Source organism: Ascaphus truei, chromosome 12, assembly GCF_040206685.1.
Source record: "Ascaphus truei isolate aAscTru1 chromosome 12, aAscTru1.hap1, whole genome shotgun sequence".
In the NCBI taxonomy this organism is placed as follows: domain Eukaryota; kingdom Metazoa; phylum Chordata; class Amphibia; order Anura; family Ascaphidae; genus Ascaphus; species Ascaphus truei.
Window position 1 is genome coordinate 28,207,592 of NC_134494.1, and position 144,179 is coordinate 28,351,770.

At 44.3% G+C, this 144,179-nt stretch overlaps 1 protein-coding gene across 3 annotated transcripts; it reads left to right on the plus strand.

Annotated features, from left to right (window-relative positions):
* Window positions 1–22,647: 22,647 nt before the first annotated feature.
* Window positions 22,648–103,306, plus strand: PARVA (parvin alpha). Of its 3 annotated transcripts, none has more exons than XM_075567135.1 (13): window positions 22,650–22,928; window positions 70,818–70,907; window positions 71,010–71,080; window positions 74,371–74,473; window positions 82,724–82,864; window positions 86,066–86,181; window positions 88,429–88,487; window positions 94,247–94,266; window positions 94,605–94,666; window positions 96,000–96,068; window positions 96,939–97,040; window positions 99,691–99,763; window positions 100,966–103,306. In XM_075567135.1, the coding sequence occupies exons 1-13, from the start codon at window positions 22,793–22,795 to the stop codon at window positions 101,040–101,042; spliced, it is 1,119 nt and encodes a 372-aa protein (XP_075423250.1). In that variant the 5' UTR covers window positions 22,650–22,792; the 3' UTR covers window positions 101,043–103,306. The 3 variants fall into 3 exon arrangements, with proteins under 3 accessions (XP_075423251.1, XP_075423250.1, XP_075423252.1); XM_075567137.1 differs by lacking the exon at window positions 22,650–22,928 and adding an exon at window positions 64,677–65,030; XM_075567136.1 differs by lacking the exon at window positions 96,939–97,040 and having other exon boundaries at window positions 22,648–22,928.
* The last annotated feature ends 40,873 nt before the right edge of the window (window positions 103,307–144,179 follow it).

The window sequence follows — 144,179 nt, forward strand, 5'->3', positions numbered from 1 at the left end:
CGTATGTTAAACTTGCAGGCGGCTACTCGGTGTCACGCTTGTGCTCTCCTCACAAGCGCAAAGAAAGGGAAGGAGCCAATAGCGAGGTGGGGAGGCCACAGGGGATATGAAGGGAGTAAATTGCCGCGCAGCTGGGGATCGGCGCACGTAGTCACGTGACCGCGCCGCGCGCAAAAGAATGCGCGACGCTTCCGGAGGTGCAGTGCCTGGCTCAGAGACATGAGTGATCCAGCTGCATGTGCGCGCATGCTCTGGCAGCAGAGCGGGAATGCGCGTGCTCTCAGGCACCAATGTGGGGGTTGTGGGAAGCCAACGCTTCAGCACAGGAGTCGAAACGGAAACCAGGAACATGGAACATGGGCATGGAGTCCAGAGCACAAGGTAACATCCAGAGAAGGATTGCTTCTTGGAGAACGTCCAGACTTCTTAAAGGCATAGTGACAGAAACAGCAAGGTGCAGCGAAACTAAACATAACATAAGGGTTCTTAGTCTAATCCATTGGCCAAGGAATTATAAGCCTGCAACCACGTCAAGGTGAACCCTACTAAGCAGGTACCTACACTACCCAACGATAAACTAACCTCAGTAGTATGAGTGACTCTCCCAGTCTTCCGGAATCCACAGGAGATAAGTAAAGGTCCCAAGGAGGTCCAGGCAGGAACAGTATGCGAAGAGTACCAGCAGGCAACAGGGCAGGCAGCAAAAGACTAATAGCAGAGAGAAAGTCAAAGAGAGGCTTACTTCCTGTCAGGAGGAAGAGGGCAGGGTTTGCCAGAAAGCAAGATGGCGTTGCTTGCTGCAGAATCCTTAAAGACACAGGATCTTGACTCGCAGCTAGAGGGCGGCGATCAGAAGTAAACAGGTAAGGAAGGCAGGGGCGTGTTCCGCGCATCGTTACACTCGGACCCAATAACAATCAGGTTATGGGACCAGGCAAGGGTGCCCGCTATCCCCATTATTATTTGCTTTAACAATAGAACCACTGGCGGCCAAAATTAGAGAAGAAAAAAGTATTAAGGGGATCCAAATCGCTGAAAATGAATATAAAATCAACCTATTTGCCGACGACGTGATCCTGACCCTCGCGGACACTCCTGTCTCCCTCCCTAACCTTCAGAGGTTACTGAACCAATTTGGCACGGTTTCTGACTATAAAGTAAACATGGATAAGTCAGAAGCCCTAAATATATCCCTCCCAGACCAGATGTGGAAACTCATACAATCCAACTACAAATACAAGTGGAGTTCCACCTATATCATATATCTTGGGGTTAAAATATCAAATTCCCATTCCACCCTCTACCAGTATAACTACCCCCCATTATTTGATCAGATTAAAAAAGACTTGGAAGCTTGGAAAAAACACCAAATTTCCTGGTTTGGGAGAATAGTCTCTGTTAAAATTAACGTTCTTCCAAGATTACTGTATAACTTCCAAACCCTACCCATTGTAGTGCCGCAGGCGGCTCTGAAGAACATCCAGTCCCTTTTGCTCCAATTCATATGGAGCGACAAGAGACCTAGGGTCCCAAGATCAGTGTTGCTCTCTCGAGAGCAAGGGGGGGGGGGGGGGTCAGGTCCAAATTAACGCGGCGCAACTGAAGCAGGCTGTGGTTTGGAATTGCAACCCAGCCTCAGCCTGTTGGCTCGCAATCGAGACACACTACGCACGCCCCCATTCTCTCCAAGTGGTGTTGTGGTCCCGAGGAGGGGGAGGACCACAGAGGTTTGACCTCGGGGCTATGAGATGCACCTGGGTCACCTGGCTTAAAAGCAAAGGGAAGTATGGGCTGCTAGCCTCCCCTTCACAGCTCACCCCTATCTTTGGGAACCCCAACTTCCCACCAGGGTGCTCCCAAAGACAATTTGACCAGTTCGAAGGTCTTAATATTAGGATGGTTGCCGATCTACTGCAGAAGGGAGAGATCCTAACCTTCCAGGAAATAAAAAACAAACACCAGGCCCAAGAAATGCACTTATTTAAGTATCTGCAAATCAGGCACTTCCTCCTCTCACTGTCACAAAACTCAAAATTCCCCCCACTGACAAGGTTTGAGTCCTTATGTATCTCTGACACCTATCAGAAGGGTCTAATCTCCGAGATATATAAATGGATGGAGTCATCCCCAGACCCACCGGCCCACCGCTACATGCAAAAATGGTCCCAGGAACTCGGCCTACCAATAGACCGGGAGGATGTCTGGGAGCAAGCTGCCAAAACCTCAATCTGCACAACAATAAAAGAAAACATCTACAAAATTATATTCCAGTGGTACCTGACCCCGCTAGGCTGAGCCAGGTCTATCCCGGCACACCGGACCTGTGCTGGAGGGGATGTGGTCAAAAGGGGGACATGGCCCACATTTGGTGGTCATGTCCAGAGATCCAGAGGTACTGGACCATGATACAGACGCTTATCTGCGAGACCACAGGGCTTCCCCTCCCCCTGGACCCTCTGACCTTTGTACTGAGCAAATCCATTGACGACCTTACCCCGCCAATGTCAAGTCTGATTACGGCCATGCTGACGGCGGCCAGATGTTCTATATTGGCAGCGTGGAAACAGATTAAGGCCCCATCAAGAAATACAGTAGTTAGAAGGATCAACGAGGTCATGTCCATGGAGAAGCTCACGGCCATGCTCCAAAAAAAATGCCACAGTTTTGGAATACATGGGACCCCTGGCTAGAGAGATAAAGTACCCCCTCTAAGCCCAAACGGTTGGGATTAGGGACCGGAAGCATCCAGACAAACATCCCCCCCCCCCCCCCGCCTTTTTGTCTTTCATCCCCTTCCCCCCCCCCCCTCCCTCCCTCTCCCCCCTCAAGGATAATGGAAAAATGTTATTGGTCACTATTTGGTTGCACTGCGTTGTAATGTCATGGGCTCATGACATTACTGCATTTATACCTGGGTGTGAACGTTGCCTATAAAAAGATTGATATAAAAAAACCCCATGAGATTGTTCTCTGTAGTTTTCTACAATATATTCAGTGAACCCCTGCCAGACCCAGAAGGGAATTTAACTAACTGCTCTGCCATGCATTGTACATCCCTTCTGCAGTGAAGGTACTCACTGGTCGCATGGAAATGGCATGACCACTGCAAATTTCCATCTGCCCTGCTGTGCAAGGTTTTGCAGACTGCTGCAGCACCGAAAGTGTTAGCCTTTCATGTTCTAAAGAGGTTTGCATCAACTCTACCGACAGATGTCTAAACAATTCAAAATCAATTACTAAATAAAACATACACTGCTGTTATTGACTTTAAGTTAGTGATTTGTCCCATGGAGATACTGTATGTAAAGCTGCATTATCTCTGTGCAGCATAATTTATTTACTTTATTAAACACTCCACATGTTCAGTAAAACAAGTATTTATTGTCCTTTATTCCCAAGAAACGCATTTGGGTTCCGTGTTTTGCCTTGATTTGTGCTAGTATTTGGGATTATATTTATGGCTATAACTCCAGCGTGGCATCACAGAAGTAGTGGGAGCAGAGACAATTTGTCACTTTTCCATGTGGCCCTTGGTGTGGATAGCTATTTCTATGTAACCTAGTGCTAAAATAGGGACATTTTTTATTTTCATTTGAAAATTATTTATATTTTGAGAAGTCGTGCATTGTATTCATACATCTTCTGTTGCATCAGAATAAATGACATTAACGCCAGCACTGAGAAATGAGAGAATGTAAATCCAAACGGTTAATGAGTTTCCGTAATAAATACTACTGATAATTGACATTGCACATCATTTTTTACATTTTGTAACATTGATGTTTTTTTATACTGATACCACGCATTGTGACTATAAGAGGGGAGCTTTCAGAATTGTTCACGGTACATGGCATTTACAATTTACACACAACAATATTATTGCTACAGAACAATAACAGCACAATAAGTATGTGTCTGTTAGGTAGCACTCCACGTCAGTGATAAATAAACAAGTAAAGTGAATTGGTGCACTGAAGCAGGGTGAACCTCTCTCACCCAAGGTGAATAGAGATAAATACATATGGCCCCAGCACACAACAATAGAAGCGATGAACAATAGTCAATTGGAGTAAGTCACAAGTGTATTTGAAATAACAGCACAATGTATCAGTTCCTGCCACTGTTGGAGTAACAGCAACAGGCATTCCTTTGGTTTCACCTGCTTGCAAAATTAATTAGTGCCATGCAATCTATAGTTGGGAGAGCTATGTCCATGCAGCACCCAGTTTCCATGAACATGCGACAAAGTCCAGAAGACTGTGTGGTGCTCAGAACAAGAAACAGACATCAATAGGAAATGTCAAAGTTCCAGCAGAAGTTACCCTTGAAGTATCATACACCTGATATATGAAGTTTGAATAGGTAGGTGCAAAACACTTGCCGGGAAAACCTCACAAATCACAGCAGTAAAGGTTCAACATATCCAGTGTACAGAAATAGCAGAGGAGGTATCTCCACCCACGCGTTTCGTGCCATAGCGCTTTGTGAAGGCAACCTTGATAAAAAAAAGCTGCTGCGCGAAACGCGTAGGTGAGGAGATACCTCTGTTTTTTTTACATGTCCCAATAAATATTCTTATTTTTTTATGGGAACGCAGCTCTCTGTTTTTCTCCATTCGTCTTTCTATGAACATGCAACAACCTGCAAACCAAAATGAACAATTCATGCAACATCAAGATTTAGGAGTAAATTCAATATCGTACGAAGTGGTCAATCGAGCCATTTATGGCCAAAAATCTCTATTGAAGTCTATTGGGATTTTCCAGCTCATAACCACCCCGAATCGCTGCTTCTGTCTATATATAATGTATCCATTTGTTTGAGTATCCAGCACAGCATATGTAATACTGGCCAAATAGCTGTGCTGCACTCACCCTATTTAAGGATACAAGGGGTAAAATGCAGAGTATGAAGATGCAGAACTCTAAAGAAAGATGAAATCCAGATTTCTGTATTCCTGCATGGGATAAGCAGGCCATCCTTTGCTAGGGGAGTTAGAAACAGGACTCGTTTTTAAGTGTTGATCTTTGAAACCCCAGCCCAGGTTATGAGCATTGACTCCCTGAAATAAACTCTAGTCTGGCACCTGCAGCTATTCCTTAAAAGTGGTTCTGTTCATCATGCAACCAGTGGCGGATTTCCCATTAGGCCTGGGCCTAAGGTGGCAGAATTTGGGGCGACAAGAATTACATAGAGTATTTGTATGTGTCAGAGGCAGCTGTGTGTGCAATCATATAGTGCAATATTTATAAACATGGCCTTTTGCACTCATGGGAAGAGAGTTCTCTTGTGTCAGTAGTGACTCATGAAACTGCGGTCTCGGTTTAGACCACCGCTAAGTGTCCTGAACAGTTGCATAAATTTGTATTCATGCAACTGTCTCTCTTTCCGTGTTCTAAGATTACCTGTGAGTATGGCCACCTTCAGATCATTCATCTTATGGCCAGAGTCAGTGAAATGTTCGCTGACAGGTCTGTCTCTTGTTCCACCTGTGATGCAGATTCATTCTACACACACTTTTAATAATGCAACACCCTCTTACATTTTCACACCATTGGTAAACACTTCCACTCCACACACACCTTTTGTAAAGCACTGTATACACTGTGGGCGTTTTATATATATATGTATATTTACATACATACATACACACACTCTTACATCACTAACTATCAGGGACTATTTAACCCCTCAAGTCATAAATCGCATACTGCACTGGGGGGAGGGATAGGTTTCAGTCAAAGATAACATTCCAATATGCACTGTTTTTAAGTTAAACCTTTCTTGCTTTATCCATTGTAACATCGCCCGGAAGAAGAGATCAGTGTATCTCGAAAGCTCGCACAAATAAAAGCATTTTGTTTGCCACAGAACGGTATCGTCTATTAATTTTTTATTTGATATATATATATATATACACACAGTTTACAGAAGGTTTCATAATTCAAACAGTATTGTTGCTAATTGTAGGCCCCAAAATACAATACAAAATATCACAGAACATATAATACATACATATGTTTTTGTTAAAGAGATCATATCAGATGAAAGAATACGGTTACATTCAAAACTTCCAGTGCAAGGAAGCAGTTTTATACAATCCCATTGCCTGCTTGTTTTTACATGGATGCAATGTCATGTTAAGGTACAGACTAGCTCTGCTGTAGCCCAGGGACCGGATCCTTTCAGAGGCTTCACACATACTATGGCCCAAAATGTCATTTTAAATTTGTAATTGTAACTGTTCGCAGCAAACGTACCTTAATTATCTTATATATATATATATATAATTATTCAAAGATAATGTTTCTACAATATTTGATTATTTTATGGAATAGGTAGTTCAATGGAATTGTCGGAAATATATTTAAAAAAAAAATTAATACAACAACAAAAAACGAGATCTTTAAAACAATAAAAGTTTTGACTGTTGTTCAATAAAAACACTTTCTTTTTATTTAAATGTGTGTGGGGGCCCCCACCTTAACTCATAGCCCAGGACCCCAAAAATTCTTATGTAGCCCCCTGTAAACAGCACAGGCTATACATATCTTTCTCCTACTGTGGTAAGTCCTGTTAAGGGCAGGCGCCAGTAGTAATCATGGGTTTTCCCCCTTCACGCCCTGCCCTGAGTGATAGATGCAGGCCCCTGACTCTGCTGCAGGCAAGAGACAGAGGGGAGGTCCTGCTGACATCATGAGGGGTGGGGCTTACTCTATTTAGCAGCCAGCTCCTGTGAGTGACAGTTAGTTCTCATCCGAGTCTACTCTAGGAAGTCTGTCCTGGGAGTTGGAGGAGAGGAGTAGGTCAAGCTCTCTCCTAGGAGCAGGAGAGATACTAAGAGAACTCTGGCCTATGATAGTCGGCGAGGGAGCAGAGCTCCGGTGGAACCAATGCCTCTCACCCTGATGAAGGGGTGATGGGGAGGATCTACCCCCGCCCAGAGGGGACCCTCTGAGGTGGGCACTAGGGTATTGCGGCCCTCACAGACCATCCTGTCGGGGTACCTCTTGGAGGAAAGGAGAGGAGAGGAGAAAGGCTGTACACCTTGGGATCTCTGTGTGTGCTGCTGTTATTGCTGTTGTTGTTGCGGCTGTATGCTGCAAGGCTTCTGTGTGTGATCTAGAGACAATAAAGAGACACATTGCTGATCTTACTAAAGACTGTTGTGTGATTCTGGAGCATCCACCCTGGGACCGGGGTCACTTCTTCTATACGGGTCCTACCCCATACCCTGGGAAGGTATAGAGGATGGAGGCGCTGCACCACCACTAAAAGAATGAGGCAACTACCCCAGAAGCCTGGTCCTGTATCCCCAACACCATCGCGGGAAGCTCAGGCCCTTCTGTTACCTACAGGTAATGCACCACTCAAACACGTGTAGCCATCCCTCACACACCCTAGATATAGCATCTGTGTCTGGGGGGGGGGGGGGGGGGGGAAACATGGGTTACACTTAAAACAGTTCTGCATGGATGTTTCTCCGAAAAAAGGAAACGTTTCACAGAATCGAGACAAAAATGGAAAAATAAAAGCAGCTTGTTATAAAAAGAAAATTGGGACTAAAGTAATGTAACCTGAGGGAAAATACACAGGAAAAAAAAAAATATATAAAAAAAAGTACACGAAAACCTGCTATTAAACAGCCAAGTCTCCCCCTGCACCTTTACTGCACTCTGATTGCAGAATCTACGGCTTGTTTATAACTATTCATCTGACTCATGGGCAGTATAATTCTACATTTATCCCGCACTTGATATCTTAAGGTACTTTCCAGACAGGTTACACATCACTTTGATGATCTAATTACAGGTGTGGATCATTCTAGCTACACCACATCTGTGCTTAGAAGAATCCTACAGCCCGAGTACAAGATGCTCTAGAGTCTTAATTAGCCTGAGACAATAAACCATGTTTGTGTTATATCTCTGTGTGTGTGTGTGTGTGTGTGTGTCTGAAGTCGGTAACAGATTGTCTTGGCGGCACAGGAGGAAGTATTAAGGATGCACGTTCACCTGAGAACTTTGTGATACGTAGGGTAAGGTGTCGGTCCCATCATTTGAAGGTGTTGACTTTGTTCCTCGTACAGTGTGAAAATAATGCTCTGCAGAGGTAGCAAAGCTTCACATTTCCGGCACTTGGGTGAGCTACCATCCCGCTGTCCGGGCACCAGAGGATTAGCGCTGCGGGGGAGGGGTTCAGATTCGGAACCATGGACTCCCCGCAGCGTGACCGCGGCAGATGCTGACCATAAATCTTGCAACGTCTGTATCTTTGCAGGCTGGAGAAGTTGTAGGAAGCTGGAGAAGCCGAGGGAAGTGTATTTGTTCCATGTGAGGCTGCGCTTATAGTGCCGGCGACAGCGATGCCGCGTCAAAACAAATGCATTGTCGCCGTCACGTGCGCTTATAGTAAGCGCGGAGCGACGGCTTGGTCGCGATCGCTGGAAGTCATCTCGATTTGATTTTCCCAGCAACCGCAGCCTGACATCACCATGGCGTCGCCGGCGCTACAAGAAGCGTAGTCTAAGGCGACGGCCCCAGTGCTCCCTGCTGCATGCGCGCCTGGTGGCGCCAGATTACAGCTGCGGTCTGTAGGGGAGCTATGGGATGTGCGGCCATGACAGGGATGCGCGGCCATTGTGGGGCATATCTGCCCTTCCATTGGCCGCCCACCGAGCACGTGACGCGTTGCGGCACGGGAAGACAAAATGCTTGACTTCTCTGCCAGCGTACGCGTCACCGCGCTTTGTGCGCCCACACACGCACGGCCACTGGGGCCTGCCCCATAGAGGGCTGTGCTGTGACGCGCATGCGCCACAGCGGCCACTGGGGACCTGGCCTGAGGACGGTGAGGACATGGAATACCTTCTAGGAATGTCATAGTAGAGTTCGGTGTTATTGACAGTGGATGCAGTTTGGGGGCTCAAGTCAGTCAACAGGACGACCACTTTTCTATCTAGAAACCCAGAGTACCACTATGTTCCTATATATACGCTTAGAGGCAGATCCCAAATATTCCAAACCGGCAGATCACACGGTGGTGTCGTTATGCGTTATGCTTACATCACTCTGCATAATAAATCTTTTTTTTTTAATTCAAATTCTCAGCAGTTTCTGCCAATTTTGCCTTTTTTGTGTGGGCTGTAGGCCCCCTTCTTTTAGATTAATTCCGGGAGGGTAAGCGGGATCCTAGCACCTAATTTTGAATGATCATGGTAGGCGAGTTCCAACCATACCCAATTTGTGTTGTATGTTGAATCAGCCCCTTAGAGAGAGAGGGGGGGGAGGGCTGAACTCCAGTCCTCAAACCCCACAACAGGTCAGGTTTTCAGAATATCCCAGCTTCAGCACAGGTGGCACAATCAGAGGCTCAGTCGAAGACTGAGCCTCTGATTGAGCCACCTGTGTTGAAGCAGGGACTGATTGAGCCAGCTGTACTGAAGCAGGGACTGATTGAGCCAACTGTACTGAAGCAGGGACTGATTGAGCCACCTGTGCTGAAGCAGGGACTGTTGGTGGCCTTACCTGTTGGTGGCTCTTGAGGACGTAGTTTGAGCACCACTGGTTTAAACCACGAATAAGAATGAATTGAATGAAATCAATTTTGGTGCAGTGCACAGAAATTATCATAAGCCCCTCTTAGGCTGCGGCCCCACTGGCGCTGACCGCGCTCATGCTTGAGAGTGGTGACGTCGCCAGCTCTCCAAGCATGAGTGCAGGGTGTCCTTGCTATTCCACAAGCGGGGGGGGGGGGGGAGTGGGTGCGTGTTGCGGGCAAATTGAGCACGCTTGAAATGTATTTTTATTCGCCAAGCTTGAGTGCGCGTGCGGGCACCGTGTGAGCGGGGACTTGCACATAAAGATTTGTGTAACTAAAAGCGGCAAGCACCGCACGCTCAGCGCCAGCGGGGCCGTAGCCTTACTTATGAAGCAAGTTTCCTAAAAACCTGACCTGTTGGGAGGGGGGGGGTGGCGCTTGTGGGCTTGCGTTGAGCTCCCCTGCATTAGAGTACTACTTTCTTTATAAGGAAAAGAGGATTTATTGTAGGTTCTTTTTTATCTTTTTGTGTTTACAGCACAAATATTTTATAAATATCTCTGAAGTCCAAAGAGCATTATAGTTCTTTTGTAGCAGGCACAGTACCACTACTGTTTTTTAAGCAACTTTGACCACTGGCTACTGATTACCACCATGTTTAATGTTCTTATACACATAACTCTGTCAGTTTGTTTCTACAAATCCACCCGAGCGGAGTAAAACGAACCAACGTTTCCTATTTATCAAAGAGACTTCCTGACGTATACAGTAGCTGAAAATGTATCATTTTTCTATCAAGGAAACCCTTAATAAGAGCAAGGTAAGTGGTCCATACAGAAAGTGTTGCTTGTCATAGCGACGTTCGTGTTATTATATAATAAAACCTCTCTCGCTGACTGCCCCGCACCTCTGGAGTGCCCTACCCCTCAATACCCGACTGGCACCTTCTCTCTCCACCTATAGGACCTTTCTTAAAACACACCTCTTAGGGGGGCGTGGCCAGGACGCCGACAGAGATGGACGTGTAACTGAGGAGCTCCCCAGACCCTCTCATAAATAAACGAATAGAGGCTCTTTCCCCCCGAAATTCCCCCTCTAAAAGCACTTCCCCAGACCCACAGACCTGGACGGCATGGCTAACAAGCAAAAATCCCAGGCAGCGCAGGCTGTAAACAAACTATTCTCCCCGCAGAGCACAGAGGCGGCCGCGAAAAACCAAGATGGCGCGGGACCATCAAACGCACGCGGCCCAAAACAAAATGCCCAACCGCAAGACCGGCAGGAAACGCCAGCACAGACGGCGACAACACTCACCCGAGAGGACATGAAGGAACTCATGGCAGAAATGCTACATGACCTGCACACTTCACTGAAGGCCGATCTCAAATCGGCAGTCACAGAATTAAAGCAAGAGCTAACAGGCCTAAAGGAGCGTACGGAGGAACTAGAAGGCAAAATGGAGGACTCCACTCAGGCCCAGGAGCTAGCTGCAAACGAGATATTCCGGCTCGGGGCTGAGGTAGAAAGTCTCCGCGATTCCCTAGAAGATCAGGAAAATCGCAACAGGAGACAGAACATACGAATCAGAGGCATCCCCGAGTCGGTACTCCCAGGGCAGCTAAGGACCAACTCCTGGAGCTCTTTGCCTCCCTGTGTGGGGACTTAAGTCAGACAGACCTCGAACTGGATAGGGCTCACCGCTCCCTTGGCCCACGATCAGAGGATCCAAAAAGGATGAGAGACGTGATAGTAAGGCTCCATAAATTCTCAGTGAAAGAGAAAATAATGGAGGTTGCCCGAACCAAAGACCTCATCACATTTGAGGACAGCCCCCTACAACTCTATAACGATTTATCCAAACGCACCGTAGATCGCCGCAAAGAACTAAGACCGCTAACCATACTACTGCGAGACAGCGGGGTAAAATATAAATGGGGCTTTCCATTTAGACTAATGGTGCAGCGCAACGGAAAGATGCTTTCAATTAAACACCAGGAAGACATGGAGCACTTTGCGAAAGCGCTAAGCCCCACCCCCCCCCCGCCAGCTGGAGAACCGAGGGACCCAGACCAGAAGAGCCCCCAATCAGGGCATCAGAAAGGCTGGCAGGCCAGAGGGGCCAACGCAACAAATAAAAAATCCAACCCCACACTCTCAGCACACACAAAGACACTGTCCCCAAGAACAGCACAAAGACATTGCATCACCTTACCAGCACCGCAAGGAGATAACAAGCACCGCAGGGAGAAAACAAGCACCGCCGGAGATGACTACACTGACTCACCGGGGGAAGAGACACAGCCGGCAAAGGAACAGCACCGCTCTCAAACCTACGCAGCCACCCGCACCACTCACTCCACCTACCTGAAACATGAGGCGAGGTCCTGGTCGGCGGGAGTCGGAGGGACCAGCTTCACACGGTGGAGAGGAGAGCAGAAGAACACCCGCCCCCCCCCCTTTTCTTTCTTTCCTTATCATACCCCCTTCTTGCTAGCCACCTCCGGCTTCTCGGCTTTTTTAGCCCTTGACCCCCCCCCCCCGTGCGGGGTCCCTGGTGCAGAGAGCCGGATCTCCCCAGTCCCATGATCCCCCGGGCACAGGACGAATTGCCCCGACAAACGTGAGTAACCCAAAAATCCCGGGCGAAATAGACAGTGCTGAGCGGACTGGGAGGGGAGGGAGAGGGGTCATGCAGCGAGCCGAGAAGGAGCGGCACTCAGCGGCTCACTCTCACTAGCTAGATGTTGGCGGTCACGGCGGCCCCAACGGCCAGCGGACCCTATAGACCAACCTTGCGGTTTGGAGATGGGGCCAGTGACCTCCACGGACATGCTCCGCTGGGGAGAACCAGACCCTCCCTCCCCCCCCCTAGGCGGCCCCCCCGCTTCCCCCTGGGGCGACCTCCCTGGCCCGGTGCCGCGCAATCAAAGAAGATCCGGCAGGGAGGAGATAAGAACCGAACCGGGACAACTAGGTATAAAGCTGCCACCCCACCCACACACTTAACCATAAGGACCGGTGACCAAAGACTAATGTATCCCCGCGGCATAATATGTATGATGAGGTGGAGGCAGACAAACAGAGTCAAAACCAAGTATCAGAAGCTTATTGCCAGGAGAGCTGCTGAGCCACCCACTAAAGCACACTCGCAAATACACTCAAGGCTGCGACAAGCAGGGACAAAATGCCACACGTAGCAATAGCACAACAGCACCAGACACACAAACAGAAAGCAAATAAAAGTAACACACCACAATTAGACTGCCCCCCCCCCTCCCCGGCCCCCCCCCCAACACCCATTCCTTTCCCTGGCCCCCAAAGAGCCTCCCCCCCCTCTCTCCACCTCCCCCCCCCCTCGCCCCCATACAAAGATCCCCTACCCTCACCACCCCACCTCACCACCTACCATCCCCTCGGCCCCCCCCACCACCCTACCTTTAGGAAGCGCCCAGCCACTCTAGGAATGACCAAAGGAGGTCTAAAAGGGAGAACCTCCTCCCACCACGCAATCAGATGCAACCACAACCCCCCCCCCCCAGAGAACACACAGTAAACAACCTATGAAAGAGGTTAACACATAAAATAAACTCTGTCTACATAAAGCTATAAGGCTCAGCAGAACTTCAGGGATATGTTAAAATCTGCTTCAGCCTGATCAAGAATGTTATCCAGCACAAGATGATGTAATGTTATGTGATTTGTTGTTCAGTTATGTTATGTTATGATATGTTGAATTATGTTCTGTTATGCTAACAATGTGACACCAGTCAAGGAATGTTTCTCCTGAACTAAAATGTGATATCACACTAAAATTAAAAATGTAACAAGGGTTAGGAGGTCACTGAACCCTGAGAAAACTGTCAAGAAACCCAGGGAGATGTAAAACCCTGCTTGAGTTTGTACAAAAAAGTTATGATGAACAGGGCAATGTTAAGTCTTGTCAACAATGTTGGGGAGTGCAAGGAAAGGCTTTTCCCTTATTGAAAATGTGGAGACGCCCAAATAAACCATCCCCCAGGGCAGCAGACACCACTAAAGGTGGACCCCAGGGACACCCACTACCCCTCTCCACTTCCCCTCCCCCCTCCCCCCCCCAACCCCCTCCTCCCTTACCCCCCCCCCCCCTCATCCCCCCCTACTTCCACCCCCCCCCTCCACCCACACACCCACCTTTACCCCTCCCTCCCCTCCCACCCCCTCACCCTACACCCTCCCCTCTCCCAATACATCATCCCCCCCCTATCCCTCCCTCCATCCCCCCCCATCTACCCCCTCCCCTTCCCTTCCCCCCCTATCTTCTCCCTCCCCCTCCCTCACCCACCCCCCCCCCTATTCCCCCGCCTCTCCACCCCCACCCCCCTGCAACAAACAGGTCCCCCTCTCACCACCAGGCCGCTCCGTCCAAGGCAAAGCTGATTAAAGGGGAACACTATATCTCCACACAAAAGTAAATACCCCACTGATAGTGTATTATAAAAGGTGAAATAAGACAGAACCGAAATTCACACTCCCCCCTCCCCCCCCCCCTATCCCCTCTCCCCCCCCCCCCCCCCCCACCTAGCCACCAACAAATATAGTAAATGACGGGGTTCAAACTTTGAACAGGGGAGTTGAGTGGGAAAGGAGCCACACAAAAGCAGCTCAGGGTCTGGCCCCGCTCAGTTGCGACCTGATTGTCGGATCCAGACACACACCCCAGAAGGGCGCCTAAGCCCAAACGCCGGTCGTTCAAAGACCAGGCGACACCACTTTAGGACCAAATCTGGCCCTACTTCTATCTTTTCTCCACCTGCTGGTCCTGTCCCAGCAGATCTTTACCCCCCGCCCCCCCTTTCCCCCCTCCCTTCCCCCGTCTCCCTCCTCAATGGCAAGCTCAGTACACCCCCCCAAGAAAGAGGCCCAGCCCAATAGACAGCCTCAGTCACAAAGGGACTCTAGGACATAAAAACAAGGTCTCCCCTAGTGGGAAAGGAGGGACCCCAAGACCCCGAACAACTAGAAATCAACAATGACCACCAAGGCCCCAATTAAAATCCGCTCCCTGAATGTTAAGGGATTACAAAATAACCGAAAAAGAAGACTAGCTCTCATGGACATGAAAAAATCAGGGGGAGACATTATATTCTTGCAGGAGACCCACTTCACATCGCAGGACCCCCCAAATTTATTCAAAAAATTCTTCCCAATGTGCTTTTTTGCATCATTCAGTAGTAAGAAAAGGGGTGTGGCTGTCCTAATCAGACAAGGCACCCCATTCAATCACGTTAAAACAATGGCGGACCCAGAGGGTAGATTTCGCGGGCTCGGCAATCGTCCTAATCAATGTGTACGCCCCAAACGAGAACCAAACAGAAGTCTTACAAACCGTTCTCGAGGGCGTTGACCCGGGATATCTGTCATCGATAATAGTGGGAGGAGACCTAAACATGGTCTTAAACCCCACCGAGGACAGATCAGCCACAGCGGGCCCCTCCCGTACAACCCACTCCCAGATCAAGGGGAAGAGGTTTAGGGACATCCTGAGCGAGTTCTCGTTGGTGGACGTTTGGAGAACCCAACATCAGGGCCAGAGGGACTACACTTTCTACTCAGCACCTCACCAGACTTACTCTCGAATAGACCACTTTTTGACCACTAAAAATGTGATGGCGGCAGCCATAGAATCAGATATTGGCTCAATCACATGGTCAGATCATGCCCCGATCACCCTGACACTGTCAATCCCCTTTGAAAAAACAACAGCCTATACATGGAGACTGAATGATTCTCTACTTAATCACCCAGAGATTGAGAGAGAGATAAGATCCTCACTCAAGGACTATTTCTCCCTCAACATGGGAACAGTCTCCTCTCCAGCAATCCTATGGGAAGCCCATAAGGCAACCATCAGAGGGAAATTTATTTCCATCGCATCCCACAGGAAAAAAGCCTGCCAAGCGCTAATCAAAGAACTCACAGAGAGTATAAAAGTAATAGAGCAAGCTCATAAAGCGAACCCATCAAAAAAAAGTATACAAAACATTAATAGAAGCTAGAACAAAACTTAGACAAACCCAGCTGGAGGATGTTGAAAAGGCCCTCAAATGGACCAATCAACAATATTATGACAAAGGTAACAAGGCCGACAGACTATTAGCCAGCAAATTGAGAGGGATACAAAGAAGATCCCAGATAACGGCGATCAAGAGTAGGTCTGGTGAAATCCAATATAGTGAAAGCAAAATAGCGGCAGAATTTACAAAATATTATAAAGAACTATATAACTTAAGAACTAAAAACGGCCGACCTGAACCGATAGCGTCAGAATCTATAACTCAGTACTTAAATAAATGCCAACTCCCCTCACTGACGGAGGAGGAAAACACAGTCCTCAATGCTGAGATTTCAAAAGAGGAACTGGAAGAGGCGGTCAAATCACTAAAGCTCACTAAGTCTCCTGGCCCTGACGGTTTCACAAATGTCTACTATAAAAGATTCTTGCCAACTCTATCCACGCATCTGCTAAAAACATTCAACCATTTCATGGAAGGGAACCAAATTCCCTCAACAATGTCTCTAGCCAATTTAGCTATAATACATAAGGAAGGCAGAGACCCGATGCAATGTGGAAGCTATCGTCCAATCTCCCTCCTCAATAGTGATCTCAAGCTGTATAGCAAAATTCTGGCCAACAGGTTAAACCCAATATTACCGAGGTTAATTAACATCGATCAAGTAGGATTTGTCGCGGGGAGACAAGCCTCCGACAATACTCGAAAAATAATTAATATCATTGATCATGTCCGCCTTACAGACACCAAAGCACTATTGCTAAGCCTAGACGCAGAGAAGGCATTCGATAGAATATACTGGCAATTCCTGGACCAGACTATGTGTAAATTTGGCTTTAAAGACACATACCTAGAGGGGGTCCGTAGACTATATCAAAACCCGTCAGCAACGGTAAAACTACCAGGGGTGAATAACCAGAGATTCGAGATAACAAATGGGACTCGACAGGGATGCCCCCTATCTCCTCTCCTCTTTGCGCTAACGATAGAACCACTGGCATCAGCAATACGACTCAATAAAGACATCCAGGGAATAGACATTGGAAATAGGCAGCATAAAATCTCCCTATTCGCAGATGATGTCATCTTAACCCTCTCCAAACCCCAAATTTCCTTACCCAACCTTCAAAAAGAACTCCGGGATTTTGGAAAAATCTCAGGATATAAGATAAATAATGACAAGTCAGAAGTCTTGAACTTAAGTCTGCCAGAGCCAGAGGTGAAACTCCTCAAACTAAACTTTAATTACCGTTGGAGCTCCTCTTGTATCAAATACTTGGGGGTTAAGATATCGAGGACCTACCAATCTCTATATAAGCATAACTATCCGACCTTGTTCCATAAAATCAAACAAGATTTGGAAAAATGGGGAGGATATCAAATATCATGGATCGGGAGAATGATCTCGGTTAAAATGAACATACTCCCTAGGTTATTATACTACTTCCAGACTCTCCCGGTCCACATCCCTGGCTCAGAATTGAAAAATATTCAAAAATTAATCTTCCACTTTATTTGGCAAGGTAAAAAACCTAGGGTCCCCAGAACTGTTCTCTTGGCATCAAGGGGGAGAGGAGGACTGGGAATTCCAGACATCACAAAATACTACCTGGCCGCCCAATTGCGGCAGGTGGTAGTCTGGAACGCAAACCCAAACCAATACTGCTGGCTGGACATAGAAACGCAATATGCCGGAACGCCTTCACTGCCGGCTTGCCTTTGGTCCCTGAACAAGGAGGACATGCAAAATAATAAATTCAAATTAGGCCCAATGAGACACACTTGGGAGACCTGGACGAAAAGCAAATTCAAGTACAAGCTCACAACACCACAATCCCAACTCATACCAATCCACAAAAATCCGAAATTTCCCCCTGGCTGTGAGCCCAGACAATTTGACCAATTCCAAACCAAAAACATTAAGGCGATTGCCGACCTCTTGAGCCTCGGGAAGTTCATGAGCTACCAAAACCTACAAGCCAAATATGAAATATTAGGACTGAACGTGTTCAAGTACCTACAAATTCGGCACTTTATTCAAACATTATCCCCAACATTGGAATTTCCCCCTCTCACAGGTTTCGAGCGGCTATGCAGAGAAACAGCCCACCAGAAAGGTCTAATAACACAAATTTGCAAAGAGCTGGAGAGGGCTACAGAAGCCCCCACACATGACTATATGCTGCATTGGGCAGCAGAATTGGATATAGTTATAGACCGAGAGGACTGGGAAAGTATTTGGGAAAATGCCTCAGGAACTTCTATATGTACCACAATCAAAGAAAATATTTACAAAATACTGTTCCGCTGGTATCTTACCCCTGTTAGAATAAATCAAATCTACCCACTGGCATCCGATCTATGTTGGAGAGGCTGCGGTCAAAAGGGGGACATGGCCCACATTTGGTGGTCATGTCCGGAAATTCAGAAATACTGGGAAACAACACAAAAATTAATAGAGGAGGTCACAGACCTCACAATACCCATTGAACCGCTGACCTACCTGTTGGCCAGGCCCTTAGACTACCTGGACCGGCCAACAGGAAAATTAGTCTCCTTCATTCTAACGGCGGCCCGATGTGCGGTGGCTGCCGCCTGGAAGAAAGTGTCTCCCCCCTCAAAACAAACAATAATAAGAAGGGTGCAAGAAGTAATGGACATGGAGAGATTGTCTGCTTTCCTTAAGAGGTCCTCTACCTCGTTCACAAAAATTTGGGATCCATGGTACACCCATATGGTGCATGTAAGGCGAAACGCCCCCTAATAAACCAAAGGTATAAACCACACTAGAACCCAAACCAGAAATAACAAGGAATACGGGATCAAGGCCTCCCTCCGCCATTCCCTTTCCATCCTCCCCCCCCACACCCCCTCCCCCCTCTCTATTCCCTCTCTGTTTCCATACTCGCGCCTCCCCGATGGACCACAGTAGGTCAGGGAGACGTTGAGTCTTTCCTTTTCTCTTCTCACTCAAGAAAAAGAAAAAATGTACATTAGGCTGATATATTGCTTGTACTGTTTATACTATGTAATGACTTATCTGCCTAATAAAAAAATTTGGGAAAAAAAAAACACACCTCTTAAACGAAGCGTATGGGTAGCTCGTGGTTGATACTATACATCTCATATGCACTGACCTTGGCCCCTTGCAGACGCACTTACAAGAACACCCTCCTACTCGTCTCTGTACGTTCTCCCCACTTACCACTTAGATTGTAAGCTCTTCGGGGCAGGGACTCCATATCCTGTTGTTTTATGTCTTGCACATGAAGCGCGTATTCCCACTAGGTGTTATAATATTATATCACGTGTATTGTAAAGCGCTATGTACCTGTATGGCGCTATATAAATAAAGGTATACATACATACAATATCACACACTACAACTGTAACTATTTAGCAGGCACTGTACAAGTTTTTTTTAATGTCCTGTACATATTGAGTTCAGCTGTTCAGTACCTTGTGTACCTATTTCTGCAAGTGATCGAAGCTTTGGACCTTCAGCTAATTAAAACAACTGGGTGATTAATAAGTGATCTGATGATTGGCTGCTATGGGGTGATTTAATTCTACTTCTCGTGTGTGTTTATATAACTATATACAAATAAATAAAAAAAATACACCCTTTTAGTAATAATTATTATAATTTTATTCCCCCCCCCCTTGTGCATCAATACAATCCACACAATAAGTAATTAGCTAAGTTGCTGATCGATCCGTTCTCCTGTGATCGATTGGGGGTTCACTAAATGGCTGTCAGTGCAGCAGAAGAGGTCCAAAGATGCTACATTCTGTGGGGGAGGTCATGTGACCAGACAGTCTCTAGATACAATTGGTGCACTGCTAGAGAGAGGGCAGGGCTCAAAAAAGGGGTGTGCCAGAGCCTGTTTCAGAAGAGGAAGGGGATGTGACTTTGTAAACGGTTGATGTTGTATTTTATCATAGTACGGAACTGATTTATTAAAAAACAAAAAACACCTGTAAGATATTGCTTGGTCTGTAGCTTTACTGCTGCAAATATTGGAGGATCAGTCATATTTTTCTCCAGGGCCAAATTGCAGAAGAACTAGCAATCCTCCCAGAAATAAAACTACAACGCATAAAAACAGAATAAGCGCTACAAAAAAAGAACCAACAATCCAGCAAGGGTTAATGCTTGCAAATAGGAAAACAACAACAACTCTTGTTTTATTGACAGGCCAGAACAACCACAACTTCTTTTATTTAAAAACCGACACTTCCGCTTCCTTCCTTTTTTTTTTTTTTTTTTTTTTAAAAGAATAAAAAAAAAAGCGAATTAAATTAATTTGAAAAAACAAAATCTCAGTTTTCACATTGTTAGACTTGCAGAAGCCTTTCTAAAATAGGACGCAAATTACATTGTCCCGCTGTTCATCAGGATCAGAATGTCTTTATGAGGCACAATCTGAGACACAAATCGGTGACATTTTATTTCCCCTGGCGTCTGAGGTTACCATGGTAACCTTTAGTTTGCACTGGGCTCTGGGGAGAGCTTCATTTTAACCTCCTTCATATTGAAAACACTTATATCTCTTGTAAGGAAACTCGAATTTCAAAAATAAAAATGGTGATGGAAGGAGATCGTTTAAAGTAAGTACAAAAAGAAATGCAAAAAATAGCGATTACCACACGCTGCTGCTTGAAAGGAACAACCCAAGCCTGCAATTTAAAAAAATGTTTATATAAGCTTTAAGCCGGGGGTCTTTGGATACCCCCTGTTTCCGGAGATACTTACCTCCAAAGTAGGTGCTGGTAGCCGCTCTGACTGAGCAAGCAGGGCTTTAAAGTTTAAGGCCTGGGACATAGTGAATTGAAGCTCGCTGAGGTGGGCTGAGCCGCGCTGAGCAGATGCACAAACCTCCTGCATCTGTCATCAGCGCGGCTATAGTTTCCCCCTCCGCATGCGCGCTGATGCGTGCGGTGGCTGAGAAAATTGGAACAGACAGGGAAGTTTCAAATTTGCCGCTCGGGGAAGCGATGTGAGTGGTCACGTTACCGCTCACATCCAACCTTCACGCACTGCACCGCTGGTTTAACCCATTGACTGCCAGAGAGGACTACAGTGCATTGCTGGCAGTTACGGGTCCCCAAAAAGCTGGCATTGCCTCCATACCTTTCAAATATACCTATTTAGCAGGTACTGTGTGTTTAATGTCCTGTACCTATTAAAACTAGCTGTAACTAATTCCATCAGAGGTTGAAGCTCAGAGCCTTCAGCCACCTAAAGTAGGGGTGCAACTACAGACCTCAAGATTCCCCAACAGGTCAGGTTTTAAGGATATCCCAGCTCCAGCAGAGGCGGCTCAATCAGAGGCTCAGTCTGTTGGTAATATGATTGATCGGTGCATATAGCTAATGGCAAATGTTTTACAGCGCATCCTTAGAAAGTATCCCCTGCATGCAAGACCCTCTATCCTGTACTGATGTACAGCAGGTAGCACCCCCTCTATGCTGTACTGATGTACAGCAGGTAGCACCCCCTCTATCCTGTACTGATGTACAGCAGGTAGCACCCCCTCTATCCTGTACTGATGTACAGCAGGTAGCACCCCCTCTATCCTGTACTGATGTACAGCAGGTAGCACCCCCTCTATCCTGTACTGATGTACAGCAGGTAGCACCCCCTCTATCCTGTACTGATGTACAGCAGGTAGCACCCCCTCTATCCTGTACTGATGTACAGCAGGTAGCACCCCCTCTATTCTGTACTGATGTACAGCAGGTAGAAGACCCTCTATCCTGTACTGATGTACAGCAGGTAGAAGCCCCTCTATCCTGTACTGATGTACAGCAGGTAGCACCCCCTCTATCCTGTACTGTACAGCAGGTAGAAGCCCCTCTATCCTGTTCTGATGTACAGCAGGTAGAAGCCCCTCTATCCTGTACTGTACAGCATGTAGCACCCCTCTACCCTGTTCTGATGTACAGCAGGTAGCACCTCCTCTACCCTGTACTGTACAGCAGGTAGCACCCCCTCTATCCTGTTCTGATGTACAGCAGGTAGAAGCCCCTCTATCCTGTTCTCATGTACAGCAGGTAGCACCCCCTCTATCCTGTTCTGATGTACAGCAGGTAGCACCCCCTCTATCCTGTACTGTACAGCAGGTAGCACCCCCTCTATCCTGTACTGTACAGCAGGTAGCACCACCTCTATCCTGTACTGTACAGCAGGTAGAAGCCCCTATATCCTGTACTGATGTACAGCAGGTAGAAGCCCCTATATCCTGTACTGATGTACAGCAGGTAGCACCCCCTCTATCCTGTACTGATGTACAGCAGGTAGAAGCCCCTCTATCCTGTTCTGATGTACAGCAGGTAGCACCCCCTCTATCCTGTACTGATGTACAGCAGGTAGAAGCCCCTCTATCCTGTACTGATGTACAGCAGGTAGAAGCCTCTCTATCCTGTACTGATGTACAGCAGGTAGCACCCCCTCTATCCTGTACTGATGTATAGCAGGTAGCACCCCCTCTATCCTGTACTGATGTACAGCAGGTAGCACACCCTCTATCCTGTACTGATGTACAGCAGGTAGCACCCCCTCTATCCTGTACTGATGTACAGCAGGTAGCACACCCTCTATCCTGTACTGATGTATACACACACACACACATAAATGATACACACACACATAAATACCCATTTTATTGATATGATCTTTTCATATAGTAAATTGTACCTGATATTGTGCCTCCTTGGGGCCACTTGCCTGGAAGTTCCACTACCCCACAGTGAAATATTGTAGCAAATAAGTGTACCCATGGGCGCTGGAATTAGGGGTGCGTGGGTGAGGATGTGGTGTGCTGCATCCCCCTCTGGGTTCATATATTGATACATTATGGTAATGTGTGTGTTACTGATTTTCTATGCACAGCACCCCCACCCCAAAAATAGCTTGTGTCCCTATGTTGATGTGTCCAATGTTGGAGGGTCGGTGAGTGACACCTATAAGGGCCTTTCTGGTCCAGACTGTGCAGCTTGCATCACCCAGCGAGCTCAGGGTCTCTGCCCAGCCTGTGGGAGTGGGAGTGGGAGGGAGAGAAGCTGCCTGACATGCCTGGAATAATTCCCCTTCCGCTGCCAGAGGGACAGCCTCTCCCCCTGCAAGCTTTTCAAATCCCTGGCTTCCCTCTCCTTGGATCCCCCCAGCTATTACACCTCCTAACAGCAGCACCCTAGCTATGGCAACGTCCCCCCAGAAATCCCCGTCCTCCCCTAAATCTCCGACCCCCAAATCTCCCCCCTCCAGGAAGAAAGATGACTCCTTTCTGGGCAAACTTGGGGGAACTTTAGCAAGAAGGAAAAAAGCTAAAGAAGGTAAGGGATTGGGTGACTTGTTTTATTATAGGGTTTAATTAACTTAAAGGGGGTGGGGAGATGCGTGTGGGGGGGGGATCTGGTGTCTTAGTGCAGGGTGGTCATTAATGGGATCCTATAACTCTAAGGACAGGTTTAACCAAGCCCTAGATTTGCAGCCTGCATTTCCTATCAACCCCTTTGCAGCCCCACCCCCTTGGAAAATGCATGGAGGTGACAAAACAAGGACCTTATTGAGTGTCGCTCTGGAAATCTGCACACAGATGCTCACCCTACAGAGACCCCTTAACGCTGAGAGACCCTCACACACTGCTTATATACCCCAGGCTGGTGCTCTGCATACAACTCCCTGATTTTCCTAAACACTTCTAAAAGCAATTGCTTGCTTAACCCTCTCCTGCCTAAATCATTAGATATGTGAGGTTATGGAGATGATATGGTATGTGGGTGCTTTTAATATGGCATGTGCAGGGTATTTGAGTGGCTTCTTGTCTCTGGGTGCGCCCTGGCTGCTGCAATGTGTTTTTCCCCCCTCCTCCTCCTCGTATGAAACGTCATTCTGCAAAAATGTTCAAGTGTGAGAGAGTGCAGAATGCTCCCTGCTGCAGGATAGGGACCCATCTATAGTCTCATGTAGGGAGGGAGAGAGGGCACATTAGGGGCAGTTAGTAAAGCTGCTCAGCAAATTCCTTGACCTTTTCATTTGCCACATCCCAGGGGTCTGGAGGACCAGTATATGGGGGATGGAAACCAAAACACTGAGCATTCCAGCCTCTGCACTGCTGCTTTCTTAACCCCTCTTACTGCTCTCAGACACTCAATACATCGATCCCCGCTTTGCATGTTCTGGTAGCACTGACCTCCCCTGTGTCCCCATGACATAGGAAGTGCACAGACTCTGGTGTGACCTGTTATGAGAGGATGTGATTTGTAATGGCTGCTGGTGCGCCCCAAGCTTAAAAACAAGCGTCAATGCCATGGATGTATCATTTTATTTATATTGCGTCAACCATTGCATGCAGCGCTTTCCACAACATTACAATAGGAGGTAAATAATGTACGTCACTAACAATGGGGATACGCGCAACAGGTAAATGACAAAATAAGGCTAAAGGACACCCTGCCCCGAAGAGCTAACAATCTAAAGTGTTCTGTTGGGGGGCTTGCAGATGCATTAGGAGTAAATTCTGTAACGCCACATAATCTGTTTTGGGGTTACAGTATGCAGTGAAAGGTAATGTTTGTGGTCCTACATTTGTTTTCATATGGCTGTGTGTTCTGGTGTTTGTCTGAAATAGTTTTAGGCATAGAGTTTCATGTCTGGTGTGGGGGCGATGCCCGGGAATTCCTGCCCCAGTGTAAAGTAAGTCTCCTCACTGCATTGGCCTGCCAGTGTTTAGGTAGGACTGTTATCTGTAGACTTTGAACCTGCCTTATATGTGTGTAAGTAAGGCTGTCTCATAAGCTGTCAGAACTGAAGGCAAACTATAATTTAACCCCTCCTCTGCTAGAGGCGGCTGCAGTACACTGTAACTTCACCTGCTGTAGCAGGAAGGCGGAGAATTAGGTTTATTACTTTACATTTGAGCTGTTAGCCATAACAGTTTAACATTACTTCATCCAAATAAACTGACAAAGGTTATATGTGGAATGTGTCGCACCTCCCATTATTATTCGTGCTTCCTGGCCTCCTATTGCTCCACATCTCCAGTCTCCTACTCCCAATGTGGGCAAACGTGTGTCATCTTGGTTGATTGATAAGAGACACTTTGTTCAAACCCCCTCTTAGTATCAATTTATGACCTAATCTATCTATTTTTTGGGGGGTGGTAGGTCATTCCCCCTCATCGATTTTTTTGTAGGTGCACTTACATTGTGTTGTAGGTTGTGGCACCTTTTCAGGGGACCTACTGTACATCAGAGATCTTCACATATGAAACAGAGTGGTAGCCGAGCACGCCAATGAAAGATGCAATACAATTAGTGCAAATAGATCATTTTAATGACTGAGCACAGTCATAGAACATCCAACGTTTCGGTGACTAGCATCCCTGATGAAGGTGCTAGTCACCGAAATGTTGGATGTTCTATGACTGTGCTCAGTCATTAAAATGATCTATTTGCACTAATTGTATTTCATCTTTCATTGGCGTGCTCGGCTACCACTCTGTTTCATATGCTGTTACCGTGACTAGGTTTTTTTGCCAGCAGCACCCAGATTAATTCCTCTTTGCGTTACCTTCTGTCCTCATTTAGTTGGGGCATCCTAAGTTGCATATATCCTGATTCTTTTGTGTTTAGTTCTTCACGGATGTAATTATAGTGTACAGAGCTTTTGAAGCCTCAGATTTCTTCCTCGATTGTACTGTATATTTTGTTGTAAACATTCATCTGATATTTGCTGCCTTTTTGGTGATATGGTCTAGCATTATTTTTTTTACATGCAATGTATGCAGTAACTGTGTAATACATAGGTATTCTTGTGTGTTTTTTATGAATCCCTCTCTGAAGCCTTTGAGGTTTTCCTGGTGTTTGTGTGTAACGGCTGTTACTGTAGTGCAAAAAAGAATAGTGCTGTAGTGCTAATGCTTGAATTGACTGGTGATAGTACTGTGATGTGTGGGTGCTATCATAAACACAATACAGGCATACCCCGGTTTAAGGACACTCACTTTAAGTACACTCGCGAGTAAGGACATATCGCCCAATAGGCAAATGGCAGCTCACGCATTCGCCTGACAGCACGTCCTGAACAGCAATACCAGCTCCCTACCTGTACCAAAGCTGTGCGCAAGCGGGGAGACTATAGAGCCTGTTACACATGCGTTATTTACATCAGTTATGCACGTATATGATGATTGCAGTACAGTACATGCATCGATAAGTGGGAAAAAGGTCGTGCTTCACTTCAAGTACATTTTCACTTTACATACATGCTTGGTCCCATTGCGTACGTTAATGCGGGGTATGCCTGTATTGGTGATCACAGCTATAATCCACAATGGATAATATACATATATGTATATGCAAGGCTGCCTAGGGAAATGACTGATTGATGCAGATCAGAATAACAGATACAAACAAATTCCGGCTCCTCCAGAAAATAAGTCCAGATATCAAGGTATTACAAATAAGGATCAAACCATGCAAATAAGTCCAGTCTGGTGGGTCCGGATGTGTCTCAGATGACCATGGACAGTTTCTCAGGGCATGTGGAAATAAGCACATAGAAAAATCATAGTGTATGCCAGAGGTGCGCAAAGTGGGGGGGCTGGAGATTTTCCAGGGAGGGTTGCGGTGGCTAAAAAGGTCCCACGCTCTCCCCCAAGGCATTTAAATTGTAATGCCGGGGGACCGTGCGAGGCCTCTGCAGATTCTCCTATCTGGTCTTCGGCGACACGTCGCCATGATAACCCAGCGTCAAATGGCAATGTGACATCACCTGACCCCACGATGTCATTTGACGCTGGAGCCGAGCAGGAGGGGGGGGGGGACAGACAGGTGGTAAGCAGGCAGGGGGGCACAGGTTCAAAACTTTGCGCACCCCTTATGTATACTGGTGACCAAATATAACTACTAATAGGACATAACAAAACAGAAAACACATAACAATGATGAACTGACCACAAAAAACTAACATACATACACATACAATAGCTAATGAAATGCTTCAATGGTATAATCCATTTGACATGGGCTATGAATATATAATGAAGCAATAGTTGAATATGACTCAGGGTGCTGTGGGATCATACAACCCAATACACATATCACCACAAACCAGTGCAAATACAGAATAGACCAATTGGAAATTAGAAAACGGAGATTTTTCTTTTATATATTTCTACAGAAAATCTACAAACTGCTAAAAACTCGAACACCAGATACCATGCAGCATTATATAATATGTGCATGTATCAATGCATTCGGCTGACAGTGAAGAGATATGGAATAGGACAATGAGAGCAGGCATATACCTAGCCCTCTGATGTGGGCCCTTAATCTTCAAGGAATGCTGCCAGATCAAAGGCAATATTTAACCCATTCGGGGAAAGTGTTTTTAGTTCATAGATCCCGTAGGCTTCACGGCTGCTGATCTGGTTTAGCTTATTCCTCCTCTCCAATTCCGTGAGGAAGTCTCAATCGCTTGACAAACCAGACCTTTCGGGTTTTCGGTTGTGGTATGTTAGAAAGTGATGCGATGCTGCTGTAAGTTATTTGTCAGAGTCTGAAACAGCTTTATCCATTAAAAATGATTATTGCTTCCAATAGGAATTATTTTCTTCCATGCTTGAAATTCTGCTTCACTTCTGGTTATCCAGTCATTTTTCATGCAGGCGATTTTTAAGTCTTCCTGTTTCCAAAGCTTTTTGGTATTTAGTCACATTTGGTGCCTTTCTTGTGATGGTCTTCACCAGAGCAGCCAACTCAGTTATTTTCAGTTTGCATCCAATCCCTTTTAACTTTTATTTTAAAAAGACGCATGACTCCTGGAAGACTAGACTTCAATTTCAATAACCCCCCCGAAACACTAATGTACCATAAATAAGAGACAAATACATAGATGAGGAGGAAGAGGCCACAGCAGTTTATTTATTTCTAATAATTAACGAACAAAAACCAACCATTTGAGGGGGAAAAATTGACCTTGCCAGCTACATTTTTGTGGTAGTTGCTCCTCCTGCCTTACAGCCAAGATGAGCATTACCCCAAAATTCCAAATAATCAGGGCAGAGCCACCTCCCAGCCATGTATTTAAACCACCCTCCAAAAGCTCCTCTACCAAAGGAAAGGAAATGCCCCAAAACCCATTAATGATTGACCACTTTATCAGCCCAGGCAATGCCCCCCGCCACCACGGAAGCCATTTGACCCCATCAAATGGAGTCAAAGCCTTCTCTATACCTTCCTGTATTGCCAAATTAAAATGTGACAAATGGACCCCATGTGAACTATAAGGTCCTCAGCACTTTCTTTCATAAAACAATATCTGATTACCATAAAACCTAAAACTATAACAAAATCTGACAACTGGTATAAACCATTCTTGATTCAATACACAAGCACTACCAGTATGTTCCCTACCAAGAGGACTTACCGCACCGACATGTAGATCCTGCCACCTTCTATAGGTTTAGCATTAACTCATTCAGTTAACGCCTCCACCCAAGCCATACCTCTTCTTCCTAACCAAAGAACGAAGGGAATCCCATAAGGGCTCATGCCAGCTCTTACCCGCCCAATATATAAACGAATGTCACAGTATCCACACTACACAGACAGTCCACCGCTGAACTGAAAAACAGAAAGATAAAATAACTACAAGGACTGTAATGCGTGAATAATTATAACAATCCTATCCTCTTGATCACCAACCTGAGCCTAGATGTTGCCATTGCAGCCCTAATCCTGTGTACCAAAATCTTACCTATTCAAACCCAGATGCAATGAACATGTTGAAGTAACAGAAACAAGTAGAAATGTTGAATCTAAGGACCCATCCATAGAATAAAACATTAACCACTAGTCTTATGTTGCATAAATTCCCCAAACAGTATTAACCGGACTAAGAAATACAAAACAAGCCAAACAAAGTTAACCAAACATCTGTGCATAATTGATCAGTTTCGGATCGACAAATAGACACCCTAACTTCATCACTAGAAACTTTCATGTCCCCAAAATGTAAACCGTCTAATCTCTGCTTATTGGGAGGCAATCATTTTATTTAATTCTTAAAGCTGCTGTTCAAGCAATATCCTACATGTGTGTTTTTTTTTTTTTTTTTTTTAAATATATCAGTTCTGTACTATGAGAAAATACTTGTAGCATTTTTTTTTAAATAAAAAAAACTATTTTTAAAAACATTTTTAATGTTTTCTTATGTAGCAAGCATTTTTGTTTTCTATAGCAACCATTTACAAAGCCACATCCCCTTCCTGTTCTGAGAGGCTCTGGCACACCCCTTTTTGCCCTTTCTCTAGCAGTGCACCAATTGTACCTAGTGACTGCCTGGTCACATGAACTTCCACATAGAACTTTGCATCATGGGTAATCTTCTGCAGCCCTAACTGTGATATAAAGAACCCGCGAGCCAAATCTTCGGCGATCGATTACAGGAGAATGGATCGATCTGCAGCTTAGCTAATCACTTGTCAGTGTGCAGATTGTATTGATACACATATGTAGCCAGGTCCCCCCTTGTTATAGCTGACCCCCTCCTTCCTTAGTGCACAACCGCCACGCGCGAGGGAGTGAGGGGGCAGGTGCGCGAGCAGCGCACTACCTGAGAGTTGCGGCCGGTTGCCGGGGACGCGAGCGGGCCGGTTGCTAGGGACGCGAGCGGGCCGGTTGCCGGGGACGCGATCGGGCCGTTGCTAAGGCAGCGGTCGCGTCGCGAGGGTCCCGGTGGCTCGGGAAGCAGGGCGCCGCCATGTATAGTGCTGTTGCGCATGCGCAGGAGCCAGCTAGCGCGGGAGGTCCCAAATAGCTCGCGCATGCACAAGACAGGACTGCCAGCCCCCAGGGTGCACAGGGGCAGAGCCACATGACTCCAGGGAGCCAATAGGGCTGAAGTATTGCCCTGCAGGCAAGAAGAGATACATTGTTGGGTTTGCAGCTACGCAGTTAGTCAGGACCCGGACAAGCTAGGGGAAGGAGGTGAGTGCAGGGGTCAGTGATCCTCTGCATTAGGCCAGCAGCCCCCAAGGTCCCAGTTAGGTCCTGAGCCACTGTGTAGCTTGTGGAGCTATAGGGACAGGCCCTAGATAGGGACACTGCCCCATTAGCTAGTTGGATAGTCAGGGACACAGCGCTGAAGCCGTGCAGCCCTGCGAGGTGGGTTCTGGGCGCAGAACGCCACCAAAGACCCTGAGACTAAGGTGATATTATCCGCGCTGGAATTCACCCCACGCGGTGTGGAGGACGACGTCGGATCAGACGGAATCCCTGTCGTATTCTGCGGAACCCCGGGGTGTGAGCCCCGGGCAGGTATCAATTCTTCAAGTGCACCAACAATCCTACATTATACTCACCCGTACTAGTGGCTGCGCAGTCACACATATCATCTCACCTAAAGAGTGCGGGACATATTGTGTGGGGTTAATGGACACGGGGTGGGATCACCCGGTGTAGGTGGGAGCGTCCTGCGAGACGCAGTAGTCAGTGTCTCTCTATACGTACATGCTATGCAGTAAAGCCAGTTCTGTTTTACATCTGTTCGCTTAATGTGATTGTTTCCTGTGAGGGCCCCCTCCCACTCCGTTGGGATCCCTCCCTGGTGGAGGCGTTGCACCACGAGATCGTATAATATGTATGTACCCCAGGCTCCCCAAGCGGAGGCTTAGGCTCCTGAGGGCCACACAGGTTGCACAGCAGGTAGTAGCGTCTGTATTCACAGGGAATACCCGTTAAACATATTTAATGGAAAATGTATTTATTTATTTAAACTGCAAATTGAACTTTAGCTTTAAAGCCCTGAAAAAGGCCAAAGAAAACAAAAAACATTTTAAATATACAAATCTTAAAACAGAAAAACTAACAGGTTACGTCTCTATGCATATCACCCCCTTGTTTAAAACAAACCCGGATTACTTTGGTGCAGGCTGGGTAAATAAATTAGCAGCCTGACACAAAAACGCATGCATCACATTTAATAAAGGGTTACATACAACTTTTACATTACATTTTGGTCATTTTAACCAGAATGAATAAATAATAATAACTTTATTTCATTTAGCGCTTTTCTCCCAATAGGACTCAAAGCGCGTCACAATTACAGTATAGTGCGCAGCACATAGGAATTTTACAGATACAGTTCCTGCCGAGATGAGTTTATAATCTAATCTATGTTTTTGGTGCCTGAGGCACAGGGAACTAAAGTGATTTGCCCAAGGTCACAAGGGAATTGAACTAGGTTCCCCTGATTCAAACATGGTGTCATTGTTTACAGAGTCCGTATAGATCAGGGGAAATCCTGTGTATCCATCTAGATGGATACGAGCAATGGCTGGGCTTAACCTTTAATAGGCAAGCCACATTGCCCCAACCATCACACTTGAACAACACAACTTTACCATCTTGACAGTCGGCAAACCAAAAACCACCTGAACAGTATCAATTTCTCTACCTAAAAATGAAATGACTTGCACAGGACCCAAAGTTTTACCAGGAGCCAAAAAGAACACCAAACTGACTTGCTATGTGCTGAAAAGGTCTTTCCAAAAGCGTACAAACATCCGTGCAAACAGTGCCTTGAAACAAAACCTGATCTAGGTAACGAATCACAGCACTAAACCCAGATTATTTTTGGTGTACCCACTCCAGAAAGGTCAAACATTTGTTCAATATCTTGCACCTATTCTGAATACCCGTAGGTAAGCACGTGTCAAAGTAGAACATGCCCTGCGGCTAATATCGCAGCAAATGAAAACAATCAGTGGATTGATAAATGCAGACTGAACATCACTTTTGGTCATTAATGCCCATCGTCCACACTCCCTTAACAGCTTGAATGCATGGTCCCATGAAGAACAATCAGGTAAGAGGAGCTGCACACCACAATGAATAAAGTAAAATTAGAGATACTTGCAATTCACCGGTGCTCCTGGTTCAGGGATATCTGAATAATAAAACCCAGTATATGGGGAAAAGATGAATGATCCAGGGCAACTTTGGATTTATCTAAAGAAATTTAATCCGTACAAAACACAACGTTTCACCCTTCAAGAGGACTCTTTCAAGTGACTGGCTGACAAGTGATTAGCTAAGCTGCAGATCGATCTGTTCTCCTGTAATCGATCGCTTACTCAGGGTAATTTAATGTAGTTCCCGGAATATGATTGACTAGGCAGTTACTAGATACAATTGGTGCACTGCTAGAGAGAGGGCGGGGCTTCAGAGCCAGAGCCTATCCGAAGGGGGCTGTCACTTTGGACATGCTTCCTACTTTAGAAACATTAAAAATGTCTTTAAAATATTCTTCAGGCATCCTCTCGCTCGAATATAGACCCAATCACCTGGTCTGACCATGCCCCTGTCCAACTCACTCTCTCTCTCTCTGCCCTTCATTAAACATAACTCATATAAATGGAAGTTGAACGACTCCCTCCTTAACTGCCCTGAGACAGAGAATATTATCAGACAAAAGCTCTCTAGCTTTTTCCAAATCAACAAGGGATCTGTTTCAGCCCCGGCCATGCTGTGGAAGGCCCATAAGGCCTCGATAAGAGGTGACTTAATATCAATTGCCTCCTATAAGAAAAAACAGAAACTTAAGCTGCAGAAAGAACTGACAGATAAGATCTTAAAGTTGGAACAACTCCACAAAACAAATGCGTCCAAAAAAACACTAAAAATGTTAACCCAAAGCCAGGGTAGATCTAAAGCAAACGCAGCTTGAAGAGGTAGAGAGAGCACTGAAGTGGACCAACCAGAAATTCAACGACAGGGGCAACAAGGCGGACAGGCAATTGGTGTCAAAACTCAGAGGAGTCCGAGTTAAGTCCCAGATTACTAGAATTCGAACTAAGAACGGCCAGATCTCGTTCTCGGAAAAAGAGAGAGCACAAGAATTCGCGAATTTCTACTCGGAGTTGTACAACCTCCACCCCCCCAGATCGAGATCCGATAAATCCCGAGGCTATCATCGGAATACCTCGAGCAGTGTAAACTCCCCTCCCTTTCCGAAGAGGAGCTCGAGAGCTTAAACAAAAAAATATCCCGGGAGCTGTCGGAGACCGTTGGCTCCCTCAAATTATCAAAAACACCAGGCCCAGATGGATTCTCCAACGCCTATTACAAAACATTCATGCCGACTCTCTCCCACTACTTGCTTGATACGTTCAACTCCTTTCTGGAGGGAAAATCGATACCTGCCACGATTACCACAGCAAATTTAGCTATTATTCATAAGGAAGGTAGGAATCCGCTTCTTTGCGTCAATTATAGACCAATCTCCCTACTCAATACCGATTTCAAAATCTACAGCAAGATCCTAACAAACAGGCTCCACCCAATTCTCCCCAGGCTTGTCCATATAGATCAGGTAGGCTTTGTGTCGGGCAGACAGGCCTCTGACAATACCCGCAAAATTGTGGATATCATCGACCACGTGCATCTCGCTGGAACCAAGGCAATGATTCTGAGCCTCGACGCGGAAAAAGCGTTCGACAGGATCAAATGGTCCTTTCTAGACCAAACATTGCTGAGGTTTGGCTTTTGCGGTCCATTTCTGCAGGGGGTCAAAGCCCTCTACCAAAATCCTACGGCACACGTTAAACTCCCGGGCAGTTCGCCAGACCCAATTATCATCAGAAATGGCACCAGACAGGGCTGTCCCCTATCCCCATTGCTGTTTGCCCTGTCAATTGAACCACTGACGGCTAAAATTAGAGAAGAAAAAAGCATAAAAGGAATACAGATTGGCGAAACGGAGTATAAAATTTCTCTATTCGCAGATTATGTGATTCTGACCCTCGCGAGCCCTCATATTTCCCTCCCTAGCCTCCATAGACTGCTGGACCAATTTGGCTTAGTCTCTGACTATAAAGTTAATATGGACAAGTCAGAGGCCCTCAATTTATCCCTCCCAATCCCGACGTGGAAACTCCTACAGCTAAACTATAAATACAAGTGGAGGAGCTCCACACACATCAAACACCTCGGGGTTAAAATCTCAAATGCCTACAAATCCCTTTACCAGTATAATTATCCCCCCCTATTTGACCAGATCAAAAAAGACTTGGACGCATGGAAAAAGCTCCAAATCTCCTGGTTTGGAAGAATAATATCTATCAAAATGAATACCCTCCCGAGACTACTCTACCTTTTCCAAACCCTCCCCATAGCGGTGCCTATGGCAGCCCTGAAGAACATTCAGTCCCCTATTTTCTAATTTATCTGGAAGGACAAGAGACCGAGGGTCCCAAGATCGGTGATGTCCTCAAAAGCAAGGGGGGCCTGGGGGTTCCGGATGTGGTCAGATACTATCTAGCGGCACAGTTGACGCAGGCTGTAGTTTGGAATTACGACCCGGCCTCCTCCTGCTGGATGTCAATAGAGTCCCAAAACGCATCCCCTCTCCCTCTCCAGGTGTCCTTGTGGTCCTCGGGGGGTAGAGAGGGAGGCTCGCGGAAATTCGACCTGGGGGCAATGAGATGCACGTTGGGCGTTTTGGCTTAAAAGCAAAGGGAAGTATGGCCTGTTAGCTTTTCCCTCTCAACTCATACCTATCTTTGGAAACCCAAACTTCCCATCCGGGTGTTCGCAACGGCAATTTGGCCAGTTCCAGAGCCCAAAAATTAGACTGGTTGCGGATCTGCTGAGGATGGGGAGAATCCTTACCTTCCAGGAACTTCGAGACAAATACCAGTCTCAAGATCTGCATATGTTCAAGTTCCTGCAAATTAGGCATTTTCTCCTGTCAATCTCCCAAAACTCCAACTTTCCTAATCTAACTAAATTTGAATCCCTATGCCTCAAAAGGCACCTACCAGAAGAGACTGATCTCGGAAATTTATAGGGGGATGGAGTCGACAGCTAACCCCCCGAACCACCAATATATGTTAAAGTGGTCTGCGGACCTCAATCTGGGGATAGACGTGGCCGACTGGGAGGATATCTGGGAATCGGCAGCTAAAACCTCAATTTGCACAGTAACAAAAGGGGATGTGGACAAAAGGGAGACATGGCCCACATTTGGTGGTCATGTGCAGAGATCCAGAAGTTCTGGTCCATGATCCAGACGCTCCTCCCTGTGAAACCTCAGGGATCCTGTTTCCCATGGACCCTTTGACCTATGTGCTTGGAAAACCCATTGGGATTCTCCCCACACCAATAGCCAGGCTGGTTTTATCCATTTTGACGGCCGCTAGAGGTTCTGTGGCAGCGGCCTGGAAACAGGTTAACGCTCCGGCGAGAAGCACGATAGTCAGGAGGATAAATGCAGTCATGACTATGGAGACGCTCACAGCCATGCTACACAAGAGAATGCCTCAGTTCTGGAAAACCTGGGACCTCTGGCTGGTAGCACAGGGCCCCGGCCAGGCTTAGGCTCAAGCCGACCGGACGCCGCCAGATAGAAAAGACAGAGACCCAGGAGGATCCTACCTCTGCTCCCCTTCCCTCCTCCCCCCCCCCAACCCCATCCTTCCCTGTCTGTCTCTTTCTGCTCCCTCCCTCCTTCCTTCCCTTCTTTACCTTGTTAACTAGAAAACCTGTATTGGTAAACACCCTGAAGTTTCCAGTCATGTGCCCATGACACTGTTTATTGTCTATCTGTATTTGTATGTTTCCAATAAAAAGATTTTTTTGGGGAAAAAAAATATCTTTAAAACATTTTTTTTTTAAATTTTTAAATGCTATAACTATTTTCTTGTAGTACAGAACAGATTTTTAAAAAAAAACACACGTAGAGTTTTTGCTTGAACTGCTGCTATAAAGTAGCGTATGAGGTATGTATTTGACACGTTCCATCTTATAGTGGGCGTACAATCACACCTCTGTTCTACAGTTTGTAAAGTTCTTTGGGCATGAAGGAACGGCTCAGTGGGTAAAGGTGTTGACTCTGAACACGCAGCAACAATTCTATGTACAGCGCTGCATACACTGTCAGAAAAACACTATTATTATCCGGTGTACATAAAGATATACTAGGTGTGTATATACTCCATGTTACTATATTAGATTGCAAGCTCTTCTGGGCAGCGATGCCTTTTCCTGATTTTCCTTTTATGTCTGAAGCATTTATTCCCACTATATCTCCTATTATTATTATTATTATTATTTTGTCACGTGTGCTACTGCTGAACAGTACGAGGATCAGCAATTTTTTTTTTTTTACACATTTTCCGAGGTTGGGCGAGTGCAAGATTTCCCATCTCGTCTGATAGACATCGTAATTTCACACATCCTAAGAACCTGCCAGAGAACACAGAACTACCAATTGGTGCCCGACGCTTCAATACATTTTGTGAGGCTTGAAGTAAAGGGGCAGAGAGTTCCAAATGGCATCAATACAGGATGGGGCAAACTGGCACTTCGGTTCCCTGAGTTGAACAGCTCGAAATTGCTGCTCAGTTTTGCTGGCCAGGCTGCCAGTTTTCCTAATTGGTATGACATCAATTTGGGCAATTTATCCACTTAACTTTTTTTTTTAGTCCTGCGGCTAAAAGAAGAAGGATTGGTGTCTGTCTGTAAAATGCTGTACGTGGGGGGGGGAAATCACACTAATCATGCATGGGCAGCTTACTATATATACACTTGTGATGGGGCAGGCAAAGAATTGGTTAAAATTTGCAGGGCTGTCAATAATTGATCTGTTTCAAAAGCTTTATGGATTTTGGAATTTATTATTAGAATAATAGTAACATCTCCCTTACAGATCAAGCAAACCATTTAATTTTTTTTATTCCGCAGACAAATGTGCAGCATTTTAATATACGGTGTCATTTTCAGCCGTTGTTTCACTTTATTACAAAATGTAACAACACTGCGATAGTAGGCTACTTTGCACTCTAAGGCTGTGTCCATAGAGGGGCAGACTAGCGATCAGACTGCCTAAAGGCAGTGATCGCGTCTCTACAGCGTGCGGGAGGGGGCGCGCGATGCGCGTGAAATCAGTCAAACCTGATTTCTCGTGCGATAGGGCGGTCACGTGAGCGGTTCGCCCAATGAGGGCGAACCAGCTCCGTGATGTCACTGGCCCGCCCATAGACACGCCCCCGGACGGCACGCGTACTTAGGCTGCTGTGTCTATGGACGCAGCCTTAGGCCCCGGATATAGTACAGGCGTGCGCGCATGACGGAGCGCACGCCTGTGCGAGACGCGATCCGTGGCCTGTAGGATTGCGCGACGGTGGAGGGGGGGGGGGGTTGTGAGGGCTTTCCCGTGACTTCACGTGAGCGGTTCGCCCTCATTGGCTGAACCGCGCACGTGACCCGGCCGTCGCGAGTCAAAATAAAATAAAAATTGTCTCGTAAAAAATTGCCCGCCCCGTCGCTCTTGTGCATGCGCACGCGCTCTATGGGCGTCCTCATTGAGGTACATCCTTTTGTTTGCGGCGCGGCCTATCCGTTTCATTGACTGCGAAACTTCAATTTTTCTTGTTTGTGGTGGCTCTGTCTCTTGTTCTGTTTTACAGTCAGCCAGATAAAACACTACGCATATATAAACATCATTAACCAATGACGTGTGTACAAACAAATAATCTGGGCCCAAGCGTGCATTGTTTATTATCAGACCAAGGAACCCAGCTATTGTCTTCGCAAGCTAGAATCTGTAACCCAGGTGGTACATTTAAATGGTTAGAGCAAATACAAATCTCACTTGTGAGCCCATGTCTCAGACAGGTCTGCAGCCCCTGCCTTTCGCCATTATCGCTTTACACATACCATTTTCAAATATTGAAAATATTTATTCTTTTTGCTACATTTCTCCAAAAAATTTTTGTTTGTTTTAATAAATGCAGCTGTTTGTTGCCTTTACGGCAATGCAATTATCTAAGCTAGGGGTGCGCAAACTGAGGGGCACGCAAGATTTTCCAGGGGGGGGAGGCGCGGCGGTAACAAAGGCCCCGCACTTCCACGAAGGCATTTAAATTAAATGCCGGGGGACCGCGCGATGCCTCTGTAAATTCCATTACCTTGGCTTCCAGCATTGTGTTGTCACGGCAACGCGGCGTCAAATGAACGTGACGTCACAGGACCCCGCGGCGTCATTTGATGCCGAACCCAAGGTAAGGGGGGTGGGGGGCGAGCAAGGGGGGGACAGCATGCAAGGGGGAAAGGTTTGCGCACTTCTGATCTAAGCTGCCGATCTATCTGTTCTCCCGGGATCGATCGGTGAAGATCCTACTTCCTAGGGCACACAATTTTCAAAAGCCTGTTTCAAAATCGGAAAGGGCTGTGGCTTCCTAAATGGTTGCTTTAGCAATCCAAGGAAGCTGAATGCATTAAAGATCATTAAAAAGTTATAGGTGAGCTAAACCTTCTGTTGGTGTCAAACGCTGAAAAAGTTATACACTGCACTCAACAGAAGTTTTATGAGAGAAGCAATAAAGCTGAAAGAACGCTTGCTCGAAAACATAAAAATAAATATAACTCCCCCCCAACCCCGCTCCTCACTGGGCTACGAAAGGTGTCACATCTGGTAGTTCGAGAATAAATACATATGTTCAGACTCTCAGGCCATATAGACGGTGCGGGGTAGGTGCTGGCTGGGCGTGAATAAAGTATAGAATAGAGATAGGCGCCAGGATCTTTTATAACACAGAAGCGGGTTTATTGAACACAGTCCAGAAACACTTCAACATGTATAGACCGTGATGAGATGATACAATACACATGGCAAAAATAGACACTTTGGGGAATCATCCTCTAGTACAGCGGTGCGCAAACGGGGAGGCGCGCGAGATTAACTGCGGGGGTGGGGGGCACGGGGTTTACAGAGGCCCCGCACGTGTCTCGAAGGCACTTAAATTAAGTGCCGGGGAAGCGACGAAGGCCTCTGTAAACTTTACTTACCGTGGTTCAGCCGGCATCTGGAGACTGGATCATGTGACGTTGCATTGCTATGGCAACATGACGCCCAGACGCCGGGAAACACGGTAAGGAGGTGGAGGGAGGGGGTTGCACGGAGAGCAGGACAGCCGGCAGGGGGGCGCAGGGGAAAAAGATTGTGCTCTTCTGCCCTAGTATGTCCCGGTCCTACCCACAGGAGGTACTTCTCTTCGTACCAGTAGAAGATAGATGAGATGGAAGTATCCTGCTTGAATTCAGTAATGCACCACCACCTATCAAGTGGGCTGATCCGACATACATTCACGTTCTTGGTTTAGCAACCCTATTGGAATGTACTGCATATCTCTTCCATGAGCATGGGCTTCCTGATTTTCCCTACAGGTGCTTGCTTAAGAACAGGGCACATTAGTAAACTCCAGAATAATAAATGGTGACGTGACATAGCTAGCTGCAGACTTGTAATACATTAACCTATATACAGGACTTACTTGAGAACCTCGGTTAGAACTCTGAAGAACTGAACTCTGGGATACGGTCATGGCTATATATATATATATCCAAATGCTCAGCCATGATGACATCACTGGTGATGAGGTAAAATGGGAGCCCACACACTTAACTCATTCTAGTCATTAACCCATTTAGTAGCCAGACAGGAGGGGGCTACATAAAACGGATGAAAGCCAAAACTCATAATGTGTATATGAAATCTGGTCTGGTGTTTTACAATCCCAAAATCTACATCTCATTTAAAGGTTATTACACATCACTTTACAACTTATCAGGCCCGGAAGGGGATTCTGCCAAATACATGAAACTACAAACATTTTAGCAAGATGCCAACTTCCCACGCTTGAACCTACTGTACAGATATAGCCACCCTTAAAAATGAAGACGCCATCAAATCTCTTAAAAACGGGAAGGCCGCTGGTTCAAATGGATTCTCTAATCTTTATTACAAAAAGATTTCCTCAATTCTCCGTCCACACTTCTTAATTAAATTATTAACTGACATGCTTTTAGGCCTCCCTCTCACAGAGTAGTGTTGTGTGCAACTATACTTGTTATTCCAAAAGAGGGTAAAGATGCCCTGTTAGACTCTAGTTATAGGCCTATCTCACTCCTATATTTCAGACAGTCCAGGAGGAGCATATATGGGGAAAAAGGAAACAAAAACAGTGCAAATTTAAGTGCAGACGTTGAGATTAAGTAATTAGGCTGAATGATGAAATCTTGGCTCTATTGGTCTATCTACTCACAAGATGTTAGTGGTATATGCGCAATTGGCAGATAGGGCTGCCACCCCAAGTGGATGCTGTATATTGTGGGATTCCCTCCTAAACACAGACTTAAAATTATACGCCAAAATCTTAACTACTAAACTGAATAACATCCTCTCTAAATTGATGGACCCTTCGTTCTAGGCAGACAGACCCTCGACAATACGAGAAGGATGGTAAATCTTATTCATGTAGTGAAGCAAATACTCTGCCCCTCTCTTTTGCTATCATTGGACGCCGAAAAGGCATTTGATAGACGAAACTGTCAGTTCATGTTTGCTGCCCTCTCACAAATGGGATTCACTTAATGAACTTTAAATAGTATTAACACACCATACATAGCTCCAACAGCAATGGTCAGAACCAACACGTCCCTCTCTGATCCCTTTTAGATCCAAAATGGTACTGTACTAGGCAAGGCTGCCCACTGTCTCTGTTACTATTCGCAATTGAGCCACTGGCCTGTCTGATGTATATAAAATCCTAATATTCCATGTATCCCTATCAAAGGTAAGAAGTTTAAAATATTTTTTTGTTGTTGATGATATATTACTAACACTCTCAAAATCTCTCACCTCACATTTGCATTTGTCTCCCTCTCAGAGTATAAAACTAATAACACCAAATGTATGGCCCTCTGTATTAACCTGCCCAAAGACATGATACAACTTCTCCAAGTTAATTTGACTTTAAAAGGAGCCCGGATCACATAAAATATTTAGGAATTTAAATAACTAAAGACTATTCCACATTATACACTACAAACTTGAACTATTTCTCTATACTGATTACAAAAGATCTGGCTTCATGGAATCCATACAAACTATCATGGTTCGGAACATTTTCAGCCATTAATAATGAATATCTTAACCAAATTTCGCTACCTTATTCTGACCCTCCCTGTTACAATCCCCCAGGCTAATTTGGATATTTTACAAAACAGGATTTGAAAGTATGTTTGGCAAAACAGATGTCCCAGAGCCCACAGAACAATTTTCTATTGCCCTAAATTTTAAGGGGCATGCTCTCCCGAACCTACAAAAACAATACAGAGCACGTCGATTAGAACATCTTATCAGCTGGCACTCAAACCCGACTGTTAAGCAACGGCTTAAATTGGAGAACATTATCTACTCTCCAATCGAACTCAAAGATGTTCTCTGGCTCAGCAAACGGCCTAGACAAACTCACATTAACAACAACCCAGTAATTACTTTCTCCTGTAAATTCTGGGATTCCCTTTAACCCTAGACTTAAATTAGTCAATTTTTTTATCTCTTATTCAGCCCTTCTTTGCCGACACCCTCCCTTTTCATAAAGGCAACCGGCCAGTGAACCTTTGGGCCCAGAAAGAGGCTTTTAATTTACGAGTAAACAATATCCTCTCCTTGGAGAAGGTCACTCCCATTCACATCTCTACAAAGCAGCCACAATATTCCCTCCTCTCAATATTTCAGGCTGTTTCAAATTCGTCACTTTATCCATCCTTCCTATAAATCAGAACCTTCTCATGGTCCCACTCCATTTGAAACATGATGTCTACATCAATTCCTCACAGAAGGGACAACCTTAACACTTTATCACACCCTGTCCTCTGTTATTGCCAACCCTGTAGTATACAACAATACACAAAGAAGCCCCAATGCACATACAATATGACTAATTATTTAGTTCGTTACTATATACTTCTTCTATTTTATTTATTTTTTCTTTTCATAAGTATAAGGGTCATTTCGTTCAATCCTTTGGCCAAAACATAACAAGCCCTCAACCATGTCAAGGCAGACCCTATCAGCACTATTATCCTGTAGTAGATAAATATATAACTGCCTGGGAAAAATCACATTTATATACCCATCTTGATCTAGACACCCGGCAAAACATACGCAAAGCTGCCTCCATAAACTCGGCATGCGTCGCGATGAAAATAAAATATAAAATAATAGGTGGTAGCTGTCTCCTACTAGATTAAACTCCTTTTCCCCAAATGTCTCCCCACTTTGCTGGCGTGACTGAGGCATCCTGGGGTCCGTACTACATATATTTTGGACATGGACAAGCCACTCTGAAATGCAGTGCTCTCCTTAATTAGCAATATCCTGAATGTAACTATCCATCACGACCCCACTATACACCATCTTAGGGGAATCCCCTTGATGATCTAAACTCATTTCACAAATTCTCAATGCCAATAGATGCACCATTGCGAAGAACTGGAAATAATCCCCTCTTCCCCCATCCCCCCCCCCCATCTTTTCAGCAAATATATAACAAACGCTGGCATATGTATATATGTATATAACTTTCTGCTTACCTTAATGATTCCACCAGGTTTTTCAGGAGTCCCTTGGTTCCGTAATGCTGACATCTCTCCATACTTAAATTAATGTTTAAAGAACCGTGTACACTTATACCTCTTATCTCCTCTTTGATGTCTTATTTCATTGACTTGACCCAGTTCTCAACGTATAAGCATATTTTCCCATCTCCTCCTTCCTCCCCCATCCCCCTCCATCCAATTACCGTTATTGCTGTACCATTTTGTCTGATACGTTCTTTCTTCGTAATATTTACTTTCAAATATCAAATAAACCGTAACAAACAAAAACCCATCAAATTAGCAGTCCAAGCTGCTGCTTTTTTTTAAAAAAAAGTAATTATTTTTTTCCCCTTTAATATGTGCTTCAATACAATCCACACAATGATAAGTAATTACTTAAGTTGCCGATCGGCAATTGGCGAAGTTGCTAGAGAGACGGCAGGGCTCAAAAAGGGGTGTGCCACAGCCTGTTTCAGAAGAGGAAGGGGATGTGACTTTGTAAATGTTTGCTATAGAAACAAAAAATGTAAAAAGCATTTTAATACATTAAAAATGTAATTTAGAGTTGTTTAAAAAAAATGCTACAAGTATGTTTTCATAGTACAGAAATGATTTATTAAAAAAAAACCACACATGTAGGCTATTGCTTGGTCTGCAGCTTTAAAAAGGGCATAAACAGTGGGAAAAAAATGTAGTATTATCTAATACTACACAACTGAGTTAATAAAAACAACACACACGTGACTTTGAATGAAATGCTGCTTAAAGTTATTTGTAGATTTACTTTGCACGTTCATGTCTTGAAAGCTTATATGCAATTACCCTGAAGATACCATACACTGTACAAAATGTTGGGGTTCATGTATCAAATTCTCCCGGCAGCAAAAAAACGTGCACCAACTTTTTTTTTTTTGTTTTTTTGCGGTGTTAAATTTGCTACCATTTTTTTTTGCTCCACTTTTTGCAGCCACGGCACTTTGATACAGGAACCCCTGTGAAGAAAGTTTATGTTGGTTAGAAGCTGTTAGTGCACACAAAATTGAATGGTGTTTTGTCATTGATACATTCTGTATCTTTATATAGAACATTACACCGGGAGTACACCCCATTGTAAAGTCATTAGCTGCGTGTGAAAAGGGGGCGGGACCAGCATGCGATTGCATCTGCTGGCGCTCCTCTGTATACCTGTATTTCTCACTGGACTGCAGCTCGCCCCCTGTGCTCTCCAGCACTGCAGCCCGGAATGATACTATAGTACCACCCATTTCATGCCTAAAACCTTCTTCTTTTTTTTGTTTTGCCTAATGTTCTCTGAACTGCCCTTTCAAGAATTAGTCCCTTTCTCCAAACGCAGTTGTTTTCCTGCTCTGCAAAGCACAGAGATCTATAATGCATGTGCATCTAATTGCATTACCTTTGTGTGTTTTGCAATGTAACACTTAGATAGTAAGCGCTTCAAGGCAGGAACCGTTCTCTTTTCCTAATGTGTAGTAAGTATGACATTTACCATACCTGCGTTGTAACGTAGATTGCTTATTTGAATGTTTATACAACCGCACACATACGCTTTTTTTCAATGCACTAAAATAATCACATAAGACGTTCAGTAATTCTGAGCCAGGCCCCATTTTTGTGTTGGCGTTTTCTTTGAAACAGTATGTGTGTAGTTCTGTTGTATTATGCAAAAGCCACATGTCCTGGGTTTTTAAATGTTTGATTATGTAAGACAAAAATACCCAATGCTACATCCAATGTGGTAATATACATAGTTAAATACTTCAATGTTAGTATTCTCATGAGTAAGGGTCATTTAGTTAAACCCTCTGGCCAAAGCGTTATAAGCCTGCAGCCACGTCACGGCATGACCAGTATGCAGGTCCTAACACTATCTGTGAACATTCTCATTTACCTCTGCCGTGCAGGGAGAATGCTCTCAGTGGACGTGTCCTGCACAGGCACATGAAAACACCTGCTACTTAAAGTGGGGGGGAGGTGAGCTTAAACCCTGGGAGGAGGGGTCACTAACTTCCAAACAACTGATACCAGTTGAAAATGTTAATTAATGAACACACAATCCCAGCAAGCTTTAACCCCAGGGAGGTTCACAACCATGACCGATAAGAAATAAAATGTAATCATGTTTAGTGGATTTAGATTGAAAATAGAGACGCAACAAACATTTTCAATGGAAATATAAATTGTTCTTAATACTTTACACGTTTGGGGTGCATTTTACTGCTTTTGACTCTCCTCTGTGCCGTGCCTTGTCTTTCATGTCGGTTATTTACATGCAGGGGTGTGAATAAAGATAATTACCTAACCATAAACAAGACTGACAATCTCTTCCCTCCTTCCAGAACCCCATAGTGTAAATACAAACGATAGGAAATGTCCAGAGATTAAAATAGTATTAATATCACTGTCAGTTCAATGTCTTCCTACATGGGACAGCACCTTTAACCCTCATGAGGGACGGCACGCCCAGGGACCTTACGGTGTTTAGGGAACGCTGTTCTACTGCCCGGTTTTTATGACGCGCTTCCGTTCACCCAACCGTGAGGGGTCCATGGGGTGGGAAGCAAAGGTCCGTTGACGTCACTAGGGTCTTTTCTGCAGCCACATGATCGCTACCCCCAAGACATAACCTGGTCACGATCCTCAAAGACTAGTGGCCGCCGGGTCCCGACTTCTGGCACGTTATGGGTGAAAGAGAAATGGAGGCTGGACTATAAAGAGCATTATGAAGCCCGTGCTCGGCAGGATGCATGTTCTTAGCAAAGCACAAGGTGGCTCCAACAGCCTGCACACCTTTTTGAGTTCGGCTGCTGCAAGGTTCTCTTTATTATGAAATTGACAAACCAATGCAAAAGAGCAAATAACCCAAATTCTTGTGGGTCTGTTTAACAGTCTCTTCCCTCCTCCTCTCCTCCTCCCCCCTCCACCCCTCTCTCCTCCACCCCTCTCTCCTCCTCCCCCCTCCACCCCTCTCTTCTCCCTCCCCCTCCACCCCTCTCTTCTCCCTCCCCCCTCCACCCCTCTCTCCTCCTCCCCCCTCCACCCCTCTCTTCTCCCTCCCCCCTCCACCCCTCTCTTCTCCCTCCCCCCTCCACCCCTCTCTTCTCCCTCCCCCCTCCACCCCTCTCTTCTCCCTCCCCCCTCCACCCCTCTCTTCTCCCTCCCCCCTCCACCCCTCTCTTCTCCCTCCCCCCTCCACCCCTCTCTTCTCCCTCCCCCCTCCACCCCTCTCTTCTCCCTCCCCCCTCCACCCCTCTCTTCTCCCTCCCCTCTCTTCTCCCTCCCCCCTCCACCCCTCTCTTCTCCCTCCCCCCTCCACCCCTCTCTTCTCCCTCCCCCCTCCACCCCTCTCTTCTCCCTCCCCCCTCCACCCCTCTCTTCTCCCTCCCCCCTCCACCCCTCTCTTCTCCCTCCCCCCTCCACCCCTCTCTTCTCCCTCCCCCCTCCACCCCTCTCTTCTCCCTCCCCCCTCCACCCCTCTCTTCTCCCTCCCCCCTCCACCCCTCTCTTCTCCCTCCCCCCTCCACCCCTCTCTTCTCCCTCCCCCTCTTCCCCTCTCCCTGGGGAAACCCATCACCAGATTATTCTAAGGGGGAAAAAAACCACATTGCAATACATTTTTTGTGTGTGTGTTAAATCTGGTGCTGTTCCTTTGCTTTTTGATTTAGCAGCTGGGAGATCTTGGTAAATGGCCCCGGGGAAGGGGCGGGGAACATTCACTAAACTCGCATAATATGCCATTGACTTGATTGATAACTACGAGACCTTAGATAATCACCCCCTGTTTCTTGTCGACCTGCAGGTTGCTATAAATGCTTTATTTGGATTAACACCCTTTTACAGCGCAATGCGTTGCTGCGCCCCTCTGGTAGTGAAAGCGTTAATGTTGCAATGTTACGTCATAGTTGCGTCGCTCACAATTCACCCCCTCTCTCTGTAAGAACTTCACTTTAATGGCTCACTCTTGTTTTAATTGTAAGATCCGTTTTAACCCCACGAGTGGTTCTGCAATCCATTTCCAAGCACCGACCCAGTCTGGCAGCAAAAGGGGTATATAGCTTTTCCCGTTTAGAACCCTGACTTTGAACAACAGCTTAGATTGTAAGCTCTTCGGGGCAGTTCCTAATGTTACTTATGTCTGAAGCGCTTATTCCCATTGTGTGTTATTTTATGATGTCACGTGTATCACAGCTTTGAAGCGCTATGTACTGTACCTGGATGGCGCTATATATAAATAAAGATCTATATATATATATATATACCGGTGTATATATACATACATACAATAGCAATGCAAGATTTCGTTGGTGCTGCATGTAAAGAACGGATACTACAATGCAATGATTTCTGTGAAGCAGGAATGAGTGAAAAATAATAAAGCTTTGAGAGAACTGTGGCCATCGTTAAGGTGTCCCACAAAAACACACACATTTATAGACACACACTTTTTTTTTTCATTTAGCACACTTCAAGTGAATGGCTTATCCCAGCGGTGCGCAAACTTTTTGAGCTGCAGCCCCGTTCCTGGGAGCCGCAGCGTTCGCGCGTCCCCCCCTGCACCCCCCCTCCCGATGGCTCGGCGCCAAATGACGTTGCGGGTCATGTCACGTGACCCCACCGCGTCATTTGACACGCCTTGCCATGGCGATTGTAAGAGCCGTGTGCAGAGGTACGCAATGGAGACCGTTTAAAGTGAAACTAAAATGAGGCTTTATTGCGCCTGTCCCTTTGACACAGCAAAAGCATTCAAAATAAGCAAAAGAAAACCTGCTCCACTTTGGGGACTATCTACACATGTAGTCCAGCCCTCTCTAACTGTGTGGTTAGCTAAGCTATTTACCAGCCCCAAATATATCTACATTTATACAGATATACAACAGTCCCTTAAAGCTGCAGTTCAGTCAATATCCTGCATGTGTGTTTTTTTTTTAATAAATCAGTTCTGTAGTAAGAAAAAATACTTTTAGCATTTTCTGTTTTTAAAAAAACAACTTTGAAAGACCAATTTTCTTGTATTCTATTTTAACAGCCATTTGCTAAGGCACTGCCCCTTCATGTCCTGTCACAAGCTCTGGCACACCCCTTTGTCAGCCCTGCCCTCCCTCTAGCACATGTCAGTGCAGGAGTGCTCATGAATATTCATGAGCTTCCACTGAGTGGCAGAAGAAAAACATATGCCAGCTCTAATGATGTCACCAAATTTCGCCAATCAATACATGTAGAACGAATTGACCTGCAGCTATGCAGTTCTTTAGGTAAGTAGAGATTGCCCACATGAAACTATTGAAGTAAAAAAAAAAAATAATAATAAAAAAAAAAAGACTGAACTACAGCTTTAAGAAAGTCTTGTCTGTTTCTTGTAGCTGTAGGAGAAGGCTTCTCTGCTCTCCTGAGTCAGCACCCTTGTGTGCTAAGGCAATGTCTGTCCAGGTATAGGTCTGCTCCCCTTTGTCTTGCTGTCAGCCTGCAGTCTCTTTGCAGCTCAAGACATCTGTCCTTCCTTGGTTCAGCCCCCAATTGTGAGACTCTGGAATCCTCTTCCTGTGTCTCAGAACAGGCCTTTTCTGACAGTTCTGATTAGGGAGGTGGGGTTGGTTGATTGCAAGTGTGCAATTAACCAGCACACTGCTGGATTAGAGGCACGTTTCTTAACAGGGGAAAGTCCCTGTTACAGCAATGCATGACGTCACATGACCCCGCTGCGTCATTTGATGCCGCGTTGCCATGGCGATGCATCGCCGAAGACCCGGCTGGCAGCAAGTAAGGGAGTTACAGAGCCCTCATGCCTCGCCTGGCATTTAATCTAAATGCCTTGGGGAAGAGAGTGGGGCCTCTGTAACTTCCCGCGCCCCCCTACAAATTCTCCCGCCCCCCAGTTTGCGCACAGCTGGCTTATCCAATATGGGGGCAGGCAGATTTGTGGCATATTGTATAAGGGCCAAAGCAGTTTATTCACTAACATGGATAGTCAGGAAATTCAAGTAGATGGCTATAGACCAGAGGTATGCAAACAGGGGGGGGCGCAAGATTTTCTAAGGGAGGGGCGCGGCGGTTACAGAGGCCCCGTGCTCTTCCCCAAGGCATTTAAATTAAAGGCCGGGGGTGGCGTGAGGCCTCTGTAACTTCCCTTACCTGGTACTCAGCCGGCAAATGACGCTGCAGGGTCACGTGACGTCACATGACCCGCGGCATCGTTTGATGCCGGGTCTTAGGAGAGAGGGGGATAATTTTTGACTGGACTGAATTTGAATATTATTCCTCAAATAGTTCTCTTGGAAGAATTCTGGTTTTGTATATTTCTGCGAGATAAAACATGGTGGGCGTGTGGTGTGTTTTGAAGCTGTTGATGTCACGTACAAAAAATGTCATTGTGAATTTTGTTCCTTTTGTCTAGGACATAAAGTTTCGGAGCGCGATTACATTATGCAGACTCTGTGTACAAATCTTTGTGTCTGCAATGCCTAAACAGGGCTTCTAATCCAAGCGATGCTGCGTGTCATCAGGGCAATCAAATAAACATTTTAAAAGCAGTATTGTTTGGTGCAGAGATTTGCAAGGGAAGAATACATTTAGAGTGAATATTTAAGGACAATTCATAGAAATAGTGTGGGGACTTAGGTTCAAGGATAGTTAGGCTAGTTTTGTACCTTGACATGCAGAGGATATGGTGAACTTTTGCAATTTCTTTTCTTCTATTGTCTCATCTAACCATAACACAACATTATCTATATTTTTATGCACACCGCTTTTTCCCATCAAAACGTATTTATTTATTTATCAAATGTTTTACCAGGAAGTAATACATTGATAGTTACCTCTTGTTTTCAAGTATGTCCTGGGCATAGAGTTAAGATGACAAATAATACATGGTTACAAATACATAGTTACAGAAGTGAACAGGGTTATACATTCTATACAAGACATTGCATGCACAGTTAAAGATAATATATACTATAGGCGTATGTAACAGTTACAGACCAAATTAAAATGTGAGATGGCTTTAGTTTTGAAACAATTTAGACTGGTGTTGGCTGTGACGTCTCCTGTAGATTATTCCAGTTTTGTGGTGCATGGTAAGAGAAGGAGGAGCGGCCGGATACTTTGTTGAACCTTGGGACCATGAACAGTCTTTTGGAGTCAGATCTCAGATGATAAGTGCTGCGTGTGGTAGGGGTGAGGAGCTTGTTCAGATAGACGGGTAGCTTGCCCAGAAAGTATTTGAAGGCAAGACAGGAGAGATGAACTTTGCGCCTAGACTCAAGTGATGACCAATCTAGTTCTTTGAGCATTTCGCAGTGATGTGTGTTGTAGTTGCATTGGAGAACAAAATGGCATATTGAATTGTAGAGGGTATCAAGTTTGCTAAGGTGTGTTTGGGGTGCCATGCTGTATACTATGTCCCCAAAGTCGACATCTGCTGTGAGATACGCTTTCTGACCAGCAGTCTTAGGGAAGATTTGTTCCTGTAAAGTACACCTGGTTTGGTATAGGTTTTGGATTTCAGGGTATCAATGTGCATCCCAAATGTTAAATGGGAGTCAAACCATATGCCCAAGTATGGTATTAGCGTTGGTTCTGATCTGGAGCTCAGTCATTGGAAGCTTTAAAAATGTAGCCTTGGTCCCAAATACCATTGTTACAGTCTTGTCAGTGTTCAAAAACAGTTTCTTTTGGGAAATCCAATTTTCAAGTCTCAAAAGGTTAGATTGAAGTATGTGTTCAATGTCGAAGAGGCTATGGCTGTGTGCATATAGAATTGTGTCATCTGCATACATGTATTGAAGCTCTCTTACAAGCTGTAGGCAGATCATTGATGAACACTGAGAAAAGTAGGGGCCCCAGAACAGAGCCTTGCGGGACACCACAGGTGATATCCAGGGGGTTGGAGTTATGGCCTAAGATAGACACATGTTGGGATCTACCTGATAGGTAGGAATGAAACCAGTTTAAAGCATGCTTTCCTATTCCAGAGCACTGGAGTTTAAGCAAGGTAACATGATCAACAGTATCAAAAGCCTTTGCAAAATCTACAGTAGGAATATTGCGCCAGTGAGTTGTTCCATTCCACACTGGCTCTCATTGCAAACTTTTAGCAGGGTAGTTACCGTGGAGTGTTTGGGGTGAAAGCCAGCTTGGAATTGGCTAGGGAAATTTGTCTTGGTATAGTAATCGCTTAATTGGGAGTGAACACATGTTTCCATGACTTTGGATAGTATTGGGAGATGAGAGATTGGCCTGTAGTTCGAAACAGTGTTTTTGTCCCCACTTTTGAAGATTGGGACAACTCTGGCAGTTTTCCAGGTTTTAGGGATATGGCCTGAAGGCAGAATAGAGTTGACTATGGAAGCAATTGGTTTGGCAATGGCTGGGGCACCAAGTCTTAGGAACATAGATTGCAATAAATTAAGTCCACATTGGTTGCTTATTTTTAATTTGAAGGAGCGCTTGTGTAATCTCCTCATCGGATACTGGGACAAATTGAAAATTGTGAGCAGTGTTTGGAGAGGGTGGGGCTAAAGGGGTACTCTCAGAAAGAGGTTTGGGGTTTGGGGTTTGGGTTGTGTTTCACCTATAAGTTAGTAGCACACCTCGCAAAGTAATCATTGAATGCATTTGCAATATAGGTGGGATTTGTCAGAGTAATATCCTCCTTAATGATATTACTTGGTTGTTGATGGTTAGAAGGCTGGAATATATTGTTGATAACCTTCCAGAAGTTAGCTGGGTTTGATGTATTCTGGAGGAGATTGTCAGAGTAATATTGTGCTTTTGCATGTCTTGTTTGCCTTGTGCACATGTACCGCATGAGATCATTGGTAGTGCCAGTTACTTTGTAGCTTTTCCACAAGGCATCCCTGAACTGGTAGAGTGCTATAAGGTCAGGTGTTACCCATGGAAGGTGGGCAACCCGTACCCTTATTCTGCGTAGTAGAGCATGGGTATCACAGAGTTTTAAGAACTCGGATTGGAAATAGTCGAGCGCAGAATCAGGGTCGGGAATTAAGTTGATTCTGTACCAAGGTCAGCCAGAAACTGTTGAGGGTTAAAGTTTCTAAATGTTCTAGTGAGGAGAACTTTAGGGCTTGATTGGGGTGGTTTAATTTTCCTTACACAGTACACTATTACATGGTCACTGAAAATGTCAGGAAGCATGCCAGAAGATTGGATTCTGATGGGATTTGAGGAGAGAATCCAGTCTATCAAGGAGTGGTTATGAGATTTCAGGTTTGTCCGTGTGAGTTGTGAAATGAGTTGCGTTAGGTTAAGTGGCTTAACTTGTATGTGGATTTTGTGGTTTTTAGGGTTGAACCAATTGTAGTTGAAATCCCCAAGAACTAGCAGCTAACTCTTCTCATTTGGAGAGGAAATGGAGCCAAGAAACTGGGTATATCAGTCAGGGACTGTAGAGGGGCTTATGGGGGGCGGTAGATGCCAGCAACCAAGACGGGCTTAGAAAAGGGGAGGCAGATTTTGCCAACTACGATTTCAAAAGAGGGTGGGCTTGGGGGGCAATTTAACAGTGTAACTTGTAAGGTGTCTGCAATATAAAATAACACCCTTCCTCCTCTCTTTGACCTATCTCTCCTAGAAATGGAGTATCCCTGAATGGTGATATTTGCATCGAGGGTTTTAGGGGTTAGCCATGTTTCTGAGAAAACGATGGCTTTGGGTTTATGCATAAGGCACCATGCCCTTAGTTCATCCAGTTTGGGCAGCAGACTCCGGATATTTATATGGGCGACTGATAGACCTTTTTGGAATTTGAAGGGGGTATTCTCAAAACTCCACTACACAGTAACAGAGGCACAGCAGACGTTTAGGGATCTATCTCAATTCTCATTTACTGCAGTTCGTTACATGGTATGACTGTAATTCACATCATATCTACTGTATACGTGCAGTATTGTACATGTGTGTATCTGTATATTGCGAAAACCAGAGAAGCACAACTCCATAGAGTACGTTTGTGAGTGTATCCCTTTCTAGCTTTTATCAAATGAGAGCTTCATTCCTGTTTTACACTGTGGCGTGTGCACTTCTCAGCTTTTCCCCGTTGGATTTGGTTCATCCCAGAAGATGCAGCCGGGACTCTATTAATACTACCTGCATTTGGATCTAACCACTAACGTAAATCCCCCTCCCATACAAAGGAGTTTCTTGCATACCATTTCTGCATGATGCAAAACTGGGTGTTCATGTACAGTACAGTATGTCTTTCCAACCCCTCACAAAACTCCTTCTTAGAGCCACTGTTTCTCAACCCCGTGCTAGTAAAAGGGACCTAGACCTACTTAAAGAAGATTGGAACAGTCTTCTCTTGGCTGCCAGAGAGGCCTGTAAGGCCGTGTCCGTAGTCAAGCGCGTGACGTCACGTGCACCTGTACCTGAAGAGATCCGTGGCCTGCAGGGTTGCTCGATGGGGGGGGGGGAGGGCGTGCCCGTGACATCACGTGAGAGGTTTGCCCTCATTGGCTGAACTGCACACGTAACCCGGCCGTCGCATTTCAAATTTAAACAAGTTTGTCTCGCCGCGCCTCGGTGCTCACGTGCACGCGCGGTCTATGGCCATGTGCATTGGCCTCCAGTTGTTTGTATTTGGAGCCACCGTGGCTGCGGCCTACCATGGCACAGAGTGATGGGGCGAAGGCCTTATCACTCCGTGCTATGTTACACACCTCTCTGACAGCAAAGAGAAGACTGTTCCAGTGCCACATTGAATTAATGGCAGTAAAAACAATGAATAGGATAAAACTAGGTGATTTTCCTCTGTTTGCAAGAATGTCTTTTTAAAGTGTTAAATTGAACGTCTGAAAATGTTCCTTTTGTTTGCAGTTACAGGAGGGCAGGGCGATCTTTGCTCCAGCCCACTGATAAATTAATTGGGTTTCTTAATCATCCCTGGTTGTGAAACGAGCATCTAGGAAAGGGGCATAATAAGGGAGAGATAAGGTACAGAAACGGTCTGTTAAATTAGCCCTTCATTTCAGGTTAGGCTAAGATTATACTAGGCGCGCGCGCTGATGGAGCGATGGGCGATAGGGTGGCATGGCGGACACCAGGCTGGTTCGCTCTCATTGGCTGAAATGTGACTCGGCCGTGATGCTGCCGCCGAGCGAAAAAACAAACGTTTGCCTTTTTGAAAAATGTGCCGCGCAGACGCTCTGCATTGCGCACACTATGGCCAGGCCGTAACAGCTGCTGCACTTTGTTCTCACAGCGCGCAAAATCGCACGCACCGCCGCGCCAACTATAATCGCAGCCTTACAATATTTACAAACATTTCCAGGATATATGTGGGACTTTGGGCAAGTCACTTTATCGCCAAACATAGATTATAGGCGTCCAGGCAGGGACTGTGCCTGTAAAATTAGGTGTAAAGTGCTGTATATTGCGCACTATATTGCAATAGTGAATCGCTGTGAGTCCCATTTGGAGAAAATCGCTTATATCAGGGGCTCTCAACTCAGTCCCCCCCCCCCCCCCCAAAAGTTCAGGTTTTCAGGATATCCCTGCTTCAGCACAGGTGGCTCAATCCGTCCCTGCTTTAGCACAGCTGGCTCAATTAGTGGCTCAGTCTTATTGCGCCAAGTCTGCTGAAGCAAAGACTGATTGAGCCACCTGTGCTGAAGCAGAGATATCCTAAAAACCTGGCCGGGGGGGGGGAGTGGGGGGGTCTTGACTCTTGAGGACTGGCTTATGTGAAACAGCGTTGTCCTCCAAAACATACCATTTCATCAGTTCCATTTTGTCCTACGTAAACATTGCACTTTTGGGGTTGCGCCGCTCTCTGCCAGGCGCACCCAAACAGAGACACCATTTGGGGAAAAAACGTAGGGAGCGCTAGCCGTCGTTACAGCCACCGCAAGGGGTTAAACGCCTGGAATGGCACACTATCTACCAGATGGTCTCTTGCAGTAACATTGCTCATGTTGTTTAGATTACCCCGCTGCAGATACAGTCCCTCCGTTTACCTTTTATGGAAGTAAGTGTGGAAAATTGAATACAGATGTAAGTTGGTAAGAAATACTGCTGAGACAGTGCTTAGCAGGCCGGCTCTCGAACATGCCTGCTTTTGCAGATAAAAATAAATACATGGATTTGGGATGCCAGAAAAGCCCAACGTCTAAACTTGTAAGTTTTAAGGAGCCGTTCAGCTGCCATAACCCACAAAAATTTTTTTTATTATTTGTTTTTTTTTTGTTGTGGTGTAAACTACTTTTTCTTTTCCTGTTTGACCATGAATACAATGTAATTGATGGACAGGGGCACACGGATTTCAAGCATAAAGAATTTATTTTGCCATAGAACACACAACGTTTCGGCCTACTGGCCTTTCTCAAGTGAAGTGGCCAAAACGTTGTGTTCTATGGCACAATAAATTCTTTATGATTGAAATCAGTGTGCCCTTGTCCATTAATTACATTGGATGAAATGCAGGTCTTCCCTGGGACTGCGTGTATAGTGCCCGCGACGGCAACGCGTGACGTCACCTGTCGCCGTCAACGAAAGTTGTATTTCGCTTTGCGGCGGCGTTGCGCGCGACCAGGCCATTGATTGGTTCAGGGGCTGTCACATGAGGGGCTGTCGCTTTGTCGCCGTCGCGCTTACTATAAGCGCACGCGGCGGCGGCAGCAATGCATTTGTTTTCCTTACTTTTGCATTGACCATGAATACATACATACAAGAAGACTGATCAGGAAAGATGAAAGAGCCTCAACGTGTACAGTACAGGTTAGAGGGTAGAAGGGAGAGGAGAGGTGAAGACTGAAACCTTCAAATACATAAAGGATTTCAACAAAGTGCAAAAGGGGAAGCATGTTTTAGAGCAGGGGTGCACAATCGTTTTCCCCTGCGCCCCCCCCGACTGAGGTGTTAGGGGCAAAGGAATCCAATCATGCTTCGGGTAGGCCTAAGGACATCGTGGAGAAGGAGCGGCTCAGTGAGTAAAGACACTGAGTGGCACTGAGTATGAAGCAGGGGAACCTGGTTCACTTCCCGGTGTCGGCTCCTTGTGACCTTGGGCAAGTCACTTTATCTCCCTGTGCCTCAGGCACTAAAAACATAGATTGTAAGCTCCACGGGGCAGGGACTGTGTCTGTAAAAATGTTTCTGAAAAGCGCTACGTAAAAACTAGCAGCAACAAGAACAAACTATTATTATTATTATTATTATTATTATTATTATTAAATCCTGTATATGAAAGAAACCAAAGGATCAAATAGGGTCTAAGGTTTTACGGTAGATGGGAGAATGGGCAGACACGGTGGGCCAAGTGGTTCTTATATTCTGTCAAATCGTATGTTTCTAGATACAGCTCAACCCCGTTATAGCGCGTTCTGCTACAACGCGAATCCGCTTATTACGCGATGCAAGGGTGGCTCCCAATTTTCGTATTTATGAATACTTTACAACACGATTATTGGTATCTTAAATACTTTATTGTACAATGCATACAATTGTACATTATTTCTAACGCGATCCGCTTATAGCGCGATGTGATTCTTTGGACCCCAAGCACAGCGTTATAAAGGGGTTGAGCTGTACTTCGCTCAGAAATTCGTTTAAATGCCGTGTACACATGGGCGGATTGTGCAATCGGGGCTGCCCCGGTTGGCCAATGGTGCGACTCCCCAGCTCCCTAACCGCCTGCAATACTCTCTCTGTCGGCGCCATCTTCGGCCTGACCTGAGGAAGGAGCTGGGGAGTCCCTGAACCGGCAGGACCGCTACGTGTGTGTGTGTTGGGAGGGGCGGTGAGGGAGAGTGAGGGTCTTACCTATTCCGGAGCGGCCCTCGTACAGCAGTATTGCGTTGTCATGGGGACCGGTCACATGATGCGTTGCCATGACAACGGGCGTCACATGATGACGCGATGTCATAGCGCTGCAGGAAGAAGGCCACTCTTCAATGAATCACCCGGGCTGGTAGGTAAGTATATTAGCAGATGTTGCAATGCAGGGAATGGTAATACAATACCAAGAAAACGGCACTGAGCATTATAGTCAATATTGGTAGAGTACAATCCCCTGTTTAACATCTAAAGGACTTATTCTATATTACAGCCCTCCCTCACCCCCCCCCCCCCACCCCCAGCCCCCCATCCAACAGATTCATGACCAATGCCAACCTTTGTACAAAATATACTGATTTAGCGTGATCCTATTGGTAACTGAGAAAAGGCCACTGTAAGTTCACAATCTTGGCTTTCAGTCTTACAGATGTTTTTCTTTTTTTCTTAACATCAATTCTTCACAGGAATGGTTTGCCAGTGTGTGCTCAGGGCTATAAAGGAAACACAAAGCTGATATGGCAAAAAAATATATATATACAGTATTTAGATTTCCCAAACCAACAAAGTGGGACTCGTGATTTTGACTTCAGCAGAAGAGAGACTTTGTGGTGGACATTCTACAAAGGTAGTTAGGGATCAATCCCAAAACGTGTAAAAAAATAAATAAAAGAAACCTGTTGCATCTGTAAGATGGACAGTGTGTGTTGTCTGGAAGGGTGTTAGAGAGTATTAGGGTAAGGATCTTGGGCTTAAAGCAGTAAAATGTGAAATCTTATAGGTTTTTTTTAATACATCAGTTCTGTAGTGTTAGATAGTAAATACTTTTTATTTAATTTTTTCATTCAACTCTTAATGCCATTTTTAATGAGTTTGAATATACTAAGCATCGTCTTATTCCTATAGCAGGTTTTAGCACACTTCCCCAGCAGTGCAAGATCTTTGTAACACTTTACTGTTTGTGACAATTTGCTGCCAATATTCCCAACAGTTTGAGCTGCAACCTGTAAGGCTGCGGCCCCGCTGGCGCTGACCGCGCTCATGCTTGAGCGGTGACCTCACCAGCTCTCCAAGCATGAGCGCCGGGTGTCCCTGCTATTTCGCAAGCGAGCGCCGGGGGGCGTTGCCGGCAAGTTGAGCACACAGGAAAGTAAAGCATTTTTGTTTACTCAAGCGCCAAGCTTGAGTGAGCGTTCGTGCGCGCCCCGCGTGAGCGGGGACTTGCCCATATACATTTATGTAACTAAAAGCGGGAAGCACCGCACGCTCAGCACAGTCAGCGCCAGTGGGGCCGCAGCCTAACAATAGTCAATGTTACCTTCGTAATATCCGGATACTTTAACTCAGGTTTTTGCTTTAAAATCTGTGTGGAGCTTATAGGGATCCATGTTAAAGATGATGCAAAGCCAAAAGTGACACACTGTGAGTGCTCATTTGTATGTCATTACCCAGAATCCTTTGCTGCAGTGAAAGCACGGTATGCTTTGCAATTATGGGGTAAGGCCAGTTTGTGAACCTGCCTCAGACATGTGAACGTGTTCATAAGTGTTCTTAATCATTGCTGCCCTAGAAGAAGTGGGTTGAAGTTTGCTACACATACCCAGGATTTCTCTAGGCTGTAACCCATTCATTTTCAGACCAGACTCACAACACGAACAGTTGCTTTACTAGTGATTAAGTTACTCAGTCACAAAGTAACAAAGTATCACAGTAACATTTCTACAGTTTGCAATAGGAAGGATTTGGCTGCTCACATAATTACCAGGACATTATGTAGCCTGTAAAGTAATCATACCCGGATAGAACGGGGAGAAACTGAAAACGCTGAACTTTTTGTCCAGGAAATGTAAATCACGACTCGTTTAGAAGTTCTCTGTGAGTCAGAGCGGGTCCACACACAAAATCTGCTGATTGAAGCAGGATGAAACAAATGGAAAGTTTTTTTTATTATGCGGTCCAGCTGCTGGAAGGTTTCATATGTTAAGAAAAGTGCTTTTCCAGAAGGCTTTTGGCAATCCCAGTATTGTGTCCAATTGCGCATCGCTGTTTTTCTGTGTCCAGTACTATCAACTTATTCCCTTCAACGTGAAGGAAGCCTTGAAAACGTCCAAGCACTAAAGGTGCAGGACCAACATTATGTGATGAGGAGAGTTTTAATTAGTTCAATATTGGTGCTTAGGACTGGGTTCACTAAGCTCTGTTAAATCAGGGCAAATTACAGGATGTTGCCGAAAACAGGAACAACTGTTATTTTCCCTAAGTTTTTTTTTTTTATAACTTGTATTTTTATTTTCCCTAAGTTAACTTATTTTAACTTATTCTCTTGGGCACGGCTCTTCAACCAGTTCTCTGAAGAGGCCAAGATCAAAAACCATTTAGGAGTAAACGGTCCAAAAGCTTCTTATAATGTCATTTTAGATCCATTTAAAAAACTTGAAAAGGATAATATTTCAATAATTTACAAGCATGTCTAACCTCTGTACCATATATTTTACAATGGCGAGAAAAAAGTTTGTGAACCCCAATGATAATTACAGCAATTACATCGTTTTTTCCATTATTAACTTCTTGGATCAAAACCAGTCTTTTCTTAAATATCCAATAGGGTTTATATTAACCAATTCCATGTCTTTTGAAACAAAACTATGTATGAATTAGACCAACAATGAGTAATTAAAAGTCAGAATATGTGCAAAAGTAAGTGAAACCCAGGTGTTATCAGCTAAATTAAAGGGGATAATTAGAATCCGGTATTTAAATAATTAGGTAGATCTTTGGGGGTGGGTTTGGCAGGCCCCACCCTATATAAAGATCAGAAACTTTGTCGATTTGGTCTTCACCATACAGGTGTGTGGAAACACGTCATGCCACGATCCAAAAAAATCTATGAGGACCTCAGAAAAGCAGTTATTGATGCTCATCAGTCTAGACAGGGTTACAAAAGCAGTTGTAAGGATTTTGGGCTCCACCAATCCACTGTTAGACAAATGGAGAAAGTTCAAGATCACAGTCAGTCTACCCAGGAGCGGTCGTCTACCAAAATCTCTCCAAGAACAAACAAGCAAATCATCCAGGAAGTCACAAAAAACCTTGATGGCAGGAACAACAGGGACGGGCAAGAATCATTGGGGTCACGGGCTGAGGTCGGCGGCAGGCAAGGATCGTTGGGGTCACGGGCTGAGATTGGTGGCAGGCAGCAGACAAGGATCGTCAGGGTCACAGGCTGAGGTCAGTGGTAGGCGGCAGGGATCGTAGTTGGGTCCAGGCAGGGGTCGGCAGCAGGAAGGGAGGAACAGGGCAGAGGAACAAGAACAGGGCAGGGGAGCAGGAACTGGGACCAGGGAGCAGGAAACAGACGGCGGCAAGCCAGATCATAGGCAAGGGCCTTTATTACGGAACAGGAACAAGCTAAAGCAGAAGTCACAGAACACAGGAGCACAAAGCAAAGTCAAGGAGGTGCAGGAAACAGGAAACTATAAGGCAGGCAGAGACAGAAGACAGGAGCACCCAAGAGGAGACAGACAGACAGAGGAAAACCCAGAGCAGACAGAAAACAGCAGCACACCCAGTGGACAAACAAGTAACAGAAAGGGAGAACTCCTAAACTGTCAGGATATCCCTGATAAAGTGTGATGGTTTGGGGCTGCTTTGCTACCTCAGGACCTGGACGGCTTGCCATCATTGACATAACCATGAACTCTGCATAGTACAAGAAGATTCTAGAGGAGAATGTCAGGCCATCCGTCCGTGAGCTGAAGCTGAATGAAAGTGGGTCATGAGTTGAAGCAGTTCTGTAAGGAGGAATGGGCCAAAATTCCTCAAAAGCAATGTGAGAGACTGACCAGCAGTTACAGGAAACGCTTAGTTGAAGTCATTGCTGCTCAAGGGGGGCGCCACCAGGTACTGAATCTAAAGGTTCACATACTTTTTCACACGTATATTGAATGTTGAATCATTTGTGGATAAATATCATGTTTTTGTGTCATTAGTTCAGGTTATCCTTATCTATTATTAGGACTTAGATTAAGATCTAATAACACGTTAGGTTTGCAATACAGTAAGTCCTCGATTTACGACGCTTCGCTTTACGACGAATGGCTTATCCGACGCTGTCCAATGCATCCCTATGGCCGGTTTTACGACGCCGAAATGGCTTATCCGACGCTCTTACGACGCTTTGCAAAGTTGCAACATTATGTCAATCAGAAGGCTGCAGTCAGGGAAATCATCCAGATCAGTCTGTGTGAGGGTTTAGTGGGGTATTTATGCCTTTAAACATGTCTAACAGTTTTATTATACAGTTCTGGATTCAATAATTAGAATCTTTACATCATAATGTACTGTATGTGTGTGCAGCATAATTTTATTGTTTGAGTAAAATATTTTGTGTATTTTAGCATTAAAAATGCCTTCAGGAACGGACCGTTTCATTTAAACAGTGTTCCTATGGGAAAACGGGTTTCGCTTTACGACGCTTCGCTATCCGACGCCATTTTGAGTAACGCATTGCGTCGGATAACCGAGGACTGCCTGTATGTGAAATATGTGAAAATCCTAAGAGGTTTACGAACTTTTTTTTCTTGCCACTGTGTGTTGGTAAAGACGTGTGGGCGCACGATAACAGTAATAATCCAAAAGATTGGAGCGGCTGCTTCTGCTAATGTATTAAACATTATTATGTAGAAGGGTAAAAAAACAGGCAAACCAAATGGTACAATAAATGTGTCCTGAACAGTTCAACGTTGGGAAAAGTTGAGCCAGTAAAGGCACATTTATTGTATTGCCTGCCTTTTTGACATATATATATATACAGCTTAACCCCGTTATAGCGCGGTCCTCGGGGGCCACCCGCGACCACTGCGTTATAAACGGGGCCGCGTGAAAAAAATGGCCGCCGAATTTTTAAAAAAAAAAATATATTTATTTTTTTTAAATTTGGGGTCCACGCTCAAACCGCGTTATAATCGGATCCGCGTTATAGCGGATCGCGCTATAACGGGGTTGAGCTGTATATATATATATATTCCTCACTCCCCCCCCTCACCCCCTCTACTCTCACTCTCCCCCTCCATCAATTACCCTACTATCACTCAGTCCTGCTCCCTCAATACTCCCTCCTAACACTCATTCCCTCCCCCCCCCCCCCCCCCCCGGCCACAGACACACACAATCCCCCACCCCCCCACACAAAATACATACAAAACCCCCACCAATACAACCCTCCCCACCCTCCAAATACATACAAAACAAACCACACTCCAAATACATGCAACCCCCCCCCCTCAATACATACAAACACACACTCCCAAATACAACCCCCCCCCCAAATACATACACAAAAAATTCACCCACCCCCAAATAAATACAGACTTACCTACCTTGAGGATGGTCTCAAGCCTCTGGTGCCACGGCAACGAGAGGACTGGCGGCAGGACAAAGAAGTTGGGCTCAGCCAGAGGTTGGACCCAACTTCCAGCACCGGCTGGTCGGGCCCTCACAGCCACCTTGCCTGGGTCACTTGTCCCAGCTCTCCCCCCTCCTGTCAACGCCCCTGGGTGCTACCCAAGTGACCATGCTGTGCCAACTAGAAGCATACTTTTCCAGCACCGCCGAGTGCCCTACTGGTGGCAAGTCCTTGTCACAGTGACAGGATTTAGAGTATACACCCATAGTGGTTCATAGTGCAAGCTTGTACAGCATGCAAAACTTCATCTCCCATTTGTTATCCACCATAGTTGGCCATCGGACAATATATGTCAGTGACCGTGTGACTGCGACTTTTTGTGCTATATGCCGCGTGCCTGCCGCTCATTTTCCTTTGTTGTCATCAATTTTATTGGCGAGGAACTCTCTGCCAGGCCCGCCAACAGGGGGGTCTGCCGGGGTTGGTGTCCCGGGATGCAGGGTGTCCGGCCTGCTGCCTGTGGGCCTGCTTCCCCCCCCCCTTGCTCCCAACGTAGCACGGAGGGAAGCGCCGTTGCGAGCCCGAGCACGCCAATTCAGCTTCCCCCTCGCCCGTCTCCTGCCCACGGACAGCAGCCACAGAATTAGCCCGCCAGTCTCGCGGGCAAAGAAGCAGCACAAACCCGGTCAAGGTCAGTCACCCACCCAGGCACCCATTCATTCACTCAGGCACCCACCCTCTCACTCACTCAGGCACCCACTCACTCACTCAGGCACCCACTCACTCACTCAGGCACCCACGCAGTCACATAACCACCCACCCAGTCACCCACCCACCCCATCACCCACCGTTCCAAACAAAGTCAAGTCACCCAGTCACCCACCCAGTCACTCAGTCAACCCAGTTACCCACCAACACACCCAGTCGCCCAAGTCACCCACCCACCCAGTCACTCAGTCACCCACCCAGCCACCCACCCACCCAGTCACCCACCCACCCACCCAGTTAAGGTCACCCACTCGGTCACTCAGTCACCCACCAGGGCGTCGATCGCGCTTCTGTCACCCGAGCGGTGGGTGAACTGAGCATGGGCACGCTGGGCAGTTGCCCGGGGGCCCCACGAGCATAGGGGCCCCATGCTAATCTATGCACAGACCACAATTTAACACTAATTTTCCGATCACCCGCCTCAACATTCCAATCTCCCGCTAACTCGGTAGAAGGAGACAAATGATGACTTGTAGCGGAGAGTTGGCAGGGCCCAGTGCACTGCTCTGCCCGGGGGCCTATAATGCTGTTAAGCCGGCCCTGCATGTGACGTGAGACATTTAAATGCATAGGAGATAACGGGGCCTGTGTCTCGGGAAGCAGGGGGTCCCCGGACCTGAAATCAAAGCGGTTCTGCTCCGGAGACCCCGTTGCTCATCTAAACTAGTATTAAAATGAATATTAAAATAATTTAATCTCTAGCGAGATATGCGCAGGGAGAGGCGGCTCTCTCTGCAGCTGGAACAAATCGCCGGGTGAGCCCTTTTGAGAGAGGTGATCACCGGCTACTCGCCCGTGTTGGGAGTTTCGCTATCACAGGTAATCGAGGCTTCCTGAATACCGTGATAGCATTGCACAAAAAACTAGCGGGACTGAGCTTCTGAGCCGCCTATGCTGAAGCAGGGAGTGATTGAGCCACCTGTGCTGAAGCAGGGACTGATTGAGCCACCTGGGCTGAAGCTGGGCATCCCGAAAACCTGACCTGTTGGGGGATCTTGAGGACTGGAGTTGATCCCCCCCCCCCCCTGATCTATGACAATGGTTCCCAACTCCAGTCCTCAAGAACCCCCAACAGGTCAGGTATGAAGGATATCCCTGCTTCAGCACAGGTGGTTCAATCAGTGGCTCTGTCTTTTTGCCTGAAGCACCTGTGCCAATGCCAGGCATATCCTTAAAACGTGACCTGCGTGTGGTTCTTAAGGAGTGGAGTTAGGAACCATCGATCCATGACAACGGTCTGAGCCAATCCGAGTGTGTGAGGCCTGGTGCCCCTATTGAAATGAATAAGAAGGTATGGAGCATTGTGATTGGTTAACGCTTCATTCCTGGCTGAGTGTATAACATGCCGAAAACATTAATTGGCAGCGCACAACCTTGATTTAACATAATGCATAAAGATTTGCTCTTCCTGTACCAAGCCTAGCAAGTCTTTTACAACGTCTCTTAATGCTAGCAGATGACTTTTGAGGTTAAGTGTAGAAACGGTATTTCTATTATCTGGATTTTTATTTTTTTTTCTCCCGCTCGGCGATAATTGCATAGTATCCAGATCAAACCAGTGGGGTATCTTTCAGAGGCTGATATCTGTATTATTTATAACAAGGCGTAATATAATTAGAAATGACACTGACAGCGATTACACATGGTAATTGCATCTTGTCCTCCGTGAACCCAAACCTTTTAAGCGAGCATTGTGCTGCTTTTTTTCCCCCTGTGTTTATTTGTTTCTTGAGCTAATGTGATACGTAACGTGCGTTCTTTTGATAAATGAAGCTGCCAGCATTATATTGCATTTGAACTGTTCTGTCACTAATGGTGCAGGGTGCCTTGTGCACCATTCATTTTGCTGTGGATATTTCATTTGCATTTAATACGCCTCTGTAATTTATGTCAGGGATCGCTTAAATCCTAGTAACTGACACTTAATTTTTTTTTATTTTATTTTTTTTAAATATGTTGAAGTTTTCATTTTAGGATGTGCTTGTTGCCTCAAACTGAAGCAGGCGTAATGGGTATTATTTGCAAATATTTCCAAGATCAATTATCTTAAAATACTTGTTTAATTTTTTTTATTTTTTTTAAATTGCGTCAGTCCCCAAGATTGCTGCCATTCAAACAAGTCACAGCCACGAGTTCACTTTGGCTCGGCACAGGTCTTCCACAAACTGCTTGTGCATAAATTAGCTGCTGTTTTTCACTACCATTGCGATAGCCTTAGACTAGTCCCCGCTGGCGCTGAGCGCGCTCATGCTTGGAGAGCGCTCCAAGCAAGAGCGCTGGGTGTCCTGCTTGTACGCATGCGCGGGGGAGGGGGGCATTGTTTACCTAAGCGGCGATCGCGGCTGAACGTGTGTGCACGCGCACGAGCGCCGCACCCACCGCATGAGCGGGGGCTTACATATATCTATATATGTAATTCCCGACCGCAAGTGCCACCCGATCAGCGCTAGCGGGGACTTAGCCTTAGAGGTGGAGGATTGTACGAACAAGCTTCTCTTTGCTCTCCTGTGGTTGTGTGTGTTTGTACTCTGACATGCGCTGTGTGTGCAGCCCATGAAATATTAACACAAAAATGATTACACGAATAAACCAGAATAACGTTCTTTTTATACCGAATGAATGTCCCCGGTTATCTCATGTGCAGTATTGGCAGCAGAAAAACAGAATGTGCAGACGTCCGAATCCCTGCGATACAAGCTCCAATTTGCTAAGATTTGAAAGGCCGTTTTAGATTGTTTTGCAGATGGTCTAGGAGTCTCATGTGGCATCATATTAAATTATATAGGCAGCCAGTCGGTGTTTCTGAAGGGATGCACTCGGTTCAGAGATGTGATGTGAATATACTGTAGCATTCTGTCGATTAAAGGCAACATCGCTCTACTGTGAAGCAACAAAAAGGTGGCCTTCAGGGAAGATGCTTTGAATGAAATAGCAGATTGTTATTTGCCAGAAAAGATGAAGGTGCCTTTGCTCCCGTACAATGGGCTGTGCTGCACTGTGTTTTAAAGGTAGGACATCGTTTTTGCCCCTGAATGGATTGTTTTCAGTGATCGATATTATTACCGTAGAGATCGCCTTTAGCATTCTTAATGCAACATTGTCGAGAGCTCATGGAGAGGTTAGCAAGTGTTACGGGGGGGGGGGGAGGGTGCAGCTGGGAGGTGATGAAAACCTTTTCGTTCTGCCGTGAAGAGAAGACCTCTTTTAAAATAAAAGACGGTTACTTGTGGATATGAGCTTGAAAAGCAGCAGACCTATATTCAGTGGTTAGATAAAGGTAAAGTCTAGCACAATAAACATGGCGAACTCAGGCTGTTTATGTATTTTTATAGCATTTCACATGATAGAACATAACCTTGTTTTTTTAGCTCTTAACCTATGTATAGTTGTGTCATCCTGATGTATACACAGCAAAGTGTAACTCTGAACAGATGCTTGAGATATTTTATATACAGCACCTGGCTCATTAAAAGGTACAGTCGCTCCAGAGATTGTCTCAAAAATGTCACAAGACCTCAAAATAACTCTTGTTAATCAGAACTATGTATATGTGTGGTTTTTTTTCTCTCCAGTTTTTCTTTGGAAATCGTCTAAAAAGACGTCTAAATCGTCTAAAAAAAAATTCCTCCATGGGGCTCGGATCCTCAGATATTAACGAATCCGACATTGGATTAAACCTAACTCTTCCCCCCCCCCCCCCCCCCCCCCGTCCCCGAAAGTGTTTATATCGAATCCGACAGCAGAGCTTTGGATTTTGTTTTCGGATTCTGTCTCAGTTTGCAGGTTCGGAATCTGAATCCATCAGATGGATGTTCGGTAATTGGGAAAACAAACCCGAATCGGCCTTTTTTTGAGACTGATTCGCGGCTCGAAGGACCTGGACAATCTGCGTCGGATTAAGGCGGTTTTCAGGATATCCCTGCTTCAGCACAGGTGGCTCAATCTTTGACTGAGCCACCGATTGACACCTGTGCTGAAGCAGGGATATCCAGAAAACCTGACCTGTTGGTGGCCCTTGAGGACTGGAGTTGCCCAACCCTGGGTAAAGTGCATGTTTAATAAAGTTTGGATCCTTCAGATAAGCCATTTTGTTATGAAAAATGTAAGGGGCAGCACTTGGCTTGTGTATAAAACATGGCCAATTAAGAGAGTTGTAAAGTACCCCTAAGGTGCCGTTATGTACAGTATGCTTGTAGCAATGAGAACTGGGATTATTTAACTGTAACTGGACTAATATTACAGTTGTAACGAGACTAATGGCTGAAGTACAATGGTAGGGGATAAAAAGGACCCCTGCTTTTTTTTCTTCTTTTACTTACGACCTCAGGCGAACCGTGCTTTTAAATTTACAAACTCAACAACTTTTTTTTTTTTTCACTGACAAAAGTGGATTTGTTTTAAGAAGCCTCTCTATTTCTACTTCCTAAGCAAAGATATTGTATCCACCTTTACGAAATCTGGTTATAATTGCTTTTGCACAGTGTTAAATCGTTATACAATACCACTACTTTTGGACCACTAAAAGAGCAGTTATTGGGCACAGGCTTACATGGCCACCTAAGGCCTACTGGTCCTACTATTATCCTGTAACAATGATACCATAATAATGATACGACGTGTAATTGTAATATAGATTTACATGTGCACTAATTAAAGAAACCGGCCGGTAACACTTAGAATGATTTGGGGATTAAATGACTTATTTACGTTGGTCAATAATGCTTTATCAGAGGTTATAAGGTAAGGGATAAAGATTCAAAAAGAAAAGCAAGCGCCGAACTCGGGAGGGTCCTGCGCCTTCTTTTCGCTTCTATAGACGATGTCCTGACATCCTTTCCCCCTTTGAATCAGCAGCAGACCCTTTGATTCCCACAGGGAAGTTTATACTACAATCCTGTTTGGTTGGTACACTACACCTTCACTATCACATTCAATTTATTGCACTGCGTTTTATGTATTGCCCATGATTTGGGTTATTGCTTGTACTTTTTCACATTTATATCACTATCTAATGCACATTTATCCAATATACACATTTCTGTGCACTTTGGACAGTTTTTTTTTTGTTGGTCTATACACTTATGGGATAAAGATTACCTGCTGTTGCTAATGGCAGAATTTTCCCAGCTCGGTTCTGGACAGTGACAGGCAATATAATTGTGTGGGAATGTGTTGCTGGTTCCATTTGTCATTTAAAATGGAGACTAATGAATATGGAAGAAATTATGAAGTATTTTAATCAATCTGGCACATGAGAGGTTAACATTGGTTACAAATGGTCTTAAAAATCCATAAAAATTTTTTTTTATGGCAGGACGGAACGAAGTCCATGCCATGTTTTATGTGCTGATCGAAGGATAAAGGATATCTGGTTTTGCAAGTGAGGGGATTGACATATGGCTTCCATGACACTAGAATAAACAGGGCCCATTTAAATGTATCTTGGAAGGCATTCTTAAGGGGATCTGCGAATACCAGCGTGTGGGGCTAAGAAGGTATTCCAAAAAATGTTTGTGAAGTTATGAAATCTGGAATCCTGGGCCTGACGGCAATTGGCAACAATAACAAATAGATATTTGTAACTGTTGCGACTACACGAATGAAATTATACCAAAATCGATGCTTTTCTATGTATAATCTCTGATATGTGTTTCTCATGCAAAAATAGAATTTATATGGTCATATTTCATATCCAGGCGCGTATATTAAATACACAGACACAACAGTGCAGATGGCCTGTGTTATAGAAACAAAGTTATGACGTTTTTTATGCATTCAGGCAAAGTTTAAATGTCACAAGGAAGGTTTTTTTCCTTAGTCGTAAAAATGTAATTGGAGATTGATGAAAGTGGTGAGTTGAAAACACAGAAAGGTGGGCTTATGCTGTTCTCAATTAAGGGAATTTAGTAAATAAAGTCATACACTGGAATTATGAAATAGATTTCAACAAAAGATATGTCTGATGTCAAAAAGATAAGTGAATTCTCATATTCCAATCTATTACCTCTCTGGAAAAGATCGGATCCATGTTATGCGATAACATAAGCTTAGATTCTGTTTATTTTTATATTTTCGTTTTAAGAAACTGTCTGCATTTTATACTGTTTGTTTCTTGTAATTATCTTTTCCCGTAACCTGAGCACTGTACGTTTTGTTTATTAAAGCTGAACTTTAATAAGTAATACTTTGGGCTCTGATTTAACGGAACGGTTTGCACGCTTTGTAGAGAGTAATTTTAATTTTCGGACGCATTTTCCTACAACAGATTTGTGTGTGTCGAGGGCATAGTTTTTCTTTTAGTAAATAGGGACCAAAGTCCCTGGCAAATATAGTTTTTGTGTTATCTTCGGTGGTGGCAGCAGGTTAAAGCTAATATTGTAGCGGAGTATGGGTAAATATGAACTCATTGAAAGTACCTTGCGCAGGAGAAAAGTGTGTTGGCTACAGTAGTCGTTTGTATTTACCCTGATTGCGTATATGTCACGTGCCTACAAGTGTGCTGTTCGTGACAGATGGTACATTTGTACGGAGTGAGGGGAGATATTAAAGTATATGTATGTCTTTATTTATATAGCGCCATCCATGTACATAGCGCTTAACAGCAGTAATGAAGACTGTGATGGCAGATACAGTGGATTTGTTCAAAAAAAGGTTGGACATCTCTTTAGAAAGGAAGGGTATACAGGGATATACCAAATACGTAAACATGGGAAGAATGTTGATCCAGGGAGAAATCCGATTGCCAATTCTTTGAGTCAGGTAGGAATGTATTATTCCCCATATAAGATATTATTGGATGATATTTCACTGGGGTTTTTGTTTGCCTTCCTCTGGATCAATATAATGTAAGTACGGTAATAGAATAAAGCTTGGGCATTTAAATTAAATGCTGGGGGATCACGTGAGGCCTCTGCAGCACAAAACCTACCGGGATTCAGACGCTGTGACGCGTCACCATGGCAACCGCAGGGTCTTGTGACGTCACACGCGTCAAATGACACTGTGGGTCACGTGATGTGATGTCACAAGACTCTACAGCTTCATTTGACGCAGCTGCAAGGTAGGAGGGGGGATGCGAGCTCAGCAGCAGGCAAGACAGGGGGGCTCAGCAGCAAAAGTTTGCGCTCCCCTGGGATAAAGTATCTGTCATCTAAATCTAGCATAGGTTGAACTTAATGGATGTATGTCCTTTTTCAACCTCATCTACTATGTAACTATGAGGATCCATGCGTGGAGAAAAGTGAATCAGCTAGACAGCTGTGCGTATTAACCCTTATCCCATATACAGGTCACGAGCTCACAGGTGTGCCCTACGTGGCAGTTCTAAACCTATAATACATTTAATATATGATGCCTCACGTTTGTTTTGCCCAGTAATGCCAGACCTCACATGAATGCCGGGGTCACTAATCTGTTCTGCTACTTTCGGAATTATATTTTTAAGATCCGTAACTTTTTCATGCGCATTATACAGCAGGTTACTGTAATTATTAGTTAACCCTTTCACGGCCAGGGGGGCTCACAACATATTGCAGCACTATGCTACTGCATTTCGACAGCGAAATGGTTAAAGCCGCAGCAAAATCAAGCATTCAGTAACTCCTGATGTTCCCAAGTGGGCTTACAGAAATGTGTACAGTAGCACTAACTCAAATGTGTACAGTAGCACTAAATCTGTTACCAGTAAATTGACATATCATTTGATGTCATATGGATTATATTAAAGCAAAAAAAACTGTAGCATTATAAATATAGAGCAGGGGCAAATTAAATTACAACACAGATAACATTACCAAATGTCCCTGTACGTCTGGGACACAGCCAAGATAAGCATCAACAACGTGCCGGTCTGTCACTTTCTAACCTTGAGATCGCCCCTTCTACATAATGTGTACCTGGGGTTTAGGATGTCAGTTGTGCATTTATCCTAATTGGTTCCTAGTTGTCCTGCCACGGGCAGTGGTTCGTTTTCCCAAGCCGCAGGTCAGGGTCTATGTTTATGGGAACCTTTTGACGAACAGATTTTCTTAGCAGTTGGACTACACAACTCACCGGCTGCCCAAGATATATCTGGTGTCTGAAGCAACATTGTCATTTTTATTTTATTTTTCCCGAAACAGGCAAATGTAATTACAACATCTTTTTTTTTTTTTTTTTTTTACTCTTCACGGCATTTTGTTTATTGAGAAAATGAGTCCTCGGCCCACTTAATGGGACCCTTTTGTGCAGTGTCCTTTCGCAGCAGAGGTAAACAAAGATCTGCTGTACAGCAGTTTGCATATTTGCTTGGCGGAAAGTCAGCAGATAATGGAATGAAAATGATGTTCCTTGTACAGAATAATTTCCTGAAAAATACTTTCAATTAAATCCAAATCTCTACTGTTCTCATACCACGGACTGTCTCATTCTGCATCACAAGAGCCAAATGAAAGATGGGTATACAGTAGCTTATTAAAAAAAATACAAGATATGTGTGTGTATGTGTATATATATATATATATATATATATATATATATATATATATGTGTGTATATATATATATACACGGTATATATATATTATTATTTTTTCTCCAAATATGGAAATGGATCTCTTGTGTACACTCGCGCCATAGTCATGATGTTTCACATGTTAATATGTTCCCCTCCGGTGCACTAGCAACTAAGATATTTTCATTCAAGCCCTCAATTTCCTATCACAGATTATCTACCCATGCCGCTAGCATGCTCACTCTTGTATAATATGCGTTCAGTTAACACACACAAATCTGACCAAACTGTGTTCTATTTCCCAGTGTCTGAACTTCAGGAAGAAGGGATCAATGCTATCAACTTACCTCTCAACCCAATCCCCTTTGAACTAGACCCGGAGGATACCATGCTTGGTAAGTCCTAATTACAAATGAGAGTTAACTATAAGGTGTTTGTTAAAAAAAAGAAAAAATAGAAGTGGCTTCAATAACCTTTTTGTCTTTTTTGCCTTGAAGAGGAAAATGAAGTCAGAACAATGATTGATCCAAACTCAAGAAACGACCCCAAATTTCAAGACCTTATGAAGGTAAACGACACTCCGTGTGCAAATATCTTCTACCTTTATACTGTGGCATTTCATAATGTGGCATTTATGCTTCTCTTCATTTCTGGAAGCCGCCTGAAAGCACAGAGACACTAAAGTATTGTTTTTTTTTTTAAGTACACAGACTATCTCTATTGCCCAGAAATCACACGGCAGTGTAGACATCCATACTCTGGCTGAATTTGCAGCAGTTATAGTTTAATGCACCGCGTTGGATCAATTGGAAACCCTGGTGTGAGCGAAGTGCCTATGTGTGCCAGAGCCTACTTCTTAACAATTAATACATTCTGCAAATTGATTTAACTTTGGGATCTGACATCGCTCCCCATTTACCAATTGCCTCCAAACTCGGCTATTCTCATTAACCGCCCTGAAACAAATTTGCTCTGCCCGTCCAGTTTGGGAGAGTAAGCGATGTGCAATAATTTTTCAGGGGCTAATAAAAACTTGCAGAAATAACACAATCAATTGATCTAGCTGTGTTTGGCTGTGTCATCACTTGATTGGAAAATCAATATTATGACTGATATTGGAACGCTCGCGGGCCCTATCCTCGCTTTTTGCTAGAGGTCATTGTGACACAACGGAATCCTGGTAGCTGTACTTGTGCAGTCTGATCAGAAGAGTGAAATGACAATTACATAGACAAGGGCAAATATTGATATAGAATCCCCAACATGCTTCTAATTACAGACGTCTCTGCAGAATAAATAATTGATGAAGCTGCTACATACAGTATTATGCAATGTAATATTCTATTGTATCATTATGCTGGTCTGATCTTTTCTGGACCTTGCAGTATGAGTTACTGTTTATCCTTTGGATTTCCGTTTGAGAATCCTTCTTGTTACATCGTGTTAGATCACTTTAGAAACTGAATTTGCAAAGATTGTGCAGAACAAAATATAGCTTGTACAAGTACATCAAAAGACATATAGTACACAAAAAACGGTATGTTGAACACATTCAGCAATTAGACTTTTGCATTCTGTGTGTGTTTGTTTGTGTGTGTGTTACTGCAGCGGTGCGTAAAGTGGGGGGATACTCGCTGCGAGGGGCGCAAGGTTTACAGAGGCCCCCGCACGCTTCCCGAATACATTTAAATTAATGTCGGGGGAGCTGCAGGGCCTCTGTAAACTTCTACTTACCTTGTTTCAGACGCTTCTGGTCACGCGTCGCCGTGGCAATGCGGCGTCAAATGACGGCATGGGTTCATGTGACGTTGCGTTGCCGTGACAACATGTCGCCAGGACCGTCTGAAGCAAGGTTAGCAGGCGGGGCGCGAGGCGAGGGGAACAGGCGGCAAGGGGGTGCAGGGAAAAAAAGATTGCGCTCCCCTGTGTTACTGTATTATGGATTCTGCTGAACTAGAATTAGTAAGTTGAGTACAATTTAAGATCAGAAATGGGTATGTTGTAAGATAATGTTACTCTATAACCTGCATATTGTGAGGCTATTAGCAAATCAACCAGACAATATAGTGAGCACCTCTGTTGACTGCATTCAATATCATGTTGTTAACCATAGCCATTTTTACTTTCACATATTTCCCAAGTAATTGTTAATGAAGTCACATTCATGAATTCGGCTTAGTATTGCAGCAGTACAAATTAACATGGTTCATCCATGTTCATGACTCTCCCATTCCCAATAAACACACCGTACAACTTCTTAGGAGAATTAGCGGCCACAGCATTTATTTATTACATCAGATAAGTATCCCCCAATTAGGAACCCAGCCAGATTGCTCTGCCCACACCTACCGGAGGTCTAGGGATACCCTCAGCTCATGCTCATCTTGCCATTCAGGATCTTAATCTGAATTCACTGAGCCCCGGAAGGTACCAACCCACCTACCGTCTGGTCTGGCCACCATTTGCGACGGTCACCACCATTCCGGCCACCAAGCCTGGAATGGTAGCGCCTTCCCCACCTAAATTACTTCTGTGGTCTGTGACCTCCCTCCAGGAGCCAATACTGACCGAGTCCCCCTCCCAGAGTAACATTACTTCCGCCAACTCATACCCCAAGCTGTGACAAAACCGAGCATAATCTCGACATCCTTCATGCCGAAAAACAGGGTGGGTGGCTGGGACTTCACTCCAGTAGATCCTAGAAGAAAGAGGAAGCTAGGATCCCTCCCCCTTGCCCCAAGTACCCCTTACGTAACCGTCCCCCACACACGGCACTATAGGGGAGGGGCCCCTCGACCTTAAGTCATGCCGCCTCTTCCTTAGGAGCCTAGGGCTTTCCTTATATTACTTACATATCAGGGCACCTTCTGGTGGAACAAAACAATGGTACCGGGCACTTCTAATAGTGAATTAATGACAATAATACAGGTGATATAAACATGATGTGAATTACAAGAAAATATATAAATATATATATAGTGAATAAAAAATCCTTCACCAAATGTGAAAAAATATATAATAAGCAGCTCTACACCCTTAAAGGACTGTCCATGTTCCCTGCTGGCGTGCTGAGCGGGTGCTTTCCCTGGCCTTGCGGTTGCTTACCGCACGCACTGTCAGCAGGCGTCAGGGGGCGGGCTGGGGGCGGGCGCGTCACTGGCCGGGGGTGGGCCAGTGACGTCACGGAGCTGGTTCGCCCTCATTGGGTGAACCACTCACGTGACCGGCCTGTCGCGCCGGCAAGCGGGGGAATTTAAAATTCCCCTAAGACCTGCGCTTCCGCAAGCGCGCGGAAGCGCAGGTGAGCCCCTACTAAAGCCGCTCTAATTGCGGCTGTAGGGGCTCAGTGGTGAGCGGGAGCGCGCGTCAGCCCGCTTCCGCCAGCAAGCGCTAAACATGGCCAAGGCCTTACATATGCACACGAAGGTGCCTGATATAAGTATAAACAAAGCAGCCCCCAGCAGTTAGCAAACATACATATCAGGGTACCTTCTGGTGGGCCTAAATAAACCTTAAACCTATACAGTATGTTAGTTTGTGGTGCTTATCCTTTCTATTGATCTGTGCTGCTTGAGGTTTGCAGGTCCAGAAAGTCTCCTCCAATCAAAGTGGTCAATTCGTAAGGAATTCTGAAGTCTTTGGGAATAACGCCATTTCTACAACGATTCATTATCTGTACAAACTTAGCCTGTTTAAATAAAGTATTTCCGTGGAACGCTGCTGGGCTGTCATTTTCGCATTATCTTGTATAAGTGCAGAATTTGCTTTGTGATTGAAAACCATTTATCCGACCGAATGGCTAAAACAGCATTATATTTCTGCTGGCTAATGCTTTCGACTTTTTGTATTTCCACCCAGGTTCTAATTGACTGGATTAATGATGTGCTAGTTGGAGAGAGAATCATTGTGAAGGATCTGGCTGAGGATATGTACGACGGGCAGGTTTTGCAGAAACTTTTTGGTAAGAATCAAATGAAATACAATGCAGAATTACAGCGGTGCTTATGTAGTCTAGTTCTGAGACTTCGTAGTGCTACAGTGTGGTGGGAACTCGTTCATACTGTATGACAATACAGTAAATCGTCTTTACCGACTTGTACTGTAAAACTGGCATATTCCTAGGAATTCACCATAGCATAAGTCTTACACAATGCAGTGTTTATTTCGTACAGAGAAAGACATTTCCAGTCAGTATAAAACATTGTTATTTTGTCTTCTGGTGAACGCTGAAAAGTGCACATGGCTTTTTACTGTTTATGCGAGAGCTGCTATTAGCAGCAATATGTGTTTATCAATCAGTTGTGTAGTATTAGAATAATTAGATAATACTCACGGCATTTTTTTCCTCGCGCATTATGCCTTTTTTAAGCTTACATATTCAAAACTCTCTCTCTCTCTCTCTCTCTCTCTCTCTCTCTCTCTCTCTCTCTCTCTCTCTCTCTCTCTCTCTCTCTCTCTCTCTCTCTCTCTCTCTCTCTCTCTCTCTCTCTCTCTCTCTCTCTCTCTCTCTCTCTCTGTGTATATCAGCTGTGTATTATTACATAATACTCAATTTTTACTCACACGTTTTTTGCCCCTTTTAATGAGTTTTAATATATTAAGCTTCCTTGGGTTGCTATAGCAACTATTTACAAAAGCACAGCACTTCCTCCTTTGAAATAGGCGGCCATATTGTGATCCCGGGAAAGCAGGATCTCTGCCGATCGTTTGCTGCAGTGGAAGCACTGGATTGCTGTGTGATTATGGGGCAAGGCAGGTTTGGGGACATTTGAGACAATAATGTTCTCATACAGTAGGTGTACTTTCTCCTTGCTGTACTTACCAGAACGCCCTCCTACTGTCTCTGTACATCCTTCTTACCTACCAATTAGATTGTAAGCTCTTCGAAGCAGGGACTCCTCTTCCCGAATGCTACTTTTATGTCTGATGCACTTATTCCCATGATCTATTATTTGTATTATTTGTCATTTATATGATTGTCACGTGTATTACTACTGTGAAGTGCTATGTACATTAATGGCGCTATATAAAAACATACATGCTGTACAGTAGAGGGTTTTCATCACTTTTTTTTTTTACTCGCTGTAACTTCATTGTGTACCCAGTCCTACAGCATAAAGACAAATGAAAGAGCTTTGATAGCAAGCATAAAAAACTGTGGAAAAACAACATCAACGTTTTTTTGGGGTGGGGGCTACTATTTTTAGTCTACTCTGATAGGATACATCATTTTAATGCATTTTGGCTGAGCTTCCTAATTGTGATGCTGGTATAAAGCTGGAGTTTTCTCTTCTTTTTAATGCAGTTGTAAACGATTCCGATTAGAATCATTACCCAGAACCCCTGGCTCCAGTGGAAACTCTGTATGCTAAGGGTCGTGGTGAAAAGCAGGGTTGCAGACCCGCCTGAGACGTGCTCACCAATGATATTTTTATTTAATACGTCTAAAATAAATACCTTGGAGTGATATTAAGTGGGAAGACTTTCAATGCTGTTGTTTTTGCTTTAATGTGTTACTTATTGTACCTACAATCTGCGGGTAGCAATCATACCAGTCATTGAAGACACACGGTAGTGATCGACAACCTTCTTCTGACCTCGGCTCTAGCGCTCCTTGTGACAGCCAAACTTCATCTTTCATCCATTATTTCTTTAAAAAAAAAAAATGCTACATCCTTTTAGCTGAGCGTCAGAACTTACTGACCCTGGCCATGCCTAATATGAGGTTCATTGATTTCCAATATTATATCTCAGCCAATAGTAGACAGAGAAGAATGCATCTTAGCTTTCAGCCTTTCTTCCCCTACCGTACCAAAGTAGCATTTTTAGTACCCTCACCACTTTGTATCTTTGAGCTCCGAAGCTGCACACTGCTTCTTGTTATGTAGTGCAGGCAGCTACAGCACTTACATCTGTCATGTGCGCCACACTAGAAACCTCCAAATGTTCTCTCATTGACATGTTTCTCCGTCCGCCTGCTACTTTGTATTTCTCTCAGCGACATGGTTTTTATTGTAAAGAAATCTTTTAGTACAGTATATCCGATCACATAGGCAGCCGTTTACTTATATAACTGGGGTCACGCCATGGACTATAGAAAGCAGAGCTGCAAAGAGAGAGGAGAGCAGCAGACCTGAAATCTAGCAGAAAGAAGAGCCAGTGAGCAGAAATGGTACTTAAAGCAGGGATATAGGTTCCATTTATTGTTTTGTTTTTTTAATGTTTACTACAGGATTGGAGCAGGAGGTCTATGGAGTTGAGCCCCATTAATTTCACCTCTGGCGACCCCTTGCTACCAGAGATATACCACCGTAGGGGTGCCGGTATCTCAACGGAGTGTAAAGGTCCTGATCACGCAGGCCAATAGGAAGCCACACTGGATGATGTCACGGCTTCCTATTGGCCCGCATGACACAGGATATTTAAACAACGCCATTTTGTTAGGCCCACAGTTCCCTGGATGCATAGATACCAGCACATCGGTAAATATCTCAGGATGCAGAGCTGAAATTAACACATAACACAGTTCAGCTCCGGAGACCCCCTGCTTCAATCCTGCAATAAAAAAAACAAACACTAAATGAAACCTGTATTGCTGCATTAATACCAGGAATAAATATTTCGCTGTTCGGAGATACAGTATGGATTTTCCCCGAGTACAGACTACAATCGAAAGAACCTGTCCAGCACCCAGAAAAAGGCACAGAAATCCAGTCTGGAAAATGTGAACATAAAAAGGCCAGCATGGCGTGTTACTGCTATACTTTAATATCACAAATCAGTATCATAAACAATGCTCACTGAAAATTAGCAGCAATGATTTACAGATGACCCTTCAAGGGATGACGGAGGTTTGGATTTTCCCAAAACGTTGCTCAATTTGATCAACTCCTGTAGGCAGCTGTTCACCATACTAACTCCCACCTTCATTGGATCGCTCATGATCATTGCTGCTGCCCCATCTACAGTATACAACCCATGGACTTTTGGGTATGACAGTAAGTCGAAATAAAATACATGTATATGTTGGAGGACTTGGTGCCATTTTGTTTTCCAATTTTTTATTTTGTTTTGTTCTTGTACATTTTTACTGTTACAGCAGGTTTTGGGATTTGTCTGCCTTTCTTGGATTCAGGAAAATACTTTTGTTATTTTAATAAGTACAGCTCAACCCCCTTATAACGCTGTGCTTGGGGTCCAAAGAATCACATCGCGCTATAAGCGGATCGCGTTAGAAATAATGTACAATTGTATGCATTGTACAATAAAGTATTTAAGACACCAATAATCGTGTTGAAAAGTATTCATAAATACGAAAATTGGGAGCAATGCTTGCATCACGTTATAAGCGGATTCGCGTTGTAACGGTACTCCCGGTTTCACACAATGGGGCGTGGGATATCCCTAGTTACACGTTTTCAGAGGGTGGGTATAAGATATCCCTAGTTACACGTTATCAGGGGGTGGGAATATGATGCCCGCGGTCATTACCAGGGATACAAGGCCGGCGGGCAGCCTCCGTTCACTCACCTCCTCCTCCCGCTCGTTCCTGAAGCACAGGCAGGCCGCCCGCTTCTTGAATCCCTCCCGGTCGTAAGTCCGAGTCTGGTTCGGCTTGAACTTCATCATAGAGGCGGCGGCTCCTCCTCCCGCTCCGGCTGTTGCTGTCACCTCGGCCGCCGCACCGCTTCCTCCCCGTACACCGACCCCCACCCCCGCTCGCGTTATAACGGGGTTGAGTTGTACTTAATACCAGCTCAGAAGACCTACAAGGTTATGTGGAGATTACATTCTGTATCTTGTTTTCCTAGTGGGGGTTTAATATCGGGGTTGCTTAAATAGACTAGAGTTTCTAAGTCTGTGCTTTAAAAATCCACATATGAATTACAACTTGAACCATAGAGAGAAACAGGCTACAGAATATCCAATTTGGATATAGTCGTACGAGTGGCAGATAAAGGAGGTAGGTTGGTACTCCAGGACAGAGGGGATTATTGCTGTGATGGTGAACCCATTTTTATCAGATAAAGTCTCCTATTGTAGACTTAAATCTGACCCTACTAGTGAATTTCAAGTTCAAATGAAAAATATGTTGGATGAAGTTTATAATGTGGGAATATTCACTGTCAGAATATAATTTCCTTTTGGTTTCTACTCCGACTGTGCCCCTCTTTTACCACATACAGCTCAACCCCGTTATAGCGCGATCCGCTACAACGCGAATCCGCTTATAACGCGATGCAAGCGTGGCTCCCAATTTTCGTATTTGTGAATACTTTACAACACGATTATTGGTATCTTAAATATTTTATTGTAAAATGCATACATTTCTAATGCGATCCGCTTATAGCGCGATGTGATTCTTTGGAACCCAAGCACAGCGTTATAAGGGGGTTGAGCTGTACCAAAGATCCATAAATCACTCATTGATCCTTCGGCTCGCCCAATCAACTCAGGAATTAACTCTGACGTCTAATGTATCACATTATTTGGATTTTTATTTGCAGCCTTTAGTTTCTAAACTCCTTTCTTATTTAAAGGATACTACTCCAGTGTTGTTAATACTTGAAGACTATGTATGCGATACATACACCAACTATCGATTGGCAACACTTGATATACAACATCTATATACAGGCGGTCCACGCTTATCCGCCGGAATCCATCCTGCAAACCGCCGACGGATAATGGCCCGTCGGATTGCGGGTTCATCCTCATCCACGGCAGTGAGCGTCGGATAATGCGTCCACTGGATTGCATTATGCGGCGTTGGATAAGCCGTTCAACGGAAAGCAGACTGTCAGATAACGAGGACCACCTGTACGAGCATTCCTCATGCAGGAGGTCTTGAAGCGGTCAGTCATTTTTTACATTTATATGACAATATACCTTTTAATTCAGGTTTAAGTCTATTGATTTCATATTACGATAGAATTATTTTCTGTTTTATTCCAATTATTATTATTATTATTAACAGATTTGCGGTACCGCCATGGTTATACGCTTTGACTTCTTTTGCCACTTTATATATGGGATGGGGGGCGTCTTAACATATTGGAAGTGATGGTGTATCTCCTCCACCGCTCAAAATGTGCAGGAGATACGTCGATGTATTTTAGTCATCTGGGATGGAGATGAGGGATCCTTTTTTGCAATTTGTATCTACGCTCAATGATAAAGGTTATAACTTGAGATTTACCAGAACACTAATGTTCACTTTCTAGATCTGGCGATCTATATTGAGGACAATTTGTCTCTGCCCAAAAAACTCACTTTAAGCAAACTAATGTCAATTCGTATCCGGATCCATTAAGAAACCACGAGAAAAAATATATTGAAAATATCACTTACAGCTAGTTTTTAATGCTTAAGAGAAATTGCACTGATAGTTGCCAGTTTGAAAAGCAAGCAACATTCCTTATGGCAGGGGCTCTTAACTCCAGTCATCAAGCCCCCCAACAGGTCAGGTTATCAGGATATCCCTGCTTTAGCACAGATGTCTCAATCAGTGGCTCAGTCTTCCCACTGATTGAACCACCTGTGCTGAAGCAGGGATATCCTTAAAACCTGACCTGTTGGGGGGGTCTTGAGGACTGGAGTTGAGAACCCCTGCCTTCGGGAAAGGTTCTGATATTAAGGCTACCATGACATATGAGAAAGTAAGAGAAAGAGAGGTTCTCCACTGCAAAATCACAATAGATCTAAGAGAATGGTTAAAACTAAGGAGCATCGAGTGGATGTATCCAAAAATAGTAAACTGTATTCAACTTCCCATGTATCATTGCCAAGTACTGAAATAACAAAAGATGACAGTACCAACTTCGGTTCACTTTTGTTTATTACACAATACAGTTGGGCTCACAAGAAAGCTCTCAATAAACATTGGAATGTGTTATGCTTAGACCCCATTCTGGGGGTCTACTTTACTAGGCAAACCGGGAGTTGTGTTTAGGAAAGCCCACAACCTTAAGGGCATACAGGCTCCCAGTCAGTTGAAATTTTTTGAAGTAGGACTGTAAGAGACATGTGCAGAGGTACAACCAGGGAGACAGATTTTGGGAAATTAAACCATGGCTTTTATTCAGCCTGTCACTTTAAACAATACAGTTAAAGGAAATATACAAATAAATAAACATCCTATCCCTGTGCATGGGCTTACTCACTTTCCCAGTCCCTATCTGCAGGGCTGGGAGGATAAGCCTCTTTCCAACCTGTGACTCCAAAGTCCAAAGAGGTACCTGTAAGCAGGGGGCTCTTTATGTAAGTCTCTGGGTTGATGTCCATTGAGGGGCAACTCTGTGGCTGGTTCACGGGTCTGCTGTGCCCTGGAATAGAGGTCTATTTCCTGATGTCTTGTTATCGGCACAAACCTTCTACGCTCAAGATCTCTATTCTTGTGAGTCTCTTCTGGCAACAGAGTTGTCACTGTGCTCAAGAGATCTCCTGTAGTTCAACAGGAGGCTTTTGTACCTGTCTGATTAGCCAGGTGGAGACTGTGTGTATGTGTGTCATGTGACCCTCCTCTTCCTCTGTGCTCGGAAGTCTACAGGGAGAGGAGAGAGCTGCAGAGAGGAGAGAAATGCAGATGCCAGTACGTCCTCGTGTGGCAAAATTTACGCGATCCTGGTTATAACGCAGTCTCATTCTGTGGACCCGAGGACTGCGTTATAACGGGGTTCAGCTGTAAAAAGAAATGTAGACTTTGAGATTGATATATTACACTTATCTGTATAAGACATATAACACTTGGTACTTAGCTTCCTTTCAATTCTATATCAACATATATTTATACCTAATATTAACTTATCACTTGATTATTCATGAACAATATTCGCATATAGCTCAAACAGATCATTTATTTTTATCAGGAGTGTACATGGTGGCGCTATCATTCCTTTTGCAATTACCTTGTTGCAATCTATTATTGAATACACATTCAATTAACTCTATAATCAGTTGTGGATTATAATTTATGGCCTGTGGTGATTGGTGAAACGGGGTATGTAATATGTGGCTGTGACTCTCATACGTGTACCCCTGGTAAAACACGCTCTGTGCGAAACGCGTAGAGGTCACGTAACGTTCCGTCCATAATAGTAGTTGAAAGCCATGTTGACACCCGGAGGGCTGTGCGGTGCCTGTAACAGCGTGACCGGAGAGGCTTTGTTCTGGAGAGAACCATCGGACCCCCACGGACCACCAGTGGATTCAGGGTGAGCACACCGAGCATTGGCTCAACCTTGGGGTACCCCTCTAAACCGGCATATGCCCTGTTAGTGCACGTTTTTCAGGACTCTGATCTCAAACCGGGATCTCCCCGTGGTTAACCCCTCTGAGACTCAACAAGCAGTATTTGCACATCAGCTTCATTTGCACACCACTATTTATTTTAATATTGATATTGTTTGATTTTAATTGTGATTTATTGTTGGTTTTGATTGTGATCTTAGGGACACGATCTATCATAAAAGTGTTTAGTTTCACCACTACCCCTTGGTCTGCGCTTCCATTTCTTTCTCTTTCTTTTTTCACCATTTATCAGGGACTGGGCTTCCCTGTTTTAGGAAGCTACGCTACCAATTGGGTTTTGGTTTTTCTTACACATTTATTTATTAAATTTTTCAAGACCCTATACGCTCTGGATTGCTTCATGTCACACATTTTTATTGTACTATTCTATTAATATTTTTAGTCCTCTATTTATAGTAGCACCTTATTTGGCGCACTCCATTTCTTTTTTTTGCTTTTGAAAGCCATGTTGATCCTGGTACAGACGTTTAGTATACATTGGCGGTGATCCTCTCCGGAGATTAACACACATGGATCTGCAGAACGTCGCCTATCTCGTGTTCCTTGTACAACTTGATGAATGGTTTTTATCATCTTTTCCTTTATTGTACGTTTATGACATACTGTTCTACGTATATGTATCGTCTGTTGTATATTTTCAATGATGAATACATTTTTTTGTATGGTGCGCTGTTTGCATTCTTTTCTTTGTCTTTTTGAAACCTCCTATGGATATCTCTATAGGTGTTTATTGATCTTCTCCTGCAAACAAGCCGAAACGGAAGAAGTTCTTTACCGATACATCACCTTGGGAAAGCGCGAGCGCGGTTATCACATTGTCTTCTTAGCCTGTATTGCTGTGTTTCAGGTGAAAACAAGGCATTTCTGCATAAAACATCCCCTCTTTTATTCTGTAACGCAGAGAAACTTGAAGGTGAGAAATTGAATGTCGCTGAAGTCACACAGTCAGAAATTGCTCAGAAGCAAAAACTTCAGACTGTGCTGGAAAAGATCAACGAAACACTGAAGCTGACACCGAGAACCGTCAAGTGGAATGTTGACTGTGAGTTTATGTTGTGCCAAACTTCATGCTAAGATCAGTGCAGCCCTGTGTAGGACCAAACTGAACCAAATAGCATTGATATGTTTAATAGGGTAAAACTAGGGGATTGATGCATAGGAATTCTTAAATCAGTGGTGCGCCTCCCTTGATGTTTTGTATTTACATCTCTGAATGGTTGCTGTCAATCATTGCCTTTGCCGTAGTGCTAAGCTAACCATACTGTATGTATATACAGTCCCTGCCTGTCAAATGACTAACAAGGAACATGATAAGGAAAACATAATCGATATCTTGGCTGTATAACCTCTGTTCATGTAATGTAACTTTAAGAGACGTGTGCAGGGTATGCAATGGAGACCGTTTTTAAGGTGACATTAATTACCTGTTCCTTTAAACAATACCGCAAACAAACATATACATAAAACAATAAACACCTATCCCTGTGTAAGGGCTAACGTACTTCCCCAGTCCCTCTCTGCAAGGCTGGGGTGGGAAAGCCCCTTACCCACTTAACACCCCAAAGTCTCAGCGGTACCTTAACGCAGATGGCCCTTCAGGTCAGTGGTGTCCGGGTAGGTGTCTGCTTGAGGGTCCAGGCATAGAGGTCTGGTCCCCTTGTGTCTTGCTCTAAGAACACAGCCCTCCTTTTCCTTATGGCAGCTCCATTGTGAGCTAAGGAATTCCCTTCCTGTGTCTCACATGACACTCGTTACAGAGCTCTCATTAGTCCAGGTGGAGACTAGTTAATTGAGTGGCTGCAAATAACTATCTCTCTGCTGGATTCTCAGAGCTCTGAGGCTGTTTTATTTAAACAGGGATAAGTCGCTGTTACAGTAACCATGTATTGAAATCATAACTCTGTGCCCAGGACATACCTGAAAATAAGAGGTAACTCTCAATGTACAGTATTACCTCCTGGTAAAACACTTTATAAATAAAATAAATAACAGGTACGGGGTGTAGCACCCCTCCCTCCCAATCCTGTCCCCCCTCCCCCCATCAACTATGGTGATTTGAAAAATATGAATAATTCACATAGTTTTAACCTGATTAAATGTACCGCTGCCATGAGTTCAGTTTGGTCATAAGTGGATTTAGTGTGATGTATTTTTATTTTGCATGAGCTAAAACGTATTTTTATATAGATGTTTTTGAATCCACTACAATGTATACTTTGGGTACATATTCCAGTTATCAGGAACTTGGGATGTGCACTGTTCATAAGTTGCATTTATATGCACATGTACAATACTAATCCGTGGACAACACATGTTGCTAATATATACACCGATTTCACACAAAAGCCATTAACGTTTCAGGTTCATACACAGTGTGCACATGGCAGAATTCTAAATAAATTCAGGAGGCGATGAGATTTTGATGCACTGAATAATTTGTGTTGATTCCTTGGTGCGGAATTTTACCAAACAGATTAACAAACGTACGATTTAGACGCAGTAACAACTAGTGACTAATCAAAATAGCCTTTCCTTGTATGATTTGGATAACTAGCACCTTCCTGATGGAGCGTTTAAAAAATAATTAAAAAAAACCCTGTCATTCAATAAACCAGTCGGTTAAATAAACAGAAAAGTTGAAGTTCAGTATGGTGAAGGCGTATTTGAAGAATAAGAGGTCTGTTCAGTAAAGTTTGCTGGCTTCATAACTAGTGCAGCATCAGTGCAAAAAGCAGTACTGCTGTATATTAGACACTGCAGCAACGCAGAGACCTTTAAATAACAACCATTTATCTGCATTGCTGTTTCCGTAACCCCCCTAAGTCTAGTGTTGGAATTTATACTGACACAAAGCAGGGGTGAGCAACTCCAGTCCTCGCGCCCACCAGCAGGTCAGGTGTTCAGGATATCCCTGCTTCAGCACAGGTGACTCAGTCAGTGATTGAACCACCTGTGCTGAAGCAGGGATATCCTGAAAACCTGACCTGTTGGTGGCCCTTGCGGACTGGCCCACGCCTGCATGAAACAAATCCACGTTTATCTTAAGAGAGAACATTTCTCCTTATCTTTTTCTCCGACGTTTCTGATGTCGCGGCGTCAACTGACGTTTTGTTGCCATGGCGACACTTCGTGAGAAGCCACCGGAGACAAAATAAGGGAACTCACAGAGGCCTCGAGCGTGATCCCCAGCGTTTTATTTAAATGCTTTGGATAAGAGCACAGGGCCTCTGTAAGCGCCGTGCCCCCCTAGAAAATCTTGCGCCCCCCAGTTTGCACACCCCTAGAGTACACATAAACAGTGTTTAGGATCATATCTGATCTAATACAATTATTTGCTGATTTCTTTCTCAAGATGAAAACAGAACAATGTGACTTTATGCTGGAATTGCTACATTTCTAGTAATTGATTTGCATTTTTAGATTGTTGTCTGTGTCACTATGGGTCAGACTGTTCCCATTGCAGCTTGACCTTGGGAAAGTCCTTTAGCTACATCCTTTTGTGTCATCTCGGCGTATCCGGAGTAGGATGCGTCCTCCCCTTCCACAGACCTCTGTTTTGACCTTCTCTGCCAAGCAGTGAACGAACCGAACCCCCGTTAAAAAGGAAAATGTTTCATTTCAAATACATAGATATTCATTAGTTTCCAAAATCGGATTTTATTGGTACGTTCACAAAATGCAATAATATATATATATGTAATATCTCATGGTACAGGTAAAAGGTGCTGCACCTTTATTGAAAGCATCATCTTGTAACACTGCTTCTTTAATAAAAACACATAGATAACAGGGTCTTTGTCTGAGGGCTGTTTGCACTGAGCAGTGCTGGAGCTGACTCTATCCTCTGCAGAGTAATGACGGAATTGATCCTGAAGCACTTTCCACAGCTAACGATTCACAAGGGTCCAGCAGAATCGGCCGTGATTTCTGTGCTCACATTTAAAGGCCTGATGATTTAATAGCACCTCGCCATTTGTCAGAAGATGTGAAGACGCTGCAATCGTTCTTATATGGTGCAGCCAAGGGATGCCAAAATAAGACGATAACAGGCCAGCTGTGGCACAGGCATGTTAAGATAACTTACCTTGTCAAATAATTGAGAGAGAGAGAGAGAGGGGTTCAGGACATGGAGAAAGTACTATACCCCTGACAGCTGCACACTAGACATGTGTTTTTCATTAACATCCTCATCGAACGTTTGTATGGAAATGACTTCCTGTTGATATATATATTTTTGTTGCAGCTGTTCATGCCAAATCTGTGGTAGCCATCCTTCATCTTTTAGTGGCGTTATCCCAATACTTCCGGGCACCTATCCGACTTCCAGATCATGTCACCATTCAAGTTGTCGTTGTCCAGGTAACTTGGGGTTTCAACCCTCCCCAACGTATCCGTTGCATACAAGCTTTCATAAAATAATCATCTAGAATAACTTTATAGGTGTTTCAATTTCAGCTCACATAGATCTCCTTATCAGATAACATCTCTTGACTGAAGGGGACCTGTGTGATTTTTTGCTAGCTAATGTACACCATTGTATCATTTTCCTGGTGGTCCAAGAAACGGTATCGCAACCAGCGGATAATCCAGCGTTTAGGAACATCACAGCTACTTGTTGCTGTTCATGTGGAATACACTTTGACACTGATCAGGCTGCAGTTAAAAGAAATACTGAGCAAAGGTACATTCCTGCAGATGTTTAAGTCATTGTCTGCTTAGAAAACGCAGTCCCAGATAAAGACCAAGATTACAGCTGCTAAACACAACTGCTAACTCAACCCATTCCAGACAGCAAATGTAACATCTTGAGGTTGGGGTCTATTGTTTGCTAGTATTGTTGGTTTGAGTGAGTACCTGGAATCTGGACTGGAAAAGGTGTGTGTGTGTGTTCTTTTGGTTATATAATTTTTTTCCCATGAGCCTTGTGTTCCTGCAGTTCTAGAGAGGTTCACAGTATAATTATACAGTGCAGAAGGCTTATTTACGGGAAGTGGATATGTTCCCCCTGCACGTTACATTGCTATGCAATTCATTCTGGCACCGTCCACAGAGCAGTAACTTCGTAAAATACAAAATCTGCCGTTTACATATCTGTATGTGCTGCATGCATGGTTGGCAAAGCATAGGCTTCGTTTATAGTGGCGGCGCGCACAAAACAAATGAACGTTGTCCAATGAGCGCGCGATTTTTGAAAAGGCGTTTGAAATTGTTCTAGCTGCGCGACGGCCGCGTTACGTGAGCAGTTCAGCCAATGAGGGCGAACCGCTCACGTGATGTCACGGCCATGCCTCCACCACGCTTCCCGATGCCTACAGTGCAGGTTTCGCGCACAAAGCGCGAGTGACATCACGCGGTCGCGTGCGCTCACTGATGCCACAACTATAAACAAGGCCATAGAAAGCATACATACACATGGGTGGCACAGATCACATGCAAGTGCAAAACTAAATAATGCAGCACCCATGAACCGCCACCATACAACGTTCCACGGGGCCAGAAATTGACTTTATATATTTTGCTTTACTTTTTTTTTTTTTTTAATGGTTTGTAATCCTAATATAAAAAAAAAATCAAGCTGATCAACTATGGTACCAATTTCAGTTTGATTTGCAATTTTTTCTCTTGCATTTTCTCTCGTTTCTTACACTCCTAGTTTAGCAGGTTTTTTTTACGTTTAATCTATCAAGTTAGAATAACCTACATCTCGATTTTGTCTGATCTCTCACAGATGCTGCAATTGCAACAGGTCAGAGAACTGCAGGCTGTAACTTTTGGCTTTTATTTATAATATAAGCTGCATTCTTTTCTATCTCCGAGAAACTGGAACTGCGCCCGTGTTTAAAATACGACTGATTTGTGTTTCATTAGCTAATTCTGACGACATTCTGTCAATAACACAAGTTGATTATCTGATGGCAATTTGTAAACCATTAAAGGAATGGACCAGGTACAGATACAAAGATAAGATAGAAAATAAAATAATGATCACAAGGACATTCGGCAACGAGAGGCTCCCCAAGATATCATTCAATGTAGCCTACCCTGCTGTTATAACATACTCGCTTCTTTAATATCGGTTGTGCAGTTGATTCTGTTACATGTTTTGTTGAATACTGTGTTACAGCTCAACCCCCTTATAACGCTGTGCTTGGGGTCCAAAGCATCACATCGCGTTATAAGCGGATCGCATTAGAAATAATGCACAATTGTATGCATTGTACAATAAAGTATAAAGTATATATGATACCAATAATCGTGTTGTAAAGTATTCATAAATATGACAATTGGGAGCCACGGGTGCATCGCGTTATAACGGATCGCGCTATAACAGGGTTGAGCTGTACTTCTTTTAAATATTAGTAAATGGATTATCTATAAGAGGAACAGCAAGACAGGCATAGAGCGTTTGAAAGACTAACCCCGTTCTAGAGGTTTCTGAAACCCTTTCTAGAGGTATACTGTACATTAGAATCAGCCTGTATTCAGAGCATTTCTGGTCTCTTTTGGGGTATAAAGAGCGTCTGGAACAGACGTCTTGGCTTTTTAAAAATATAACATTTTAGCTTAAAATCATCACCTTCGTTTTCTTCATTTATTTGCTTTCAGAAGCTAGATGGAGCGCTGCAATCTCGACAAATCCAAGAGGAAATCACTGGTAACACAGAGTATGTCATCACCGCTGTTGCCAACATCTCTGTAATGGGACACAGATGTTTCTGAGAAATGCGATCCATTTGCTGATCTTAATGAGGTCCTGGAGTGGTGAATGTCCAGCCAGTTCTTTACGGCTGAGTCTGAGATACAAACATGCAGAGCCGAAAACCCCAGACATGATAAGGCACGCCACGGGGACCACATGGAGATTAACTCCTTTCCTACCGAAAGGCTACCCTATCACTAAACAGAATAAAGCTGCAGTGCCGCCTCATATAAGGCGGCTCAGTTGGTAGTGCTACATAGGAATACAAATGGCACCCATTGTACCTACCTCCCTATAGCCTCTATGAAAATACATAACTTTCTGTTCTAAGGCTGAGTTCCTGCTAGCGCTGAGCGCGCTCATGCTTGGAGCGCGCTCCAAGAATGAGCGCCGGGTGTCCTGCATGTACGCGCCCGGGGGGGCATTGCAGGTAGTTGAGCGCGCTGGAAAGTATAATTTTTTAGTTTATCGAAGCGCAGAGTGCGTGTGTGCCCGCGCACGAGCGCGTAGGGACTTGCATATATCCATATATGTAAGTAACCTCCGCAATGGCTGCCCGCTCAGCGCTAGCGGGGACGCAGCCTTAATGGAAACAGAGAGGGCATCCATCTAAAAAGCAGCCCTGATTATAGCACCGTAAGCATGTTTAATATCCATATATGTCAAGAACAACACATACATAGTTATACAGTACACAAGCTGTCAAAAACCCTTTTACGTATTTATTAACTAGCAAAGATCAATTTACGTTTCTGATACCTTTTAAACTTGTCAGCTAAATAGTTCTTTATAGGTTTAATAGAGTGTATAGAGATTATTTCCCAGAATCCCTGGCGGCAGTGGAAGCAGTGTATGCTGAGAGATAATGGGGAAAGGCGGGTTGCAGCTTGCAGACCTGTCAGAGACATGTGAATGTGCTAACAAGTGGTATTTTTATTTGCTGTATACTGAACGGTGGAGGGGTTTTGTCACTTTTGTTTTACCCACCATAACTTATTTAAGGTGTGGTTGAAACCTATCCCAGCTTCATATTGCAAAGTCAGTATAACCTGCCTCACACTGATTACATCCAACAAGTCGAAATAGCTGTCTGTGTGTAGGTTTACTGGCTCTGCACTTATTTAACCCAGGTTGTGCTGAAAAAGCTGTGTAATACGGCAAGCATAAGCTTATACGGGTCCATGTTAAAATAGGCAAGAAGCAAAAGGCGACACTGATTTGCATGTCGTTTCCCGGAAACCCTGGCTGCAATGGAAGCATTATATGCTAAGAGATAATGGGGAAGAGCAGCGTTGCAGACCTGTGACTGTGCTCTTAAGTGATATTTTTATTTGCTTTAGAGCTTATGAAAGACAGGTCAATGCATGCAAGACCTGTGCGATTACAAAAGCTCTGTACATACAGTATTATATTACACCTAGCAAGACGTCTCTTCTCTGTCCTTTGAAAGCTAAATATGGTCAGAGCTGAAGAAGGCTCTTGACAAAGGGATGTTGCCTGAAAACGTTGAGTCTCTCTGGGTGGGTGTGTCAACCTATGTAAGTCTTTAATTAACACACAATCACAGCAAGCTGTAACCCCAGAACCCACTACATCATGTGTGTGTGTGTGTGTGTGTGTGTGTGTGTGTGTGTGTGTGTGTGTGTGTGTGTGTGTGTGTGTGTGTGTGTGTGTGTGTGTGTGTGTGTGTGTATGTATATATATATATATATATATATATGTGTATGTATGTATGTATGTATATATATGTATATATATATATATATATATATATATATATATATATATATATATATTACTGTATGTTCACTTGCATGTCTTAGACAGGTCTACAAGACCTGTCTAAGACATGCAAGTGAACATACAGTAATATTTACAGTTGCTTTATGCTTTACTGTGGAGAGTTTTTGTCACTTTTTTTACCCATCATAACCTTAATAATTGTGGTATATATATATATACATATATATAAAATATTTGTGTCATGTTAAAAGGAGTGCTACTGAGCGTGGCCAAATGTATACAACAAAAGACAAAAATATCCAATGTGACAAAATCCATAGTTAAATACTTAAATATTAGTATTCTCATGAGAAGTGTTCGACAAATCACCCAAAAATCTACTCGCCCAACCAAAAAATCTACTCGCCACCTAGTCCCGCCCCCACCCCCAGTCCCGCCCCCAACCCCGCTTTAAAATAAAATATATAAATAAAATACATTTAATAAATTCCTAGTCAGAACATTCGTTTTTGACATAAATGTATTTATTGTATTACATTATACTACAATTAGTCTGTGTGTGTGTGTGTGTGTATGTGTGTGCGTGCGTGCGTGCGTGCGTGCGTGCGTGTGTGTGTAAATGTTGGATCTAGAAATAAAAGCCAGGTGTGAATGAATAGTTTCCTGAACCCCATAACTAGTGCCTGGACGCCCCCGCTTCACAATATCTAAAGCACAAATCCCGCCTGGGATCTTACATGATCCGCAGTCCCTCAATGTCCAGGTACCCTCATTCCCGCAATGTTATACATTGGAGGGGATGTGTTCCCTACCTGTCTTCTGGGTTAGGGGGGGTTCCGATGTCTTCCGTGTGAAGCTTGAGTCAGATCTGGAAGAAAGCAGTATAGGTTATTTCGGTGTAGTATAGGGCAGTTAAGATATGTAGGGTAAATAAGAGATCCAGATCCAGAGTGTGGGTGACAGAGAGAGAGAGAGAGAGGGAGTGTGGGGGAGAGAGAGAGAGAGAGAGAGAGAGAGAGTGGGGGAGAGAGAGAGTGTGGGGGGCAGAGAGAGAGTGTGGGGGGCAGAGAGAGAGAGAGTGTGGGGGAGAGAGAGAGTGAGTGTGGGGGAGAGAGAGTGAGTGTGGGGGAGAGAGAGTGAGTGTGGGGGAGAGAGTGAGTGTGGGGGAGAGAGAGAGTGTGGGGGAGAGAGAGAGAGAGAGAGAGTGTGGGGGGGAGAGAGAGAGTGTGGGGGAGAGAGAGAGTGTGGGGGAGAGAGAGTGTGGGGGGAGAGAGAGAGAGAGTGGGGGGTAGAGAGAGAGTGGGGGGAGAGAGAGAGTGGGGGGAGAGAGAGAGTGTGGGGGGAGAGAGAGTGGGGGAGAGAGTGTGGGGGAGAGAGTGAGTGGGGGAGAGAGAGAGTGGGGAGGGAGGGAGGGAGAGAGAGAGTGGGGGAGGGAGAGAGAGAGTGGGAGGGAGAGAGAGAGTGGGGGGGAGAGAGAGAGTGGGTGGGGTGGCGGGGTGATTGGGGGGTGGGGTGGCGGGGTGATTGGAGGGTGGGGTAATGTGACACTTCTGGTATCCTGCCCACACACAGTCCCACGCACACCCATGCACACACACACACACTCTCCAATGCATGCACACACACCCATGCACACACACTCTCTCTCGCATGCATCCACACACATACTCTCCCATGCATGCACACACACACTCTCCCATGCATGCACACACACACTCTCCCATGCATGCACACACACTCTTCCATGCATGCACACACACACTCTCCCATGCATGCATACACACACACACACACACACACACACTCTCTCTCTCTCCCATGCATACACACGCACACACATACACACACACACACACACACACACACACACACACACACACTCACACTCCCATGCATGCATACACACACACACACACACACACACACACACACACACACACACACACACACACTTTCCCATGCATGCACACGCACACACATACACACACACACACACTCCCATGCATGCATACACACACACACACACACACACACACACACACTTTCCCATGCATGCACACGCACACACATACACACACACACACACACACACTTTCCCATGCATGCACACACACACACACCCATACACGCACACACATACACACACACACACACAACAGGGGGAAGAAGAGGAAAGGCCGTGCGACCGAGCACCACCACCACTGCCCCGCTCGCCCCCCCGTGACCATCTCCCGCCCTGCGCTGACAGCCACGGGACAGTGGGGAAGCGGAGACAAAGTAGGTAAGGGGGGAACACCCCCGCTACCATCTACAGCCCCGCGCGGGGATCGGGGTAGCGGGAAGTGATGCGGGAAGCCGGGGTAAGCGGGGAACACCCCCACTACCATCACCCGCCCCCCAAGGGTATCGCGGGAAGCCGGGGTAAGCGGGGAACACCCCCACTACCATCACCCGCCCCCCAAGGGTATCGCGGGAAGCCGGGGTAAGCGGGGAACACCCCCAATACCATCACCAGCCCCGCGCGGGTATCGCGGGAAGCCGGGGTAAGCGGGGAACACCCACTACCATCACCCGGGGATCGGGGGAAGCTGGAAGTGGAGCGGGAAGCCGGGGGGGAGAAACGGGGGGAGACACCTCCGCCCCGCGCGGGAAGCCGGGGTAAGCGGGGCCGGGGAGAGAAGGGGGAACACCCACTCTACCATATCCAGCCACGCGCGGGTATTGGGGGGGGGAGTAAGGGGGAACTGCAGGAGGCAGGGAAGGAGCAGAGGGGATGGAGGATTGGAGAGTACTTACTCTAGTACTCTCCAACAGATCTCCGGCCAGAAAAAAATGGCAGTTCGTTGGGGGCGGGCTCATATAGAGCCTGGCCGCGCGCCCACAAAGCCTGGGAGCGTGCGCCAATCAGCTGTCAGATAGGGGGAGTTTTTTTTTTTTGTTTCAGGCAGCTCGAGCGGGGAAATTTAAAAAAACAAACACGTGTGCTGCTTGGGCCAATATTTACTCGCCCAGAGGTTAAATCCACCCGCCCCGGGCGTGTAAATGTATAGGATTGTCGAGCACTGCTCATGAGTAAGGGTCATTTAGTTAAACCCTTTGGCCAAAGCGTTATAAGCCTGCAGCCACGTCACGGCATGACCAGTATGCAGGTCCTAACCCTACCTGTGAACATTCTCATTTACCTCTGCAGGGGAGAGAGAATGACCACAGTGGGTCTGTCCTGCACAGGAACATGGAAACACCTGCTACTTATAAAATGGGGTGGGGTGAGCTTAAACCCTGGGAGGAGGTGCCACTAACCTCCAAACAACTGATAGCAGTTGAAAATTAAAATTAATAAACACACAATCCCAGCAAGCTCTAACCCCAGAACCCACCACATCATATATATATATTTGTATCATAAGGAGTGTTATTGAGCATGGCCAAATGTATACAACAAAAGACAAAAATACACAATGCTACATCCAACGTGGCAAGATACATAGTTAAATACTTCAATGTTTGTATTCTCATGAGTAAGAGTCATTTAGTTAAACCCTTTGGCCAAAGCGTTATAAGCCTGCAGCCACTCTCTATGTAAGTCTTTATGGATTGATATTTTCTGTAAAAGTATGTTAACACAAGCCTGGTATTTTTGCAAATCTGGTGTCCTGATTATAATATAACAGTTTGGAGGATAGAGATTTTTTTTCGCTACATTCGTTTATTAGAGACCTGAAGAAGGTCACGGTGCTCAAATACATCTGAAAATGTCAAGTCACATTAGATTCCGTTGACATTGGCCAGTATAGTTGATAATGAAGATCTAAATGAGATTAAAGGAGATGCCTTTATATACATATTTTAAACTGCATGGACACTTAAAATGCCATATATGCTGTGGCTAAAAGGTAAAAGTGAAGTCGGTGGGTAGAAAGGTTTTGGGGGGATGTGGATTTCAGAAAATGTATTTTGACACTTTTTTTTTTGTCTTTTAAGGGCTTTATCAGGAAGACATGGTAAGTTCACTAAGGCCATTTATCATTCCTTATTCAGGGGTTGCGGCTTCTATTGATTCTACCTTGTTTATCCTGTAAAGACACAAATAAAGCTCCTTCTTCAGCGGTCTTGCACATGGAAAATGTCCTTGAGTGGTTAGAAAGTGCACAGATGCCTCAGAGTTGTACTTTTAACCCTTTGAGTGTAGAGTCCCCTTGCAGTTTCTATCTGTGTCTGTTTCAGTAATTGGACATTTTTGAAAGTAAAACATTGTGTATCCTGTTAAGTTATATTGGGTTTTTCACCCAGCTTGTAAAGTATTAGAAACGCTCCTTATTTATGGTTTTCTTTTCTGAAGAGAGAGATGCATTTGATACCCTCTTTGATCATGCTCCGGACAAACTCAATGTGGTGAAAAAGGTCAGACAATCTTTTTACTTTCCTTGGCATGACTCTTATTTTTTTAAAGTTTTTATTTGATTTTATTGATAACAGTCCTTTAATATCAGGGGTGCGCAAACCTTTCTCCCTGCGCCCACCTACCTGCTCTACCCCCCGCTCAGCTCCGGCATCTAATTACGCTGCGGGGTCATGTGACGTTACATTGCCATGGCAACGCCGCGTCATTTGCCTTCGGGTTGCCATGGCGACATTGCTGGAAGCCAAGGTCCGTGAAGTTAGAGAGGCCTCGCCCGATCCCCGGCATTTCATTTAAATGGCTTAGGGGAAGCGCTAGGCCTCTGTAAACGCCGCGCCACCACCCCAGAAAATCTCACTCCCCACTTGGGGGAGGGGGAGGGCGTACCCCCTGTTTGCGCACCCCTGCTTTATATGTTCCCTTTGGTGATCAATTGCTTTCTGTGCCATACAATTTCAGAGCTATTTGCTTATCCATTTAATGATTGTTTTGGGTGGTAACATTGTCTTTCTTTTAATTAAAATGACTTGGGTGAAAATATATAAATACGGTATGTAGATAATTAAAAAAAAAAAATATATATATATATATATTCTATTATTAAGTCATTTCTTTTCTCAATATTTTTAGGTATTGCACCTCTAACAGAAATACATTATTGTAAACACGTAAATAATTTTCATAGTGTGCTGTCTTAGCATTCTTAAGTAAATGTGAGTCACAACACTGCGCATGAGCAGGGGGTGGCCAACTCCAGTCCTCAAGGGCCACCAACAGGTCAGGTTTTAAGGATATCCCCGCTTCAGCACAGGTGGCTCAGTCAGTATGACTGAGCCACGGTTTGAGTCACCTATGCTGTAGCGGGGATATCCTTAAAACCTGACCAGTTTTGCGGCTCTTGAAGGCTGGCGTTGGCCACTCCAAAACTATATGTCTAACGTTTGCCAAAAAACTGGTGTTTCCTGGGACAATGGGAGAGACGGTGATTGATGAACTAATCTGAGGCTTGTCTACAATTCAGGGCATTTAACAGTGTGATCCCATAAAAATGTTTTTCGGGAAGCCAAAACAAGTCCTTGTTTTCAATCCGCCTCCTGCCTCTCCTCCTTCTCTGGCACTTCCTTTCAATGGACCCTCTTTCACGCCATAATGTTGCTTAGGAAAGGGAGTCCAAACGCCATTGATGAACCAGTAATGCTGGACAATACGTCTTTGTCCGTGTTCAGTCATTTTATGCCCGTGGTACATTCACACAATGTATATTGTAAAGCGATATTGTGTTCCTGGGTGATTCTTTGTTTTTGTTTCATTGTTCCTTCTTTTTCCACATTGCAGACCCTTATCACATTTGTCAACAAACACCTGAATAAACTGAATTTGGAAGTCACAGAACTGGAAACACAGGTAGGATTTAAAATACAGTCTATGAGACTAAAACAGAGTACAGCTCAACACCGTTGTAGCGCGATCCGTTACAACGCGAATCCGCTTATAACGCGGGGCAAGCGTGGCTCCTAATTTTCGTATTTATGAATACTTTACAACACGATTATTGGTATCTTAAATACTTTATTGTACAATGCATACATTTGTACATTATTTCTAATGCGATCCGCTTGTAACACGATGTGATTCTTTGGACCGTAAGCACAGCGTTATAAGGGGGTTGAGCTGTATCTGGTTTATTAAACAGTTCCATCCAGAAACTCTTCTCTTGTACTTCAAGTGAAAGAGACAATTGGCTGCATTCCATGTAAGGAGCATGTGTGCTCATTTGCATGTCATTTCCCAGAATCCTTAGCTAAAGTGGAAGCACTGTATGCTGAGATAATGGTGAATAGCAGGATTACAGACCTGTCTGAGACATGTGAATGTGCTCACAAGTGATATTTTTATTTGTTGTAAGGAATACAAATACAGCCAGTCCTCGCTTATCCCATGGAATTCGTCCCTCAAACTGCCGTCGGGTAACGGACCGTAGGGTTGTGTGTCATGTTAATCCGTGGCCTTGAGTGTCGGATAAGCGGTTCCAACGTCAGATAACGCGTCCAGCGGACTGCATTACGCAACGTCTGATAAGGCATTCGACGGAAAGCGGACCGTCGGGTACCGAGGACCACCTGTATTATTACATTATTCAAACAAAGGCAAAGACACGAGGAAACCCTTCATTAGAAAGCATAATTAATGAAGAAATGTAGGACTGTGTAGCCTGCCTTGGCGGTTGTCTCTGTCTAGTCTGGTAATTAACTAACACACCCTACTTCCTTGCAGTTTGCGGACGGTGTGTATCTGGTGCTTCTGATGGGTCTCCTGGAGGGATATTTTGTGCCACTGTACAATTTCTTCTTGACTCCGGAGAACTTTGAACAAAAGGTAATTCTCTAGTTGGCATGTAAGATTTAAGCAGGTGAGCACCTCCATCACGGTTGCTACTGTAATTTTTGACATGCTTAGATAGATTTTTGAGTTGCAGTAAATAAGAATACCACTTGTGGTGCATCTGCACGTCTCATCCTGTCTTTCCCCATAATCGCTTAGCAAACAGTGCTACCACTGCAGCCAGGGATTCTGGGTAATGACATGCAAATGAACACAGTGTGTCACTCTTTATTTCTTATTAATTTTAATATGGTCCCCTATAAGCTTATGCCTGCCGCATTGCACAGCCTGGGTTACAGAAGTGCACAGCAAGTAACCCTACTCGCAGATAGCTATTTCGACCTTTTGGGTCTCCTCAGTGCCAGTAGATTTTGATCGAAGTAACTTGTTGAACGATAGTTTTGAACCTTATTTTCCTATAGCAGAGTGTTCTCTCGTGTTTTTTTTTTTGCTTTTGTTGTTTTTTCTCCTCTTCATGAGTGTTGTACTGTTTATCTGGATTTAAGGTCCACCAAACATATCACTTCAATAAAACAATGTAGCAAAGATGTTCAACAACAGACTGCAAAAACGTACAGAAAAAAAACTAAAATAAGCAAAATCAGATGCGTTTTTGTTGGTTGCTATTTGTAGATTGCCACACAACACACAGTACATTTTTCTGAAACTGATAAAATACCCGCTTTTCATCACAGCTGGCAAACACCATTAGAGACTCGTATGTAAATACATGTATATATCCAAATAACCACAGTAGCGCGTTATGAGTTTGGTAAACTAATGGCTTTCATAAAACTTGTACAGCAAATACAAACACCACTGGTGAGCACAATCACATGTCTGACAGGTCTGCAGCCCTGCCTTCCCCATTATCTCCTTAGCACACAGTGCTTCCACTGCAGCCAGGGGTTCTGGGTAAAGACATGCAAACGAGCACGTACAGTGTGGCACTTTTTGGTTCTTGTCCATTTCAACATGAACCCCGCTTAAACCTGCCGTGTTACACGTGTGTGAGTGACAACTTGTACAAGTTCTCACTGAGCTTATATGTTCTTGAAATATCTCCCACAATCTTTTTGTTTATCCGCAGATATTGTGTTTTTTCCAGAACTAATCACAATTTGTTCCTTTTACTCATGTTGTGGGTAGGAGCATTGCAAAACGCAGGCGCCTACTCTGTATGGCTTTGCCCATAACTGGGTTATTAGGCATTCAAATGATTGAGTCTTTGTTCTGAAGGGTAACTTTTGTAAAAATAAAATAAAATAAAACATGTTTTCATTAAAACCAATTAAAAATGTAAACTGATGTTTGCAAGAGAACTTTTCACTTTGCATGGGATTTGGTTTCAAAAACTCCTGTAATTTACACAATTTCTGGGGTGACCTAAGAAGTATAACATTGTCTGACACTTTTTTTTTTTTATATCGAATGTTTGATTAGGTTTAAAGCAGCAATACATTCAAAATCCTATACGTGGTGGTGGTTGTTTTTTGTATCAAACAAATTAGTTCTGTAGTATTGGATAATACTTAATGATTTATTATATATTTTTTATCTTAATACCATTTTTAATTTGCTTTAATGTACTAAGCATCCTTTGGTTGGCTTTAGAACACCTGTTATTGAGCCCAGCAATGCGTGAGCTTTGGCAACAAATTATCACTAAAATGGAAACTGTTGCAGTGTTCCCAGTAGGAGACTGTGGCTGTAACAATAGACAATGTTGCCCATAGTGTAATATAAGGTTATATTGTAGTTGTTACGTTCCACTGACAGCAGGATAGATTTTAAGGCAGCCATTACGTGAACCCAGTGAGCAGGATTTGTATCCATCGATCACTGGAGAACGGATCTATCAGCAGCGTAGGTAATTAGTTCTCCTTAAAGGTAATCAAATACACATACCTCAATTTCCAGAAGGTTTGGCTGCCTTGGATTGTTCACGCAGGTAGTCCACATGTGGACCTGAGTTCCCTTAGCCTATAGTCCCTTGGGACCAATTATACACCTCTGTTAGGGACAGGCCAAGAGTTTCCCTTCACCTCCCGAAATGCCAACCAATACAACCTTTTGCAATCACCCAAGCCCTCGGAGATGGTTTCAATATCAGCCACAGAAGCTGCCCCTCAATGTTAACGCATTAAGTTAAAATTATATACAGCATCTAGAATTGTCGTTTCACCACTTTGCTGTGCCCCCTCCCCTCTCTACCCCCTCTCCCACCTCTCCCCGCTGTACCCCCTCCCCTCTCTACCCTTTCTACACCCTCTACCCCCTCATCCCTCTACCCCCTTTTTCTTTTAATGTATCCACCCCCGCAACACCCTCCCTCAAATGTTTTATTTCTGTATATCTCTGCTTGAAAATCAATTTTAAAAAATTAAGTTGGAAAAATAAAAGGTAATCAAATGCTGCATGTATTAAAACAAAAAAATTACCAGCAGGAATGCTGCTATATAAGATTACATTTTAATTAAATAGTGTAAAGATCATCCTTGTCTGTAATATTGCTGTGCGCTGCCTTCTTTTTTTATTTATTTTTAATAAAAAGTATAAGTTACATTTTTGGAGGCTCTTCCTGCTGCAATTGGACAATGTTTCTATATAAAATAACCAGGACTTTTTTTTATTTTTAAATCAGGTTCTCAATGTGTCATTTTCATTTGAACTTATGCAAGACGGAGGTTTGGAAAAACCAAAACCCAGGCCAGAAGGTATTTATTTCTCATACATATTAAAATACAATTATTCTTTACACAAAACCATGTTATGTGAAGTGTAACCATGGCAGCACATTTAACGTTAAAACAATGTACATCACGCTATCCCTTAAAATTGCAAGCACGTGAAACAAAGTGCTCTCCACGTGTAAATAACATTTCACTGATTTAAGCAATTCTTTCAGGATTATCATCAACACTATGTGAATGGTATGTCCAAACAATCAAGATTTACAGGCTATGGGGCTTATTCTATATTGTCTAAAATGGACATTAAAGCAATTTTCGTTTATGCCAAAAACAGCCGTCAGTGCCGCTACGGAAATATGAAATAAGCCCTAAAGTTCTGGCGTGTGGTTCTCTTGAACTATTTGTGGAAGCAACAGAGTCATTCTATTTTGCCGATCTGTGTACTAGATAGAATATTGCCAGACCCCCCAAAGACTATAATCTGTGGAGGCCCAGTCGCTACTATCGGCCAAATGTGCTACGTAACCGCCTTGCCTAATGAAACGTTTTTGTTATGTGTGATTAAGGTAACAACGTGTCATTTTGCGGCACGTCTGTGGGAAAACCTGTAGCGTAAAGTGAGTTACATTGTTACATAGTTAGATACTGTAGTGCCGACATGTATTCTAAAACAAATCTGGGGCAAACACCAACAAGACCCGGGTATATGCTGGGTACATGCTGCAACATTTCAGTGACATTTCTGCAGACAGACTAATGGCCCATCGGATTAACAGCGGGGGTCCCCTGCTGTGTTAATCTGAGGGGCCATTAGTCTCTGCAGAAATGTCACTGAAATGTTGCAGCATGTACCCAGCATGTACCTGGGTCTTGTCGGTAATTGCCCCAGATTTTCCAAGGCAAGTTTAAGGCAAGTTTTAGAATACTCGTGTAGTAGACAAGGTTAAAAAAAGACATACGTTCATCAAGTTGAACTCCAGCTTTAAAATGCACGGTTCCTGTTTTCCTCCCGGGGCTGCTGTTCTGAAGATTGTCGTATGGTTTTGTTGGCCTTGAATACTCAGTTTTAGCAAAGAAATACACTAGTGTTATGTTTAACTCCTTCACTGACCAACTAGGCCCATGAGGCATTGTTTGCAGTATGGTAATTGCAATGTGATTTTAATTAATGTGATATCAATGAATAGACCATTTCATATTATTTTTTTTTTAAATTATTATTCTAGACATTGTGAACTGTGACTTGAAGTCGACGTTGAGGGTGCTGTACAATTTGTTTACCAAATACCGAAGTGTGGAATAAAGGGACATCAGATTCTCCGGCCTGAGAGTTTCAAGGAAGACCCAAAAACCGACGTTATCATTTCAATTCCCAATTTTTTTTACACTGATATAAAGGGACCATGTTGAGGTTTAGTTGAATATTTCCTACTGTGTAAGAATATTTCCTTGTGTTCTGCGTTGTAAAGGGGCCTGTCTGGCAGAGCTCTAACTATTAACTTAGGCTGACTTTAGTATAACCTTCTTGGCATATGGGCACATCAACAATATACTGGCTCTATTCCATGGATCACTAGTAACCTATATATGAATAAGATGGTGTCAGTCTATTGGGTAAATGTTGACATTTGAGGAAGTTTTTTTTTTTAACGAACAAAGATTTTTGGCAGCGGAGAGCGAGACAATAATTAACTTTTCACTATGCAGGTATGATAATGTATATTGATGAAACCAAGTTACACGTTTAATTGAATAAAGTATCTGTTCCCAAATTTGAAACCTATAGAAGACATTGGGGCAACCCATAGGGCTTTGGGGGAGAGTGTCCCCTATATATTTTTTTGGGAGGTGGGGGGGGGGGACAAATTGCAGTGGTATTTAAATCTGCTGAGAAATGTGGGAAAAATTTGCAATGGTCCCAGTTGATCATTTCAATATTTACTTGTCCCACACGATCATTCTCCAAATGTCCATTCTGTTTTGGCACCTCTGATAGGTGACAGATGGCTGATGCTTACCGTATGGTTTCGGAATCCTTCAAACTTAAGAACAATAACCGTGTTCCAAGGTTGTAATATTCCTCTGCAGTATAATATGACACGCTGGGGGCCGGCCAGCCACGGAAAACCACCTCGACAAAGGGAAAGACAAAGAGTTAGAAGAAATAAAACATGGCTTCTGTTCTTATCACTAGCCATGTATCGCGTTACAATGTAAGCATTAACTGATGGTAAATGAAATAGGACACTTGCAGCGAGTATAAAGAAAGCTTACAATCTGTGTGTAATTAGTGGTAAAACCACAAGAGTAGCATTACTTTATGACAGATCCCTACTTAAAATGCACCCCTCACATTGCTCTCTACCATTGAAGGCCAGCAGAATACTTGGAGGTCTGTGTATCAAGTCAATTGTAGAGCATAAGCTCGGTGTCAAAGTACTTTGCTCTGATTTTGCCCTGGCAGCATCACCTTTCGACACGGGGAGAGTACTGTACATAGCTAGGACGGGGTTAGTTGACGCACATATTGTGATGAGGTGTGTGCAATTCTGCGTCTCTGTGCACCATTCTTTGCCCCTGCACCAGATGAAAGAAAAGGTTCCTTACATTTGACGCATCTGTGCTCCCAAAAATTCTACGGTGCATCGAAATAAACGTCTCTCTGCGTTGATACAAAGACCCTTTTTTATTGCCCCCTAAAAAACTAAAGGTCGTTTGTGAGTAACCTCATGTCCTAATATTACTACCCCATCAGTTAGTTATACTGTTGCAGGGCTGGCCAACTCCAGTCATCAAGGGCCACCAACATCCCAAGTATTGGGGATATCCCTGCTTCAGCCCAGTTAATGACTGAGCCACCTGGGCTGAAGCAGGGATATCATGAAAACCTGACCTGTTGTTGGCCCTTGAGGACTGGAGTTGGACACCCCTGTACTATTGTTTCTACTATTGTTTTAGTTTCAATCAATATATGCCCTAACTGTAGACCCACAGTTTCAGAGCCGCTGCCTCACACATTCAGGACTCTGAACACTTGCATTTATAAACATAATATATCATTGTGCCCAAGTATCCCTCATATCCTTATTTCTTTTGACAATCCGTTTAGTTCTGCTGGCTGACATGGTAACCTCTTACACATGTCACCGTTCTAAAGTACATGTTAGTGGGCTTATTCCAACACCGTTTCCTTACACGTGTTCGTCGTACACATTATTCTTTAGCCTTTGTTAAAACGTGACAATGAATAGTCAGAGCAGACCTGTAATTATCTGCTGGGATAATTCGTTTAATAAAAAAATATATATATATACAGAAAATATTAACGCAGTTCCCCAATTTTATGTGCTGCTAAGTTGCCTTTTCTACTAAATACATAGATTAAACTGCATAGTCTGCAGTCTTCGGTAAAACGTGCGAGACTGTTTCTTAAAGTGATCTTTAACAAGACCATTATGGGACATATGGGAAACCCTTGGGTAGTAGTTGCGTTACAAAATTATTGATTGATTATTCATTAAACTGCTATAGAGTCGATTGAGGGGGGTATTGCAGTTTAATTAATAACACACCTTTGGTGTCTTGAATCTGGATATCTTCTTGCCGCACTGTGCTAATAAAGCCTGACACCAGACATTATAGCGTAATAAAGTGGTTTATTTGCAGGTTGCAAACGTGCACTGTTTCGGGGATCTCCCTTCCTCAGGTGCAATATGTAAATTGTACAATATGTCAATGTTGCACCTGAGGAAGGGAGATCCCCGAAACAGTGTACGTTTGCAACCTGCAAATAAAACACTTTATTATACTATAATGTCTGGTGTCAGACTTTATTAGAACAAGAAGATATCCAGTTTAATTAGGTGGCAGAAGTGGGATCCCAGCCACTCTTCAACTGCCTGCACCGTACAAAGAAAAAGGACACCCACTACCATTATCTAAAAGGAGTGCGGTAAGATCCAAAACCTTTGGTGTCTGAGCAAACTACAGAGCAATACATTCCAGGTCCTTCTGGCAGCACAGGGGTTAAATGAAAGCCATATTATCATAGGAAGTGGTGCTATATTTATACACCTACACTACATAGTACAATCATATGCAGAGCAAACCATTTAAATATTCCTTTAACTGTATATTATGATACTTGCAATATTTAACCGTAGGCACTTAAATACAGCAGGGCCCCACTTCTCGGCGCCCTGCTTTTCGGCGAATGCGCCGATACGGCGGTACCAAGAAGGGGGCCGCCATGTCTGCGCATGCGCAGAACAGGGAAGTCCAAGTACGCGCAGAACGGGGGATGCCGAGGTCGCACATGCGCAGAACGTAGGTTGCGCATGCACAGAAGGGGTAATTGCAGGTCTGCACATGCGCACACGCCAAAAATCGCCGGTTCCGCTTTCCGGCGATTTTCGCTTTGCGGCGGGCCCTTAGAACGGAACCCGCCGCATGCCTGGGGCCCTCCTGTACCAGTAATAAGAAGTAGCATGCTTGCTAATAGTCGTAAATACAATCTTTTGCATGTGCCTTAGAGCAGGGGTGCTCAACTCCAGTCTTCAAGCCGCCCCCCCTCCACCCCCAACAGGTCAGGTTTTTAGGATATCCCAGCTTCAGCACAGGTGGCTCAATCAGTGGCTCAATCAGAAGACTGAGCCTCTGTTTGAGCCACCTGTGTTGAAGCTAGGACTGATTGAGCTACCTGTGCTGAAGCTGGGATAGCCTGAAAACCTGACCCGTTGGAGGGTCTTGAGGACGGGAGTAGAGCCCCCTTGCCTTAGAGAACATAGAAGCCTTGTGGAAATGTTTCTTTTGACACTTTATGCTGGATTTATTTTTGGAAACGCCCAATCCTCTATATTCTTTCCACGGCCACATATTGAAATGCTTATTTATTTTTCATACTTGGATTTTTTCGCGTAGGACGTATAGTAATTCATTATAATAGATATTTATCTGCACTGTATCCGTGAGCGTATAGACTTTTATATTTGTACGGCCAGGATCAAAGCCGAGCTTTATTGTATAAGCTGAAGATGTATAAGTGACAATGATGTCAAATATCTAGCTAACACAACGTGCTATGTTCACTGATTTTTAAAGGGAGACACAACTGTAATGTTATTTGTTAGTATTTTATGCCTGTTTTGTTGCAAATTTTAAACTGCTTTTGGACATTGTAGAGATGTAGGAAACATTCTCACATTTGGTGTGTGTATATGTATGTATATAGATATATATACACATACATATATATATATATATATATATATATATCCATCCAATTTATTTAATACCTTGCTGCAGTGGAAGTGCTGTGTGCTGGGTGATAATGGTGAAAGGCGGGGTTGCAGACATGTCTAAGACATGCAAATGAGCATACAGTAATATTTCCATTTGCTATATACTTTGCTGTGGAGGGTTTTTGTCACTTTTTTTTACCCACCATAACTTTACTAAGTATGGTAAAACCGATCCTGGCTTCATTTTGCAACGCTAGTATAACCAACCCCACACTGAGGAGACCCATTAAGGTCGAAACGGCTGTCTGTGGGTGGGTTTGCTGGCTATGCATCTTAACCCAGGCTGTGCTCAAAGCTGTGAAATGCAGCAAGCTTGAGCCTAAAGGGGACCATGTTAAATGGTTTTGAAGTAAAAGGTGGCACTGTGTGCTCAGTTGCATGTCATTTCCCAGAATCCCTTGCTGCAGTGGAAGTGCTGGGTGCTGGGTGATAATGGTGAAAGGCGGGGTTGCAGACCTGTCTAAGACATGCAAATTGACGGAGCGACCAAATTTTGAAGCCGGGTAAATTTGATTTGTTTTAGAGACAGTCGCCACATCAGGGAGTGCAGCACGCCCCCTTCGTGATGTCACTGGCCTTGTCGCCAGCGACGTCACTTAAAAATAAATTTTAACTTTCGCTAGTGGCGATGGCGATAGGTGACGTCAGCGGTCGCGTCTCCGGCACTATAAGCGCAGCCTAATTCTGGGCTAACACTAACCATACTTTTTAGTATTTATGGAAAGTTGAACATAGCGGACAATCTTGACACACTTTCTCCATTTCTGTGGGCCCACTCATTTTTGAAGAAGATGGCGCAGATTGCAAAATGGCTGCTCAAGCGCAATTTTAAATTAGATTTCGTGCGCCCACTTTTCACCAAAGAAAGCCATCTGCAACACTTATTACATAAGCCCCAATGAGTTAGAAGGTTCAACCTTTTAAAGGACAGTGGAGACAGAAAGTGTTGCACATCAGCTAACCGTACTTCCTGTGCAAGCCCCTATACAAAATGGCTGCCCTTGGGGATGTGATCTAACATTTTAGGCACCATATTTGTCAAATCTAGCACTAGAATAGTATGCAAACTGCATCAGCATAGGACTTGCTTTGCCAAAGCTCTGGCCTTTTTAACTTCTTGGCGGTTCTTGTGGTGCTAAAGAAAATAAATCTGATTTGTATTTCCTACTTTGTTATATCGCAAAATGTGCTTTTTCATTCAAAATAAAGAGCTACCTTAATCAATCATTCTGATTTGTACCTATAATAAAAGACTGATGACTTTAACATGGTCTGTAATCAGATGATGCTGTAAATCATTTTGGTTTTCTGTTCTTTGGTTGTTATTTCAGATCACGATATATCTCGATTGTTTACCGTTTGTACCCTTTATCGGTTTATATATATGACATTCTGATTTTTACCACTTTTGTTCTACACTTGCAATGCTTTTCTTTGTGTGTGTGTTTTTTTTCTAACATGGAAAAATAAACATTTGCATAAATGTTGGTCTCTTTCCTGCTGAATACAGTGGATGGCTCGTATTGGGTAACAAATGGATATTTTTGTTGCAAGAGGAGTCAAAGATGCATCCCTATGGGAGCACAGGGGTTAATATATGCTTGTCATATGAAATGTATTGGTTTGGGGGCAATTGGATTACATGAGCACAATTTCTTTTTTAAATGTATTAATTTTGTGTTTTCACCTCACTGATAAAGTTCTACAGTGTTAAATCACAATGAAATGTTTCATCATAATTGATACCAATACACAAATAAGCAGTTTAGAAACTCTACATACTAAAATGTTGGGATGCCGTGCTGCGTGTCACTACTGCAGGGGATCTCAACTCAGGTCCTCAAGACCCCCCAACAGGTCAGGTTTTCATGACATCCCTACTTCAGCACAGGTGGCTCAATCAGTGACTCAGTCTTCGACTGAGCCCCCTGTGCTGAAGCAGGGATAGCCTGAAAACCTGACTTAACCCCTGTCTAAATAAGGCTTCAATAAGCCTGTAGTGGTCTGAGGAATCCAGCAGGGAGCTGGTTAATTGCAGCTAAAGACAATTAACCAGTCTCTACCTGGCTTATCAGACCTGTAGAAAAGCCTGCTGGAAACTGCTTAAAGAGACTCTTGAGCACATACAAGGACATCAAGACACCAGGGACTAGACCTCTATTCCAGGGTGCAGTAAACCCAGGAACCTGCCAGTGGCTGGCCCCTGAACAGACACCAATCCAGACCCAGAGACTGACATGAAAGGCCATCTTCTTTGAGGTACCTCTTTAAACTTTGGGGTGATAGGTTGGTAAGGGGCTTATCCCCCCAGCCCTGCAGATAGGGACTGGGGAAGTGAGTTAGCCCTTACACAGGGATAGGCTGTTTATTTGTTTATTTTTGTGGTTTCCTGCATTTTTTTTTTTAAAGTGAGAGGCTGAATAAAGCCACGGTTTAATTTCCCCAAATCTGTCTCCCTAATCGTACCTCTGCACATGTCTCTTACACTGACCGGTTGGGGGGTCTTGAGGACTGGAATTGCGAACCCCTGCAGTGGTGCAATACAGCATCGTATGGAACTGTTTTAAGATATAGTTGCCACATCCACAAAATGGGAGCTATGCTTTAGCACGCCTTTTACTCCCATTCATATGAATGGAGGCTGAGGCGTGCCAAAGCTTAGCACCCTTTTTGTGGATTTGGGCCAACGATAGTTAAAGTAGAGGGATCTTATGCGAGTTTGCTAAGCAAACAACATCAACACCTGCTCAGAATGACCATTATTACATTCTCGTGTCATGTCAGTGCCAAATAACGCCACCACTCCTTGTTACTTACTACCTGTAATGTTGTAGCTTGATACATTTAGCCAATGCAGAGGAAGGTATACTGATATCAAGCCTTTTATGTCATGATTGGTGACATTGTGTAGGTTGTAGCAGGGCTCGTCAACTAGCTTTCCACAAACATTGAGGAGTAGAAGGGTCAAAAGCAGGACCGGATTGATTGAGGTTCCATTGGTGCCACTGCACCGGGCCCCGCGCTCTTTCCCACAACAATAAAACTGATTGCTGGGGGAGGGTGCAGGACCTCTGTAAGTGTCTCTTACCTTGTCCGGCGGCTTATCTTCCTACAGCGTTCCGTTATCATGATGCCATGTGACGCTGCAACGTCATGGCGCTGAGTCTGCGGAGCAGGAGATGCCACACCGGACAAGGTAAGAGGCCCCGCGCACCAAGACCTGCAAAATTCCCTGCTGGCCCTGGCGACAAGGTTCTTGCAATGGCATTTTAGATATATTTAAAGACCTAAACGACTACATTCCAGCCTGTTGCAAACATTTAGAACACCTGTACCATATATACTTCTATTATTACAAGTGAGTTTCAATGGGAAAACCTGCGCTTGGCTACGTAAGCAACGAGTATGAAATTAGGGGCAGAGAGTCTCGGGGCCACATGAAAGCCTTTCACAGCCTGCATGTGTATGCAAGCCACCATTTAAAGCTGCAGTTCAAGCAATATCCTACATGTGTGTTTTTTTTAAATAAATCAGTTCTGTAGTAAGAAAAAATACTTTTCTGTTTTAAAAAACAACAACTTTGAAAGACCAATTTTCTTGTATTCTATTTTAACAAGCATGCTTGTTCCTATAGCAACGATTTACATTCCCCATATTTAAAGATGTCGCCAAACTTTGCCGATCAATAGACGGAGAACGAATTGACCGGCAGCTATGCAGTTTTTTAGGTAAGTAGAGATTGCCCAGATGAAACTATTGAAGTTTAAAAAAACAAAAAAACGGGCGCCTGAACTGCAGCTTTAAAGAGCAAAACAATAGAGACAAAGGTCCCTGAAATCAGTGCATCAGAGTTACGGATTTATATTATGGCAACATAATGTCCTTGAGTTGGAGGACAGGTTATTATAGCACCAGTGAGTAAAGAGAATAACTTACGTGAAGAGCTCATTAATAGGGTATGTAAGAAATACCTGGATCTGGAACTTTGAGAACCAACAGCTGTCTGTGAGAACAGTTATGATTCCACAATTCCTATTGTTACAGGCAGATCACCCTAGAACAATGTTTCCCAACTCCTGTCCTTGGGGAACCCCAACAGGTCAGATCTTAAGGATATGCCTGCTCCAGCACAGGTGGGTCAATCAGCGGCTCAGTCATTTTGACTGAGCCACCTGTGCTGGAGCAGGGATATCCTTAAGACCTGACCTGCTGGGGTTCCCTGAGGACTGGAGTTGGGAAACAGTGCTCTAGAGCTTGTAAAGTTCAATCTTCATCCATATAAGTGAAGTATAATAATAGTAGTACTCAGTCCGTCCTCAGATGCGTGCATCCAGCCGCGAAGTGAAGATGAAGGAAAATCCAAAATGGAGAAAAAAGCGGAGCACAGCGTTCCAAGAAACTGGGGCTAAGCAGGTCCAATGTTAAAAAAATAACTTTTATTTTAAGGGTGACAACATGGAGGTAAGCAGGCTCAGTACTCCGATGCGTTTTGCGCTATTACAGCGCTTTGTCAAAGAGTGTCTTGATGTTAGTCAAAATAGCACTATTTAAATGTTTTTTCGAAACCGGAAATGACGTAGCGCAATGTCTATGGTAAATTGGAAATGTGCCCAGCAGTCGACACTATACACAGTCTGCAGTGACTTCTTCTAGATGAAGGAATCAATCACACAAGTCAATATTAAAAACGGCAGTGACCATAGATCATTCAATAATGAATGACTAAATAATCATAATAAAAACAACAATAAGGAAAAAGAAAACCCTGCTAAATGGAATCATAATATAACTGTATATATAATGGAAATATTACTGTATGCTCATTCACACGTCTTAGACAGGTTTGCAGACCTGCCTTTCACCATTATCACCCAGCATACAGTGCTTCCACTGCAGCAAGGGATTCTGGGAAATGACATGCAAATGAGCACACTGCCACCTTTTGATTCAAAACCATATAACATGATCCCCTAAAGCTTATGCTTGCTGCATTTCACAGCTTTTGAGCACAGCACGTGTTAGAGTGTTTTTTTAAACCCATATGTGCCAAGAAATAGAAGTTTTACTGCACTTATCTTGGGGAGTTTTCTTCGGCTGTGCACCGCCCTTCGTTTCCTGTTCCGTTGTTTTTAAGCTGTCTTTTTTTATTTTTTGTGTTGATTAATAAAATCTGTTTATTTTTGGTATTTTGAGTGCTTGCTTTGGGAACTTTTTTTTCTCTTGTGTTATTTTTCATATCATTCTCCCTATAGCACTGCCAGTAGCATTACTTTGCTATATTTCTGGCTTTTGAATACCTTTTTGGGTGATTTGATTGCGGTATACTGTGTGTGTTTTGATATACATAAAAGTAAAAAATCTAAGGTGCGCAAAACGTATTTAAAATAGTGTTGCAATGATGTCTATGAGTGCTGCCACAATGTAATGGGTGTACACTACCCCAAAGGAAATACAAAGTACAAAAAAACACAAAAGGCGCAAATCAGAGACACAGGTGCATGGATATACAACACCTGAAGGATAAATACGTGAAGTCCTATATTCGAATTCCACAACGAGATGTACCTATAGATGAAAAAGATACCAATATGGTGAAGTACGTTTATGAATAAAATTATTGCGCAAGCAACAGAGGCTACTTACAATGTGGCAGAAATAACAGGCATATCAGTAAAATGCTTTCAGATCGCTGCATCAAAGGGGCTGATAATCTCAGGAACCGCTCACTCCATCTGTGTGCTTGGACGCGGAAGCGTCACTGCTCAGCTGTAATCAGCAGTTGCACGGGTCCTCTGATGATGATGTCACTCCCCTAAACAGGGATACCACTCCGTTCACTCGGTGAGATTAGCCACAGGGCTTAATTCTGAGATTGATATCAGTCCCAATAGCCTTTAAATAAGGCTTTGCAGCAAATAGAAAGACAGTTAAAAGTCCTGAATACAACAGAAAATAGGGAGATCTACTAAGAGAGATGGGGAGGAAGATACAGGAAGCTGCCAGGCTGAGTGACTGACACTGCTGTTCCCAGAGAAGGGGGATAGAGAAGACAGTGACACAGAGGAGAGTTTCTCTGAGCTCACGTGGAGCCGAGGTCTCCAAGGAAGGAAAGACGACAGACCGTGCTGAAGCGCGGATGTCCGATCCTTGGCATTTACAGAGGAGAGTTTCTCTGGGCTCACGTGGGGCTGAGTTCCCTTAGGAAGGGAGGACGAGAGACTGTGCTGAAGCGGGGACGTCTGCTCCAAAGGATGATCAAAGGGCTTTATTATTGTGTGCAGAGACTGCATACATTGTTGCCTATGCCAGGGCATGTTTTTGGGGTGGAAACCAGATTAGCTGGCCATCCAACTAGCACGGGCGAAAGCTACAGTGTAGTTAGCTTTCCCTAAAGGGAATAGGTGTTCTTTTTATGTTTTGTTTGGACTTAAAGGGACGGTGGGCCTGTTGGTGTATGGTTTAATCCCTGTAAATAAACCCCATATAGAGAAATACAGTGTTTCCGGACTTAAATTGGTTAAAAGAGACTGCAACGTGGTGTGGGAATCACAATATATATATATGTATTAGTTGTGTGGCTGATCACTCTATCGTCTAGAGATCCAGGTGCCCGGACAGGTAATAGTATAAATACAAGAATGGAGTGCCACCCACAGGACTTTCTGCCAAGGTGTGTAGGTTATCGGCACGGGTCAACATTTCGGTCCTTATTAGAACCTTTTAAGACCGATCTTGATAAGGGCCGAATCATTTAACTGTGCCAAAAAAATACACACCTTTGCAGAAAGTCCTGTGAGTGGCGCTCCATTCTTGTGTGTGTGTTTGTGTGTATATATGTGGGTGGGTTTACTGGCTGTGCATCTTAACCCTGGCTGTGCTTAAAGCTGTGACCATGCAGCAAGCTTAAGCCTATAGGGAACCATGTTTAAAATGGTTTTGAAGCAAAAAGTGGCACTGTGTGCTCATTTGCATGTCATTTCCCAGAATCCCTTTCTGCAGTGGAAGTGCTGTGTGCTGGGTGATAATGGTGAAGGGTGGGGTTGCAGACCTGCCTAAGACATGCAAATGAGCATACAGTTATATTTCCATTTGCTATATGCTTTCCTGTGGAGGTTTTTTGTCACTTTTTTTACTCACCATAACTTAACTATGTATGGTAAAACCCATCCTCATTTCTTCAGCTTTGCATAGGTTGTGTAACCAACCCCACACTGACGAGACCCATTAAGGTTGAAACAGCTATCTAGTGGGTTTACTGCCTATGCATCTTAACCCTGGTTCTGCTTAAAGCTGTGACCATGCAGCAAGCTTAAGCCTATAGGGAATCATGTCTAAAATGGTTTTGAAGCAAAAAGTGACACTGTGTGCTCATTTGCATGTAATTTCCTAGAATCCCTTGCTGCAGTGGAAGTGCTGTGTGCTGGGTGATAATGGTGAAGGGTGGGGTTGCAGACCTGCCTAAGACATGCAAATGAGCATACAGGAATATTTCCATTTGCTATATACAGTGTTCGACAATGCTATACATTAACACGCCCGGGGAGTGTGGATTTAACCTCTGGGTGAGTAAATATTGGCCCAAGCAGCACACGTGTGTTTTTTTAAATTTCCCCCGCTCGCGCTGCTGTTTTTCCCGGTCTCGCGTTGGAGAAAAAAAAAAAGCCGGAGACGGGTTCATGTTGTTGGGGGAGATTACCCCGCCTCCGGCTCTCTGAGCACTGCCTTCGCTCCTCCCCCGCCTCTCAGCAATACTTTCCCTCCTCAGCGCTTCCACTCCTCCCCCTTACGGCAGCCAGCACCTTCCGCGCCCCTGTCTGCCACAGGCCCCTGCAGGGCCATCAGTCACCCCCCCTCCCATCGGGCCATCCGTGACCCCCTCTCACCACAATCTCTCCAGGCCATCTGTGACCCCCCCTCACCCCAATCTCTCCTGGCCTCCGTGACCCCCCCTCACCCCAATCTCTCCCGGCCTCCGTGACCCCCCCTCACCACAATCTCTCCCAGCCTCCGTGACCCCCCCTCACCACAATTTCTCCCGGCCTCCGTGACCCCCCCTCACCACAATCTCCCCCCGACACCCCAAATCTCCCCACTCACTCCCGATCTCGCGTGGCAGCTCCGCCAGGTCGGTGACCCGGAAGGTCTCCTCCACCGACAGCCACTGAGCTGAGGCTGCTGCCCCCATGTCCCGGCGTGTCTGACACCTGGTGACCCGCAGCGACAGCCACCGAGGGCGACACCCAGCCTGCCCCCCGCCTCTTCTCCCTCTCTCCGTGGGATATGGCGCTCTCGGGGGAGACCACAGCGATCCCAAGGTGTGTATTGGGGGGGGGGGGGGGAGCGTGTGTGTGTGTGTGTGTGTGTGTGTGTGTGTAGGGGGGAGAGAGAGTGCATGGGAAAGTGTGTGTGTGGGGGGGGGAGAGAGAGAGAGTGCATGGGAGAGTGTGTGTATATGTGTGGGGGGGAGTGTGTGTGTGTGTGTGTGTGTGTGTGTGTGTGTGTGTGTGTGTGTGTGTGTGTGTGTGTGTGTGTAGGGGGGAGAGAGAGAGAGAGTGCATGGGAGAGTGTGTGTATATGTGTGGGGGGGAGTGTGTGTGTGTGTGTGTGTGTGTGTGTGTGTGTGTGTGTGTGTGTGTGTGTGTGTGTGTGTGTGTGTGTGTGTGTGTGTGTGTGTGTGTGTGTAGAGAGAGAGAGTGTGTGCATGGGAGAGTGTGTGTGTGTAGGATACCAGAAGTGTCACATCACCCCACCCAATCACCTCAATCACCCCAATCACCCTCCCCAATCACCTCAATCACCCCAATCACCCCCCCATCATCCCAATCACCCCACCCCCCAATCACCCCACCCCCCCATCACCCCCCACCCCATCACCCCGTCACCACACCCAGTCTCCCCGTCACCCCACCCAGTCACCCCGTCACCCCACCCAGTCACCCCACCCAATCACCCCGTCACCCCACCCAATCACCCAGTCACCCCACCCAATCAAGCCCTCTGTCTCTCTCGCCCCCTCTTTCTCTCTCTCTCGCTCTCTGTCACCCCCTCTCTCTCCCCCTCTCTCTCCCCCTCTCTCTCCCTCTCTCACCCCCTCTCTCTCTCTCACCCCCTCTCTCTCTCTCCCTCTCTCTCACCCCCTCTCTCTCTCACCCCCTCTCTCTCTCACCCCCTCTCTCTCTCACCCCTCTCTCTCTCACATCCCTCTCTCTCTCTCACCCTCTCTCTCTCGCTCACCCCCCTCTCTCTCTCTCTATCTCTCACCCCCTCTCTCTCTCTCACCCCCTCTCTCTCTCACCCCCTCTCTCTCACCCCCTCCTCTCTCACCCCCTCTCTGTCTCACCCCCCCTCTCTCTCACCTCTCTCTCTCTCTCACCCTCTCTCTCACCCTCTCTCTCTCTCTCTCTCTCTCTCTCTCTCTCTCACACCCTCTCTCTCTCACCCTCTCTCTCTCTCTCTCTCTCTCACCCCCTCTCTCTCTCACCCCCTCTCTCTCTCACCCCCTCTCTCTCACCCTCTCTCTCTCACCCTCTCTCTCTCTCTCACCCCCTCTCTCTCTCTCTCTCTCTCTCTCACCCTCTCTCTGTGTCTGTCTCACACTCTGGATCTGGATATCTTACTTACCCTATATATCTTAACTGCCCTATACTACACCGAAATAACCTATACTGCTTTCTTTCAGATCTGACTCAAGCTTCACATGGAAGACATTGGAACCCCCCCTAACCCAGAAGACAGGTAGGGAACAACTCCCCTCCAATGTATAACATTGCGGGAATGAGGAATGAATGACCTGGACATTGAGGGACTGCGGATCAGGTAAGATCCCAGGCGGGATTGCTGCTTTAGATATTGTGAAGCGGGGACGTCCAGACACTGGTTAAGGGGTTCAGGAAACTAGTCATTCACACCTGGCTTTTATTTCTAGATCCGGCATTTACACACACACACACACACACACACACGTAACAAGGACTAATTGTAGTATAATGTAATACAATAAATACATTTATGTAAAAAATGAATGTTGTTCAGACTAGGAATTTATTAAATGTGTTTTATTTTAAAGCGGGGTTGGGGGCGGGGTTAGGGGCGGGACTAGGTGGCGAGTAGATTTTTTGGTTGGGCTAGTAGATTTTTGGGTGATTTGTCGAACACTGGCTATATATATATATATATATATATAATATTATATTAATGGCAGAAGGGACAGCAGCGGGTAGGAGCTTCTCCCGACTCTTGTCAGCTTACTGCACGCTGGTAAATACTGTCCCGCTCTTCTTCTTGCATTGGGAACCTGTGATTAACACAGGGGAGGACTATTAATCAGCGCACTGTCATTAAGCAGCTGAGGGAGCAGGAAGAAGCTAGGATCCACTCGCCATCTGCACTGGGGAGAGAGGGGGAGCGGGCTGATGGAGTGGCCAGCAGTTGGAAGGCCGCAGGTGAAGCCCCAAATGGTCCGTTTGTTGCCCACCTTTGCCTTGGTGTCAGGAATGAGAGCACCAATTCGAGATACTTCATTCAATTTATATTAAATAGTATTTATTTAGGTGAACAAAATCATGCCGAAAGATAAATAATGTGAATTGTATTCGGTATCGTGAATCAGTGCAGCATTTTTCCTAGGTAAGAGCGATCCCTCATCCCTATGACATGAAAGTAAATCAAACTGATTAAAAAAGATATTTACATAGGTGACCTTGCTTTATTGCAATCCCTATATAATGCAAGAAGGGTTTTCAGTGTGATAACACTTCCTGGTAAAAACGTCAGAATATTCCAAATATGTTGCAAAATGTACTGCCTGCAAAGTGAAAACACATACAAGTGTAATTCCTCGGAGCGTCGAATGCATTTACCAACACAAACAGCTCATCTATGTGGGATTAATTATTAATCTTTTGCCATTTACGTGACTCGGGAGGAGAAAAATCCAAATGGGAGCAGCTGTGTATTTTCACAGGCCCTGTGGCCAAGTGTGTCATTGTTGTAATTGTCCAATTCTAACAGTTCATTTCTGCCTGCCTTTTATATGATCAGAACTGCCAAAGCTGTTCAAAGCCATTAGCCTTTCATTTGCATATTCAAGTTCTGTGAGACAAAGTCCAAGCCATTGCTATTCTACTTTAAACAAACCCTCCACTATACATCTTGTCATTGATAATATCTACCTATTCAGCTGGAATTTACAGTAAATGCTTGAGCTAAGGTTATAGCATGGATAACAAGAGGATGGCTGAGTGCTGGAGGAAAAAAAAGACACAAGCCACACTATTACTCTCTACCCATCAGCATTAAAGGACGTGTCGTTCTGTAATGCAGAACATTATGTGGAAAGTAGTACCCAGGTATGCAAGGCAGGGCTCTGCAAGACACAACGATAGAACAATGCTTACTGTTTGGCCAACTCGATTCAATGTCACGATGATCTAGTCCAAGGGTGGCTAACTCCTGTCTTCAAGGGCCACCAACAGGTCAGGTTGTAAGGATATGCCTTCTTCAGCACAGGTAGCGCAATCAGTGACTCAATCAAAGACTGAGCCACTGATTGAGCCACCTGTGCTGAAGCAGGGATATCGTTATAAACTGATCTGTTGGTGACCCTTGAGGACTGGAGTTAGCCACCCCTGGGGTTGTCCTACCTTGATTCACAAGTCAGTGGTCTATTGTGTACCAATATGCTCTGGGATGAGAGATGAATAATAAGGATTGAATCCATGATGAAATGGATTGAGGCTGGTAGTACCTCAATTACTCCTGCCTCAAATTTACAATCTCATTTCTGGTTGTCAAATGTCTGTATAAGAGCCCCTATTTAATATTAAAACCAATGGCACCCACATATAATATGGTCATGGAGAGAGTGACAATAGGGAAACCCCCTACTCCGGATATAATTGTCTCTAGTTCTTACACAAGCCAATGTTTGGCCTCCTTAGAAGGTCTTTCTCATGGAATGGCCTTGTATCAATAATGTCTTTATGATTTAGATGGAGAAAAGCTACAATGGAGAATAAAAGGTTGTAAAACAGAAATAGCACCATCTAAAAAATGAGTTGGGATTAACATTTTGTGTTTTTTTTGTCTTAAGCAAACGTGGATTAGCTTGCTATGTATATTTGGTGTACAAGTAATAGTCTTCTGATCACCATTAAAGAGGAACATTTATTCTTGTAGAGATCATATATGAAGTGGTCAATAAAGTCTTGGAAAGGCCGTCTTTGAAGTGGTAAACGTAGTCTTGTGTAGACCAAATGTGAATTATGAGATGCACCTCATATGTGAGAAACAAAATCTCTTTATACAGTATACTGGTAGGTCCCAACATACCCATTCTTTGTTTTCCCCTAGAATAAGAATAGTGGAGCTAGCCTCGCCTTGGAAGCCTTACTCATTTGGAAAATTATGCCCTAATTGCATGACATGAAATGTGAGACGTCTATTATAATATGTTCAAGATGTTTTGCACAGGATATGAGTAAAAAGCAGTAGTTTCCTAACACTAAGAAAATGTGTTCCCATAAAAAGATCCTCATCTCATCTAGTCTACAAGCATTTCAGACCATGAACTTGTTTACATTTGAATAAAGCTGGTTGTTACAGAAGTGTAGTATTACACAGTGCTTCCATGCAGGGTACTATTACTGTAGCATTATTTAGCATGTTTTTTTTTCCCTTACAGACTAAATACTGTACTGACTCAGACAATCTGTCCGGTAATTTTCCATGCAGGTTAGCAATGTGTTGCTAGTCCTTCTAGGAGTGAATAGGTTAAAATAAAATAGAGTTGCAGTGTTCACTTAGGATGGAAAATCCTAAATAACGTTTTGCATTCTACACATACATGTGTATATTTATATGGTAGTTCTTCAATTTCAAATGGCATAACAATTATAACTGAAAGGCTTTCATGCAGCAATCTCAATGATGGAAACCTGATGTTCCAGTTTTAGTCCTTTGATCTCCAAATAACAAACAAAATGTTATTATTATCCAACTACAACTGGATAAGCCAAAGAACATAGAGGCTTAATCACTAAAGTGCAGTGTGCACAACGAAATGGGAAATATTGCTGTGATGCAGCGCTTTAAGAAATGATTCCCTAGGTGAGTTGACTAAGGTGAGATCTAATCCACACCCATCTCCACCCTACCTCGTCTTCAGATACCTATGGCCCATATTCTATACTGTGAAGCCATTTTGCAGAAGAAGATGATAGCCCCATTTAATTAAAAGGAACTATATTCTTCCTCATGAACTCTGGGCTGGAGAAGAATTCCGTGCCACGGCTGCCTCGAAATCGATGCGGGGGTTCATCCTCTCGGACCTGAGCCCCTGTGCCCCCCACAGCGAAAATCCTCCAGCGACAGAGTAGCCACGGTTGTGGTCACGTATCTCGCCCCGGTGCCAGAGACATGAAGTCCTGTTACATCTTTATCAAGCAAGTCAAAGGTGCACCATGCCTTAAACTTTTATCCTTCTCTCTGCTTATAGCGAGTCAAATGTAAGAGAGACCTTGTCATTATTGTAGTTACAGTGGGGTCAGGAATGCATTGTAGGCAATTCAGGTGTAAATAAACTCTCGACTGCATCATCATTGATCAAAGAAGAAAAACAACCTATTAACACAAAACTTACATTAAATGTTCATGGTCATGTTGGAGCACATATTTCCAGAGGAATCTTCCAAGAATTCGAGACGCGCTAAACCACTCAGAGATTTTACAATTAAATTCTTCCGGCTTTATCAATTGCAGAAGCCTACATATAGTTCATTTATTGAGACATCCATGTGGCTTAATCTCTGTGGATAAGAACATTCTTCAATTATGCCTTAGAATTTCTAAGCATAAGCTGTTTATTGAAAACCGTACCGCCGATGTAAAACTAGTTATACATTTTAGGGATAACCTTGGAAACATTGCAGATTTATTAACAATTTATGGGTCTGAAGAATGTTCCTCCTTTGTGTAGAGGTGAAAATAGAAAGCAGAGATTACTACAACCACAATCTTCTGGATATTTCAATTAAAGGCAGTAGATAGTTATGGTTTTAAGTTTTGGGATGCTCCTACCAGGTTTTGTTATCCGCGTTGGTGATGAGTGCTTTTATAACATGTATTGTAAATGATGAGCCTATTTGGGAACTGGGTGGAGCTTGCCCAGAGAGACGGGTTATTTATACCACTTTACGGGAAATGCTGTAGTCAATCTGTGCCTGAAAAAAGTATCTTGCGGCACAAAACTGCTGTTTTTTAGCCCCCCCATTGTACGGTCTACTCGTTGTACATCTGTACATTAAGGAATATTTTAATTGTGAAATTTCTGAGTGCTCCGGCGCTTGTTCTCAGAAGATTGTTCTCTACTGCTGTAGGAACACCAGCTGTGGAACTGCCGAACCTATTGAAGTTGACACGTATGACACAGCGTGTTGTGACTGAGTATCATGTGATAAGCACTACCCGCGTATCCTGGGCATGGGTAATTTCCACTGGATTTTATTTGCTACTACGTTGGGCTGAGTGCCAAGGGCCTTTACCATTTATGTTACACTACGTATTTTCAGAGGAAGACAATGCTAAAAAGGCAACAGACAACACTACTACTTTCTACCTCTCAGCATTAAAGGATTTATCATCCTGTGAACATGTCATATTGTAAAGCAGTATCTAGGTATTCATGGCTCAGTACAACAGCTGTTTTGCAATCTGATTTTAATGTTATCATGATGGTCTTGACCAGTCTCGATTCACAAGTCATTGGTCTATTGCCAACCAGCATACCCCGCGATTAGAGCTAACAAAAGACTGAGTCCAGATCCCATGATAACAAAGATTGAGACTTCTAATTCTTTCCTCCCTGCCTCAAACGTACAACCTCATTTCTGGTTAATTCACAAAGGAAGACCCTGATTTCATATTAAAATGACCGGTTTCCATATATGAAGTTCGAAAGAGAAATAGCGCTGGAGAGGAATATAATGGGTGCTTCCATATGGGTTAAAAAAAAATCAAAAACAGTGAGAAGAAGAAATTGTTTGAATAAGGTCCCCCACCTTTTTTTGGTTAAGGACTAACATTACTTAGTTTTTGATTGCTACTCCTTTTTTTGGAACAAAAACAGTTAAACTTCCACCCAAACGATGTTTTGGAATTGTCTCAGAGCCAAGAAGATTAATGAAATGTTCATGAGAATATTTGGAAAAAGGCCACATTCCTATGGGAACATCGCAGCAGTGAAGTTTAACTGAGCATAAGGGGCATTTAGAAAGCAAATGTGTGGGAGATCTAGGCTGAACTGTAAATGATCAAGGATTTAGCAAAAATGTATGATGTGTCGAAATTGTATAAATAGTATGTTTAGTGCTATGAACTTTGCAAAAATGCTGTGCTGAAAATAGAGAGTATTATAAACACATGTTCTTAAAAACATAGACTTTTGCACCTATGTGGTCTTGCTTAAGAAAACTCGGTCTGTTTCTTTGGTTTGTATGCCCTTGACATTAGCATTGCTTCTAGTATTGAAATGCCACAGAGAACATTAGATCTTTAACAGGTTCTAATACCAACTGGAAAAGTGTACATAGATTTGGCCACATGTTTACAGACTGAAAACGTTCTTCTTTTGGAGAATTGTATGAATTTGGTATTAAATGAGCAATCCACCCTACAGTAATTAGCATCCGTTTTACAGGATTGGAACCGAGCGGGCTCCAGGGCTGAATCGCACCATTTTTATCTGCAGGGACCTCTTGGTTTCCAAGATACTCACTAGTGAAGTTACCGGTATTACTTCCTGGTTTTAAAAAGGGATTTAAATAGCCATCTAATAGGAAGCCAGAGCCGATGATATTGCAGCTTCCTAGTGGCTCGAGATGTGGCAGATTTAATCCAGGCAAATTCACCAGTATCTCGGAAACTAGGGGGGGACGGCACCTTATACAAACTATTTCTTCTCCTCACTGTTTTTGATTTTTTTTAACCCATATGGAAGCACCCATTATATTCCTCTCCAGCGCTATTTCTCTTTCCAACTTCATATATAGAAACCGGTCATTTTAATATGAAATCAGGGTTCTTCTTCTTTTGTGAATTACAACAAAAGACAGGGGTGCCCAATGCTACATCCAATTGACAAAACATATATGGTAATAAGTACAAAGTTCAAATACTTCAATAATAATAATAATAATTACTTGGTTATTTAGTTAAACCCTTTGGCCAAAGCGTCGTAAGCCTGCATACCAAACGTCAAGGTATAACCATAAATGCAGGTCCTACACTACACTGTGAACCCTTCCCTTTACCTCTGTATGAGGGGAAAGAACCATAGTAAGGTTCTGTTCTTGCAGCAAAGTGAAAAGACCTCCGAAGTTAAAAAGGTGAGGAGGAGTGAGCTCTGGGGGGAGGTGCCACCTACCTCCATTACAACTGTTACCAGTCAGAAATTGATTAACACACACATTAACGCTTTGGCCAAAGGGTTTAACTAAGTAACCAAGTAATTATTATTATTATTGAAGTATTTGAACTTTGTACTTATTACCATATATGTTTGTCAATTGGATGTAGCATTGGGCACCCCTGTCTTCTGTTGTATACATTTGCCACGCCCAGTAGCACTCTTTATTGACATAAATATATATTCATGATGTGGTGGGTGTAGGAGTTTGAGCTAGCTGGGAATGTGTGTTAATCCTTTGTGAATTAATCAGAAACGAGGTTGTAAGATGTTTTCGGTAGGAGCAGTGGCAGATTTCCCATTGGGCCTTTAGTCCTAGGGCGGCCAAATTTGGGGGCCTCTATGCATTTGCCGTGCTCTCTGGCCTATCGGACCTAATGGAAAGGCACTTGCCTGTGTCAGCTGCCTACATGCTACCGCCCTCCTGCTCCTTTTTGGAACCCCAACGTCAAATGACGCTGCGTACGTCACCAATGTAACGTCACATGGCACCTCATTGCCATGTCAATGTTACGTTGTGACGTCAAATTACGTTGTGTTTCCATGGCAAAGCACCGCCGTGGGATGTCACATTGGTGACGTATGCTGCATCATTTGATGCTGGGATTCCAAAGGAGCAGGAAGGCGGCCGACGAATGCAAGTGCCTAGGGGCGGCGGATTTTTTAATCCGCCGCTGGGGAAAGAGGGGAGGAATGAGTTTGAGTAGGGAGGGTGGGAAGGTGAGAACTGTGTTTGAGGGTAGGGGGAGATTAGAACTGTATGTGGGGAGGGGCAGGGAGGTGAGAATTGTATGTGGGGAGTAAGGTGAGGAGTTTGTGTGTGGAATGGGATATGGCTTTTGTGTTAAAGGCTTTCTGTAGGGACGTGAAGGAGGAGACTGGTTTGAGTGGGGATGGGAAAGGTAGGTGTGTGTGTGTGTGTGTGTGTGTGTGTGTGTGTGTGTGTGTGTGTGTGTGTGTGTGTGTGTGTGTGTGTGTGTGTGTGTGTGTGTGTGTGTGTAAGAGAATGGGGGGGTGTAAGAAGTTGTTTGTGTGAAAAGGAGTGTTTGTGTGTTGTTTGGGTGACATGGAGTCGGTGGTCTGTGTATGTGTGGGGTGAGTGGGGAGTGTGTGGAGTAATAGAGAAGGGTAGTGTGCAAGAAGGAAGTGGGTACATGAGGAGGGAACGAATGAGGCCTGATGGGCACCCCTGCTTCCTGCAAGTTTCCCTCTGTAACTAATGAAGCAATGGAAATTGTCAAAGAGAATTAACCCCAATGGGTTAGACGAGGGGTTATCAACTCCAGTTCTCAAGCTCCCCATCAGGTCAGGTTTTTAGGATATCCCTGCTTCAGCACAGGTGGCTCCATTAGAGGCTCAGGCAAAGAATGAGCCTTTGATTTAGCCACCTATGCTGAAGCAGAGACTGATTGCCCCACCTGTGCTGAAGCTGGGATATCCGGTAAACCTGACCCGTTGGGATGGCTTGAGGACTGGAATTGAGTACTCCTGGGTTAGACCATGCTGTGTTAATGGACCTGGCAGAATACTGTACAACAAAAAACAAAAATGCCCAAAGCTACTTCCAATGTGACAAAAATACACAGTGCAATACCTATATATCTCCTGTAAAAAGGGTCATTTAGTTTAACCCTTTGGCCAAAGCGTCCTAAGCCTGCTGCCACTTACAAAGCATGATCATAGCAGGTCCTAACACTCACCTGGGTTAAAATTCTTATTTACCTGTATAATTACAGGAAGAATGATCACATTGGATCTGTCATAACCTGACAAAATGAAACTAACCTGCCATCTTGGAAAGTGGGGTGGGGCAAGATTAAACCTTGGGGGGGGGGCACTATCCATAAGCAGCTGTACACAGTTAGCAAAATACACAGATTCCCAACAAGCTCTGAGAAACCCCAACCATTACCAGATGATATATATACGCAAATACTGTAAGTGTCAAAAGGAGTGCAAGTGGGCGTGGCTAAATGTATACAACAAAAATGCCCAAAGCTACTTCCAGAGCTTGTTGGGAATCTGTGTATTTTGTTAACTGTGTGCAGAATACTGGACAGCAAGAACTGGAGTTAAACAGTATTATACTTAGAAACATATGAATCTCTGTAATGTCAGAGAGGTCGACCGAGCAATGCATTGTAGGTCTATATTGCATTGAAGGATTTGACCTAACTGTACATTTCCACTATGGGGTTGTAGCATTCGTTTACAATGGGGTTAAATTGAAGTTACGTTTTTCATACCCCAAAAAAAGACACAACATGGAAACTGACCTTTCTTTCTAACGTGCTTTCTGCAGCTAAACACTTTTGGAAAGGAGACCAAAAGACCTTCAAATGTGTAGCATGGAACAATATGGAATGCATGGAGTGATAGGTCCTGAAGCGCGAGAAAGTGTTCCGTGAGCATAGTCTGCATGAGAATGGAAGGTTTGGTCTCCGTCCAAATCATGTCCAAATCATGTCCAAAAAATAAACTTTCTGTTTTTATCTTATTCGGCAAAAGCACGTTTTAATACGGCTGGCATGATGTTTAAAAGGCAAAGTGGTCTATCAAAAATGCACTGCAAACACATACTTATGAAAACATTTGCCATAAATATGAACTGATACTTTACGTGCACGCCTTTAGTAGATATAACATAGCATAATAGATTTTGAGAGTACTTAAAGCTGCAGAGAAAGCAATATCCTACGTGTGTTTTTTTTATATATAAATCAGTTCTGTAATATAAGAAAATACTTGTAGCATTTTAAAAAAAAAAACAACTGTGAATTAAATAAAAAATTCGCCAAACGTGCGGCGATAAGTCAGCTTTTCAAACTCATGCTATTCTAGTAGCCCCGATTGGCTTCTCAAGGCTAATCGCGGCTCTAGAATTGTGATTCCCTCTCCAAATCGTCCCGCCCGGAAAAGTTGGCAAGAAGGTGGTGAGAAGCTGCCAATAAGCAGCTAGAAAGGGGACTTAGAAAAAAATGCATTTTTCCTGCATCGGATAGATGCCGGGGTCTCCGGAGCTGATATCCATTAATATCACCCCCGAAGACCCCCGGCATCAATCCGATGCAATAAAAATATATTTTCAGTCAACTTCATTACCTTAGCGGCTAACCGCTAAGGCAATGAAGGGGTTAAGGGACAACAGCAACTTTGTTGGGGCAAGGGGGGTGAGTGAAGGGGCTACTTGAGGGGTGCCCTCTGCCCCCAATAAACATTACAATATGTAATAAGCACCAATACATAACCCACCCCCTGTACCCCCACATAAAACCATTTTTGTTTATTTTAACACAGGGTTGATAACATAAAGCCGGCGGGTGTCCCCGGGTGGTCCCTGCAGGTGTCTGGGGACCCTCGGGTGGTTCCCATGGGTGTCCGGGTGCCCCACAGGGATCCCTGGGTGGTCCCCATGGGCATCCGGGGGTCCTCGGGTGATGTACGTGGGTCCCCACTGGCCTTCAGTACCAACCCTGTTCTCAAATAAATAAAGATGGCATACATTTCAATAAATACACCCCCGTCCCCCCAAACACATACAGTACAGTAATGGGCAAAATAACTACAGTATTTCCTCGATTCTAAGATGCAGCTTTTTTCCCCATTTTCACATGTCTGAAATAGGGATGCGTCTTAGAATCGATGTACTTAAAAAAACCTGCTAGGGGGCGCTGCAGAAGGAGGGCGTTGCAGCTTTCAGCGTTTTACCAAAAGGTGCAGTAGCTGGCTGCTTGAACCACTGGCCCCCCGCCCGCTCCCCCCTGTGACTCCCAGTTGATGTTGCTTTATTGCTGGATTGAAGTGCTGGCCCCACTGCAACGCACAAATGATTTCAGCGGTGAGGCTGCCGGCCCCACGAGCCCTCCGATGGCCCCCCGAATCTCAGCGGTGCAGCAGACGCACCACGAGCCCTCCGCCCTCCACCATCTGCGACCTACAGTTGTGCGGCGGCAGAACCACAAGCCATCCGCCTGCCCCCCCCCCCGGCCCCCGAGGCATTATGAGCCCTTTGCCCACCTCTGCGACTCCCAGTAGCGGCTGCCAACACCTAACCCATTAATCACGTAGCGATTATTAACCGCTATAGTAATTAAGGGGTTAACCCACCCTCCCCCACTACCCACCCAGGAGACCTAACCACCCTCTACAGGCAACTACCCCCACCCTCCACCCATTCATTGGTACAGTGGGTACATCATGCCCATATAATATGGGCATGATTTAACACTATGCCAGTCAATGGTTCACCTACAAAAAAATCAATCACCAACAATAACCAATGCAATCCAAACAATCACCAAATATACACAAATAAACAAGTAAACACAACAAAATGATTAATTTCAACACCAAAACACCATAAAATAAATCTCCAAATAAACACCATCATTAAAAATCAAAACACCAAAAATAAACCACTAATTAAAATGCAAACATCAAAGAAAACCCAGAAATAAACAATTAAAAACATCACAAAAAATGCCATATTACAACATGAAAACGCAAAATTCATCGGGGCTTTCTGTATACCGTGATGATAACGCTGTAAAAAATGGTGATTTAAAAACAATGGCGATTTTTTTTTGATCTGACTTTAGTGCAAACTCTTTTCTTGGTCTTCCAAAAGACATCACAATGTACAACCAATCTCCATTTGTCTAGGTACAGCTACTAGACGTTTGCACTACGAATCCAATGCACCTTATTTGCAAGCTAGAGGGAAGATTGCCCAAGCTTAGCCCCCTGGCTACCGCACAGAGATCTCGCGCTAACTGCAGCTCGTGTCAATCTGAGCCAAAGTGCAGTTCATAGTTGAAATATACAGAGGTAAATATCAAGAAGGGAATGCAGATGCATCTCTAGTTTATCATATAGGAGAAATATGAAAAGCATAATCTCCCACATTTACATTATTGTAGTTCGTGCTTTGTTCTGTACTATAGTAACACTAAGCCCCAGAACATACCGAGTGATACCTTATAAACAGCATGCACAGAAACCCTCTTTCCTTGGCCAGGCAGCATCTAATAGAAAGCCACGAGAGTGCCTTATTGCTGAGGAAAGGTCTCTGCAGGTTGTAATTCGCACTATTCATTTCCCAAGGTTTAAAAGATTCCCATCACATGGCACTTAATGGCAGTTTTAGTGGAACCGCTGTTTCGAATGTTATTGCACAGCCAGAGTTCTCTGCAGCTCTTTGGTTCAAAATGGATCTCTTCAGCAATGAATGAATTGCCCTCTTTGGAAGAGAAAAAAAATGTATATATTTATTTATTCACATGTTTCCTTGTAGCTGCTTACAAATTCAATTAGTTGGTGGCAATCCACTCATACACTGCTGCCATAGATGTATACGTTTTGCAATTCATATTTTACCAGAAAAATACATCGTGCTGTGTACTCTACTTGCAAAATATTCCGTAAAATGACTTCATCTGTCAGATTTACAGAACACCCATAGCGTGTTTATTTAGAAGCAATTGATAATCTTTAGATACTGTACTTTCAAATCATGTCAACCAGTGCTCTTACCTTTCCACTAGATGGCAATGGCAACTGGTAATTAAGCAACTGAAGAGGGTAGCCCATGGTACACATGGCATAGGCCACAGGATGTTTGTCTATGACCATTATAAGCTTATGCTGTATGCACAGTCTCAATTATAAAAAAAAAAGTTACATGAATATAGAGTTTATAATTTATGGACAAGGGACATGGCTGGGAAGTGCTGTTTGGGGGATGCCAGTTATTGGAATAACAAAAGAAGGCATGACATTTAAGTTGTAGTCCAACTTTTATTTAGGTGTGTGCGTGTGTGTGCGTGTGTGTGTGTGTGTGTTGAAGAAGCTCAAATCAACATATATTCAAAACTGAGAACTAGAGGATTTCCCAATAATGAATGTGATGACCATTTTTTCGTGGATTCTCTAAGTCAGACAGCATCTTCTAACTATGCACCATAGCGGTCTATTGGTTTGAAAGATTTTGTTTTAATCACTTTCACTTACAGTCCCTCCTTAAATGGAGCCCCTGGTTTAAATACTGTGTATAAAAGCTGCGTGAGCTAATTTAGCAGTGTGTGTGTCTGTGACCTATGCGACAGAGGTATGCAAGGAATGCTGGCATTGTGTGGGATGCATGTATCTAATTTATGATTTTATTCTTAAGATGTAAATCATTTAGAAAAAAATACGAAAAAGACTGAACACTAGGAATTCTTAGGGGTAGGTTTAGGATCAGAAGCTTCTACAGCTGTGGACTGTAAAGAAAGCCACTGATTTTGCAACTGAGAACAGCCCGCCACTGTTGAATTGTATAGTTATATTCAATGTGTTAATCATTCATTGTTGCTCCATAGGATGTTATCTGTGATGGTTGTAAAATACACGTTTCGTGCTCATGCCATCTTTTCATTTACTTATAAACTATATTTATTGGTAAATTGTTACTTTCTTATATTTTTATTGATAGTTTCTATGGAAATTTGAGTGTTGATTGTCATAGTATACATTTTCTAGAATACATTTGACCTTACGATATATTCAAAATGTGTTTCACTTTTTCCACACTTAAGTATTTTAATCTTAAGTGCAATTGTTTTGCTAGTCGTCACTTGAACAAGACCTTGGCCATTTTTCAATCTGCATTCAATCTGAACCCCTTCAGTGTACATCTGCGGCGCCCAAACTGCGGACAGCCTTTGGCGCAGTCGAAGGCCAGCTAAAAGGTGTGAGCCATTTGCTGATGTTTGGTGATGTTAAAGCTTCTCTATTTCAATCTGAAACTCACCAGCCCTTTATCCCCAATGTTCCAACTCTATCTGTCCATGAAATGTCTGTGAATTGACTGTAGAACACTGTTCTTTTAATGTAACCATGTATTGTTATAACTCTGTTCCCAGGACATACTGGGAAAACAAGAGCTAACTCTCAATGTATTACTGTACTTCCTGGTAAAACATTTTTATAAATAAAAAGACTTGGTTTGACTACTGTATTTCCCCACTGAGGATTGCTTTATATTCACTTTTTTTAGTTGACCTTTTAATCAGCCTGCACACAGTCACTATAGATTCTCAGCTCTTTCATTACGCTGTATTATTGAGTGGAAATCTGCTTCCATGGTTCCAGCTTTTCAATAAGGGGTTTATAAAATGGCTGCTGTCAAGAAGCAAAAAGGTACAAAGATGGATTGCTACTTTCAATTCAAATATACCATTTTGGCTTGTAACAAAAATGGTAATCCTTGGGTGTACGTAACTGTTGTCACTTTAATTCAACCTAAATTTAGGGTCAGCAACACGAAGAGTAATATATACAGTAAAGCTAAAACGGAGAAGTGAGAGGACAGCAGAAAAGCAGATTGCATGTTTCCAATCACGACTTCTGGAAAACTGTAAAGAATTAATAAGACCTTGGTAAAAAATGTTATGGTTTTCATTAGTATTTGGATGGCTGCCATTTGTGAATCTTTCCACATGGGATTTAATTATCTGCCGCATGACTTATTGTGTGAAGATCCCACTACGTTTTTGTTTTGAGTATGGGAATATTAAGGTCACATTTAACAGAGTGGGGTCTTTTTAACATGAGGTTGATTTTTTTTTTAATATTATTAACTGTGTTAGACCCCCAAGGATATTGGCGTCACCAATGTTTTCTTGGTTATTTTTTATTTTTTTCCCGGATGAGACGAGAAGAGTGGTTTAACTGGCTGCAAATTCCCTGCTATTCGTCATGATCCTGTTTGTTTGGGCATGAATCTGAAAAAGTAATTTATCTTAGTCACCCATTGTGACTTCCGTTGTGACACCCTCCATCTGTGTCTGTAAGTTCTCCTCACCACTTAGATGGTAAGCTCTTCGGGGCAGGGACTCCTTTTCCTATTGTTTTGCCTGATGCGCTTATTCCCACTATGTGCTATAATATTATGTCACGTGTTTTACTGCTGTAAAGCGCTATGTACATGGATGGCGCTATATAAATAAAGTTATACATACATACATAGATACAGGTTGTCCTCGGTATCTGATGGTCCGCTTACCATCGAATGGCTTATCCGATGGCGCATTATGCAGTCCGCTGGACGCATTATCCGACGTCAGAACCGCTTATCCGACGCTCACTGCCACGGATTAACATGGACCCGCAATCCGCCGGTCGGTTATCGACGGTCCGGTGGTTTGCGAGACGGATTCCGGCGAATAAGCCTGTCCATTCATTCAGGGGAATTCATACATGTTTAACTGTTACTCTATTGTAATGCCGCTACCCACGGCGCCCGCTGCGGCTCTTACCTCCGCTTTTGGGGCGCGCGGCACCCGGTCCCGTGCTCTCTCCTCTTTCCCTGCAGCTCCTGCTGCTCATGCGCGCCGCCGGGGCAGACCCCCGCGTGCGTCTACTGTTCCGGATTTTCCTCCCGGCAAACTCAACCCGCTCCTTCCGTCGCGCGCGCTGCTATGTCCATCTCCACTGCCACCAATGTACTTGTTTCTTCCACACCTGTCCTGCATCCTGCCTCAGCCTATCAGCGCTCTACCTTCATCTGACATCACCGCTGGGGGTTCTCATTGGCTCCTGTCGGTATATAATGCTACCAGCCCTGAGCTGATTGCTGAGCATAGTTAGTCTCTTGTGCTTGCTACAAGCTACTTCGCAGTCTGCTCTTGTCTTCCGTTACAGACCCTTGCTTGAACCTGGAACCCCGATCTCTGGCACCCTCGAACCCCGGCTCGCTCTACGGACTTCTACCTTCTCCTCTCCTCGACTTTGGCTTTGGACACCGACTACTCTTGATCTCTCCGACCTCGAATCTGGCAAGTACCTCTACCACTCTACACTCTCCTGTCCCGAACCAGGCTATCTACACGACTCTGCTAACCGGACCCGCTCACGCGGCTGTAGGGCAGTGGTTTTCCTGTATCCCCACCTCGGCCTCGCGGTCCAGTCCGGTTTGTGGTGAGCACTCCTATATTCCCGTGACATCAATACAGCTGAAATTACAATTTACACGGGATGGGGAAACTGTATCCAAGTGTCCCAGCACCAAAGGGGTTACCAGAATAATTGAAATAAGAAAGCAACAAGAAACACATATAGTTATTTTTTTGGAACAGGAATTAAAGAGAAGCATTTACTCCTGAGTCAAGTTCCCATGCTTTTTGTGTGATGTTCTTTGGCTGAAGTGGCCTTAAGATAACGAATGTGTCACCCTGTTCCATCTCAACAGAATAAAGTCACATCTTCACAGTGTAAAGTTTTCAATGACTACATAACAACTCTGACAACATTAAGACCTAATGGAGGTCATATACCAACGTCTTCGGGCAGCTAAAATGGCACAATCCATTACCACTCGCAAAGACCAAAAATTGTACGATTTAATGAACAATTCTTTTTCCTTGGATACATTTTTTTGCACCCGGTTTTACCCTAGTTTTACAGGTGAGACACTTAAAGAAATAACCCTCTTTGAATTCTCTGCCTTACTGGTTTTAAATCCTACTATTAACGCTAGGTTGTAAGGATCCGCGCTGCGGGTTTACCCGCTTCCGGCGCCTCCTTACCTTTTCTGCATACTGCCCAGGCTTCCCGGCGGCGTGCCTCGCTCCTTGCGGCCCCCTCCACGGCTGCTCCCACACTTCCGGGTCGTGCGCGTCAACCCTACGGGTGCGCGCGGACCCAGGCCTCAATTTACTGGTGCCGGTCGCCTGACTCCGCTTCCGCTAACGTGGCGCATACATCACGCACTTCCTTGCCCCCGCTCCGTCAGGCCCGCCCCCCATGCCCTTCTATCCTATCAAGCTCTTCCCCGGGCCGTTCCTCCGCTCCTCCCCCTGCTCTGACAAGTCCCAGCTACCCAGGCACCTTTCCCCTATATGGTCCTCCCTTGGGCCGCTCCTCCGTCCCTTCCCTTGCTCCGATATGCCCCAGCTTCTCAGACACCTCTCCCCTATCAGGTCCTCGGTGGTCCTCGGTATCTGATGGTTCGCTTACCATCGAATGGCTTATCCGATGGCGCATTATGCAGTCCGCTGGACGCATTATCCGACGTCAGAACCGCTTATCCGACGCTCACCGCCACGGATTAACACGGACCCGCAATCCGCCGGTCCGTTATCGACGGTCCGGTGGTTTGCGAGACGGATTCCGGCGAATAAGCCGGACCACCTGTCCATTCATTCAGGGGAATTCATACATGTTTAACTGTTACTCTATACAGCCGAAATTACAACTTACACAGGATGGGGAAACTGTATCCAAGTGTCCCAGCACCAAAGGGGTTACCAGAATAATTGAAATAAGAAAGCAACAAGAAACACATATAGTTATTTTTTTGGAACAGGAATTAAAGAGAAGCATTTACTCCTGAGTCAAGTTCCCATGCTTTTTGTGTGATGTTCTTTGGCTGAAGTGGCCTTAAGATAACGAATGTGTCACCCTGTTCCATCTCAAAACATACTGGACACCTAACAAGCTCCTATTGAACCCCCAAAATGACCACAACATATATATAAGCATATGAGTGTCACAGAGGAGTGCTACTGAGCACGGCAATATATATTTTAAAACCAGAGACACAACATAAAACACAGACAAAGCTCAGTTTTTAGCACATCCAGTGAGACTCATACACGGTACAGTGCCTAAATATATATGTATAAATATCTAATAAGTAAAATGGTCTTTTAGTTTGACATTTTTGGCCAAAATTGTTGTAAGCCCCTGAGCCAACGCCAAGGCAGACCACATATCAGGGGTCCCTAACGCTAATATAAATTCTTAATAACCTGTGTAATAACAGGAAGAATGATTTATAGTAAATCTGTCAATATTAGTTGCAAAGTTCTGAGTCTGACTGAAGCTTTTATTAACCTGTACATTACCAGGAAAAGCACTCTGTATTAGAGATGTCACAGCCAAACTGCAAGCAGGCAAGTTCCCCTGAGTGGAAGATGCTATGGAGTAAGCCCATAACCATTTAAATGTGGGAGGGGGTGAGCTTAAATTAGGAAGGAGGTTGCCACCCTCCAATCAGCTATGACTAGCTGGACAAGAATTGTAAAACATACTGGACACCTAACAAGCTCCTATTGAACCCCCAAAATGACCACAACATATATATAAGCATATGAGTGTCACAGAGGAGTGCTACTGAGCATCGCAATATATATTTTAAAACCAGAGACACAACATAAAACACAGACAAAGCTCAGTTTTTAGCACATCCAGTGAGACTCATACACGGTACAGTGCCTAAATATATATGTATAAATATCTAATAAGTAAAATGGTCTTTTAGTTTGACATTTTTGGCCAAAATTGTTGTAAGCCCCTGAGCCAACGCCAAGGCAGACCACATATCAGGGGTCCCTAACGCTAATATAAATTCTTAATAACCTGTGTAATAACAGGAAGAATGATTTATAGTAAATCTGTCAATATTAGTTGCAAAGTTCTGAGTCTGACTGAAGCTTTTATTAACCTGTACATTACCAGGAAAAGCACTCTGTATTAGAGATGTCACAGCCAAACTGCAAGCAGGCAAGTTCCCCTGAGTGGAAGATGCTATGGAGTAAGCCCATAACCATTTAAATGTGGGAGGGGTGAGCTTAAATTAGGAAGGAGGTTGCCACCCTCCAATCAGCTATGACTAGCTGGACAAGAATTGTAAAACATACTGGACACCTAACAAGCTCCTATTGAACCCCCAAAATGACCACAACATATATATAAGCATATGAGTGTCACAGAGGAGTGCTACTGAGCATGGCAATATATATTTTAAAACCAGAGACACAACATAAAACACAGACAAAGCTCAGTTTTTAGCACATCCAGTGAGACTCATACACGGTACAGTGCCTAAATATATATGTATAAATATCTAATAAGTAAAATGGTCTTTTAGTTTGACATTTTTGGCCAAAATTGTTGTAAGCCCCTGAGCCAACGCCAAGGCAGACCACATATCAGGGGTCCCTAACGCTAATATAAATTCTTAATAACCTGTGTAATAACAGGAAGAATGATTTATAGTAAATCTGTCAATATTAGTTGCAAAGTTCTGAGTCTGACTGAAGCTTTTATTAACCTGTACATTACCAGGAAAAGCACTCTGTATTAGAGATGTCACAGCCAAACTGCAAGCAGGCAAGTTCCCCTGAGTGGAAGATGCTATGGAGTAAGCCCATAACCATTTAAATGTGGGAGGGGGTGAGCTTAAATTAGGAAGGAGGTTGCCACCCTCCAATCAGCTATGACTAGCTGGACAAGAATTGTAAAACATTTACTCCTGAGTCAAGTTCCCATGCTTTTTGTGTGATGTTCTTTGGCTGAAGTGGCCTTAAGATAACGAATGTGTCACCCTGTTCCATCTCAACAGAATAAAGTCACATCTTCACAGTGTAAAGTTTTCAATGACTACATAACAACTCTTACAACATTAAGAGCTAATGGAGGTCATATACCAACGTCTTCGGGCAGCTAAAATGGCACAAACCATTACCACTCGCAAAGACCAAGAATTGTACGATTTAGTGAACAATTCTTTTTCCTTGGATACATTTTTTTGCACCCGGTTTTACCCTAGTTTTACAGGTGAGACACTTAAAGAAATAACCCTCTTTGAATTCTCTGCCTTACTGGTTTTAGCCTTACCCGCTTCCAGCGCCTCCTTACCTTTTCTGCATACTGCCCAGGCTTCCCGGCGGCGTGCCTCTCTCCTTGCGGCCCCCTCCACGGCTGCTCCCACACTTCCGGATCGTGCGCGTCACCCCTATGGGCGCGCGCGGACCCAGGCCTCAATTTACCGGTGCCGGTCGCCTGACTCCGCCTCCGCTGACGCGGCACGTACATCACGCACTTCCTTGCACCCGCTCCATCAGGCCCGCCCCCCAGGCCCTTCTATCCCATCAGGCTCTTCCCCGGGCCGCTCCTCCGCTCCTCCCCCTGCTCTGACAAGTCCCAGCTACCCAGGCACCTTTCCCCTATCTGGTCCTCCCTCAGGCCGCTCCTCCTTCCCTTGCTCCGATAGGCCCCAGCTTCTCAGACACCTCTCCCCTATCAGGTCCTCCCTCGGACCACTCCTCCGCTCCTCCCCTTCCTCTGATTGGTCCCAGTCCCCTATTTAGTCTCCCCTCACCATTTCCTCTTTGCTCTGCATAGCTTCTGTACCTTGGTGCAGTCTGCTGTTGCCTGGCCCCTCTTGTCTTTCAGTCCCTCTTCCTGTCCCTGGAATTCTGCTGACCTCCCTGGATATTGACCTTTGGCTTTGGACTTCGTTTACGCTGCTTTCTGGAACCCTTGGAATTGGCTTTGGACTCTCTACCTTGCAGACTTCTATTCCCCCGGACACGGCTTACGGACAATCTACTACGCTGCTCTCTCCATCCCACGACCCAGGCTTACGGACACTCTACTACGCTGCTCTCTCCAATTCACGACCATTGGCTCACGGACTTTACCATCCACCGTTGGAGTTGGCAAGTACGGTACTCTTTCTATTATTGTTACCCAGACCATCTACGCTACTTCCACACTCCGGCCGTGCCCCCGTTTACTGTTAGGTGTGTGGTATTACTCCTTTCCACCTCAGTCCCGGGGTCTCGTCTGGCTTGTGGGAAGGCTGAGCGTTACATAGGTATAGAAGAACACCGATGTGGCAAGGATATCAAGTGTATGATATGTCATACGTATTATGCTTTAGATTTAGACAAATTATTTTTTTTGCTTGCATCCATGATTGACACAGATTATGCTGATTGGCTGACAGGCACCCATTTTACACTCCCGAAAATACCTGTCTGGTGAGATCATATCTCCTGCACCCGGGACTAAGACCTCCTGGTTCAAACAATGTAAAAGCGAAATGAATCCAGCAGAGTAAGGTGTCATTTCTTAATACATTCCAGTAATTATCAAGTCATAGAAGGTCAGGTCCACAAAATAAAAGAAGCAGAGGATTGCCACATACACCCATTCAGTCTCCCTCGTTTGTACAGCTGAACCTATTAGAACTGATTGACCATTTTTGCTTTCTAAGAGCAATTCCAATGTAGTCTTTGCTCAAAACCCAATACGTCAGGTTTTCTGTTGCACTCTCCTTAGTCTTCTTCTTGAAGTAGAACTGTGGTTGCAGTGTCTCCATCAAACTGGGCAGCCGGTTTTAGTCCTGTACATGTCTTCAGCACTATGGGTATCTGTAACAGGGGAGTAATCCCTGTTCAAGTAATGTGCCTTTAATCTAGCAGTGTGGTGGTTAACTGCTGGTAGTCAATTAATAAACACCACCTGCCTGATTTAGATTGCTTACAAAAGCCTGTCTTTTGAAACAGGAAGGGAGTCTCCTTAGCTCTTACCTGAGCTGAACTTTGGAGAGAGAGGAGAGATTGTCTTTACTCTCACAACCTGTCTTGAGCTCTGCCAGAAGATACAGCACAGCTGCTTTCAAGACACAGGGAAAACTTCTAAACCTGAATGCTGACACACCCTCAGGGAAGGGAGCTGAACCAGGAACAGAGAAGATTTTCCCTCCAAGGAACAGATAAGACTTTCATTCTTAAGAGACTTCTTATATCTGCTTATTTCATGCTATATGTTTTGGGGCTGGGAGACATGCTTATCTAGGGGAGTTGTGAACTGCATAGTGTTTCACTAGAAATACTCCCAAATGAATAGAAGCTTTGTTTACCCCTTGTTTGGATGGTTTCCTGATGTTGAGGAAACAGGCGCAATAAAAAGCCTTCTTTAATTTCACAATAATCAGTCTCTCTTGCATACCTCTGTGAACGTCCGTCTACATATGGTATCCGAAGTGGGACGAGAGGTGTCTTTGAAGTTAAAAAGGACTGGAGATTTTTTATGTGAAATTTTTTTTATGCTTTTTGCCTACAAACAGTCTGAGCAACTTAAAAAAAAAAAAAAATCTCATGCAGCAGAGACCAGAGTTAAAGTGATACACACCACTGAAACTTACAAAACCACAGATGGACTCTTTTCCCCAATCCCAAGACGAGAGAGACTGCTGAAGCAGCTAAACCTTATTTGCCTATCACAAAGTGTAATATGGTCATTGAAATAGGGGGTTTGCCTTCCAGCCATAGTCAGGGTTCAAGAAGTGAGTCAGCCCTTAAAAAGGGATAGGTGTTTGTTGTTTTCAAAAGTTTCGCTGAAGCAGTGAATACAGATGGTGACCCACGAGTGGTACTGATTTTGCAAATAAAGGTTGCCACACCGCATAGGGCTACCAGCTGTGAATGGAGTATATGCAGAAAAGTGTGAAAATTGATACAAGACTGTGCTGAAGCAGGGGAATTTTTAGCAAACAAATGCTGAGTGTAAAATTGCCCTATAGGGGAAAAAGGGATTGCTGAACTGTGTAAAAGGTATTTCAAAGCCTATTGCTGAGTGTTGAGTTACCCTGCCGGGGGTGAAAGAAATATTCCACTGCAAAGAATGTTTTTTTTTCTGCAAGTAAAAAAAAGTCTGCCTATATATATCTTGGGAGCAAAACAGACACCCAAAGTGTGAAGTATGAATGCCATAATACCCAAAAATTAGACTGAAAATTACTGAACTCAAGCAGAAAACCAAATTCTGTTGCTGAAGCGGAGGAATTTCACCAAGCAAGTAAATGGTGTAAAGCAAACAGAAGTTTTTACCTAGCAACTACACATTCAGCATACCTAATGAGAGATTATACCTAGCAAGTAAATGGTGTAAAGCAAATAGACTTTTTTTACCTAGCAACTGCACATCTTGTATACCTGATGAGAGAAAATGCATGCACAGTACTGCTGATATTGTAAAACTTATCCAAGACAGAAAAATTCTACAGAGATGCCTGTGAGAGCTACGACCTCTACACGCAAAATATGCCCACCTGTAGGACTACCACAATTGGGGGTTCTAGCAAATACAGTGGCAACAGCTGCAATAGCACCTCCTGAGGTCAGGAAGAAAATTACACCTGATAGCCTAAAAATGGAGGACAAGATGCAGCGTTCCTGTAATGAACCCTACCCCACGGAAGAGTGGCCCTTCCAGTCCAATAAAGAGGAAGACATCTCTTACGGGGAACCCGAACCGAGTCACACCCGCAAAACACCCCAAGAACGGTGGGGGTGGCTGAACTCGGCACGAACAGAAAAGACCGCTCCCTTTGATGACGAATATGATCAGCAGGAGACAGAGCGGGAGCAGTGGATCACCGAATATTTCCGTCAGCTATTACAGTTGCAAGAAAAGCCGGGTGGATCCAGTGACGCTGCTAAAATTTCAAATAAAGGAGACCCCAGTATTCCTGATGGGACAGAGTCATCCAAAACAAAAAGGCGGAAAAAGAAAAAGAAAAGCGGTTCTTCACTTACCGTGGAAGGAACAGACACGTCCGCAGATCCTGTGGAGGAAAAGGGGGACCAAGTTGCCCTGCAGCCTAGAGAAAATGGAGAATTCATCCCGCGGTTAACCGAATATCCAGAGGGCCCAAGGCAGAAGTCGTGTACCCCAAAGAAGTGTCTGTCCGGTGCCAACAGTGAGGAACCCTCAACCAACCATCCCAGGGAAGTGGAGCCGGAACCAGTGAGTGACGATCCCTTGACCAGCCCTGAAGATGCCCTGGAAAATGCCAGGCATGACTGTGATATGCTCCGTGAACAATTGAAACAAAAGGAAAATGGTTACACAGAGCTACAGAAAAATAACGTGAAGCTACAAAAAGATGTGCTCGCAATTTACTCTTTAGCCGGGACAGAATTGGACGATCTCAAGACTGAGCTAGATACTGCAAATGCTACTATTTCCGCCATGGATGAAAAGCAGAGCCAATCTGATAAAATGGTGGCTATGCTAAAGCGTAAGTATGAGGAGGCACTGAAGCAGATGACAGTCTTCCAGCAAGAGGTTCACACTCTTCGCATAGAGCTGAATGCCTCACAACAGGAGGTCAACAGTGTCCGGATAGAGGTGGACGTATCTCAGAAAGAGGTTCAGACACTCCGCAGAGCACTGGATGCCTCACATCATGAGACCAACAGCTGCCGCACAGACCTGGAAGTTTCCAGAAAGGAACTACACAGTCTCACTGAGGAGCTGGACATTTCTAAAGAAACGATTGTCAATCTTAATACAAATCTCCAAGTCTCCCAGAAGGAGCTTCAGACCCTCAACCTAGAGAAGGATGTCTCACGCCAGGAGACTGTCAGTCTCAAAGCAGATGTGCGTAAATGGAAGGAGGACTGCAAAGAGGCCCTGAATAGTACAGAGACTGAAAAAGGAGAACATTTAAGATTACAAAGAAAAAACGTAAAACTCAAAGAAGAAAATTTTAATTTGACAAACGACGTCAAGGAAAAAAATGAAAAGCTGCACGAGCTTAAAGAAATAAATTGTCTTTTGGAAGGTGAGAAGTTTGAAGCAGAGCACCGACTGCAGAACCAACTGCAAGGTCTGCGTACACACCTCGAGAAGGCAGAGGAGAAGCAGCGAACTCTGCAGGATGACAATCTGCAGGCTGTTAAAAAAATTCAAGTGCTGCAGGAACGTCTGATGACCCAGTATGTCCCCGCAAAGCAGCATGAGAAACTGAAGGCTACCCTGAGCATCACCAAAGCAACGCTAAAAGCCAAGCTTAGAACCCAGGTGACGCGGCACAAAAGGGAGCACAAGAAGGTCCAGAAACTGAAACAAGTAACTGTGGCCCAAGCAAAGAAGTTCATAGTGCTTCACAATGCAATAAAAATGTGGAAGCAAGCTCAGAGAAAGCAAAGCAGGCAGATAAATTCCCTGAGAAGAGACTTGCAAGACGCACTCAAAAAACAGGGATCTCTCGCGGATGAGATTACAGTCCTACAAGAACAAGTATTGACCCTGACTAAGCGTCAGTATCCTACAGCCTCAAAAACCCATGAAGACAAGGGTACAGTGAGAGCTGGGAATACCGCTCATCTGAAAGACAAGGTTGCAAAATTTGAACCACCTAAACAAGCACTAGTAAAACCTTCAGCCACTCAACAGGCAACAAAAGAAGGTAGACATGCTGAATCAAAACCAGAAGAATCCTTAGCTGATGAAGCTGAAAAGATGGGACATTCTCTGGAAGTGGGTGGGGAATTGCAACTTAATCTCAAAGAGGCTGAACTAGCAACCCCATTGAGTGGGAAAAGGGCAGAGAGACAGCTTCAAGAGCGGAAAACTCAAAGGGCTGTTTTTAAACGCTCTGCAACTGCTGCCATACAGTATGCCTACAATAAGACGAGCACCCGACGCGAGGGAAATCTCATGACCACGCACGTAGAAAATTCAAGTCACAGAGATATCTAGAATGAGAGTGGAAGGATGGGCTTTGGCCGTGGCAAGCCCGAGCTTCCCACAAACAGGGGAGGTATGTAACAGGGGAGTAATCCCTGTTCAAGTAATGTGCCTTTAATCTAGCAGTGTGGTGGTTAACTGCTGGTAGTCAATTAATAAACACCACCTGCCTGATTTAGATTGCTTACAAAAGCCTGTCTTTTGAGATAGGAAGGTAGTCTCCTTAGCTCATACCTGATCTGAACTTTGGAGAGAGAGAGGAGAGATTGTCTTTACTCTCACAACCTGTCTTGAGCTCTGCCAGAAGACACAGCATAGCTGCTTTCAAGACACAGGGAAAACTTCTAAACCTGAATGCTGACACACCCTCAGGGAAGGGAGCTGAACCAGGAACAGAGAAGATTTTCCCTCCAAGGAACAGATAAGACTTTCATTCTTAAGAGACTTCTTATATCTGCTTATTTCATGCTATAGGTTTTGGGGCTGGGAGACATGCTTATCTAGGGGAGTTGTGAACTGCATAGTGTTTCACTAGAAATACTCCCAAATGAATAGAAGCTTTATTTACCCCTTGTTTGGATGGTTTCCTGATGTTGAGGAAACAGGCTCAATAAAAAGCCTTCTTTAATTTCACAATAATCAGTCTCTCTTGCATACCTCTGTGAACGTCCGTCTACAGTATCATTCATAAAACAGCTTCTCCTACCACTATAATTAAGCCTCTAATTAACAAGATACTACCAGCTTTCCTTAGAATGAACATTACTCTAACGGTGAAATTATCTAACTTCCGATACAGATTCTCTCACCGCGACCCTGCTTTAATGAACTACAATAGCAGTTAACATTAACAATGACCTGTACCGGCGACTATTGCATCTCTCTAGAAGGTTCAACAAGGTTTCCAATAATGGCAGATTTTGGATGATTGTGGCAAGATCAGTCGCTTCGGACCTTATAGAATAAGGACCTAAGAATCCGTGGGATTTACTCAGCCCAATGTATTTATCGAATTACTTGTAGCTTGATCTGCGTTATCACCCCCGATCACACATTTCATATCTAAATTGACCATCAGTGACTTATTTGCAGAAGAATGCCGGTCAAAAAAATATCACAAATATCAACACAACTTGCAATTTTATCTTGTCCTTTTTTTTTTGCCCGGTCTTGTGTGCTTTAGTATACATAAACAATTACTCTAGTCCAATCAGATTGCTCAACCTCGGCAAACTCTTGTCTCTCAGACTGTCAAGGGCCCATCAACTAGATAACTAAGGTTGTATACCCCTAAAGCAGGGGTTCTCAACTCCAGTCCTCAAGACCCCCCTACAGGTCAGGTTTTAAGGATATCCCAGCTTCAGCACAGGTGGCTCAATCAGTGGCTCAGTCGAAGAGACACTGTCCCTGATTTGCCTGGTAACAAATTACAAAACATATGGGATTGGAAAAACGGATAGAATCTAGAGACCAACCGTCAGTCTGAGAGATACATAGAGAAACCGACTATCAGTCTGAGACAGAGACACATAGAGTGACAGTGTGAGAGGCACACAGAGACAGCCCAAGTTACAGAGAGAAGAGCTTAAGAGAGAGAGAGCCTGACACTCACAGAGGTGAAAGAGGAAGCTTGTAGGAGACTTCTAACCAAGGTGAGAAAGTGAAAGACAGCAGCAGAAACACACCCCCTACACACAGAGAGGAGAGCCCACAGGAAGAGAGATCCAGATACTTGCCAGGCTGTTAAAGTGCAACAGAATTACAGACATCCGGGAGGCCCTTTCCCACAAATTTCGAGTATCCATTGTGTATTACACACACACCTCACAAATATTTCACCTAACAGGCCTGCAACGTGTCTACAGACAAGCCCAAATATCCCACTAGCAAGCCAATGTAGGGGACTAGGAGGAGTCCTTGATAGAAGGTTCACCCCTGCATAGAGTCCTGGTAGGCTGCTAGCAAACCTCATGTCCACATGCAAGGGATTGCCGTTAATCCACCCAAAAAGTGTGAACAAGATGACAAGCCGTGTGTCTCCCTGGGATGCTGCCTGAGCAACCAGGGAAGAAGAGTGTATGATGTCCAAGATGTAGAATAAAGAAAATCGTTTGTCTAAATAAAGTTCCCGGCGCCCTTTATTCTAACCAACGCTTAAAACACCAGCCTGCACGGATGCCAAGACCCTGAGAAAGGTAACCCAACCACACCGAGCATTTAGGCCTAAATAACACTACCTCGACGTAACACTCCTTTGGGCTGGGGCAAGGAGGGGGTTACATATATAAATCATGAGTCCTCCTCAAAAACATGCAGAGTTAGCTGGTATAGTTCCAATATACCTTGTATCAGCGAAATCAGAAACTCTATGAATGTACCATATCCTTCTTACTTTCAAAATAAATATAATAAAACAAATATTTTATGAAACTCACTGTTTATTTTATTGCCTTTTAGTTTCTTGATCTGACAAACCTCTGTGATTTTCTAGGCTCTTTTCCCACACTTGTACACTAAAGTTTAAGTGACTGTAACTTAAAAAATTGGCCTCTGTAGAGATCATCTTTGCTGGTTGGCATGGGGATGGAAGTAATCGGAGTTCAGACCTTTGAAATATGTTTTGAAAAATGCAATAGAGATGGAGGTTCATTTTTAATTTGTATTAAAGGACACATTAACAAACCCGGGTTTGACAAAGATAAAATGGACATACGCTTTAAGCTATTGCTAAACACTGATAGTTGTACTAAATTGTCTTTAACCCTTAGTGTGATGAGTAGTTCTTGGCGTAGCGATCACATGGTCACCGGCACCCCATTCTTCCCCCCCTCCCGGACATGAATGGAAGGGGAGGTAGCTTCACTGCCATTCTGATGGTGTTCCAGCAGCGAACGCAATCTCCCCCTAGGAAACTAATATTTACAGTATGAAATACCCGGGGTATGTCAACATGCACTCTAAGGGCCCCATTCAGAGAAGATTGATAAAAATTATTGCCAGGGCATTTAAAATGCCGTTTTTTGGGGCGTTGCTATCACGGTATTCAGAAAGCCTCGATTACCTGTGATAGCAAAATTCCCAAGACGGGCGAGTTGCTGCCAGCGAGAGCATCGAGACTCTGAAAAGGCCTAAACCGGCGATACATTTCTGCTGCAGAGAGAGCGGCTCTGAGAGAGCCGCCTCTCACAGCGGAAATGTCGCCCGAAAATTATTTATTTTAATATAAATTTCTTTCATAGTGTAGATGTGCAGGGGGTCTCCGGAGCTGAACCGCGTTGGTTTCAGGTCCAGGGACACCCTGCTTCCCGAGATACAGGCCCCTTTATGGGGTGCCGGTATCTCCTGTGCAAGGAAATGTCCCGGTCACGTGACGTGGGACATTTCAATGCAGAATGTTGGTGGAGAACCCTGAAAACCAGCACTCCAACCACCGCTCACTCAATTGGCAAAAATCATAAAGTTACAACTTGCAAACAACTACTCAAATTTCTACTCATACTATTATATTATAGGTTGTATGCATGCCTGCACTGTTTCTTGTTCTATGTCTATGCTTATGTTTAACTAAAATCATTCATAAAAGTCACATATAGGCATTCCTAGATAGAGAGAAAAAACATCACTAACTACCAAGGATTGTTCTAATATTTTTGTTGTTTTTAAAAATGTTTTCTTTAGATACACACGTCGTGGAGAACGGAGAGTGTACACTGTTCATAATCAAAATGTTCAATAAAGTTGTTTTAAGTTTTTTTATTAGTGTTCGTTAAGTGATAGAAATAAAGCTGTTGTTGCGGTTCAAAGACGCGCTGACGTCACCACTCTACCCAGCGCGATGGCGCGACTCATGGGGCGTCATGGCAACATGGCGCGCTCCTTGTGACGCTACTGAGCGACGGGTTAGTGGCGAGGAAAGGCGGGAAAATGAACCTATATCAGGTAAGGGGATTTGCCAGAGGGTATGCACCTTGAGAAAGAGCGCAAGCTCGAAACGCGTTGGTGGGGGCCCCAGGGCTCATTTTTTGTGTGCTATGCTCTGATCCAATAAACATTTTTATTGGGAACACACTCTCTAGCAGTTTTTTCCTGTAGTGCTCCATCTCTCCTTACCAAACCTACTCATACTATTACTCTCTTTAGCGGGTGATATTGAACCTAACCCAGGCCCTCCCACTTAAACTCTGTCCCATACCCCTGAGAATACCCCTTCAAATTCCAAAAAGGGCTATCTCTCGCCCATATAAATATCCGTAGTCTGCTGCCCAAACTGGATGAAGTAAGGGCATGGTGCCTTATGCATAAACCAAAAGCCATCGTTCTTACAGAAACATGGCTAACCCCTAAAACCCCTGATGCACATATTACCATT

Bases quoted from the DNA above. Each gene is read 5' to 3' on its own strand.
- PARVA (XM_075567135.1), top strand. From the start codon at position 22,793: ATGGCAACGTCCCCCCAGAAATCCCCGTCCTCCCCTAAATCTCCGACC. The intron at 94,267-94,604 runs GTAAGTTCACTA...TCTTTTCTGAAG, and splicing joins GGCTTTATCAGGAAGACATG to AGAGAGATGCATTTGATACC. The intron at 97,041-99,690 runs GTAATTCTCTAG...TTTTTAAATCAG, and splicing joins CGGAGAACTTTGAACAAAAG to GTTCTCAATGTGTCATTTTC.